The sequence below is a fragment of the Leiobunum rupestre genome, chromosome 2 (genome assembly GCF_980474605.1).
Source record: "Leiobunum rupestre chromosome 2, qqLeiRupe1.1.hap1, whole genome shotgun sequence".
Taxonomy (NCBI): Eukaryota; Metazoa; Arthropoda; class Arachnida; order Opiliones; family Sclerosomatidae; genus Leiobunum; species Leiobunum rupestre.
Genome location: NC_143385.1, coordinates 80742907 through 80877432, shown reverse-complemented (window position 1 = coordinate 80877432; position 134526 = coordinate 80742907). Strand labels below are relative to the sequence as shown.

General features: G+C 39.8%; 1 protein-coding gene, 2 long non-coding RNA genes and 96 other non-coding genes across 99 annotated transcripts; 68 read left to right on the top strand and 31 right to left on the bottom strand.

Annotated features, from left to right (window-relative positions):
• Window positions 1–8230: 8230 nt before the first annotated feature.
• TRNAL-UAG (transfer RNA leucine (anticodon UAG)) lies at window positions 8231–8312 on the top strand. The gene has a single exon. It is a non-coding gene; the product is annotated as a tRNA-Leu (tRNA).
• Window positions 8313–8754: 442 nt separating this feature from the next.
• On the top strand, window positions 8755–8836 carry TRNAL-UAG (transfer RNA leucine (anticodon UAG)). The gene has a single exon. It is a non-coding gene; the product is annotated as a tRNA-Leu (tRNA).
• Window positions 8837–8930: 94 nt separating this feature from the next.
• TRNAL-UAG (transfer RNA leucine (anticodon UAG)) lies at window positions 8931–9012 on the top strand. Its single transcript has one exon. It is a non-coding gene; the product is annotated as a tRNA-Leu (tRNA).
• An 8081-nt stretch (window positions 9013–17093) lies between these two features.
• LOC149959413 (uncharacterized) lies at window positions 17094–17661 on the bottom strand. The gene is made up of 2 exons (XR_016478387.1): window positions 17313–17661; window positions 17094–17248 (listed from the first exon to the last, which is right to left on the bottom strand). It is a non-coding gene; the product is annotated as an uncharacterized LOC149959413 (long non-coding RNA).
• Window positions 17662–22721: 5060 nt separating this feature from the next.
• LOC149959412 (histone-lysine N-methyltransferase SMYD3-like) lies at window positions 22722–24059 on the top strand. Its single transcript, XM_090167367.1, has one exon. The coding sequence runs from the start codon at window positions 22722–22724 to the stop codon at window positions 24057–24059; it is 1338 nt and encodes a 445-aa protein (XP_090023493.1).
• A 29271-nt stretch (window positions 24060–53330) lies between these two features.
• On the bottom strand, window positions 53331–53412 carry TRNAL-UAG (transfer RNA leucine (anticodon UAG)). The gene has a single exon. It is a non-coding gene; the product is annotated as a tRNA-Leu (tRNA).
• Window positions 53413–53506: 94 nt separating this feature from the next.
• Window positions 53507–53588, bottom strand: TRNAL-UAG (transfer RNA leucine (anticodon UAG)). The gene has a single exon. It is a non-coding gene; the product is annotated as a tRNA-Leu (tRNA).
• Window positions 53589–53681: 93 nt separating this feature from the next.
• On the bottom strand, window positions 53682–53763 carry TRNAL-UAG (transfer RNA leucine (anticodon UAG)). Its single transcript has one exon. It is a non-coding gene; the product is annotated as a tRNA-Leu (tRNA).
• Window positions 53764–53856: 93 nt separating this feature from the next.
• Window positions 53857–53938, bottom strand: TRNAL-UAG (transfer RNA leucine (anticodon UAG)). The gene has a single exon. It is a non-coding gene; the product is annotated as a tRNA-Leu (tRNA).
• A 93-nt stretch (window positions 53939–54031) lies between these two features.
• Window positions 54032–54113, bottom strand: TRNAL-UAG (transfer RNA leucine (anticodon UAG)). Its single transcript has one exon. It is a non-coding gene; the product is annotated as a tRNA-Leu (tRNA).
• A 93-nt stretch (window positions 54114–54206) lies between these two features.
• On the bottom strand, window positions 54207–54288 carry TRNAL-UAG (transfer RNA leucine (anticodon UAG)). The gene has a single exon. It is a non-coding gene; the product is annotated as a tRNA-Leu (tRNA).
• A 271-nt stretch (window positions 54289–54559) lies between these two features.
• Window positions 54560–54641, bottom strand: TRNAL-UAG (transfer RNA leucine (anticodon UAG)). Its single transcript has one exon. It is a non-coding gene; the product is annotated as a tRNA-Leu (tRNA).
• Window positions 54642–54911: 270 nt separating this feature from the next.
• TRNAL-UAG (transfer RNA leucine (anticodon UAG)) lies at window positions 54912–54993 on the bottom strand. The gene has a single exon. It is a non-coding gene; the product is annotated as a tRNA-Leu (tRNA).
• A 93-nt stretch (window positions 54994–55086) lies between these two features.
• TRNAL-UAG (transfer RNA leucine (anticodon UAG)) lies at window positions 55087–55168 on the bottom strand. The gene has a single exon. It is a non-coding gene; the product is annotated as a tRNA-Leu (tRNA).
• A 94-nt stretch (window positions 55169–55262) lies between these two features.
• Window positions 55263–55344, bottom strand: TRNAL-UAA (transfer RNA leucine (anticodon UAA)). Its single transcript has one exon. It is a non-coding gene; the product is annotated as a tRNA-Leu (tRNA).
• A 93-nt stretch (window positions 55345–55437) lies between these two features.
• Window positions 55438–55519, bottom strand: TRNAL-UAG (transfer RNA leucine (anticodon UAG)). Its single transcript has one exon. It is a non-coding gene; the product is annotated as a tRNA-Leu (tRNA).
• Window positions 55520–55612: 93 nt separating this feature from the next.
• On the bottom strand, window positions 55613–55694 carry TRNAL-UAG (transfer RNA leucine (anticodon UAG)). Its single transcript has one exon. It is a non-coding gene; the product is annotated as a tRNA-Leu (tRNA).
• A 93-nt stretch (window positions 55695–55787) lies between these two features.
• TRNAL-UAG (transfer RNA leucine (anticodon UAG)) lies at window positions 55788–55869 on the bottom strand. The gene has a single exon. It is a non-coding gene; the product is annotated as a tRNA-Leu (tRNA).
• A 93-nt stretch (window positions 55870–55962) lies between these two features.
• Window positions 55963–56044, bottom strand: TRNAL-UAG (transfer RNA leucine (anticodon UAG)). Its single transcript has one exon. It is a non-coding gene; the product is annotated as a tRNA-Leu (tRNA).
• A 1960-nt stretch (window positions 56045–58004) lies between these two features.
• Window positions 58005–58086, bottom strand: TRNAL-UAG (transfer RNA leucine (anticodon UAG)). The gene has a single exon. It is a non-coding gene; the product is annotated as a tRNA-Leu (tRNA).
• A 93-nt stretch (window positions 58087–58179) lies between these two features.
• Window positions 58180–58261, bottom strand: TRNAL-UAG (transfer RNA leucine (anticodon UAG)). The gene has a single exon. It is a non-coding gene; the product is annotated as a tRNA-Leu (tRNA).
• A 93-nt stretch (window positions 58262–58354) lies between these two features.
• On the bottom strand, window positions 58355–58436 carry TRNAL-UAG (transfer RNA leucine (anticodon UAG)). The gene has a single exon. It is a non-coding gene; the product is annotated as a tRNA-Leu (tRNA).
• Window positions 58437–58529: 93 nt separating this feature from the next.
• Window positions 58530–58610, bottom strand: TRNAL-UAG (transfer RNA leucine (anticodon UAG)). Its single transcript has one exon. It is a non-coding gene; the product is annotated as a tRNA-Leu (tRNA).
• A 93-nt stretch (window positions 58611–58703) lies between these two features.
• TRNAL-UAG (transfer RNA leucine (anticodon UAG)) lies at window positions 58704–58785 on the bottom strand. Its single transcript has one exon. It is a non-coding gene; the product is annotated as a tRNA-Leu (tRNA).
• A 270-nt stretch (window positions 58786–59055) lies between these two features.
• TRNAL-UAG (transfer RNA leucine (anticodon UAG)) lies at window positions 59056–59137 on the bottom strand. Its single transcript has one exon. It is a non-coding gene; the product is annotated as a tRNA-Leu (tRNA).
• Window positions 59138–59230: 93 nt separating this feature from the next.
• Window positions 59231–59312, bottom strand: TRNAL-UAG (transfer RNA leucine (anticodon UAG)). Its single transcript has one exon. It is a non-coding gene; the product is annotated as a tRNA-Leu (tRNA).
• Window positions 59313–59405: 93 nt separating this feature from the next.
• Window positions 59406–59487, bottom strand: TRNAL-UAG (transfer RNA leucine (anticodon UAG)). The gene has a single exon. It is a non-coding gene; the product is annotated as a tRNA-Leu (tRNA).
• A 270-nt stretch (window positions 59488–59757) lies between these two features.
• TRNAL-AAG (transfer RNA leucine (anticodon AAG)) lies at window positions 59758–59839 on the bottom strand. The gene has a single exon. It is a non-coding gene; the product is annotated as a tRNA-Leu (tRNA).
• Window positions 59840–59932: 93 nt separating this feature from the next.
• Window positions 59933–60014, bottom strand: TRNAL-UAG (transfer RNA leucine (anticodon UAG)). The gene has a single exon. It is a non-coding gene; the product is annotated as a tRNA-Leu (tRNA).
• A 270-nt stretch (window positions 60015–60284) lies between these two features.
• Window positions 60285–60366, bottom strand: TRNAL-UAG (transfer RNA leucine (anticodon UAG)). Its single transcript has one exon. It is a non-coding gene; the product is annotated as a tRNA-Leu (tRNA).
• Window positions 60367–60460: 94 nt separating this feature from the next.
• On the bottom strand, window positions 60461–60542 carry TRNAL-UAG (transfer RNA leucine (anticodon UAG)). The gene has a single exon. It is a non-coding gene; the product is annotated as a tRNA-Leu (tRNA).
• A 93-nt stretch (window positions 60543–60635) lies between these two features.
• TRNAL-UAG (transfer RNA leucine (anticodon UAG)) lies at window positions 60636–60717 on the bottom strand. The gene has a single exon. It is a non-coding gene; the product is annotated as a tRNA-Leu (tRNA).
• Window positions 60718–60811: 94 nt separating this feature from the next.
• On the bottom strand, window positions 60812–60893 carry TRNAL-AAG (transfer RNA leucine (anticodon AAG)). Its single transcript has one exon. It is a non-coding gene; the product is annotated as a tRNA-Leu (tRNA).
• A 93-nt stretch (window positions 60894–60986) lies between these two features.
• TRNAL-UAG (transfer RNA leucine (anticodon UAG)) lies at window positions 60987–61068 on the bottom strand. The gene has a single exon. It is a non-coding gene; the product is annotated as a tRNA-Leu (tRNA).
• Window positions 61069–66149: 5081 nt separating this feature from the next.
• Window positions 66150–66231, top strand: TRNAL-UAG (transfer RNA leucine (anticodon UAG)). The gene has a single exon. It is a non-coding gene; the product is annotated as a tRNA-Leu (tRNA).
• Window positions 66232–66324: 93 nt separating this feature from the next.
• TRNAL-UAG (transfer RNA leucine (anticodon UAG)) lies at window positions 66325–66406 on the top strand. Its single transcript has one exon. It is a non-coding gene; the product is annotated as a tRNA-Leu (tRNA).
• A 269-nt stretch (window positions 66407–66675) lies between these two features.
• On the top strand, window positions 66676–66757 carry TRNAL-UAG (transfer RNA leucine (anticodon UAG)). Its single transcript has one exon. It is a non-coding gene; the product is annotated as a tRNA-Leu (tRNA).
• Window positions 66758–67026: 269 nt separating this feature from the next.
• On the top strand, window positions 67027–67108 carry TRNAL-UAG (transfer RNA leucine (anticodon UAG)). The gene has a single exon. It is a non-coding gene; the product is annotated as a tRNA-Leu (tRNA).
• A 93-nt stretch (window positions 67109–67201) lies between these two features.
• TRNAL-UAG (transfer RNA leucine (anticodon UAG)) lies at window positions 67202–67283 on the top strand. The gene has a single exon. It is a non-coding gene; the product is annotated as a tRNA-Leu (tRNA).
• Window positions 67284–67376: 93 nt separating this feature from the next.
• On the top strand, window positions 67377–67458 carry TRNAL-UAG (transfer RNA leucine (anticodon UAG)). The gene has a single exon. It is a non-coding gene; the product is annotated as a tRNA-Leu (tRNA).
• Window positions 67459–67727: 269 nt separating this feature from the next.
• On the top strand, window positions 67728–67809 carry TRNAL-UAG (transfer RNA leucine (anticodon UAG)). Its single transcript has one exon. It is a non-coding gene; the product is annotated as a tRNA-Leu (tRNA).
• Window positions 67810–70291: 2482 nt separating this feature from the next.
• TRNAL-UAG (transfer RNA leucine (anticodon UAG)) lies at window positions 70292–70373 on the top strand. Its single transcript has one exon. It is a non-coding gene; the product is annotated as a tRNA-Leu (tRNA).
• Window positions 70374–70466: 93 nt separating this feature from the next.
• TRNAL-UAG (transfer RNA leucine (anticodon UAG)) lies at window positions 70467–70548 on the top strand. The gene has a single exon. It is a non-coding gene; the product is annotated as a tRNA-Leu (tRNA).
• A 94-nt stretch (window positions 70549–70642) lies between these two features.
• On the top strand, window positions 70643–70724 carry TRNAL-UAG (transfer RNA leucine (anticodon UAG)). The gene has a single exon. It is a non-coding gene; the product is annotated as a tRNA-Leu (tRNA).
• Window positions 70725–70817: 93 nt separating this feature from the next.
• TRNAL-UAG (transfer RNA leucine (anticodon UAG)) lies at window positions 70818–70899 on the top strand. Its single transcript has one exon. It is a non-coding gene; the product is annotated as a tRNA-Leu (tRNA).
• Window positions 70900–70992: 93 nt separating this feature from the next.
• On the top strand, window positions 70993–71074 carry TRNAL-UAG (transfer RNA leucine (anticodon UAG)). The gene has a single exon. It is a non-coding gene; the product is annotated as a tRNA-Leu (tRNA).
• A 269-nt stretch (window positions 71075–71343) lies between these two features.
• TRNAL-UAG (transfer RNA leucine (anticodon UAG)) lies at window positions 71344–71425 on the top strand. The gene has a single exon. It is a non-coding gene; the product is annotated as a tRNA-Leu (tRNA).
• A 93-nt stretch (window positions 71426–71518) lies between these two features.
• TRNAL-UAG (transfer RNA leucine (anticodon UAG)) lies at window positions 71519–71600 on the top strand. The gene has a single exon. It is a non-coding gene; the product is annotated as a tRNA-Leu (tRNA).
• A 93-nt stretch (window positions 71601–71693) lies between these two features.
• Window positions 71694–71775, top strand: TRNAL-UAG (transfer RNA leucine (anticodon UAG)). Its single transcript has one exon. It is a non-coding gene; the product is annotated as a tRNA-Leu (tRNA).
• Window positions 71776–71868: 93 nt separating this feature from the next.
• On the top strand, window positions 71869–71950 carry TRNAL-UAG (transfer RNA leucine (anticodon UAG)). The gene has a single exon. It is a non-coding gene; the product is annotated as a tRNA-Leu (tRNA).
• A 93-nt stretch (window positions 71951–72043) lies between these two features.
• TRNAL-UAG (transfer RNA leucine (anticodon UAG)) lies at window positions 72044–72125 on the top strand. Its single transcript has one exon. It is a non-coding gene; the product is annotated as a tRNA-Leu (tRNA).
• A 93-nt stretch (window positions 72126–72218) lies between these two features.
• TRNAL-UAG (transfer RNA leucine (anticodon UAG)) lies at window positions 72219–72300 on the top strand. Its single transcript has one exon. It is a non-coding gene; the product is annotated as a tRNA-Leu (tRNA).
• Window positions 72301–72393: 93 nt separating this feature from the next.
• TRNAL-UAG (transfer RNA leucine (anticodon UAG)) lies at window positions 72394–72475 on the top strand. Its single transcript has one exon. It is a non-coding gene; the product is annotated as a tRNA-Leu (tRNA).
• Window positions 72476–72569: 94 nt separating this feature from the next.
• TRNAL-UAG (transfer RNA leucine (anticodon UAG)) lies at window positions 72570–72651 on the top strand. The gene has a single exon. It is a non-coding gene; the product is annotated as a tRNA-Leu (tRNA).
• A 93-nt stretch (window positions 72652–72744) lies between these two features.
• TRNAL-UAG (transfer RNA leucine (anticodon UAG)) lies at window positions 72745–72826 on the top strand. The gene has a single exon. It is a non-coding gene; the product is annotated as a tRNA-Leu (tRNA).
• Window positions 72827–72919: 93 nt separating this feature from the next.
• On the top strand, window positions 72920–73001 carry TRNAL-UAG (transfer RNA leucine (anticodon UAG)). The gene has a single exon. It is a non-coding gene; the product is annotated as a tRNA-Leu (tRNA).
• Window positions 73002–73094: 93 nt separating this feature from the next.
• On the top strand, window positions 73095–73176 carry TRNAL-UAG (transfer RNA leucine (anticodon UAG)). Its single transcript has one exon. It is a non-coding gene; the product is annotated as a tRNA-Leu (tRNA).
• A 269-nt stretch (window positions 73177–73445) lies between these two features.
• TRNAL-UAG (transfer RNA leucine (anticodon UAG)) lies at window positions 73446–73527 on the top strand. The gene has a single exon. It is a non-coding gene; the product is annotated as a tRNA-Leu (tRNA).
• Window positions 73528–73620: 93 nt separating this feature from the next.
• TRNAL-UAG (transfer RNA leucine (anticodon UAG)) lies at window positions 73621–73702 on the top strand. Its single transcript has one exon. It is a non-coding gene; the product is annotated as a tRNA-Leu (tRNA).
• A 93-nt stretch (window positions 73703–73795) lies between these two features.
• TRNAL-UAG (transfer RNA leucine (anticodon UAG)) lies at window positions 73796–73877 on the top strand. The gene has a single exon. It is a non-coding gene; the product is annotated as a tRNA-Leu (tRNA).
• A 93-nt stretch (window positions 73878–73970) lies between these two features.
• TRNAL-UAG (transfer RNA leucine (anticodon UAG)) lies at window positions 73971–74052 on the top strand. Its single transcript has one exon. It is a non-coding gene; the product is annotated as a tRNA-Leu (tRNA).
• A 93-nt stretch (window positions 74053–74145) lies between these two features.
• TRNAL-UAG (transfer RNA leucine (anticodon UAG)) lies at window positions 74146–74227 on the top strand. Its single transcript has one exon. It is a non-coding gene; the product is annotated as a tRNA-Leu (tRNA).
• Window positions 74228–74320: 93 nt separating this feature from the next.
• Window positions 74321–74402, top strand: TRNAL-UAG (transfer RNA leucine (anticodon UAG)). Its single transcript has one exon. It is a non-coding gene; the product is annotated as a tRNA-Leu (tRNA).
• A 3285-nt stretch (window positions 74403–77687) lies between these two features.
• Window positions 77688–77769, top strand: TRNAL-UAG (transfer RNA leucine (anticodon UAG)). The gene has a single exon. It is a non-coding gene; the product is annotated as a tRNA-Leu (tRNA).
• Window positions 77770–77862: 93 nt separating this feature from the next.
• Window positions 77863–77944, top strand: TRNAL-UAG (transfer RNA leucine (anticodon UAG)). The gene has a single exon. It is a non-coding gene; the product is annotated as a tRNA-Leu (tRNA).
• A 93-nt stretch (window positions 77945–78037) lies between these two features.
• TRNAL-UAG (transfer RNA leucine (anticodon UAG)) lies at window positions 78038–78119 on the top strand. The gene has a single exon. It is a non-coding gene; the product is annotated as a tRNA-Leu (tRNA).
• A 93-nt stretch (window positions 78120–78212) lies between these two features.
• TRNAL-UAG (transfer RNA leucine (anticodon UAG)) lies at window positions 78213–78294 on the top strand. The gene has a single exon. It is a non-coding gene; the product is annotated as a tRNA-Leu (tRNA).
• A 93-nt stretch (window positions 78295–78387) lies between these two features.
• Window positions 78388–78469, top strand: TRNAL-UAG (transfer RNA leucine (anticodon UAG)). The gene has a single exon. It is a non-coding gene; the product is annotated as a tRNA-Leu (tRNA).
• Window positions 78470–78562: 93 nt separating this feature from the next.
• TRNAL-UAG (transfer RNA leucine (anticodon UAG)) lies at window positions 78563–78644 on the top strand. The gene has a single exon. It is a non-coding gene; the product is annotated as a tRNA-Leu (tRNA).
• Window positions 78645–78737: 93 nt separating this feature from the next.
• On the top strand, window positions 78738–78819 carry TRNAL-UAG (transfer RNA leucine (anticodon UAG)). Its single transcript has one exon. It is a non-coding gene; the product is annotated as a tRNA-Leu (tRNA).
• Window positions 78820–78912: 93 nt separating this feature from the next.
• Window positions 78913–78994, top strand: TRNAL-UAG (transfer RNA leucine (anticodon UAG)). Its single transcript has one exon. It is a non-coding gene; the product is annotated as a tRNA-Leu (tRNA).
• Window positions 78995–79087: 93 nt separating this feature from the next.
• Window positions 79088–79169, top strand: TRNAL-UAG (transfer RNA leucine (anticodon UAG)). The gene has a single exon. It is a non-coding gene; the product is annotated as a tRNA-Leu (tRNA).
• Window positions 79170–79262: 93 nt separating this feature from the next.
• TRNAL-UAG (transfer RNA leucine (anticodon UAG)) lies at window positions 79263–79344 on the top strand. The gene has a single exon. It is a non-coding gene; the product is annotated as a tRNA-Leu (tRNA).
• A 93-nt stretch (window positions 79345–79437) lies between these two features.
• On the top strand, window positions 79438–79519 carry TRNAL-UAG (transfer RNA leucine (anticodon UAG)). Its single transcript has one exon. It is a non-coding gene; the product is annotated as a tRNA-Leu (tRNA).
• Window positions 79520–79612: 93 nt separating this feature from the next.
• TRNAL-UAG (transfer RNA leucine (anticodon UAG)) lies at window positions 79613–79694 on the top strand. Its single transcript has one exon. It is a non-coding gene; the product is annotated as a tRNA-Leu (tRNA).
• A 93-nt stretch (window positions 79695–79787) lies between these two features.
• TRNAL-UAG (transfer RNA leucine (anticodon UAG)) lies at window positions 79788–79869 on the top strand. Its single transcript has one exon. It is a non-coding gene; the product is annotated as a tRNA-Leu (tRNA).
• A 93-nt stretch (window positions 79870–79962) lies between these two features.
• TRNAL-UAG (transfer RNA leucine (anticodon UAG)) lies at window positions 79963–80044 on the top strand. The gene has a single exon. It is a non-coding gene; the product is annotated as a tRNA-Leu (tRNA).
• Window positions 80045–80137: 93 nt separating this feature from the next.
• Window positions 80138–80219, top strand: TRNAL-UAG (transfer RNA leucine (anticodon UAG)). The gene has a single exon. It is a non-coding gene; the product is annotated as a tRNA-Leu (tRNA).
• A 3285-nt stretch (window positions 80220–83504) lies between these two features.
• Window positions 83505–83586, top strand: TRNAL-UAG (transfer RNA leucine (anticodon UAG)). The gene has a single exon. It is a non-coding gene; the product is annotated as a tRNA-Leu (tRNA).
• Window positions 83587–83679: 93 nt separating this feature from the next.
• Window positions 83680–83761, top strand: TRNAL-UAG (transfer RNA leucine (anticodon UAG)). The gene has a single exon. It is a non-coding gene; the product is annotated as a tRNA-Leu (tRNA).
• Window positions 83762–83854: 93 nt separating this feature from the next.
• On the top strand, window positions 83855–83936 carry TRNAL-UAG (transfer RNA leucine (anticodon UAG)). Its single transcript has one exon. It is a non-coding gene; the product is annotated as a tRNA-Leu (tRNA).
• Window positions 83937–84029: 93 nt separating this feature from the next.
• On the top strand, window positions 84030–84111 carry TRNAL-UAG (transfer RNA leucine (anticodon UAG)). Its single transcript has one exon. It is a non-coding gene; the product is annotated as a tRNA-Leu (tRNA).
• Window positions 84112–84204: 93 nt separating this feature from the next.
• On the top strand, window positions 84205–84286 carry TRNAL-UAG (transfer RNA leucine (anticodon UAG)). Its single transcript has one exon. It is a non-coding gene; the product is annotated as a tRNA-Leu (tRNA).
• A 93-nt stretch (window positions 84287–84379) lies between these two features.
• On the top strand, window positions 84380–84461 carry TRNAL-UAG (transfer RNA leucine (anticodon UAG)). The gene has a single exon. It is a non-coding gene; the product is annotated as a tRNA-Leu (tRNA).
• A 93-nt stretch (window positions 84462–84554) lies between these two features.
• TRNAL-UAG (transfer RNA leucine (anticodon UAG)) lies at window positions 84555–84636 on the top strand. The gene has a single exon. It is a non-coding gene; the product is annotated as a tRNA-Leu (tRNA).
• Window positions 84637–87921: 3285 nt separating this feature from the next.
• TRNAL-UAG (transfer RNA leucine (anticodon UAG)) lies at window positions 87922–88003 on the top strand. The gene has a single exon. It is a non-coding gene; the product is annotated as a tRNA-Leu (tRNA).
• Window positions 88004–88096: 93 nt separating this feature from the next.
• Window positions 88097–88178, top strand: TRNAL-UAG (transfer RNA leucine (anticodon UAG)). The gene has a single exon. It is a non-coding gene; the product is annotated as a tRNA-Leu (tRNA).
• Window positions 88179–88271: 93 nt separating this feature from the next.
• TRNAL-UAG (transfer RNA leucine (anticodon UAG)) lies at window positions 88272–88353 on the top strand. Its single transcript has one exon. It is a non-coding gene; the product is annotated as a tRNA-Leu (tRNA).
• Window positions 88354–88446: 93 nt separating this feature from the next.
• TRNAL-UAG (transfer RNA leucine (anticodon UAG)) lies at window positions 88447–88528 on the top strand. The gene has a single exon. It is a non-coding gene; the product is annotated as a tRNA-Leu (tRNA).
• A 93-nt stretch (window positions 88529–88621) lies between these two features.
• On the top strand, window positions 88622–88703 carry TRNAL-UAG (transfer RNA leucine (anticodon UAG)). Its single transcript has one exon. It is a non-coding gene; the product is annotated as a tRNA-Leu (tRNA).
• A 93-nt stretch (window positions 88704–88796) lies between these two features.
• On the top strand, window positions 88797–88878 carry TRNAL-UAG (transfer RNA leucine (anticodon UAG)). The gene has a single exon. It is a non-coding gene; the product is annotated as a tRNA-Leu (tRNA).
• Window positions 88879–88971: 93 nt separating this feature from the next.
• TRNAL-UAG (transfer RNA leucine (anticodon UAG)) lies at window positions 88972–89053 on the top strand. The gene has a single exon. It is a non-coding gene; the product is annotated as a tRNA-Leu (tRNA).
• Window positions 89054–89146: 93 nt separating this feature from the next.
• Window positions 89147–89228, top strand: TRNAL-UAG (transfer RNA leucine (anticodon UAG)). The gene has a single exon. It is a non-coding gene; the product is annotated as a tRNA-Leu (tRNA).
• Window positions 89229–89321: 93 nt separating this feature from the next.
• TRNAL-UAG (transfer RNA leucine (anticodon UAG)) lies at window positions 89322–89403 on the top strand. The gene has a single exon. It is a non-coding gene; the product is annotated as a tRNA-Leu (tRNA).
• Window positions 89404–94930: 5527 nt separating this feature from the next.
• TRNAL-UAG (transfer RNA leucine (anticodon UAG)) lies at window positions 94931–95012 on the top strand. The gene has a single exon. It is a non-coding gene; the product is annotated as a tRNA-Leu (tRNA).
• A 267-nt stretch (window positions 95013–95279) lies between these two features.
• On the top strand, window positions 95280–95361 carry TRNAL-UAG (transfer RNA leucine (anticodon UAG)). The gene has a single exon. It is a non-coding gene; the product is annotated as a tRNA-Leu (tRNA).
• Window positions 95362–95455: 94 nt separating this feature from the next.
• Window positions 95456–95537, top strand: TRNAL-AAG (transfer RNA leucine (anticodon AAG)). The gene has a single exon. It is a non-coding gene; the product is annotated as a tRNA-Leu (tRNA).
• Window positions 95538–95630: 93 nt separating this feature from the next.
• Window positions 95631–95712, top strand: TRNAL-UAG (transfer RNA leucine (anticodon UAG)). The gene has a single exon. It is a non-coding gene; the product is annotated as a tRNA-Leu (tRNA).
• Window positions 95713–117618: 21906 nt separating this feature from the next.
• On the bottom strand, window positions 117619–119877 carry LOC149959318 (uncharacterized). Its single transcript, XR_016478385.1, has 3 exons — window positions 119784–119877; window positions 119085–119222; window positions 117619–118034 (listed from the first exon to the last, which is right to left on the bottom strand). It is a non-coding gene; the product is annotated as an uncharacterized LOC149959318 (long non-coding RNA).
• Window positions 119878–134526: the final 14649 nt, after the last annotated feature.

The window sequence follows — 134526 nt, the reverse complement described above, 5'->3', positions numbered from 1 at the left end:
TACAGAACGGTATGCCATATTTACAGAAGTACGTTTTATATAAACACAAGTTGTTCAGTTTGTCCTACAGAAAGGTATGCGATATTTACAGAACTACAATTTATATAAACACAAGTTGTTCAGTTTGTCCTACAGAACGGTATGCCATATTTACAGAAGTACGTTTAATAAAAACACAAGTTGTTCAGTTTGTCCTACAGAACGGTATGCCATATTTACAGAAGTACGTTTTATAGAAACACAAGTTCAGTTTTTAAAACAAAAAATTCTTTAATATATACAGAACAATGACTTTTTTAAAAAAAAACGTTACATTTTTATTTAACATATTTGTTCTGTGAAATTTACAATACAAATAACTGTAATTTTTACATAATTAATCTGTAAGTAAAAATTTTGTTTTTATCTGTTAAAAAAACAGTTTGTAACTGTAAAACTTTATTTCGGAAATGTCTGTAAAGAAATCAGAACATATCTGGAATGATGGTTTGCCAGATATTTTCTGTAATTCATACAATATAAATTTCTCTCAGTGTAAGGGATAATCTACGGATAAAATGAGCTCTCAAACTCGGGCCTGATTTTATCCTCTTCGGACTTCACTTTTTCCAGTGGTCATTGGCTGGTTGGTTTCACGTGGTTGCGGGGGTTTCAGAGGTCTTTCCATTACTTTTGTTTTTGAAGAAAACATCCGGGGTGGAAATTCGGCCCTTGACAACGGATATAAGCGGGGGTATCGGTTTCTATCTTGGAGTAGGCCAAACTCGCTTCTCTGGTCTCTTTAGGGTTACCTGGAAGCCTGAACGGAGAATAGCCACTCGGAAATATCTCCATGGAGTCGCGGTCCGCTGAGGGTATTGAGAAGTTAAAGTAGACCTTGCCCGGGCGCACCTCGTGATTGTTGAAGGTCTTTTACGCGTCCGCGCCAGCAAGTCTACGTACGTTGGGAAATACTGAGCCAAGAAGAGGAAAGCTTTTAATTAGCACCACCTTGGCGACGGATTAAATATTAGCCTTGTGGAAGGCGGGGATTTAGTTTATAATTTATTTGACCTATACTATTTAAATAATCAACTTAATTTTATGTTTAATGGCGAGGGTAGATCATTTGCTATGATCCTTATAAATTTCACTTAATTCCAACAGATCGTTCCGAAGTTATTTAATTTTAATTGTAATGTTAATTGTAAATTAATTTAGTCAATTTGGGATAATTGTTATCGGTTGGGGGTGACGATTTCCGTTCTTTTGATGTATCGAGCGTATTGATTAATTAATCGTTACTATAAAAAGGGGGCTTTTAACATAAATATTGTAACAAGATGGTCAAAACCAGTAATTTTCTAGAAGGCGAGGATTTTTATATATAAGAGAATCATGTGGCGTAATCATGAGCGTATTTAAATAACACTAGTAACAAAAGTAAATAAAAAAATAAGTATGCCCGAGGAGAAGGTGAACCTGAAGGGTTACAAACACTAAGGCTTAGTAACTGTGAATAAATGCCAAAGTTCATCACAAACAGGAAGGTCAACATTATTCTAGTTAATGCAACATGGAATAAAGGCGCGGAGAAGGTGAACCTGAAGGGTTACAAACACTAAGGCTTAGTAACTGTGAATAAATGCCAAAGTTCATCACAAACAGGAAGGTCAACATTATTCTAGTTAATGCAACATGGAATAAAGGCGAGGAGAAGGTGAACCTGAAGGGTTACAAACACTAAGGCTTAGTAACTGTGAATAAATGCCAAAGTTCATCACAAACAGGAAGGTCAACATTATTCTAGTTAATGCAACATGGAATAAAGGCGAGGAGAAGGTGAACCTGAAGGGTTACAAACACTAAGGCTTAGTAACTGTGAATAAATGCCAAAGTTCATCACAAACAGGAAGGTCAACATTATTCTAGTTAATGCAACATGGAATAAAGGCCTTATCTACACCAAGTACCTGGAAACTTGCTCTTAGAGTTGAACCACTAATAACAATTCTAAAAGGGTTCGCAATTATGTTTTTTTCAGTCGTTTCTACACTACTCTGAATTGTATTGAAATGGAAGATCACGATAATTATGTTCATTGAAAATGTGGTGGCTTCTTACAGGAATAAAAAAAACGTTTACAATGTGATATGCCACTAAGTTTTTATCTAAAAATATCCATCGTCATGAAGGCAGTGTGGCCGAGTGGTATATGGCGCTGGTTTTAGGCACCAACTCTTCAAGGGCGCGGGTTCGAATCCCGCCGCTGTCATTATTTAATTTTGCAGGAGGTATGTTTTTAGGGGCATGGGAAAACCTTTTTACAGCATTAGACGATATTGTAGTTAATCTTCATCCACACGAAGGCAGTGTGGCCGAGTGGTCTAAGGCACTGGTTTTAGGCACCAGTCTCTTTGGGGGCGCGAGTCGAAGGGTCTCGTTTGCTTTTTCGTCGGGAACGGTTGTCTTTTTTGCGTTCTCGTTCTCGGTGTTTTCTTGCGGCGGTACGTACCACTTTTGCGGTTTTCTACCGTGTTTTCTTTTTCCCTTTTTCGATTTTTCATTTTCGTGTTTGGGTTTTATTTTTCTTCTTACGGTTGTCCCAGATTTCGGGAGGCCGCCACTATGGAGGCGCTAAAGCGTAGCGTCTTTGTGGTTGTCGAGTCATTGACTCCGGGTATTGCAAAGGAGAGTAATGCAGTATCGGTTAAAATGGTTTTCGGAACTGATGCTATTTCATCGGTCATCCCTGGTGTATGTGGATTTTTTGTTTGTTTTTGTACTGACGCGGACGCGGAACAATGTATTAAATCGGGGTTGGGGGTAGGTGGTGTTTTACGGGCGGTCGAAAGTGTATCGGCACGATCTGTTATTTTGAAGTTTCTCGAAGTGCCAGAGTTTGTCACGGACGACGCTATTCGCGTTAAACTAGAAGCTTACGGGTGTGAACTTAAAGGCGCTTTTGTGTGGGTAAAGTCCGATGGCTTGTATTACGGGGAGCGTAACGTTCGCGTCACGTTGCCTCAAGGTGTATCTTCGCTGCCTTACAGTTTAAAGGTATTGGATGTGATGGGTTGTGAAAACGTTTATCGCGTTCGCCACGAAGCGCAGACTCGGGTTTGAAACGGTTGTCTCCATTCCGCACACCTGTATCAAGATTGTCCCAACAATATCTGTCGTCGCTGTGGTCATGGTGGTCATTTGGCCAGGTCATGCCCTGGGTGGGGTACTGGCGCCTCAATGATGGAAGATCGTCGACGTGATATTTCCCGTCGACAAAGAACAAAGGACAGAGGATCCCGCAAATGTACGACCTGGTGGGTCTGATATGTCAAAGCAGAAACCAGAAGGTGACATCGACATGGCTGATGCTGATTTAGACGACTCGCTTTTTGCCAATCGCCTTTCCAAGGTTGCGGTGGGCAGTGGGAAACATTCCCTTCCCACTTCGAGTTCAGATTTGGATCTCGCCAAACGTCAACTACCTTTCAATCAACCTGGGTTCCAGTTTCCGTCGCTAGAGGCAGCTCGGAACGCGAGTCTTCCTCCGTCTACTACTGCACCGTCTCCGGGAGCTGCTTTGTCTTCGTCATTCTTCCACCCTCCATACGCTCATGGTTCTCCGGGTAATTTCTCTTAATATCAATGGTCTACGTGATGTCATTAAGATGAAAGAATTAGTGGAATATGTAAAATCATTTGACATAATTTTTTTACAAGAAACTCATTGGGATTCGTCTCATGTTGCGCTTTTTAAAAAAATGTATTTCGTTAAATGTTTTTTTTTGTAACGATGACGCAACGGGGTTTTGCGGGGTGTCAATTTTAATTAATCCGAAACTCGATTTTAAAACTGCAAGTGTTTTTCATATTGTTCGGGGTAGTAGTTTATTAGTTTCGGCTGAATTATCCGGTGATCTATTTCATTTTTTAAATGTGTACGCGCCTAATTCGGCGAATGACCGTGAGTTGTTCTTTACAACCATCAAATCTAACTGTCCTACCGGCCGTTTAATTTTGGGCGGCGATTTTAACGATATTTGCCATAGCCTACGGGACCGCCTTCCTGCTAGTTGTAGACCTAACAAGTCACAATTTACGGCCCTTCATAGACTTGCCGCCAAATTACATGTTACTGACACTCTTCGACTCAAAAACAACGACAAAAGGGACTTTACGCGTTCTGGTTACGTTTTTGGCCGGTTTATCCGCTCTCGCATTGATTACATTTTCGTAAAAAAATTTGATTCTTTGAATATTCAAAATGCTTTTATTCGTGACTGTCCGATTTCCGATCATCGCGCCGCGATCGCCCATTTTGATTTTGGAGGAGTTCCTCGGGGCCCTGGAACCTGGTCCTTTAACGATTCACTACTTGAGGATGAGGTTTTCTGTTCGTGCGTCAGGCGGATTATCACTAGGAGTCGCTCACGCGAATACTATTCTACGGATATTTTTGACTGGTACGAAACCCTCAAACGTACAATTCGTGATTACGCAATATTTTACGGGAAAGCACCGCTTCCGAACGTCGGCACACCAGGACGCTCTTGGCTTGTCAGTTGGAAGAGTTGTCACGTCGTTTATCAATGCAAGACCCGGTTTGTGGCGAATTCGTCAAAGTTCAAAATTTGATCAAGGAACATGACCACTATCTATTGCGGGGCGCTGTAATTCGCTCCATTACCGAGTGGAGTGATTTGGGGGAGCAACCTTCGGGCTATTTCTTGAGTCTCGAAAAACATCGGCAAACCCGGCCGTCAATTAAAAACTTGACTTTAGCAGACGGCTCATCAATTCACGATGGCGCTTCCGTTCGTCAGGAAATATTTTCTTATTATGAACACATGTATCGCGCGTCATTCTTTTACCGAAAGACGGCGACTTAACGTTATTGTCTAATTGGCGTCCCATCACGTTGCTCAACGTCGACCGTAAAGTTATTGGTAAAGTCTTGGCTACTCGCATGGCATTGGTGGCGCCTACAGTCATTTCGCCCTGCCAAACTGGAGCTATTCGTGGCCGTGATGTCGCGGGCGTAACACGATACCTTGGCGACGTTGCCTCGTATCTGGCACTCCACAGACAGCCGGGTCTTTTCTTGAAAATGGACTTACGGAAAGCGTACGATTTCGTGAACTGGTCATTTCTATTCCGGGTACTGCAAGCTTTCGGGTTCGGTCCCCATTTTCTCCGATGGATTCAACTACTCCTGGTGGGTGGTCGTACACCGATCAAGGTCAATGGCTTTTTGACGAACTTTTTTCGTTATCGCAGTCTTCGAGTATCCCGCATCTGCGTATTTGCAACAGCGACTCCCCGGTACTCTTTCAACATGTAGACGACAACACTTTGTCTTTAGCGGCTGAAACTTCGGTACGCGTCGTGGTATCGATTTATCATGACTACGGCAGCGCTTCTGGGGCGGTTATAAATCTGGACAAAAGTAGCGGGCAATGGCTCGGTTCTTGGACAAACCGACGAGACAAACGGATTGAAGGAATTCTGGTATCCAAGGAGCCATTAAAGGTCTTAGGGGTAGTACTTACTTCGAACCACGCTCTCTCTATTTTACGTATTATGGCTGTATTGCGCGCGTGGAAACGGCGCCCGCTATCACTCTTCGGGAAAATAATGATAATCAATTGTATGGCCACTTCCAAGCTTTGGCACCTCACTCGTGTATTGCCTTTGTCGAATAAACTTGCTGCCCAAATAAAAGCTGCTTTTCTGAACTTTATTTGTGGTTCTGGCTATCACGCTCTCGCTTATTCAACGCTGATCAGACCAAAGGTAGTCGGCGGTTTTGGCTTAGTGGACGTCGTCCAGAAACTACACTTTATGCGCATCCAAGAGTGCCAAACACTCATCCTGCGTGAGTTACCCGTTCATGACGAATCCATACACAACAACTTACTGTTGGAATACGGCAGTGGGTTGACAAGACAAGAAGAAACTTTCCGTCCGTTATTTAATCGGGCTCTGCTTGGGCGTATGCCGCCTCGCTACGTCGAACTCCTCACAAGTTGGCACTCGCATCTTACGACTATAGGCTCTACCGTGATGCCTCGGTCAGATCCACTTTCCGAACCACTGTTTCTGAATCCTCGAATTTCTTTACCACAGCGCTATCACAAAAAATCCCGTATTATGGCTCAGGCTGGCTTCAAAACACTGCGCGACATCCATTACGAAGTCATCCCCGGTTTTATACGACCTCATGCCTTGATTGAACAGTGCCTGATCGAACTCCCTTATAGTGATTTACCTATCGATCGACTTCTCGAATTGCACACCTTGATCCGGTCTGCACTGCCAGCTGACTGGGCTGTTCTCTTTCATGTTTCAGCGCCTCCGGTGCTCTCGTCGTCGGATCGGTCAATTCCTTACCTCGAAATCCGCCGTAACGCTAGTGAAATTTTAAATACGCCGCAAAGTTTAAAATCTATTGCCTTCGATCGTTTTGCGGGGACATTCCCTGAATCTTCCGGCGAAGAACGCTGGCGGTCTTTCTTTGGGGGTCCCCTCCCTCGAGTGAAGTTTAAAACTTTGGCCAACACTACCCTTGGAGCCACTTTATCCTCTACCAATTTCAAAATTATTCATCAAGCTCTCGCAGTGAAGAGTCGACTTTTCAAAGCTGCTCTTGTGACAACGGATCGTTGTCCATTATGTGACAATGCCACCGAAACGGTTGCACATTTGTTCCTGTCTTGCTCGGTAACGCGACACACCTGGCACCAAGTATTCACAATGTTGTCAATCTATTTGCAACAACCAGGCTTTCAATTCGGTAGCGAACATTTCGAACTTATTATTTATCACCGCGTTGATCGGAAATTGGGACAGTATAACGACTTTTGGCATTGCCTTTTTCTATTAATTAGCGTAATTAAGCATGAACTTTGGAAGTATCGATGAAAAATAGTCATTGAGCAGGAACTAAACAAACCTAGTGTGTGGTGCTCTCAACTATTTCTTGCCAACATACGGCGCGAAATTAGACTTCTCACCCTGGTATACTTGAAACATCCATCTAAAATTGATCTTGTAAAGGTTTTAAACAATTTTCTTAAATTATTTCTATAACATTTTATCTGTTATGTGTTAAGTATTGACAATTCTAAAAGTATTTCTTTCTCTATTGACTTTTGATGTATGGCATTGTTGTATATGACGAATATGTATAGTTTTCTTGATGGTTGAATGAATAAAAAAAAGGCGCTGGTTTCAGGCACCAGTCTCTTCGGGGGCGCGGGTTCGAATCCCGCCGCTGTCAGTATTCAAATTTGTAGAAGGTATGTTTTTAGAGGCGTGGGAAAACAATTTCACAGCATTTAGACAATATTTTGGGAAATTTAAAACCAAATGAAGGCAGTGTGGCCGAGTGGTCTAAGGCGCTGGTTTTAGGCACCAGTCTCTTCGGGGGCGCCTGTTTGAATCCCGCCGCTGTCATTATTCAATTTTGTACAAGGTGTGTTTTAAAGGCGTGGGAAATTTGTTTTACAGCATTTAGACGATATTTTGGGAAATTTAAAACCAAAAGAAGGCAGTGTGGCTGTGTGGTCTAAGGCGCTGGTTTTAGGCACCAGTCTCTTCGAAGACGCGGGTTCGAATCCCGCCGCTATCATTATTCAATTTTGTAGAAGGTTTTTTTAGAGGCTTTGGTAAACCATTTCAAAGTATTTAGAAGATATTTTGGGAAATATAAACCGAAAAGAAGACAGTGTGGCCGAGTGGTCTAAAGCACTGGTTTTAGGCACCAGTCTCTAACGGGGCGCGGGTTCAAATCCCGCCGCTGTCATTATTCAAATTTGTAGAAGGTATGTTTATAGAGACGTGGGAAAACCATTTCACAGCATTTGGACGATATTTTGGGAAATATAAGCCGAAAAGAAGGCAGTGAGGCCGAGTGGTCTAAGGCGCTGTTTTTAAGCACCAGTCTCTTCGGGGGCGCGGGTTCGAATCCCGCCGCTGTCTATATTCAATTTTGTACAAGGTATGTTTTAAAGGGGTGGGAAATTTGTTTTACAGCATTTAGACGATATTTTTTTAAATTTGAAACAAAAAGAAGGCAGTGTGGCCGAGTGGTCTAGGGGGTTGGTTTAAGGCACCAGTCTCTTAGGGGGCGCGGGTTTGAATCCCACCGCTGTCATTATTCAATTTGGTAGAAGGTATGTATGAAAGGCGTTGGAAATTGGTTTTACAGCATTTAGACGATATTTTGGGATATGTAAACCGAATTGAAGGCAATGTGGCCGAGTGGTCTAAGGCGCTGGTTTTAGACACCAGTATCTTCGGGGACGCGGGTTCGAATCCCGCCGCTGTCATTATTCAATTTGGAGAAGGTATGTTTTTAGAGGCTTGGGAAAACCATTTCACAGCATTAAGACGATATTTTGGGAAATATAAACCAAAAAGAAGACAGTGTGGCCGAGTGGTCTAAGGCGCTGGTTTTAGGCACCAGTATCTTCGGGGACGCGGGTTCGAATCCCGCCGCTATCATTATTCAATTTGGAGAAGGTATGTTTTTAGAGGCGTGGGAAATTTGTTTTATAGCATTTAGACGATATTTTGGGAAATTTAAAACCAAAAGAAGGCAGTGTGGCTGTGTGGTCTAAGGCGCTGGTTTTAGGCACCAGTCTCTTCGAAGACGCGGGTTCGAATCCCGCCGCTATCATTATTCAATTTTGTAGAAGGTTTTTTTAGAGGCTTTGGTAAACCATTTCAAAGTATTTAGAAGATATTTTGGGAAATATAAACCGAAAAGAAGACAGTGTGGCCGAGTGGTCTAAAGCACTGGTTTTAGGCACCAGTGTCTTACGGGGCGCGGGTTCAAATCCCGCCGCTGTCATTATTCAAATTTGTAGAAGGTATGTTTATAGAGACGTGGGAAAACCATTTCACAGCATTTGGACGATATTTTGGGATATGTAAACCGAATTGAAGGCAATGTGGCCGAGTGGTCTAAGGCGCTGGTTTTAGGCACCAGTATCTTCGGGGACGCGGGTTCGAATCCCGCCGCTGTCATTATTCAATTTGGAGAAGGTATGTTTTTAGAGGCTTGGGAAAACCATTTCACAGCATTAAGACGATATTTTGGGAAATATAAACCAAAAAGAAGACAGTATGGCCGAGTGGTCTAAGGCGCTGGTTTTAGGCACCAGTATCTTCGGGGACGCGGGTTCGAATCCCGCCGCTGTCATTTTTCAATTTATTGAGATTAAAATTTTTCTTAAACTTTTTAAGGCAAAAAAGGACATCTAATTTTAAAATTAAAAATAAGAGAGGAACAAGATATATAAAATAATCAATCAAAGCACCTAAAAAAACAATAACACCAAATAAGGGACCATGCTGAAAACCAAAAAGAATATGTGTCTTAGAGGGACTAGGTATAAACCTTCCACACCCAGAATACCGAAAGATAAAAATAACTCCCCTACCAAATTTTAAAAAGGAGGAGTAGCTATATTTCTAGCACTTAAAATAAACCAAAAGTCTACGTGAATGAAGACGTTCATAAACTATATTAATTAATCTTAACAAACCAGAAGATGTAAGACCATGCGAAATCATTATAATAACCCCCCCCCCCCGTTATTACGAAAAAACACTCAAACTAAAAACTCCTCCCATAAATATTATTATATGGCCCACAGAAGAATATGCTACAAGAGACTCTAAATCCCCTTGTGAAAGACAAATTAAATTAGCTAAAACACCACCCAACACAGAAAAACTCACAAGTAAATCTAACCAACCTTCAAGAACACCCACAAAAAATTTTAGAATCGAATAATACCATAACCCCCTAACTTTAATATAACACCAGCTAACACTATAGATGCAAAAACAGGAGCTTCTACATGAGCCTTTGGTAATCATAAATGAACTATGTTAGCGGGTAATTTAACCAAAAAAAACAACGGAAAAAGAACTTAATCAAAATTACAATTAATATAGTACAAATAACTATAACCCAAACTCTTTACCTTCAAGCTAATCAAGAAAACTCCAACTAACAAAGGTAAAGAACCTCGATGGTTACTCCAAATACTTTAAACGCTTTGACAAAATTGATAGCAATATCTGTTACCGTTGCAATTATTTTATCAGCATCCAGCCCAAAGTCGCTGTGAATATCGGCTAAAATCTCACGAATTCTTTCGTAGCTATGAATTCCTCTAAACCGTTTACACGCTAGAGCAGCTGACCTTCGGTCGTATGTATTTGTATCTACCCAATGAGCAGTTAACCAAAAAAAAACTACGTTTGGGTGACGACCAAATGTCCGCAGTGGTACAAACGTACTTCACGTTACTGAATATGCTTACCAACTTTTCGCATTCCACTTTGAATTTTTGGTCCATTTGTCTACCAAGTGATCGACGACTAATAACATTTGAAAAACCTAAGTTTTCAAACATTTGTTTGAAAAACGGATCTTCTACTATGCGCAATGGTACCATCGCGTGTATTACGAAATTTAGAACATTAGAGTCGAATTCGTCGTGGGAGAAAACTTTGGATCGTTTTTATAGGTAAATCTTTACGATTTAGATGCGATGTACTTGCACGTAAGCGCTGCCGTTGTTTTGATTAATGGAGGACGAACTCGTTAAACGACTTGTCGCCATGTTAACGTTTAACATGGTATTTGAAATTCGACGATGATGTGACCTGTCCTTTTATAGATATTTCCTTTGGTTGGCCAAGAATGCATTTGGCAACTACGGTGTTCGGGCTATTAGCGTCATACTTAAAAAATTTGAAATATTTACCATCAATTATTGTCAATGCCGAGATACTCGAAAAACACTCCAGATGCCATGAGGGCTTAGTTGTTGATGATGTCAGAAGCAATAATTCAATCTACACGACAGCCAGTCTACCAATCGCGATAAACAAATTTTATCGCCTGTTAGCAAAAACGTTTCTAAATTTATTTATTTTTCGTTTTTTGAAAACTTTAAAAAGATGATTCATTTCTTATCACCAGTTGAAAAAAGGCAATGTAAGAAAAGTATTTTATAGCTTGTGGATTGGGAAATAAAATAAATTAGATATTATTTCCCGTAGGTAAATGGGTAAAACATTATTTACTGTTAACGTTCGTTGCATGTTGTGGTTCTTCAAAGCTTTATATGCTTTTAAAATGATAATTGGAGCCTTTTGAAGATTTCAGCTGACCAAAACGTTGGAGGGGGCAATAACATTAGTTGCCCCTTCCAGCAAAATTCTAGGGAAGGGCATTCTCCCTCCCCCTCGGCTGGTTCATACGCCCCTAACCCTCAATCGAGCCATTTTTTCTCTAATTAACCTCATTACTTAAAAAAAACTTCTAAGAGTATGTAAAATCTTCCTTGATAAAAATCATGTTTAAAACAGTTTGTTTAGAACGTTTTAAACGTATAATGTTTTGTTTAAAAGATTGGTTTAAGACACTTGTTTCAAACCGAAACATTTAGTTTAAAACTTGCCAACTCTGGTAATAACTACATCAATTCGCGGCTAAAGGATAACCTTTACGATAGTGAGTGACCGGTTTTCCAAACTATAGTTAAATCAATAGCGTATGAACCTGATTATGAAAATTGTAATTCATAATATTAACACGTACTTTGAGCCAAATACAAGGTTAAAACTAGTTGTTAACATGGGCAATTTTAACATGAACCAGCTTAATCTCAGATTTCCAAACGCTCGTAATGTTTTAGGATTTCATCGGATTTCGACGCCAATTGTTTAATGAAACGAGCGTTTGAAAATTTGGGAGCTAATTTTCTCAAATATAGGAGTATATAAAGCTATTAGGCCTCAAATATACAATATTATAGAATAAAAATATACAAAGAATATTCAAAACAAATAATTTAAGGTATGTTTAAGTTAAGTATTTTACTTAGCATTAACATAATTCTCACTAGAATACTAGAAAAGATAATTTTAAAGTTAAGCTGAATATTAATACGACGATTACTTCCAACGTAAACCACCAGCGGGAGTAACTATACCAGGTTTCGGGGACGAATTATTCTGCTTCGTTAAAAAGTATTTATTTATTTTATGCTGAAATATATAGGGCTTTAAAGAACCTTTTCAGAAATTATAGAAGAATTTAGGGTCAGTTACAGCATGGATTGACTATCAAAGGATGTTTCATTCAGAAAAAATAAAATTACCACCCCTCCGGTCACCTACTGCCATCAGGTCACAATCTGGAAACGCTATTTCTATTCGGGGAAATATGAAAGATAACTTTAGGAACTAAAAGTAATTATACGGGATTAACAAGTGCTTTGCCCTAAGTAATTAAACCCTAGTTATAGCATGGGCCAAATAATGATAAATCCAGGACATGACTCTATGCGAAAACCCCTCCAATGCGCTAACACCCGACCACTATTGCCCCCTATTGGGAAAAATGCGCGATCGCGGACCTACGTCATTTTGGGGGCAAATGTTTTAGGGGCAGTTTTCAAAAATAATACACGTGGTCGTCGTAGTAAATATCCTGGAATATTTATTCACGGTTATCATATCTAGTGTGGTTATAATGTAAGTACTTTTTTCTTACGTACTAGGTTCATAATTAGTATAATATATATAATTATATAATATTAAACATATACTTTCCTAGAATCGTTAACATCAATCTAAAAATAAGGGCCCAATATGGCAGGATTTTCGAATTACAAACACCACTTATTTCCGAATTTCGACTTAGTCAACACAAGATGGCGTTCGGGAAACCGGAAATTTCTGCTTGATTTTGCTCCCAATTTTTTTTATTTGCACTTTTTCCCCGCCTACTAAAATGGCCGCCCGTTACTTTTGGTGGACGACCGATTTAGCACGTATGAAGGTACAAGAGGCATGTCCTGGATTTATCATTATTTGGCCCATGGTTATAGGAAACGCCTTGCCATCTATATGTGATTGGAGGTGGGAACACTCAAATTTGACCAACGAAAGAAACCGTTCAAACGAATCTATATTCTTCCAAATCGCTCCAAATGTTCCTTATTTAAACATGTTTAAAAAATAATAATACACTTGATATATTTACCGGTATAATTACGTTATTTTTCCAGCATAATCCTATGGAAATTCCCCGAGCTTGTCTATCGAAAGCGTCGTCTGCCGCTTTCATATTTATCCGCCGAGAGATGACGCGTCGGGCGAAGCGTAGTCACTGAGACCTAGGAGCAACAAACACAGCACCCCACACAAGGAGACGGCAACAAAAAGTCGTGGATATTCATTGGCTAGACGCCTTAGCCCCTGCTGCCGTCGGAAGGGGAAAATTCGGAAATTGTCTTACCCCCGCCCGTAAAACGTTCAGCGTGAAGGCTCGTGACGCTCGTCCAATGAAATTCATATACAACCCTTCGTTAGCGTGTTTAAAGGCTAGCTGCGTTCTCCTTGTGTTTGTTGCTCCTAGCTGAAACCACGGCCAGCTTTGACACTCGCGCCATACCGGCCCGCCCATTGGCCGAAATTTCACGAACAAGGACTTTCCCGCTTTAAACCATGCTATAAACTCTTGGCCGGCAGCGCCACGCTCGTTTTTATATTGCCTTCAATGCAAAAACTAATCTAAAAATAATTTTCCGATATATATTTTTATTCGTAGGTTAACATACAAACTTCAAAGAATGAGCTGGCCGCTATGGCGCCCGTGTAAAAACACCTCTAATTGGCAGTGTTGCCAGATTGTGAAAATTTTTCCATATTGTGGGAATTTTTGGGGTTTATTTTGGCTCGGTGGGAAAATGGTATTTTTTGTTCCAAAACGTTGATTTTATGGGAATTTTCATATCTGCGGGTATTTATCCGTTGATTTTTTAATTTGATTATAAATTGAAAGCCCAAAATTAGGCCGGGAGTAGTGGCGTACTCCTGTAATCCCAAGCGTCCGGGAGGCAGAGTTTGTGTATGGCCGTTTGAGGAAGACCACCAATCCCCCAACGGGTGGTTGGAATACTTCCGCCACGGGTGTCCTCACCCCTGTCCCCACGTATCCCCCCGTTGGCGCGGCCTTTACACATATCTCGCCCTGATTACTCAAATGGACGAGAGGACTGAATTGTCCCACACGTCACAATCGACTAAAAAAAAAGCCCAAAATTATCTAGAGCAGTGAATTATCGTGATTCTTGGGATTTTATAAAAAAAAATAAAGGAGGCACCTCCTAATACGAAATGTTAAGTTGAAAGGAACCACCAATGGATTGTAATGCAAAGGATGATAAAATTAGCGAATAAGTAGATTAGTCCATTAAGAAAAGGGATCAAAAAGCTAAACCCGGAACAAATTTGAAGAAATTTAAATACTTACAAATAGCTAGGCAAATCAGATAGGCTCGTACCGATAGGTCTTCGAGTAAACAAAAATACGCGAAACTCGAACCAAATAGATTTTCGAGTAATAAATTAAATTAAATAAAATAGCAAGAAATTCCAACGGTAGACCAGTTTCGTCCTATTTAGGACTCGTCAGTACCTTGCGGGAAATCTGGCTTGCGACTATTACACCGAAAAGAGAAACTAAGCCTAAACATTAAAAATTTAAAAACGAGTGCCGTAGCACTGCCTTCTATAATACTAGGCCTAGAAATGGTAGCTACGTCGATTTTTTAAGTGGCATTTTCAAACTGACATGATTTTCGCGCTAGATGTCGCTCTTTTGGGTTTTTTTGGTTGGGGTAAAAAAGGTTAAACGGCTGCGGCCAATCAGCAGTCTCCTCCCACTGGTGGCTTCAAAACATTAAATGCCTAAAAAAGTCAGGTATTTATCCTTTTATTATTTTAAACTTAATACATATGATTTTGGTTAGTGATATATTGAAACCCATTTCAAGCTTACGATACATAAATATAATTTTCTCCGATTCAATAATTACCAATAATCATTTAAAGAAAGTTTTATACATAGCCTTGGTCATAACAATCGTTTTTTTCCCCAAAGGATTTTCTAGTCATAAAGAAATTAAAGATTAATAATGGTGAATTCCTGCGTAATAAAAGATGGTTCAACTAACAAATCTAAATTAAATGATGAAAGTTCAAATACATGCCCAACAGCAAGTCTTCATTCTATTCCCAAGAATAAGTCACTGCGGGAAAAATGGCAACAAGCGTGAAAAGCCAGCAGTTCATTAATGGAAATATATCAAGAAAGAGATTATTTCTTGAAAATTTAATTGAGACCGCTGAACTAAATATCAGTCCGACTTCAACAAAAAATCAAAAGTCATGGTAGACTTTTTATCTCCAAAAAATTACAAAAGGAAAGCTGCAAATGTGATGAAAGATATTCGTGATACTCATACAACCACTAATTTTGATAAAGAACATTTTAATGAATTGCTCACCCCTTGATCTCAACCATTGCCTCGTCTTTCCAAATGAAGCATACCAAAGAAATGAAACACACGATGTGGGTATACAAACATGGATCATTAAAGATATTCTTATACATAATTCAGCCTTATTTTACAAAATCCTTAAAGTGCAACTGTGATAATTACATAAAATTATCTGAAATCCTTCTAACTAAATTTGTTAGACCTTTATTAGATAACTATGCCAAAGATCTAACTGATTTAAAACAACGGGTAAAGAAATTGAACACTAAACCAATTTCACGCAAACATATCAAAATGTGATATTACATTGTATTATTTTTAATGGATTAAAAAACGTGTAGAAGATCCAAGCTTATTTTTAAATAGTTTTTTTTACTAAATCTATTTCATTATTTGTTAAGAGAAATTAAAGTCCTATAAATTGAATGTTGACATTATAGTGTATTTTCTCTATTAATATTTAAATTTTTCGCGTAAGTTTGAATTTCCCGCACTTTCCCTACCCAAAAAAGCGACCTCTATCGGATATTTCAAAATCGTTACCGCCACCCCCTTTTTTTTCTTACTTCTAGGCCTAGTATTATAGAAGGCAGTGGCCGTAGCAACGGAAAGCCGAATAGAGTACGAGTGACTGACGCGCAGCGCCTCTACGGGCGAGCTCGCGCGTAACTTGGTTAAAAGTTTTTTCCCGCCCCCATTGAAATTAATGTAAAGTTGGAGATAATTAAACGTTAATTAACCAACCAAATGATATAAGAAATATTCCACTGACAATTTTTCCGGTTTATATGAACTTAAATGTAATATACAATCGTCTTGAAAAATCGTTTATCGCTTTATAACATTTAAAATTAATATTTTTCCCCGCTCCATGTAGATAATCGAACATCTGCTGGTCTAGGTCACGGCCCACTGCGCATGCGCTCGCGTTCTCTCGCCCCATAGCGGCCCGCTCAAAGAATTTCAAATCCATGTATTGGCGCGAATCAAAAGTTTAGCGATTAGTGTCATCGTTGTCCGCCGGGAGCGCTTCGTCCCAACCCTAAAAACGCGTCTTTTTACAACAGATTTAACATCATACTCTATGGTGGGAAACTCAACAACTGATGAGTACGTGCTGCTAAAAAGTACCTAAATATTCTTAAAGCTAATTTTTTTCATTTTTATTTTGTAATTGAAAGTTATGTTTCCATTTATAATTTAAAAAATTAGGTTATAATTCAGTTTTTTTCAAATTGTTTAGCAAGAAAGTTAATCCTATTTAGTTTTATTTACAACTTTTACCTTGTCTTGTAGCCATTTTTCCATACATATAACCAGAAATACATGCATTTCTGATATAACTATATAATTTTCATTATCTTCTAAAGAAAATAAAATGTTTATTTAGGTGGAATTTGTTCATTTTTATTATAAACATGTTCTAAGATTTACATTGTTTGAAACCCTTTTAAGAATAAGTTCCAACATATATTTATATGGTTTCGAATTTCATTTATCAATAAGTCAATGGATTCACTAGATTATACAAACTATTGAAATGTAATAATACAGTTTACAGGTAATTAGAAATTAAGTAATTTTTATTCAACAATTTAGTTACCCTTACTTAACAAGATTAAAAATGCTTTTGCGTTCCTTATTGCAAATCTAAAAAAGTGATGAAATTCTGTGAGAAAGATGGCTGAAAATCATATCGCATCACGTGATAATTACAAAATAAATGACACATCAGCATCAAGTGTAGTATGCAGTTTACACTTTAGTGACACAGATAAAGGTACAGAATTCATCTCTAACAGACAATTGTGGGGCTTGACATTTTCAAAGAACCTGTAAACAATTTGGTTATAAATGCACTGGCGTCTCTAGACCCTTGGGGGTGGGATATACTGACCTGAAATTAAAAATTAGTAGTCCCTCAAAAATGTAAATAATGTTTAGTCATTTTCTTGCCTCTTAAAATCAAGTAACCAAATTCAAACAAATATTAGATTTATTGATTAAACAAATCAAATTTCGAATTGGGATTTACTACTCTCCGCTCCTTGATTTAATTTAACTATCAGACAGAGGTGGTTTAAAATATCCAAAGCAGAAGTTTGTTTGATTATCTCAATTGTTTTGACCTTCATAGAGGGAGCGATTCCATATTTACGAGAAACTCCTGGAATTTGTAACAATTTGCCGAAGCTTTCTAAATGTCCTCTTTTACAGTGTGATTGCAATGACACTCATGCTTCCAACTTCTGCAAAATTTATCTGTGACAAAATAATTCCACCTTTAGTTGATAATATAACACGGTTAAATTTCAGGCTGGTACGAGAAACTTAAAGAACTTAGTTTTAAGCCTCAAAATAAAGTTTCTCCAAATGTGAAACGTCCAATACAACATTTACGGCAGTCATTCCTGGAAACAGATAAATAATAACTTTGTTTAAACTTCTCCACATTATGGATTGTAAATATTTAAATAATAACTTACTTTCCATTTCCCAGTTATTAAAATATTTGCTATTGGCTTAGCTACAAGCGTTAATTGTGATTATCCCAGCAGTCTTTTTCATCGACGTGTTGTCAACTGTAACAGCTGACTCAGTAGCGAGAGCATCTGACATCTGGTGATTTTAAAATATTATTTTCGGCGGGAAAAACAAACGTAAAAATTTTGAAAAAGTGATTAAAACGTATAAAAAGAGTTGATTTACCTTTCATTTCCTTGAAAATGCCTATTAATTCTTAATCTTTTTCATAATAAATCAAAAAACCACATATCTCCGTAGGATTCAATGTTAAAGAGGGGTCAGATTATAGCGCTCCAGCCTACGTAGCGGCCACAAATGGCATTCTCTATTTTGGGCTGATTGAGCGGGCCGCTATGGGGCGAGAGAACGCGAGCGCATGCGCAGTGGGCCGTGTCTAGGTAAAGTTGTCAACCCGCGTATTAGAAAGCAAATGAAAGGCAGTGAATCTTGCCCAGTACTAAGCCTTGGTTTAATCTGCCGCGTATTTTCAAACGGAAAAACCTGAACGCTCCTTGTAATAAGAAACAAATATCGAAATATGTTCTAAGTCCATTTAACGCCAAAAATCCCTCGCATTTCGTTATTTGTTTCGTATTACAATTAACGTTCGCCATCATTTAAAGATAGTACTCGGGTTTTTGAGTTTCAAAATACGCGGTAGATTAAACCGAGGCTTAAGGCTGGGCAAGAGTCACCGCCTTCAAATTTTCGTCTACTTTAAAGATACATTGCGAACGAACCAATTTATGAAAAGTTATGAAACTAGCTTTTAAATAAACCTTGAAACTTAGTTCAAGTCATATTTATAATTCACTGATGACAAAATTCGCGAAAAGTATTAATATCGTTCCGAATTACAACGTACTTTCTAAAATCTCATTTGGCTTTCTAATACGCGGGTTGAAAACGCAAACTTTACCTAAACGAGCAGATGTTCGATTATCTAAATGGTGCGTTAAAAATATTATTTTTGAACGCTATAAAGCAATAAAGGATTTTTAAGACGATTTTATATTACGTTTAAGTTCATATAAACGGAAAAAATTGTCAGTGGAATATTTCGTATACCATTTGGTAGGTTAATTAACGTTTAATTATCACCAACTTTACATTAATTTCAATAGGGCGGGTAAAAACTTTTAACCAAGTCACGCGTGATCTCACCACGAGAGGCGCTGCGTGTCATAAATGTAATATAAAATCGTCTTGAAAAATCGTTTATCGCTTTCTAACATTCAAAAATAATATTTTTAACTCGCCATGTAGATAATCGTCTAGGTAAAGTTTGCGTTGTGAACCCGCGTATTAGAAAGCAAACTTAGAAACTTAGCCTAAACCTTAAAAATTTCAAAACGCGTTGCGTAGCAACGGATAGCCGAATAGGGGGAAAGTGGTGGAGAATAGCATATACGAAATGTTAAGTTAGAAGAAACCACCTATCGGTACGAGCTATTTATAAGTATTTAAATTTCTTCAAGTTTGTACAGGGTTTAGCTTTATGATCAATTTTCTTAATGGAGTAATCTACTTATTCGCTAATTTTATCATCCTAATACTACAATCAATCAATGCATAGCCCTAATAACCAAAATTTTTAAAAATTGTAATTTCAATAAAATTTAATTTTTAAAAAGTTAATTTTCCAAAAATTATGGCATGTTTTCTGTTGAGTTTTCGTTGTGGGTGGGGCTTATTAAAGAAGTGTGAATTTGTTACAAAGTTACTAACCATCAATGGGAATTTCGTCTTTCAAACATTGGCAACACTGCTCATTGGCAGAACGGCCCCTTTTGAGCAGGCGACAGGCCCAGCCATAGACGACAAGATTCTAGTAGGAAAGATTCTGGGCAACTATCAAATACTTCGGATATTGAAAACCAACAGTCAAATCAAATTATTAAAATGACCAATTAATTCGACCAAATACCGCGAGGTTTGAAAATTTGAACAAAATATAAATTCTACCAAATATCAAATTTTGATGTGATGCAGATTCTATCAGAAAGGAAAACGTGTTAATAAATGTGTGAAAAAATTAGGAATAATTTGTAAAACGTACTCTATCCGAAGAAGAATATCAAAAATGAAGCTTTTTATTATAATTATAATTATTAACATCAAATATATCAGACAATAGATAAAACAAGGCCGAAACTATTTTATATATCAATATAAGTAAAATCATAAGTCGATAAGGTTCCCCTAAGTAAACGTCTAGAACTCTTAGGCATCGAGCACACACGCGTTAAAACTAGCAACTCTTAGTGGCCACGTCCTCCACTACCCTTTTCTGAACAGTATTTCGCGAAATGCATTATGATGCGCATAAAGGTATATTCAAAATTTTCATCAAATTATTTTATCGCTTTCCAATATAATTCATCAGAAAGTAAATATAGTAATTAGAAATAAAAGTTGTGTTTCTAAAGGTATTTATTTTTAAAATTTGAGATCTAGACGTGTTTTGTCACTGTGTACATTTATCAGCCCTAGCGTGGCTGCTCTAACAAGCAAGATAATAATATAATTTTAGATGTAGAAATTTTGAAAACGAAGATGGTGCTTTTGTCCTATCATTCGGCGTCAATTTTCTTCTCACACGGACAATAACGTTAACATGGGGCCCTATGCTAGACCTTTACTTAGGGGACCTTATGATAAGCTTATGGTAAATTATCACAGCTCAGTGCTGACTTTTTAGCATGTATCACCATTTTATCACACTTAATTTTAACACTTCAGTTTGACTTATAATAAGAGTTATTCATTATTTACCTCTTACCATGCATATACCACAATAATTTCGGTATTAAGTTAGTTTTTCAATAGATAAAAAATTAACTATACCAATTTATGGCACAATATAGTTTTAGAGCAATTTCACTCTTCTACCAACAATAAAATCTTCCACATCATGTCATTCCTTATATTTAAAGTTAGCTTGTCCTAAAATTTTGCAAAATAAATTGGTCGAATCAAATAGTGGCAAATACCTAGCACAGCTCTACATATAAGTTATTTATGCGATTTCTATGCCCCTTTCCCCTATTACCTCTGGTGTAATTAAAGTCCCCTCGCACCACTTTGTACTAAACCTAGGAGTAAGACTTTAACCGCAAACCCGTTGATGATTTTTAAGATAATATGCCAAGGCTACGGTCTTATACACTTTGAAACCCAGTGTAAGTTGGTTTGAATCCCAGTTTCAATAAAACTTGTGATAAATTCAGCGTCAAAACTGTATTTAAAGGGAGTATAATCCGTCTTGATTGGTTAGGGTGTATAACCTTTTTTGGAATTTGGGGGTAAAACCTGAACAAACTAACTCCTTCCCGCCCCTCGCTAGGAAGGCTTGTGGAAGCTACTCGGTACAGTCTAAGTGCACCCTACCACACAAGAGGGGTTGTACCCCTTTAAACGATATTGTGTGACCGTGACTTTAGTATCACCATAAATTTGTTAATGGCCGCCTGAGGCTTTGTAATTTTTTGTGCCAGTAAAAACTCAATTTTTTCTGTTTACGACAACAGGTTTGGTTCATATTAAATTTATTTAGGTTATTTCCCAAGTTTTATAAAAACGAATGCAATTTAAAAGGAACATCGGTTTATTTACGCGGGAGCATCAGATATGTTAAAATGTATATAAAAAAATCGGGCTCTTATTTCTAGCCCTGCATAATTTTTCATTGTGGCTTCTCCCTCACCTGTAATTAGTTTTAGTTCCATTTTCTGTCGATGACGATAACTCGTTAGTAGTAATTCCCTTTGGTCTGCGGACTGGACAATTTCGAATATTATTTGTAAGTTGAATTTCGAGTATAATTATTAAGAAAAAACCCTCTTTTGATTATTAATTGTGATTGATTTTAACCTATATAGCGATCCTAAAGAGTTTCAATCCCCATATCTTGGCTTACTTTACGTAATAGTGTAATAGCATGATGGAAAGATAAGGTCACAAGGAGAGCTGACAGCTAACTCTGTCTTTTATGTAACAAAGGCGGTTTTGGAATTACGATTTTATCGCCACCTGGCCGTCATACGGTACAATCATTAGCGTTTAGCACAGGAAATTTAAGATGTAATGTTTAATTTTTATATATTTACTGACTTTTGTTGATCTTTAGGGTAGTGGAAAAAATATATCCCTTAATTTAATTTCCCTTGAGCATTACAACAATTTAAAAAGGAACAGCTCGAACGACCGTAGAAACGACGATTTGATTTATTTTGGTCTTCAGCCCTGCGTCAGTCATCACGCGGTATAAGCCTCCACGGGCGCCACCATATTTGTTATCTAACGACGGATAGAGGCGCTGCAGTCAGCAGGGCGCCCATGCACTTATCCAAAAAAGCCCGGAGCCGGCTCTCCTTATCTTTCTTCCATGGTAATAGTGGGCAGTGGCTTGGTAGAGTTGAAAATAAGACGTTTGAACACCAAATTATGTAATGTAATTTTTACACATTGATTTTCGTAATCTATTAATTATAAATTTTTAGGAGACACGATTTTGTACTTTTTTCAACACGGGGGGGGGGTGGAGAATAAACAAATATGTCTAGTTTTCAAATGTCGAATCGTTAAAGACAACTAAAAACACATGTAACTGCTAGTGCACTCCCCCAGCCCACTTGTTAGTTTAAAAGATTGCGTCAGATGGCACTGTAGTCGTTTCGGTGTTTTGAAATTAGCGACATTTTTTAAAAGCTATAACTCTTGGTGGAAATTTTTATTTTGTGCTCGTAAAAAGCTTTCCCAACAAACTCATTAAAGGTGATAAGTGCATAAATACAGACATCTCAACATAAATTACTTTAAAGTTTTTTAGATATAAAGATGGGATTTAGTCGAGGAGACGTTATTTGCAGATCCGAACCACTGGTGTTTGCCGTTATCAAAAGCGAAAAGGGAATATTTTGCGACTATTGTCTAAGAAATAGCAACGAACCCGTGTTCAAAGGAAATGAGTTTTTGCAGCCATTACAAACTAGACCAAAGCCACAACGCTGTAGTCAATGCCAACTGCTTTATTTCTGCGACGTCCATTGCCAAAGAAAGGCCTGGTCAGATTTCCACAAGCTGGAATGCGCCCGTTTGAAGAAGTTTCCGCTGGAAGGCAAAGAACTAGTCATGGCCAGACTCTACACGAAGATAAAGATGGCTGGAAAAAGTGGAAGAAGCTTATTACGAGAAACTGTCAGCTGCTATAGCAGGTCGTGCGATGATTTGATGGGACACCACGAAGAAATCTCCCAAAATTTACTAAAGATGTTGTATTTTGAGATGATGCAGGGAGTAAAGTTGGAGATGTTCTTCCCTGACCTTTATGACCCCAACAGCGAAGCCGACAGGATGCTGCTCTTCGATGTTTTTTGCAAATTGTCCGTTAATGGGAATGAAATCTTTGACGATGGATTTGATAAAGTTGGATGTGGCTTGTATTTGGGTTTCTCAATTTTTGATCACAGTTGCGACCCTGATGCGTACTGGTCCTTCAACGGCAAAACCTTGGTAGTTAAAGCTATCAAAGACATTCCGCATGATGACGTCAGGAGAATAAGCATTTCATACCTGGACATTGCCCTGCCAAAAGCCCAAAGACGAGACATTTTAAGGCGCCAGTTTTACTTCACTTGCCACTGTCACTGTTGTTTGAATGACGAGAAGGAAGCTGCCAGATTCCAAATACTGGACGCCCAGAATGCCACCGACTTAAACGTGGTCGCTCTGTCTGAAGCATTTTACGATCAACGTGTAACAATTCGCAAAAATTCCGAGTCTGACGGTGAGTTAAGAGCGACTCTGAAGGAATGCGTGGCGCTTATCAAAAAGCAAGAGACTGTCTTGGGCGAATACCACATTTGTCGATTCCGCCTTCTTAAAGTAGCTTTTCAGTGCTGTTTTAATCTGAACCTTGCGGAAGATGGCATTTCTATGGGACTCGAACTTCTGAAAGTCCACACATTTTACTACGGGGAAAATCACCATGAACATGGAATTTTGTGGAGTAAAATATCTCAATTGTACTCTAAAATTGGAAAAGTAAAACACGCATTCGAATCACTGTTGAAATCACATAATATATTTAAAGTGTTATTAGATGAAGACCACCCTGCGGTTCTTCTTGGTAAACGCATTCTATATAATTTAGCTCAGTATCAAATAGCCATTTAAATTTATCTGCTCTGAACCATTACACGATGGATATTTCACTTTTCTTGTAAAAGGACTTGATCATTTAATCATTTTCAAAACCTTCTCTTTGTTTTTAATGTTTTATCACTCAACATAATATTAAACACAAATATATTGCAAAAAAAAGCAATTTACTGTATGTTACCAATATTCACATTAAAAATTTCATATTTTTAATTATTGACGTTCTTTATCCGTGGCGTTAATATTTTGTGGTACTTAAATTTCGAGTAGCTCCGATTTTAATTCGTGGAAGTGATGATCATTCAAACCATTGGAGCCCGTGACGACTTTTGGTATTGAAGAAAGTGCAAATTTGATGATATAAAAATTTAGTGATGATGTTACTTGTCGATATTAGTGTCGATCAGTTTGGAATATTTAGTAGTGCCGTATTATTTTGTAGGATAAGATATTCATATATTTTGATTTGAATTGACGATTTTATTCGAGATTGAGACTTTTAGTGGCGCGTTTTAAATTATCCAAATGCCACATGCCCTTGGAAATATTTAAGTTTGGGTGCTGTGGCAAAACCACTTGGAGCTAGTAGTCTAGCTGAAATTCGTCAACCAGTTTCCGACTGAATGATTGGTTTGCGTAATTATGCACCATTTCAAATCTGGACGGCTCACCTAGGGGAACACAACGAGGAATAACAACCTTGGGTGAAATTTTGGGAAAATGGATTCCCAAAACCATAATGGAAGAATCTTTGGACAAAAATCTATTTTTCTAGCTAGAGTCCATAATTTAACTAATACCATACAGAAGATATAATATTTCCAAAAAAATGAGGGTATTAAAATACGTTAACGTTGGTTTTAAAGTAATAACTAAGAAATATTTCGTTAAGCTATTAGTTCAATAACTTAAGTCACAATATTGGGCAAACATCGGAAAAATTGCTACCGGGAAAATTTTTTGCATGTACCTTCATTAGGTCATTATCAACTTATCAAGTGTCGAAAATATTCATCATTTGGTTGCGAGCACAATTTTTTATGGCGGAAAAAAGGAGCACAAAACTGTTTTTTTTTTGGTAATATCTCCGAATGTATTGTATCTACGGCTATTAACCTAATTACGTCCTTTAGGCCCCGGCTATTTACTACAAAAACGGTTTTATGAAAAATTTCGTTGCGCACTTGCAGTTTGAACGTTGTACCCGAAACGGAGTTTACAATTTGGCGCCTTCCTGGATTAAATATTCGGCCGCCAGTCCCCTCCGCGATCGCCTGAATTTGTTATATAATTGTTGGTAATTGTTCCATCCAGAGGCCTAGATGGGCGCGCTCTGAGCTCCAAAGAGTGCGAGAGCTAATTTTGAGCGCGAACTGCACCCTCGGGCAAAAAAAGGAGAAATTCGGCTTTTGCCCATCTCTGTCCAGAGGGAGACCCGTTTGCTTTTCTCTGGTCACTGTGCTGATATTTGGCATCAGTTAAATCCGTTTCAAAGATATGCGGTTTGTAACAGTTTTACCCGTTCGACTCTTCTTTCATGACATTTTCTTTAAAACAATTGTTGAAACACGCCTTATAATTCAACGAAGCTCCTCGCACTTCTTATTATCCATTTCGCCATCCACTTCGTTACTGCAAAAAGAACAGCACTCTCTAAAATTGAAAGAGGTTTGGTTCGATCGCATTCTTCTTTTTGAAAAACTACATGTTGAACAAATTCATTAAAATGTTCAAGCAAGTGGCGGCTCGGAGTGAAGTAGCTCTTTTTTCAATAGATGTCGCTGGCGTTGAAATCAAAAATTCGTTACTTGCCCCTCGCGTTGATTGGATCGTTTGTTAATTGGTAAATAACCTAAATTACAGCAATTATAAACAATATTTTTACCCGGGATAATTCATTTAGGTTAAAAGTCCACTAAATAGAGTATAAGCTGTCTAACTATTATGCTCTACAATCATGGCTCTATAGCGGCGTTATCATTTGGCTATTTTGAATTTAAGCTTCCTTTGCCATTAATAGATGGCACCACGTTCTCCAGTAAAGTCGCGATTTCCCCCCTCGAATTTCCATTTCGAGTTACTAATTAGGTAATTTGTTTTGCTTAAAAAAACGGGTAAGTCCTGTTTATAGAAAACAAAAGTTCCAAAAACACTCGCATAGAGTAACAAATTTTGAACAGCAATAACATGCATTTTCCGTTGAATGACCCGCCGAAACCTCTTCAAGTTTGTTTGACGTCGACACGCGTAACTTTTCATTGTGCATATAGTAGACAATTAGGCTGTGTCCAGCAAACTGTTGGGGATAGAAAACAAATAGAATGTTTAATTCATAGCGGATTAAAATTGCGACAATATCCTTTGGGAGACCGTTATAAACAAGTCGGCCCAGGCCGTAATATTAGTTCCACATCGGCGTATTCGGGTGGGCAAACCCATACATACTTAGTAGACACAGGTAGGTTAACTAATACAAAAGCTGTTGAGGCTATGTGATTTCCTATCGTTTGATATATAAATTGCCATCCTAAGTTAAAGCGTGGATGCCGCCCACCCTCAGGATACGCGGGTGGGCAAACCAATATAGAAGCTGTTGAGGTTATGTGATTACCTATCGTTAGATTTATAAAATACCATCCTATTTCTTATCGTTAGACAGACGGAAAGTATCAAAGGTGAAATAGGTAAGCAAAACACGACGAACATAATTCTTTTAAATTATTGAAATTAGTGGAAATATGATTTAAAGAAATTCTTAAACTGGGATTCAAATGTGTTTATTTTAGGAAATTTATATCAAACATTTGGGAAGTTTAGGCACCAAAAGTCATGTAAATTCGAAAATTCATAAAAAAATACCCATGAATTTATTTGTCGGAACAGAAATTAATAGAATATGTCATTTTCGAATTTTATATTATCTGGGTGATTAAATTGGTATTTTCTTAGGGCAGATATTTAACATGGATTATTAACAACTGCATGAATCATATTATTTCATGAATGCATTTATGTACTAAGAATATGGAAATCAGTAGATAGGAAATCAGTTGAAGACGCGTCAGTGCGATGATTTCATCGCAATTTTTCGGCCGTATTACAATTTTCATGGCGTACGATATCGTACCATTCAGTGACTCTCCCTTTAAGGGGGTTGGTTGTAGGGGGCGGAAATTAACGGCACTGCGTGCGCGTCAAAGAGTGCTATCGAATGAGATCAACTTGTGTTTTTCGGTCACTCTCCCTTTAAGGGGGCTGGTCGGAGGGGGCGGAAATTAACGGCACTGCGTGCGCGTCAAAGAGTGCTATCGAATGAGATCCACTTGTGTTTTTCGGTCACTCTCCCTTTAAGGGGGCTGGTCGGAGGGGGCGGAAATTAAAGGCACTGCGTGCGCGTCAAAGAGTGCTATCGAATGAGATCAACTTGTGTTATTCGGTAACTTTCCCTTTAAGGGAGTTGGTCGGTGGGAGCGGATATTAACGGCACGCGTGAGGGGGCGGAAAATCTCTGGATCAACTAAACAAACTACAAAAGTGTTCAAGGCTTAAAGTTCAAGCATGGCATCCGAAGAGGACGGCGTGGCTCACTTGTTTTAGGCGTTGGTTTTGGAAACTACGCGGCGAGAAATCTGGGTTCGAAGCCCGGTGTCGGCAATAAATTTAATTTATTTTTCGCCGCTCCATCTACCGTGTAGTCGCTTTCCACAACGCCGACGCCAACGCCAAACAAACAACTTCGCTTTTATTTTGAAACAAGTTGGCAAGCCAAAATATACCTCTCCTCGGAAGAATGGTCCCTAGTGGTATTAATTTCTCGAGACGACCCCAGTGGCGTAACGACCAAATTTGGGCTCCCCCGCAGGATATCAAAAGGGCCCTTTATATAAATAAACAATTTTTTTATTTCCCCCATTTTTTCAAGTTCTCTGAAAATATTGGGGATACGTGCCAGATTTCTACATTTTTACCAATAGTTAAAACATAATTTTTTTAATCATTTAAAAATTTAAAGAAATTAAAATCAATACTTAAAACGAAAGGGCCCCCTATTTGGTAAAATGTCATGCCCCCCCCCCCCCCCCCGCGGTCGCGGGGTCTGCAGGGCTTAGTTACGCCACTGGACGACCCTTAAAGATATCTCCGCAACTCAGAGTTATTTACTAAAAACGTAATCCCGGTTCTATTCCGCCCGGTATAAAATTTTAATTTTAATTTAAATAATTGAGACGAAACAACCGAGTTTAATTTATTCAGAATAATATAAATTAAGTAGTTACAACCGCGAGTTAGACGTACTAAAACAAGGCACAATTGAATTTAACCCTATTTACAGAACAAGTTTATCAGTTAAATATAATACGAAGCAAATTTTAATGAAATAAATATCTATTTGTATTTTTCTCGCTTACGAAATACTTGCTGCATCTTTAACGCTCATTACCTCTCCCTAGGAGGGGTTATACAATCACCGTGTCTGTCTGTCAGGCCTGCGAACGCGTTCGCATTTTCGGGGCAAGGGGTAATCATTACGCAGTTTCTCGAAGGGTTGGCAAAACCACCGTGTGACAGTTCTAATTCAGTTTTATTGGATATTTCGTTATTGTAATGTTTATGTGTAGGTTGTAAATGTTGAATTCGTGTTGTGAATGTTGTGGGTGTTGAGTTTGTCAGATGATGGTTGTAGATGTTTGTTGTAGATGTTGAGTCTGTTGTATTAATATGGGCGTTTTCTCTCCAACTTCTTCTTTATGACTTTGGGACGGACCGAGTCCTGAGTGTTATGCAACCTCTCAACGTCCGATGCCAGGTTTTCCACCAATTGTACACGGTATTCGTATTAGTATCAATTTGCGATTCACTAGCGCCGGGCCGGGAATCGAACCCGGGTCTGCCTCGTACAAGAGATTTACTCTAACCACTCAGCCACCAACGCTTGAGTTTGGTTGGTTTTTTTTTTTCGTTAACGCCTACCGTCGCGCCGGTTGTCATGGGTGTGTATTTTCCAACTCCTTATTGACTTTTGGGACGGACTGAGTGCTGAGTGTTATGGCAACCTATCAACATCCAACGGCAGGGTTTCCACCAATTGTTCACGGTATTCGTTTTAGCACCAATTTGCGATCGCATCGGGACGTTCTACCACAGAACCACCGACACTCATTATGCTTCATCGAAAATTAGACCTTCAGCTTATCGGAAGCGTATTTAATAGAGTATGAAATTTTGGTTTAATTGATATAGAACAAGATTTCGTGTAAGATTTAAGTTATTGCATCGAAGAAATTCTAATTTAGCGATTTCTCTATTGATTAAAAACGAATGTGCCACCCAGGTTTTGAACCCGGGCCGTTCAGTCAGGCAGTTGAGCGCTCTACCACAGAACCAATGATAACTCATTGAAAGCATAATAGTTAATAAATGCAGATATAGTGGTGCGTGACGACACCTGGATATATCCTCCGAGGAGAGGTAATATTACGGGCTTGACCGACTTGTATTTTTTTGATATGTATAAAATTTTCAATTGTGGAAATTGATCAATTTGTAGTTAAATACGATCGTCGTCAGGAGTCGATCCCGGGGCACTCTCTTAGAACGCGGACGTTTTACCGATGAGCCATTGACAATTACATCGCTTAAGTTTAAATACTAGTAAAACCGGGATAAAAATAAACGTAATATTTGTTTGGGTGGGTAGATTATAAACACGTTACGTAGATGTTTATTTTGTTTTTAAAGTCTACATTTTTTACGTATGAAAATTTAAAGGTCAAATCTTGTTTTAGCGCAGTCAGTAGATAAGATAAAGGGTAGAACCCGTTAGTTTTTCTAATTTATTTAGTTTTTTCAGAACTTCGTATATTCTTATCTATTGTGTTTAGCGTATTTGTTTTCAAGCTTAATAGTTCATTTATGAAGAAAATATTGAGTTGCTCTGGTTTTCTACTCGGTAGTCATTACTTCGTAATTTATTTTAAACGTTTTCTCGACTGATTAAGATGTTTAATGCAGTTCAAGGTCGGTGAAGTTGGCCCCCCTATCGCCATTTTGATAAATTAACTATTTGATTAAAATACACCCATTACGCACCATTATGCACCACCAATACCGCATTATGCACCCATTGGGCTCGGAAGGAAAAAGCCACTCTAAAGGGGGGGGGGTAACTTTACCATAGCCCCCCCACTTTGACTTTTCACAATAACAAGTTAACCAATCAAAGGCACTCATTATGCACCGTTATGCACCACACGCCAATCATTACGAACCAGTATCATAATAGAGTTATTTAAAATTTTAAATGGGGGGGGGGCAGGTTTACCTCAGCCCCCCCCCTTTCACCAATCGCGCCAAAAACGGTGTTATTCTAACGCACCCATTACGCACCATTATGCACCACATTCGATATATTATGCACCATACTAGTTAATGGAAATTTTTATTTTTTACATTTTGGTCTATCCAAAATTTTTTTAAACAGACGGAGCAGATTTGAATTTACCTCAGCCTCCCCCATTCAATAATTAAGATAAAAATGGTGCCAATATAACGTAAGCTCTAGCGTAGAATTATCTTCCGTACTCAAATTATTAGGCACCATCACATTATATCATTATTTAATTATTAAATCTAATGAAATGCTCTGCAAAAGAATAACAGTATTTACCTGGATAGCTTTTTCCGCAAACTCCCGGATTACAATTAATTATAATTTCGCATCACACTTACAATTTGTTCGCTGTTCAAAATATAATATAAATAATAAAATAGAAATTTATAAATAAAAATTTGTGGGTAGTCAAAATTGTTAATGAAAATTGTCAATATACTTATTGCACATACCCTTTTTGTATGGGGTAAAATAAACCGCTACAAATGTGTGACAAAAACAGACGCGATAAACATGAAATAGCCCACAAGGCCCTAATTAAGATTTAAGGCCGAAATAATCGGTAAATAAATATACACATTTGCGGTAAAAATAGCCACTTTGTACAGGAGCTATTCACCAATCCCCCTAAAAATTGTGTCTTGCATTATGCACCACAGTTGATTTATTATAAACCATACTAGTTAGCGGAAATAATTAATTTTTTAAATTTAGACTTTAAATTTTCAATTTTAGCGGGAAATGATTTTCGTTTAACCGACCTGAAATTGGTTCCATTCAATTGCACTCATTACGCACCATTATGCACCACAGTCGATTTATTATGCACCATACTAGTTAGCGGAAATAATTAATTTTTAAAATTTAGACTTTAAATTTTCAATTTTAGCGGGAAATGATTTTCGTTTAACCGACCTGAAATTGGTTCCATTCAATTGCACTCATTACGCACCATTATGCACCACAGTCGATTTATTATGCACCATACTAGTTAGCGGAAATAATTAATTTTTAAAATTTAGACTTTAAATTTTCAATTTTAGCGGGAAATGATTTTCGTCTAACCGACCTGAAATTGGTTCCATTCAATTGCACTCATTACGCACCATTATGCACCACAGTCGATTTATTATGCACCATACTAGTTAGCGGAAATAATTAATTTTTAAAATGTAGACCGTAAATTTTCAATTTTAGCGGGAAATGATTTTCGTTTAACCGACCTGAAATTGGTTCCATTCAATTGCACTCATTACGCACCATTATGCACCACAGTCGATTTATTATGCACCATACTAGTTAGCGGAAATAATTAATTTTTAAAATTTAGACTTTAAATTTTCAATTTTAGCGGGAAATGATTTTCGTCCAACCGACCTGAAATTGGTTCCATTCAATTGCCCTCATTACGCAGCATTTTGCACGACAGTCGATTTATTATGCACCATACTAGTTAGCGGAAATAATTAATTTTTAAATTTAGGCTTTATATTTTAAATTTTTAGCAGGGGAAAATTACGTCTAACCGCCCCACTTTTACTAATCCTCCTAAAAATGGTTGCATTCAATTGCACTCATTACGCACCATTATGCACCACAGTCGATTTCTTATAAACCATACTAGTTAGCGGAAATAATTAATTTTTAAAATTTAGACTTTAAATTTTCAATTTTAGCGGGAAATGATTTTCGTCCAACCGACCTGAAATTGGTTCCATTCAATTGCACTCATTACGCACCATTATGCACGACAGTCGATTTATTATGCACCATACTAGTTAGCGGAAATAATTAATTTTTAAATTTAGCCTTTATATTTTAAATTTTTAGCAGGGGAAAATTACGTCTGCCCACCCCACTTTTACTAATCCTCCTAAAAATGGTTCCATTCAATTGCACCCATTACGCACCATTATGCACCACAGTCGATTTATTATAAACCATACTAGTTAGCGGAAATAATTAATTTTTAAAATTTAGACTTTAAATTTTCAATTTTAGCGGGAAATGATTTTCGTTTAACCGACCTGAAATTGGTTCCATTCAATTGCACTCATTACGCACCATTATGCACCAGAGTCGATTTATTATGCACCATACTAGTTAGCGGAAATAATTAATTTTTAAAATTTAGACTTTAAATTTTCAATTTTAGCGGGAAATGATTTTCGTTTAACCGACCTGAAATTGGTTCCATTCAATTGCACTCATTACGCACCATTATGCACCACAGTCGATTTATTATAAACCATACTAGTTAGCGGAAATAATTAATTTTTAAAATTTAGACTTTAAATTTTCAATTTTAGCGGGAAATGATTTTCGTTTAACCGACCTGAAATTGGTTCCATTCAATTGCACTCATTACGCACCATTATGCACCACAGTCGATTTATTATGCACCATACTAGTTAGCGGAAATAATTAATTTTTAAAATTTAGACTTTAAATTTTCAATTTTAGCGGGAAATGATTTTCGTTTAACCGACCTGAAATTGGTTCCATTCAATTGCACTCATTACGCACCATTATGCACCACAGTCGATTTATTATGCACCATACTAGTTAGCGGAAATAATTAATTTTTAAAATTTAGACTTTAAATTTTCAATCTTAGCGGGAAATGATTTTCGTCTAACCGACCTGAAATTGGTTCCATTCAATTGCACTCATTACGCACCATTATGCACCACAGTCGATTTATTATGCACCATACTAGTTAGCGGAAATAATTAATTTTTAAAATTTAGACTTTAAATTTTCAATTTTAGCGGGAAATGATTTTTGTTTAACCGACCTGAAATTGGTTCCATTCAATTGCACTCATTACGCACCATTATGCACCACAGTCGATTTATTATGCACCATACTAGTTAGCGGAAATAATTAATTTTTAAAATTTAGACTTTAAATTTTCAATTTTAGCGGGAAATGATTTTCGTCCAAGCGACCTGAAATTGGTTCCATTCAATTGCACTCATTACGCACCATTATGCACCACAGTCGATTTATTATGCACCATACTAGTTAGCGGAAATAATTAATTTTTAAAATTTAGACTTTAAATTTTCAATTTTAGCGGGAAATGATTTTCGTCTAACCGACCTGAAATTGGTTCCATTCAATTGCACTCATTACGCACCATTATGCACCACAGTCGATTTATTATGCACCATACTAGTTAGCGGAAATAATTAATTTTTAAATTTAGGCTTTATATTTTAAATTTTTAGCAGGGGAAAAATTACGTCTGCCCGCCCCACTTTTACTAATCCTCCTAAAAATGGTTCCATTCAATTGCACCCATAACGCACCATTATGCACCACAGTCGATTTATTATAAACCATACTAGTTAGCGGAAATAATTAATTTTTAAAATTTAGACTTTAAATTTTTAATTTTAGCGGGAAATGATTTTCGTCCAACCGACCTGAAATTGGTTCCATTCAATTGCACTCATTACGCACCATTATGCACGACAGTCGATTTATTATGCACCATATTAGTTAGCGGAAATAATTAATTTTTAAATTTAGCCTTTATATTTTAAATTTTTAGCAGGGGAAAATTACGTCTGCCCGCCCCACTTTTACTAATCCTCCTAAAAATGGTTCCATTCAATTGCACCCTTTACGCACCATTATGCACCGCAGTCGATTTATTATAAACCATACTAGTTAGCGGAAATAATTAATTTTTAAAATTTAGACTTTAAATTTTCAATTTTAGCGGGAAATGATTTTCGTCTAACCGACCTGAAATTGGTTCCATTCAATTGCACTCATTACGCACCATTATGCACCACAGTCGATTTATTATGCACCATACTAGTTAGCGGAAATAATTAATTTTTAAAATTTAGACTTTAAATTTTCAATTTTAGCGGGAAATGATTTTCGTTAAACCGACCTGAAATTGGTTCCATTCAATTGCCCTCATTACGCAGCATTTTGCACGACAGTCGATTTATTATGCACCATACTAGTTAGCGGAAATAATTAATTTTTAAATTTAGGCTTTATATTTTAAATTTTTAGCAGGGGAAAATTACGTCTAACCGCCCAACTTTTACTAATCCTCCTAAAAATGGTTCCATTCAATTGCACTCATTACGCACCATTATGCACCACAGTCGATTTATTATAAACCATACTAGTTAGCGGAAATAATTAATTTTTAAAATTTAGACTTTAAATTTTCAATTTTAGCGGGAAATGATTTTCGTCTAACCGACCTGAAATTGGTTCCATTCAATTGCACTCATTACGCACCATTATGCACCACAGTCGATTTATTATGCACCATACTAGTTAGCGGAAATAATTAATTTTTAAAATTTAGACTTTAAATTTTCAATTTTAGCGGGAAATGATTTTCGTCCAACCGACCTGAAATTGGTTCCATTCAATTGCACTCATTACGCACCATTATGCACGACAGTCGATTTATTATGCACCATACTAGTTAGCGGAAATAATTAATTTTTAAATTTAGCCTTTATATTTTAAATTTTTAGCAGGGGAAAATTACGTCTAACCGCCCAACTTTTACTAATCCTCCTAAAAATGGTTCCATTCAATTGCACTCATTACGCACCATTATGCACCACAATCGATTTCTTATAAACCATACTAGTTAGCGGAAATAATTAATTTTTAAAATTTAGACTTTAAATTTTCAATTTTAGCGGGAAATGATTTTCGTCCAACCGACCTGAAATTGGTTCCATTCAATTGCACTCATTACGCACCATTATGCACGACAGTCGATTTATTATGCACCATACTAGTTAGCGGAAATAATTAATTTTTAAATTTAGGCTTTATATTTTAAATTTTTAGCAGGGGAAAAATTACGTCTGCCCGCCCCACTTTTACTAATCCTCCTAAAAATGGTTCCATTCAATTGCACCCATAACGCACCATTATGCACCACAGTCGATTTATTATAAACCATACTAGTTAGCGGAAATAATTAATTTTTAAAATTTAGACTTTAAATTTTTAATTTTAGCGGGAAATGATTTTCGTCCAACCGACCTGAAATTGGTTCCATTCAATTGCACTTATTACGCACCATTATTCACGACAGTCGATTTATTATGCACCATACTAGTTAGCGGAAATAATTAATTTTTAAATTTAGGCTTTATATTTTAAATTTTTAGCAGGGGAAAAATTACGTCTGCCCGCCCCACTTTTACTAATCCTCCTAAAAATGGTTCCATTCAATTGCACCCATTACGCACCATTATGCACCACAGTCGAATCATTACGCACCATACTAGTTAAGGAAATAACTTATTTTTTTATTTTGCACTTTCACATTTTCGAATTAAAAAAGTGGGGGCTAGGTTAACCCCAGCCCCCCCTTTCACCATAAGCATCGAAAATGGTGCCATTCAAATGCACCCATTACGCACCATTATGCACCACAGTCGAATCATTACGCACCATACTAGTTAAGGAAATAACTTAATTTTTTTAATTTTGGACTTTCAAATTTTCTAATTAAAAAAGGGGGGGCTAGGTTAACCTTGGATGTCGTTACTTTAACAATACGGGATATGTTGATTTGATGTTTTTCGGCACGGGGTGCGATTTTAGTCGGGGTCTGTGTAGTGGTGTTGTTATAGGTAATTGTAGAAAACTACAGCTTACTTGAAGATTAAGGAGTAAAATCTTTATAAAATACAACCACAAATATCGTGTAAACAAGATGTGACGGACATTTCCGTACACACAATCCCGCTGATGTGTTAAGAATACCGTCCGAAATAATACATTCACCCTGTCCAAGCATTTTCCTTCGAAAATACTCATCATAGAATATGTCCAGTCCAATTTTTTCTCTTCTTCTGTTTTGCTGTAAATTTGAAAAGTATAAATGACCAACTTCTAGTTCATCGATTTAGGGTTTAACGTTATCGATCGATTGATGTATCGTTTGATATTACAATGCAATCGGTTCGAGAGTTAAAGCTCAAAATTCATTCCAATTTGAAAAAAAACGGCGGTATAAAAAAACTGGGCAAATGACCAACTTCTTGACGTCCTATTTTAAAATAATTAACAATGACGACGAGGGTTTTCTATTCCTAATCGATTGACGTATCGTTGGATTTTGTGTCGCAAACGGTTCGAGATTAATCAAACGAACGGCGGTGGGCACCTACACTGTACTTGAAACTAATACACTACACTTCCTATATACATAGGGATTGTGTGTAAAAATGTTTAAAAGACTACAGTATCTTTTAAATTTACCATGTTCTGCTCTAGTCCTTGGAGAAATTGTAAAATATACAGCCATCACTCAAATGGTTTCGATTCTGAATTTCTGAACTAGGGTTTACCCACGAAATGCTTCTGGGGTTTGTTTTATTGTGTTAGTAATGATTTCTTCCTGAGGCGGTAACTAATGAAATAATCTCGGGGTAGGTCACTTAGTATCGAAGTGTCCTAATAAACATGATAAAAATCTAATCATGATTAAATCATTTTAAATCAAAGATACAGGTGTGATTGTAATCTAACAGAATCATGATTTAATCCGCCCACCGGAAATAATAGATCGATGAATTTGAGATTGAAGCCATAAGTATATTAAATAAAAAATGCTTTAATCAAAGCAGTTGAAAGGTTGAATTAAGGGGGAGTAGCTGAGATCTATGAAGGCGCAGATATTGAAAATGTTTTAGGTTTAAAGAGTTTTGTTTTTGGAATTTTCAAAAGCAAATTATATTTCTAAAATAATTTCCATCGGTTTTCCTCACCTTTTATATATTTTAAAACCCTTCCCTTAAATTTGAGCCTTGAAATTGTAACAGTAAACTGAGAAAATTTCAAATTGTAAAGGATTACGTGTAAAATGACAGCATTTAACAGCCGAAAAACATCAAATCAACATATCCCGTATTGTTAAAGTAACGACATCCAAGGTTAACCTAGCCCCCCCTTTTTTTAATTAGAAAATTTGAAAGTCCAAAATTAAAAAAATTATAAATTTCCTTAACTAGTATGGTGCGTAATGATTCGACTGTGGTGCATAATGGTGCGTAATGGGTGCAATTGAATGGAACCATTTTTAGAAGTATTAGTAAAAGTGGGGCGGGCAGACGTAATTTTTCCCCTGCTAAAAATTGAAAATATAAAGCCTAAATTTAAAAATTAATTATTTCCGCTAACTAGTATGGTGCGTAATAAATCGACTGTGGTGCATAATGGTGCGTAATGGGTGCGTTTAAATGGCACCATTTTCGATGCTTATGGTGAAAGGGGGGGGGGTGGGGTTAACCTAGCCCCCACTTTTTTAATTCGAAAATGTGAAAGTCCAAAATTAAAAAATAAGTTATTTCCTTAACTAGTATGGTGCGTAATGATTCGACTGTGGTGCATAATGGTGCGTAATGGGTGCAATTGAATGGAACCATTTTTAGAAGTATTAGTAAAAGTGGGGCGGGCAGACGTAATTTTTCCCCTGCTAAAAATTGAAAATATAAAGCCTAAATTTAAAAATTAATTATTTCCGCTAACTAGTATGGTGCGTAATAAATCGACTGTGGTGCATAATGGTACGTAATGGGTGCGTTTAAACGGCACCATTTTCTATGCTTATGGTGAAAGGGGGGGGGGTTGGGGTTAACCTAGCCCCCACTTTTTTAATTTGAAAATGTGAAAGTCCAAAATTTAAAAATAAGTTATTTCCTTAACTAGTATGGTGCGTAATGATTCGACTGTAGTGCATAATGGTGCGTAATGGGTGCAATTGAATGGAACCATTTTTAGGAGGATCAGTAAAAGTGGGGCGGGCAGACGTAATTTTTCCCCTGCTAAAAATTTAAAATATAAAGCCTAAATTTAAAAATTAATTATTTCCGCTAACTAGTATGGTTTATAAGAAATCGACTGTGGTGCATAATGGTGCGTAATGAGTGCAATTGAATGGAACCAATTTCAGGTCGGTTAGACGAAAATAATTTACCGCTAAAATTGAAAATTTAAAGTCTAAATTTTTAAAATTAATTATTTCCGCTAACGAGTATGGTTTATAATAAATCGACTGTGGTGCATAATGGTGCGTAATGTGTGCAATTGAATGGAACCATTTTTAGGAGGATTAGTAAAAGTGGGGCGGGCAGACGTAATTTTTCCCCTGCTAAAAATTGAAAATATAAAGCCTAAATTTAAAAATTGATTATTTCCGCTAACTAGTATGGTGCACAATAAATCGACTGTCGTGCATAATGGTGCGTAATGAGTGCAATTAAATGGAACCAATTTCAGGTCGGTTAGACGAAAATCATTTCCCGCTAAAATTGAAAATTTAAAGTCTAAATTTTAAAAATTAATTATTTCCGCTAACTAGTATGGTTTATAATAAATCGACTGTGGTGCATAATGGTGCGTAATGAGTCCAATTGAATGGAACCAATTTCAGGTCGGTTAGACGAAAATCATTTCCCGCTAAAATTGAAAATTTAAAGTCTAAATTTTAAAAATTAATTATTTCCGCTAACTAGTATGGTTTATAATAAATCGACTGTGGTGCATAATGGTGCGTAATGGGTGCAATTGAATGGAACCATTTTTAGGAGGATTAGTAAAAGTGGGGCGGGCAGACGTAATTTTTCCCCTGCTAAAAATTGAAAATATAAAGCCTAAATTTAAAAATTAATTATTTCCGCTAACTAGTATAGTGCATAATAAATTGACTGTGGTGCATAATGGTGCGTAATGAGTGCAATTGAATGGAACCAATTTCAGGTCGGTTAGACGAAAATCATTTCCCGCTAAAATTGAAAATTTAAAGTCTAAATTTAAAAAATTAATTATTTCCGCTAACTAGTATGGTTTATAATAAATCAACTGTGGTGCATAATGCAAGACACAATTTTTAGGGGGATTGGTGAATAGCTCCTGTACAAAGTGGCTATTTTTACCGCAAATGTGTATATTTATTTACCGATTATTTCGGCCTTAAATCTTAATTAGGGCCTTGTGGGCTATTTCATGTTTATCGCGTCTGTTTTTGTCACACATTTGTAGCGGTTTATTTTACCCCATACAAAAAGGGTATGTGCAATAAGTATATTGACAATTTTCATTAACAATTTTGACTACCCACAAATTTTTATTTATAAATTTCTATTTTATTATTTATATTATATTTTGAACAGCGAACAAATTGTAAGTGTGATGCGAAATTATAATTAATTGTAATCCGGGAGTTTGCGGAAAAAGCTATCCAGGTAAATACTGTTATTCTTTTGCAGAGCATTTCATTAGATTTAATAATTAAATAATGATATAATGTGATGGTGCCTAATAATTTGAGTACGGAAGATAATTCTACGCTAGAGCTTACGTTATATTGGCACCATTTTTATCTTAATTATTGAATGGGGGAGGCTGAGGTAAATTCAAATCTGCTCCGTCTGTTTAAAAAAATTTTGGATAGACCAAAATGTAAAAAATAAAAATTTCCATTAACTAGTATGGTGCATAATATATCGAATGTGGTGCATAATGGTGCGTAATGGGTGCGTTAGAATAACACCGTTTTTGGCGCGATTGGTGAAAGGGGGGGGGCTGAGGTAAACCTGCCCCCCCCCATTTAAAATTTTAAATAACTCTATTATGATACTGGTTCGTAATGATTGGCGTGTGGTGCATAACGGTGCATAATGAGTGCCTTTGATTGGTTAACTTGTTATTGTGAAAAGTCAAAGTGGGGGGGCTATGGTAAAGTTACCCCCCCCTTTAGAGTGGCTTTTTCCTTCCGAGCCCAATGGGTGCATAATGCGGTATTGGTAGTGCATAATGGTGCGTAATGGGTGCATTTTAATCAAATAGTTAATTTATCAAAATGGCGATAGGGGGGGCCAACTTCACCGACCTGTTCAACAATTGGGTTCGTTTGTGTTTATTTATAAAGAACCTTAACTATTCCGTCTTCGGTCATATGTTGATATACGTTTAGTCAAGTGACTTTCTGTGCTTTGTGAATGGTAAGTGTTTCGCTTCTTGTTAATAAATTTTTTGTTGGTGTGGATATTTGGATATCTACGATTCCTAATGCAGTCATTGATTTCCTGGGTGTGCGAGTCATTATATGATATTGGAAATTGGATGGTATTGGTCGTTTTCATGCGGTATGTGTCACAACGTCAACAGGACGTCTACGAGTCGTCCACTACCAGATATCGATATTCTACGGTATCTTCATCAAGGGCGAACGTTGAAATAAAATGAGCGTTAACGATGCGGCAAATATTTCGTAAGCGAGAAAAATACAAATACCCTCTGTAGATATTTCTTTCATTAAAATTGGCTTCGTATTATATTTAACTGCTAAACTTGTACCGTAAATAGGGTTAAATTCAATTGTGCATTGTTTTAGTACGTCTAACTTACTGTTGTAACTACTTAATTTATAATATTCTGAATAAATTATTCTCGGTTGTTTCGTCTCAATTATTTTAATTATAATTAAAATTTTATACCGGGCGGGATTGAACCGGGATTACGTTTTTAGTAAATAACTCTGAATTGGGGAGATATATCTTTGAGGGTTATCTCGAAATTAATACCGCTAGGGACAATTCTTCCGAGGAGAGGTATATTTTGGCTTGCCAACTTGTTAATCATCGCGATCCTCTGTGACGAATTGGACAAACGTCAGAGAGTTTTCAAGTTTGTGTTAAATATGCCTTATTGTACTCAACCACAAGAAAACAAGGACCCAGATAGGAAAGCCCATTTTAGTTTTAGGAGGAAAATTGGACTTTACAAAAGAAAGACGCAAAACATTTTCGCGTGCGAAACGCAATTTTATTTCTTTAAAGCAAATGCTCAAAATGTCGTCCTCCAACTCTTAGACGAAGGCCGCAGCGGCAAATAAGAGTTGAACATACGTCCTGGAACACTATAGGTGTGGTACGAATGTGTTCCGCAGCGGCGTGCATTCTTGCCAATAAATCTACCTCTGATTCGAGTGGAGTTACGTAGACAAGATCTTTCATCCATCCCCACAGGAAAAAGTCTAGTGGGTTCAGACCAAATCTTACCTCTGTTGCGCCTGTTTCACGTAATCGACGATGAACATTTACGAAAGCTCGTGGGATCGGTATACACTGTTTGGATACCTTTCACGGTAAATTTGTGAAGCAGCATCTGCATTACTATCCGCTATTCCATACGTAAAATGAATGTCAGCCAGTTCTTCAATCGTGTAACAATAACGCTCAATTACGAGTAGTAATTTCTCAATGAATGAGAAAATCGGGAAACAAACCTTAAAATACCCATTTAAGCCATGACTTAAAACAATTGGTCTACTGAATCATATCACCATGGCTAAAAGGTAACTAAATCTTAAAGTAGACCATAGTGCCTTACCTTTAAAGTTTTTATACAAAATTCGAATAAAGCGCTGGAAATTTCAAATTTTCCGCCCAGAAAAATTGTGTAAGTGATCGCCTTGATTTATTTAACTCTTTCACCGAGTGAACTACTTAAGGGTGGGAAAAGAGTGATAGTAGCAGAAAATGGTTTTCTCGCTCTATTGCGGGAGTTATTCCCGGACTAGAATTGTTTTCGCCACTCTCACTCTTGAGCGGTAGTGGACTAGAATTGTTTTCGCCGCTCTCTCTCTCTTAAGCAGGAGTGGACTAGAATTGTTTTCGCCACTCTCACTCTTGAGCGGTAGTGGACTAGAATTGTTTTCGCCGCTCTCTCTCTCTTAAGCAGGAGTGGACTAGAATTGTTTTCGCCACTCTCACTCTTGAGCGGTAGTGGACTAGAATTGTTTTCGCCACTCTCACTCTTGAGCGGTAGTGGACTAGAATTGTTTTCGCCGCTCTCTCTCTCTTAAGCAGGAGTGGACTAGAATTGTTTTCGCCACTCTCACTTTTCAGCGAGAGTGGACTAAAAATGTTTTTTGCCACACTCACTCTTGAGCGGGAGTGGTCTATAATTTTTTTCCACCACTCTCCCTCAAGAGTGAGAGTGAATACTTAATAATCACTCGTGATTTTGCCCATGTCTGGATCTAAAGTACGATCCGTGTAAAAACGTATTTTTAGAGCGGAAACCTTTAAACATATTTGTAAACCTTGCGGTGAACACTGATCTTAAGCAAAGGTTATCTCCCCAATGACAGACTCCCACTTCCAAACACGCTCTTGCTGTGGGAGTGATTATTGTCGCCACGAATCAGAAATATTTCTCACGCATTGTAACCTAGCCACCTGAATTAAAGGCTTTAAAATGTCGCTTGATGCTTTAAGCCTAAGGTGGTGCCTTCGGTATTAGCCTAGCTGATTATGTTTTTAGCTGAGCTAAAGTACAGATTTCCCAAGAATAATACCAAAAATGTATTCGTGCTAAAAGATAATATAATAATAACAAATATAAATAGATATAAACAGAAAGTCTGGCATTGGAGGCCAAGTTCGCGCCGTGTAATCTGAGAAACTACTTTATCCCCTTTCTGCGATTACAAATTTAGGGTATTGCACGAGGTACATGCGAAAACTGGTCATAAAATTGTCGCTCTCCGCGAAATAGCTAGCATCTATAAGTTCGTTGCCTCCACGGGCACGTGTGTACCAAAACTTAATGTTTTAGTTGTGTTATAGTAATGGAAAATTCTAGGAGTTACAGAAATCATTGTTAAGAAATATGCTGTAGACGATTTTTTCACAATGAAGATATCGTTTCTCAATTTACATTGTTGAAAGAAAAATATGAGGAGGAGAACAACAGATTCAGCCACTAAGCCTAGGTCTAACTTATCTAAATCTTCTAACGCTTTGCTTTTTTTTCAAATGTCTTCCTTGTTTTCCCTTTCAACTAGTTCAGTTTAAACTCCAGTCCTAAACAACTCTTTTACGTAAAAATTAAATTAACTTGTCTGGTTTTTAGACATTAATTCCAATTGAGCTGGGATTTATTTTTCCAGTCATCTAGAACTGAAAAATAAGCGGCCGACCTAAAGAGCTTGTAGGAAATCTCTCCAGGGTGTTTAGCATCGCGAAACATGTAACGCTTTTCTACTACTACTATAGGCCTATAGGTGCCTAGCGTTGACATATACTACCACTATGCTACTAGATTAAAATGGTTCGTAAGGACGCTAATGAATTATTAAATAAGGACAAGTTGTTTTGCCATACCCAGATTCTGATTTAATGATCAACTTCTAAAATTACTATTGACAAACATTTCGAAACGAACTACTAAATAAAAACCAAACAATACCGCTAACAAATAAAATACTACTAGATTAATATACATGACCCCCAAAATAACTACATGCAGCATGCACTCGACCAATGCCAGACTACTAAAAATTCGCGGTCTACTATATACACTAATTGCGCCATATAAAAAGTACTCATCAATATTCTTGATTATCGTCGGTCTCGAGACTTGAAAATAAAATGAAAAAGGTAGATGCGAGGAGAGAGTTCGTAGAGTTGAAGAGACGAGTTGAAGGCTTGAGACGTTGGAGATAAGGTGAGGCTACTACTATCGTCTACGATGTCGTGGTGGTGATCGGCAGAGGAAAACCATGGTCCGGCGATAACTGATCAATTGGCTGGAGACATCCATAGATTGCGACCAGCGCGAAAACTATGTTCCTTCTATTAAGGTCATCCGGAGCGGGGTGTTTAAGATCATCCTTTCCTTTCGGTCCGGAGATACGGGTCCTCTTCTTCCATTCTTCTTCTTGTTTTCCAGTTTTGTTGTATAGGCCACGTGACTTTTTGGGTCCATCCTGGTTTTTTCGTTACCCAATCGAATTACTATGACGGGCTGTCACGTGGAGGGACACTATGGTTTGACCAATCACCAAATTTCAACGTAGGGCTTTATTTCAAGCGCCCATGTGTTTCACATGTGTTTCACTTTCTTGAGATCACAAGACGCGCACACATTCGGTGACAATTACACCAAACAATAATATCGAGGCGCACTACTATAATTGTAAGCATTGGTCGAGAAAATCTGGCAAAGGTTCGAGTTCAATAATAAATACACGTGGCATGCACACTATACGCTATTCACCGTCGATTCTCAAGACGATCGTAAAACTATAAATCAGTGCCTGGGTTGACAGGAGGGCAATTTCGGGCATCTATAGAGGTTCCTTTTAGCAGAGTAGTAACAATGGAAACACGTTGGATCCCTCTTTTGGCCTTTCGCTAACTACTTCCCATTCCTACAAACTATCCAACGCGACCATATGGGGATGCCGAAGGACGTAAATAATTGTTTGTTGAAAGGTACAGAATATCACTAATGCGAGACTTTCTGATTATGTCTATTTATTTTTGATAATAATAACATAAGTAACATAATTAACACAAGTATGGCACAGAACGAATTCGGTTAATGATTTTCTGTCGTAGAGATATTGCGAAATAGGAAGTTTCCGAACAGGAAACTTGTCCCTTCCTACTCTTTCCGTTGGTAAAATAGTTGGTTAGTTTGATGGCGATAAAAACGAGCGTACAGGCGTTTAAGTTTGAAATTCAAAAATAACTAACTTCTGAAATTGAGCCAGTGTTTATAATACTTATTTTTATCAAGAATGTATTTATTTATACTCAGGGAAAATGAATATGTCGAGATTATTTTTAGCGTTTCTCCAATTCCACCCGTTGGGCCCCCCGGTATGCTCTTCCTATTTAATAAAATCAAATAATACTGCAATCTCATTGGTTCTTAAAAATTACGTTTTTCGACGCGATTAACGCTGCAGCGAGGACGCAAAAAATAAGACCGCCTCTCTTTTTCCTCCCCACCCCCTTAACGTGACGGGGTTAGGGGCTCAACGTGTCCGTCGATAGTCTCGACATATTAATTCTCCCTGAGTATAAATAAATACATTCTTGTTTTTATCTTCCGATTCAATAATTTATCATTATTTTCCAAAAGTAAGCGTTATTTACACTTTTGAAAAGGCTGCCGGCGGACCGTCTGCGATTTTCAGGGCATCCTCCAAATACTAGGAACCGTTCGTGGAGAGTTTTCAGTCTGATAAGTCCGTCGGTACGTAGTGGTTTACGTTGTGATTGGCGAAACTGACAATCATAAAAAATGCATTGGGTGAAAAGGTAGTGTCATACTTCTGGTTATTTTGTTACTTATGATAATAATAAGAGGTAATTTGTGAGTGGTACTCTAATTGGCTAGTGATTTCTAGAAGATAAACCACGCCCCATCCGCCTTTCTTCGTGTAATCGTTCCCATTAGCCGCTTCAATAAACCATCTTCAACGAAATTGCCAAGAAGTAATACATCCGAGGACAGGACCTGAATGTGACCGTTATTATAGTGCTTGTTGAAATAAAGGAAACTTTTCACGGGCACGGTACGCAAAAAGTGTTTCCTTTTAACCAGGTAGCTTTTTTTGACATATGAAGGCTTAGCAAAAACACGACGTCCTATTTACAGGTGACATATTTCCATTATTTCAACAAGCACTTGCATGGACGTGTGATAAGTTAAAATGTATATTCTTGGTCTCCACATAACTTGAGAATTAGCTAGATGACTTGACACCAAGACTCCAGCGATGAATAGTTTGCCGGATGCGATACTTCTATAGTGATACATATTCCAGGAAGGACCTGCTTAAAGCTGACGTTTTTTCAAGGAAACCGTTAGAGGTCGTCGAAGCAATCGAACTTCAAGATGAACTCTCAGCGCATGTTCAACTCATCACATCGATGTTGCCAGCAACAGATGCCAAATTTGGCGAATTTTAGAGTCACAACTTCTATACAAAACCATGAACCGAATTCGTAAGTACACTACAAGTGAACGGCCCGAAAAATCGAAAATACCGTTAGTATATTGAATGTTTTCGTAATTGTCAGGACATTACTATATCGAAGGAATTTCTAATGCTTGGATGTCGACTTCTAATACCAAACAGTCAATGACACAAAATTATCACGAAGATCCATCATATAGAATTATAGATCTTGTAATCACAAAATGTAGAGAACACACACAGGATTTTTCTACGGATTTCGAAGATACAGTTAGCTCTTGCACTATGTGATTAAAAGAATCCACAAGTAAATAAAGTTACTGATTTTTGTCATGGTGTAGTAATAATGGAGGTATTTGTATTAATTACGGAAAACTCAGAAAACCATAAATCTTACCCAGATGGCGTGATTTACCAAATCTCTTGTGGCGCATGTACAGATAAATACGTTGGAGAGACGATGAGACCAATACAAACTCGCATTAAAGAACATCAACGCGCAGTGAAAAACCTTGACCCTCACAATAGCTTAGCCTACCATGCATTAAAAGCCGGTCATATTATTATACCTTGGGGACAATTCCTTATTACAACTGTTTGTTTTGTCAAGAATGTATTTATTTTTACCTAGGGAGAATGTCTATGTCGAGACGGTTTTTAGCCTTTCTCTCATACCACCCGTTGGTCCCCCCAGAACGCTCCTCCGCTTAAAATAAAACGAATAGTCCCGGTATTTCATTGGCTGCTTAAAATTTACGTCACCTAACGCGATGGAAATCAATCGCCGGTGACGTTTTGTCTTTCCCCCCGAAAGGGGTTCAACGTGCCCGGCGATTGTCGCAACATAATCATTCTTCCTAAATATAAATAAATACATTCTTGGTTTTGTCTTTTGACTGTCTGAATTTCTAATTCCCACCATCAGGGAAGCAAACTAAAGAAATTTATCAATTACACCGCAACATGAAAAGCGTTGTCTTTTATTTTACAGACTCTCGCATTGGAGTTTAACAGAGGCTTTTATTGGGACATATGTGCGATTTCAACAATCAAAATATATGTATTTTAGTGTTCGTTTAAAATGTTACACGCCTTCCTTTGGTTATATTAATAGTTCCAAGGTGCCTTTCGTTTCATTTCTAAAAATTGTTCTAATGAAACAAGTTGGCAAGCTTGCCAAAATATTCCTCTCCTCGGAAGAATTTGCCTCAAAATAAATAAAACCAACGTAACCACATTAATGAAAATGTATCACACAGGCCCAGATTGGCCCCGATCTGACCGGCGATTGGGAAAAAATTGGGAAAAATTTGGCATTAATGGGAAATGAGGCCAACACGATTGCATAGCCGGTGGGGCCGACTACTAGCCAGTCCGGCCCTGGTATCATACATTTAAAGCCGATAAGAAAACACGTAAAATAAATTACGAAGTCACGAGTTAAGTAAGCAAAACAAAACAAGAAGCAAAAACCTTACCTAAACGACAGCTCGTATATCAATAAACGTTAAACCAACGCCACCACATTAATACAACTTTATCTAAGTCGATAAGACCAGATTAAGTCTTCATAATTTCATTCTAATCGTAAAAAAACCACATTAGGCCTTCATAATTTCAATCGTAAAAAAACCAGATTAGGCCTTCATAATTTTATTCGTATAAAAATTCAAGACTTTATTAACTATTATGCTTACGATGAGTGTCTTATTTGCAGTATAGCAGAGGAGTTATCGTTGGTTCTGTGGTAGAGCGCTCAACTGCCTAACTGAACGGCTCGGGTTCAAAACCTGGGTGGCGCATTTGTTTTTAATCAATAGAGAAATCGCTAAATTATAATTTATTCGGTGCAATAATTTAAATCTTACACGAAATCTTGTTCTATATCAATTAAACCAAAATTTCATACTCTATTATATACGCTTCCGATAAAGCTGAAGGTCTAATTTTCGATGAAGCGTAATGAGTGTCGGTGGTTCAGTGGTAGAACGTCCGCCTGTCAAGCAGGCGGTCTCGGGTTCGAAACCCGCCCGATGTGAACGCAAATTGGTACTAAGACGAATACCGTGAACAAATGGTGGAAACCCGGCCATTGGACGTTGAGAGGTTGCCGTAACAATCAGCACTCGGTCCTTCCCAAAAGTCAATAAGAAGGAGTTAGAAAAGCACACCCATGACAACCAGCGCGACGTTAACGGAATAAAAAACCAACCAACCAATCTCCACCAGATTTCAGTACCAGATTAGGTACAATGCCACTTAGGGCGATGCCATTTGGTACGATTCCGTTTAGTGCGATGTCACTAGGTACTATACCATTTACGGCGATGCCACTAGGTACGATTCTACTTAGGGCAATGTCCCTTGGTACGATGCCACGTCATTAGGTGGAATGCCAGTTAGGGCTTTTTCAATACCTGTCCCTTCTTAGCCGCAGTAAAATGCCCAGGGTTACTTATATATCTCCTTTTTCCTCAGCGTAGATGAGCTTTTTCCTATAATTAAAAAAAATCCTCCACACTGAAAAACATAATTTCAAACGTAAATTTACAGAAAAAATCCTTATGCAAAAATTCGGAAACTTAAATTTAGATAAAGAGGGCGAAATTTCCCCGATATGGGATATCGAAAATTGTCTCATCGTCCCTCCATCTACATTTACCTAAATAAAAAATAATAATATAACCTCTCTTGTAATAAAGTGTAGAAATATGACGTCATTATACCTAATGTAAAAAATCTATAAATAAGCATGTTTTCAACTAAATCTTCACAATTGACAAAGGATCTTGTAGGACCCGAAACGTAGTGTCGGACGTTGATTCAAACATCACGTTTTTAAAATGTTTGTTTTTAATTTTCATTTTGTTAAATCAATTTTAATTAAATCCAAATCGCCTCATGAGTTTTCCGTAATTAATACAAATACCTCCATTAATCCCCAAGTAAGCTAACCGAGAAACACCTTTAAGAAAAGGGCTTCAGTCCCGCAGAACCCTTTATGAATCGACAACTTCGTACTACCGTCCTAGCTACGCCAGAATGGTTAGAATCGAAAATTCAACACAAAAAGCAAGTTTATCAATTGAAAGAGAAGAGTAGGATCGGAGATCCTGCGCTTATAGAGATATGAAACTCCCAATACCCACAGCGACCCTCTATTTTTTTTTGCCGACGGTGGCGCCCCTTGACGTCTGGGAGAAAACTATTGCAATGCCCTAAGCAAAAATGGCTTTACTCCCGGCCATTTGATGCTTGAATTTTTCTTGACGCATTTTCGTGAGAGTTTCATATCTCTATAAGCGCAGTGACTAGCAGGATCTCTGGAAGGATGACGCAAAAAGTTAAATTTGATTGCCGACAAGGAACAAAGGATTTACGCTCCTTAAACCCAGAAAAACGGGTGGCTGGTCAATATGAGAATTCAAGGTACAGACAACCCGCAAGATCCCGTACGTGACATCAAAAGCCCATGGTATCATTCGACGGAACAGATTTCCTCTAGTTCGACTACCTGATAAAACAACTCGTGAGCAGAAACGACAACGAATGAACTATCCCAAACCCCAACTCATAACTAAAGAGTATCCAGAACTCACCGTCCAGACATTCCACGAACCACAGACCACAGCGAGTTACGTTTTCAGCAGCCCACCAGTGTTTCCGACCATCAACCAGTCATTCGCACATCTCGTTCATGTCGAATTTTGAAAGGAAACTCAACTTATTAATAAATAATAAAGGAAGATTTATAATAATGTAATATTAAGTAAATATTAGTCAAAGCCCCCTCTGACCTAGATGATTCGAGAACGTGGTCTTCACTTGTGGATAGTCATCCAGACGCTATGTAAATGTAACACGTGTACTCAATATATATTCATGGTTTAATTTAACTAAAGAGTCGTCATTACGAAGCCACTTACTAATATAGCAATTTTAACTTGAACGGTATGCAATTAGTGTTTCCTTTTAGACAGGTAGCTTTTTTGACCCCTTTAAATATATCTCCTTAAGTATTAATTCCCGAAAAATAATGTTTTGCATTAAAAACAAAAGGATTACAATAATGCAAAACGTTTTAGCCGCAATTTATTATTTAGAAAAATAAATGTAAAATTGTTACTTGCCATCAATTTTTACCACGGAAAATACGACATTTTTTACGTGTAAATTAAAAGTAAAACTGGACTCGTCATCGAAGTATTGGCGCCTCACGGCGCCGCACACTGACTTCGCTCGAGTGCTGGGGGCGCGCGGCGCCACCCCAGCCACATTCTTGCTAATCAAGCTGTGCCATCTATAACGCGACCTAGAGGACAGTACCTAGTATAGTCTCTTGTGGTGCGAATTAAACAAGGAAGAGCGACTGAGATATGAATTGATCCCACGCGAAGGTGTTTTCCCTCCTCTTGAATGCATATATTAACCCCACCTACGGACATCGTTTCCGGTGACATCGTACCTAGTATCTAGCGAATTGAATGCGCCGTAAAAAAACATTTTCGCTTTGGACACTTTTTAAAAATTTATTAATATCTCGCTGTTAAATGTAATTCGTCATCAGTCCTACCTTATCTAACAGGTACAAAAATCTCGAATTTCCCGAGAAAATCTCAAAATATGTCGTATATTAAGAGGTAAAAATTGCTGGCAAGTAACAATTTTATATTTATCATATCTTTCTAAATAATAAATAGCGGTTAAAACTTTTTGGATTTCTGTAATCCTTGACAAATAATACACCTTAAAAATAATCAAAAACCATCCTTGACAAATAATGCACCTTAAAAAATAAACAAAAACCAAAAGCATCTTTCTTAAAAATAGCCTTAGAATCTTCCGAACTTGCGGAAATACGCGAAGACCCGGAATCGGGCATGGTTAGCGGAAATAGAATCCGTTTTGTGAAATGTTTCTTTTTTGTTTCTGGCACCGTCATTTTAATCCTTAGACCCCACTTCTACTACAGCAGCATTTTTCGCTAATATTGTGGTTCAACTGGCGCCATTACCACTCCTAACAAATAAAGAAAGGCCGATTTCCGAAAGGGCAAAAACGGCGATATATAGATATTAGGGATGCAACGGTTCGGACTATCTCGGTTCCGGTTCTTAAATTTGCGCTTTGTCGTTTCCGGTTCTGGTTCCTAGCATTTTTCATTGTTCAAAAAAATGATATAGGGTACGTGATGGTACTTAGATAAAACTACATCGAATATCCAGTGGCGGCGCCAGGGGTAGGCTACGCAGGCTACAGCCTGCTTTATTTCGCTTGTAGGGGCCCCAAATCTAGATGAAGGGGTGCCGAACAGCCCCCTAAAATGATTTGCGAAACTAGAAATATCAAAATCCGAATTAAAAGCCTGCTGTTTTTAGGTTGCGAACACTGAACAGTGATTTCTAATATTTTTTCGAACGCAGCCTTTATTCGTTGTAGTTGCTAAAATAGCTACTTCAAAAAGTGTTGCATTGTTAGACAGATGATAAATTACGCGGTTTTCCGACTCTCCGAGTCACAATTTCCTAAATAAAGATAAAATAAGAGCCGGGAGTAGTGGCTCACTCCTGTAATCCCAGGCGTCCGGGAGGCAGAGTTTGCGGATGGCCGTGTGAGGACGACCACTAATCCCCCAACGGGTGGTTGTCATACTTCCGCCACGGGTGTCCCAACCCTATTCCCAAGTATGCCCCCGTTGGCGTGGCCGTAACACATATCTCGCACCTGATTAATCAAATGGACGAGCGGACTGAAATGTCCCACCCGTTACAATCGCTCATAACGAGCTTCTAAAAAAAAAAAAGAAAGATAAAATAAAGCGTGGCAACTGGCAAGTGTTTTTGCAACAATTGTAAGTGAAAATGGAGAATTCTGTTGGAGGATGTTGCCCATATGTGCATTGTTATGCTCATCGACTAAAAAAATTACTTCCGAGTACATTTAAACAGGCATGTACATTTCTTTTGTAAATTATTAAAAATAAACCGGTTTTGTCACAGTTTTGTTTAGTTAGTGTATGTAAGGGGGGGGGGGCAAATTAAAGAATTAAGTAGCCTACCCATAGTAATATCCTGGCGCCGCCACTGCGAATATCATATTACATGTTACTTTTAAATTTAAACAACCCGTTTCCTTATTAAACTCTCCAACGTAGAAATGTAACGTAGAGTAAAAACGTGTCCATCGTGTATGCTGCTTTATGAGCTAATTCTAATAAGTAAAACTTTAAGTAAAGTAGAGTAAATCTCGTAACGCGACTACATAATCTAAAAAGTCTCCGGCGTGTAGCCTGCGTTATGAACTAATTCTTCGAAGAGTAAGTTAAAATGAAGTAGCGTAAAACTCGTAACGCATTTAAATAAACTACTCGTGTTTAAAGACTGAAATACATCAAATTTAAACCAGTCTTTACCTACTTTTGGCGCCAACTATAAAACTTACTCACTTTATAGTCCTCGAAAAAATGCGCCCCCAAACCTTCTGCGTCCCCACGCAGTTGCGTACCCTGCGTACCCTATATCGCCGCCCCTGGTTCCAAATAGCCTTTAGGGATTTGCAAGGACCTAATATCTAGCAAATCGCGAGAGGACTACTTTGTATAAACGCTTAAAATATGCCTCGACAAATTACTTAATGATAAATTGAAAACCAGTTTTGAAAAAATGACCTCATTTGAAAGCCTGCCATACCGTTCCAAAAAAATTTGCATCAGCATTTTTTTGCAAGATTTTTTTGGTAAGCTAGTGGTGGAGCTAAGAATCGGAGTTGATGAAGCTGTGTTGAAAAGTACAAAGAAGAAAGATAAAGAAGACAAACTTAGGAGTGAACTAGATTTACCTTCAACTGATAAATATGAAAACAACTCACTAAAGGAACTCCTCGACACGTTACACTACGTCAGCGGGTTTGTTTTAAGAAGGCAAAGTACAAAAAAATGCCCCACAACGATAATAAAAGCTTTGTTGAAAGACGAGACTCCCGAACCAGCGCCTTAGATTACTCAGCCACACTGCCTTCTTTTTGTGTTATATTTCCCAAAATATCGTCCAAATGCTGTGAAATGGTTTTCCCACGTCTCTAAAAACATACCTTCTACAAAATTGAATAATGACAGCGGCGGGATTCGAACCCGCGTCTCCGAAGAGACTGGTGCCTAAAACCAGCGCCTTAGACCACTCGGCCACACTGCCTTCTTCCCGTTTAATATTTCCCAAAATATCGTCTAAATGCTGTGAAATGTTTTTCCCACGTCTCTAAAAACATACCTTTTACAAAATTGAATAATGACAGCGGCGGGATTCGAACCCGCGCCCCCTAAGAGACTGGTGCCTAAAACCAGCGCCTTAGACCACTCGGCCACACTGCCTTCGTTTCGGTTTATATTTCCCAAAATATCGTCTAAATGCTGTAAAACAAATTTCCCACGCCTTTAAAACAAACTTTCTACAAAATTGAAATATGACAGCGGCGGGATTCGAACCCGCGCCTCCTAAGAGACTGGTTCCTAAAACCAGCGCCTTAGACCACTCGGCCACACTGCCTTCGTTTCGGTTTATATTTCCCAAAATATCGTCTAAATGCTGTAAAACAAATTTCCCACGCCTTTAAAACAAACTTTCTACAAAATTGAAATATGACAGCGGCGGGATTCGAACCCGCGCCCCCTAAGAGACTGGTGCCTAAAACCAGCGGCTTAGACCACTCGGCCACACTGCCTTCGTTTCGGTTTGTATTTCCCAAAATATCGTCTAAATGCTGTAAAGCAAATTTACCACGCCTTTAAAACAAACTTTCTACAAAATTGAAATATGACAGCGGCGGGATTCGAACCCGCGCCCCCTAAGAGACTGGTGCCTAAAACCAGCGGCTTAGACCACTCGGCCACACTGCCTTCGTTTCGGTTTGTATTTCCCAAAATATCGTCTAAATGCTGTAAAGCAAATTTACCACGCCTTTAAAACAAACTTTCTACAAAATTGAAATATGACAGCGGCGGGATTCGAACCCGCGCCCCCTAAGAGACTGGTGCCTAAAACCAGCGCCTTAGACCACTCGGTCACACTGCCTTCGTTTCGGTTTGTATTTCCCAAAATATCGTCTAAATGCTGTTAAATGGTTTTCTAACGCCTCTTAAAACATACCTTCTGCAAAATTGAATTAGGACAGCGGCGGGATTCAAACCCGCACCCCCTAAGAGACTGGTGCCAAAAAACCAGCGCCTTAGACCACTCGGCCACACTGCCTTCGTTTCGGATTATATTTCCCAAAATATCGTCTAAATGCTGTAAAACAAATTTCCCACGCCTCTTAAAACAAACTTTTTACAAAATTGAAATATGACAGCGGCGGGATTCGAACCCGCGCCCCCTAAGAGACTGGTGCCTAAAACCAGCGCCTTAGACCACTCGGCCACACTGCCTTCATTTTGGTTTATATTTCCCAAAATATCGTCTAAATGCTGTGAAATGGTTTTCTAACGCCTCTTAAAACATACCTTCTGCAAAATTGAATTAGGACAGCGGCGGGATTCAAACCGGCACCCCCTAAGAGACTGGTGCCTAAAACCAGCGCCTTAGACCACTCGGCCACACTGCCTTCGTTTCGGTTTATATTTCCCAAAATATCGTCTAAATGCTGTAAAACAAATTTCCCACGCCTCTTAAAACATACCTTCTACAAAATTGAAATATGACAGCGGCGGGATTCGAACCCGCGCCCCCTAAGAGACTGGTGCCTAAAACCAGCGCCTTAGACCACTCGGCCACACTGCCTTCGTTTCGGTTTATATTTCCCAAAATATCGTCTAAATGCTGTAAAACAAATTTCCCACGCCTTTAAAACAAACTTTCTACAAAATTGAAATATGACAGCGGCGGGATTCGAACCCGCGCCCCCTAAGAGACTGGTGCCTAAAACCAGCACCTTAGACCACTCGGCCACAATGCCTTCATTTTGGTTTATATTTCCCAAAATATCGTCTAAATGCTGTGAAATGGTTTTCTGACGCCTCTTAAAACATACCTTCTGCAAAATTGAATTAGGACAGCGGCGGGATTCAAACCCGCGCCCCCTAAGAGACTGGTGCTTAAAACCAGCGCCTTAGACCACTCGGCCACACTGCCTTCGTTTCGGTTTATATTTCCCAAAATATCGTCTAAATGCTGTAAAACAAATTTCCCACGCCTTTAAAACAAACTTTCTACAAAATTGAAATATGACAGCGGCGGGATTCCAACCCGCGCCCCCTAAGAGACTGGTGCCTAAAACCAGCGCCTTAGACCACTCGGCCACACTGCCTTCGTTTCGGTTTATATTTCCCAAAATATCGTCTAAATGCTGTAAAACAAATTTCCCACGCCTTTAAAACAAACTTTCTACAAAATTGAAATATGACAGCGGCGGGATTCGAACCCGCGCCCCCTAAGAGACTGGTGCCTAAAACCAGCGCCTTAGACCACTCGGCCTCACTGCCTTCGTTTCGGTTTATATTTCCCAAAATATCGTCTAAATGCTGTAAAACAAATTTCCCACGCCTTTAAAACAAACTTTCTACAAAATTGAAATATGACAGCGGCGGGATTCGAACCCGCGCCCCCTAAGAGACTGGTGCCTAAAACCAGCGCCTTAGACCACTCGGTCACACTGCCTTCGTTTCGGTTTATATTTCCCAAAATATCGTCTAAATGCTGTAAAACAAATTTCCCACGCCTTTAAAACAAACTTTCTACAAAATTGAAATATGACAGAGGCGGGATTCGAACCCGCGCCCCCTAAGAGACTGGTGCCTAAAACCAGCGCCTTAGACCACTCGGCCACACTGCCTTCGTTTCGGTTTATATTTCCCAAAATATCGTCTAAATGCTGTAAAACAAATTTCCCACGCCTTTAAAACAAACTTTCTACAAAATTGAAATATGACAGCGGCGGGATTCGAACCCGCGCCCCCTAAGAGACTGGTGCCTAAAACCAGCGCCTTTTTTTTTTTTTTTTTTTAATTATATCATTAAAAAAATACACGACGCGTGTATGGTACAAAAAGCGAAATGCAACAAGATAATAGAACAAGAAAAAAATACGAAGTAACATTTGAAAAATCGGTCGCGAAAATGAACAGCGATAAAGAAAGAAAAACGATTAGATAATATTGATTAAACAATAGTGAGAAATAAAAAAATTAAGCAACGTATCAAACACTATTAGGCAGTACATGTTGTAGAAAGAATTCATGAACAAAAATAGGCTAAATTAGATAATAAACAGCATTAAAGACGATTAAGAAGAAATAAATTAACGAAAAAAAAACTCCTTATTGAAAATGAGAAGCAAAGGCTTAGAACCGACAGAACACAGAAAAGGCCGCAAAACATTAAGAAAATCCATCACCATTAATTTGTAACTTATACGTTGAAACCGTAATCATCCGGGATCACAAAGTCCTTATACAGAGGACTGGTAACAGGCTGACCCTGATACCGACACACCCGAGCAAAATATTCGTTCTCTGAAGATGGCGGCCAAGCAACCTCCTTAGGCCACCACTCAGGCCGGCGATGACCCTTGAAAGGGAGCAGACGCATAGCAACGGGAACCCTTTGAACTTTCGTAGCAGAGCCAGAAGAAGAAGACAGCTTCTTACCGACATCGCCATCGCTTGACGACAGCGAATGCTTAGCACTCCGACGCGGATCAGACTTGACACCAGCATCGACGATGGAAGATTCACCACTACCGGCCCGGACCGGAGAACCTTGAGGAATAGCGACTGAGGCAGGATCGACGACCATCGCTTCACCGTCACCACCACCGCCCGACGCCGCTTCTAAATCGCGGGATGCCATCCGGGGCCATATAGGACACTCCCGAACAACATGTCCCTGCTTCTGGCACTTAAAGCACTTGAAATCAGGACAATGGCGATAAATATGGTCAGGAGAATAACACTTATTACAAATTTTCAACTGAGAATCATGTCGGACAGCGTAAAACTTCTCTCGACCAACAGCATCGGCAACTCGTAAGCGATATGGTAATGATGACAGACTCTCAGGTAAGGTAACACGAACGGTACGAAGTCCGCAATAGAATGATGCCTTTTTATGCCAAACAAGCGGACCCTTGATTTCACAGCCAAGCGACGTTAATTTGGATAAAACGGCTTCATCAGTCACAAACTCAGGTAAGTCCGAAAAGGCGACAGTCACAGTCTTCGCAGAAACGCTTGAAATTTCATATATCTCACCATCAATATCCAAGCCCGAATCTATAACGCCCTCGACATCGGCCAAAGTCTTCAAGGTGAGAATGTAACCACCCTCATCACAGACAACTAAAGCAGAAGCACAATCCAGACCAAAGTTCGCAATCACCGCCGTAGACACAACTTCAAAACTTGGTAGATTTCGTTTAAAATCAATAAAAACCGATCTTTTGAATGCGTCCATCCTGGGTAGAAACACCCAGGAGGGATTACCAAATTAATAAATTAACAACTATTGAATTAAATGCACGAATAATAACCGAAAGAAAAATAAATTGGCAAAATACCCCGCTTAGGCTTAGCGCGACGAAAACACGGAGTGCAAAATCGAACGACCTGCACTCTCCAAAAGCTCGAACGCAACTCAACCCGCGCCCCCTAAGAGACTGGTGCCTAAAAACCAGCGCCTTAGACCACTCGGCCACACTGCCTTCGTTTCGGTTTATATTTCCCAAAAATATCGTCTAAATGCTGTAAAACAAATTTCCCACGCCTTTAAAACAAACTTTCTACAAAATTGAAACATGACAGCGGCGGGATTCGAACCCGCGCCCCCTAAGAGACTGGTGCCTAAAACCAGCGCCTTAGACCACTCGGCCACACTGCCTTCGTTTCGGTTTATATTTCCCAAAATATCGTCTAAATGCTGTAAAACAAATTTCCCACGCCTTTAAAACAAACTTTCTACAAAATTGAAATATGACAGCGGCGGGATTCGAACCCGCGCCCCCTAAGAGACTGGTGCCTAAAACCAGCGCCTTAGACCACTCGGTCACACTGCCTTCGTTTCGGTTTATATTTCCCAAAATATCGTCTAAATGCTGTAAAACAAATTTCCCACGCCTTTAAAACAAACTTTCTACAAAATTGAAATATGACAGCGGCGGGATTCGAACCCGCGCCCCCTAAGAGACTGGTGCCTAAAACCAGCGCCTTAGACCACTCGGTCACACTGCCTTCGTTTCGGTTTATATTTCCCAAAATATCGTCTAAATGCTGTAAAACAAATTTCCCACGCCTTTAAAACAAACTTTCTACAAAATTGAAATATGACAGCGGCGGGATTCGAACCCGCTCCCCTAAGAGACTGGTGCCTAAAACCAGCGCCTTAGACCACTCGGCCACACTGCCTTCGTTTTGGTTTATATTTCCCAAAATATCGTCTAAATGCTGTAAAACAAATTTCCCACGCCTTTAAAACAAACTTTCTACAAAATTGAAATATGACAGCGGCGGGATTCGAACCCGCGCCCCCTAAGAGACTGGTGCCTAAAACCAGCGCCTTAGACCACTCGGCCACACTGCCTTCATTTTGGTTTATATTTCCCAAAATATCGTCTAAATGCTGTGAAATGGTTTTCTAACGCCTCTTAAAACATACCTTCTGCAAAATTGAATTAGGACAGCGGCGGGATTCAAACCCGCACCCCCTAAGAGACTGGTGCCAAAAAACCAGCGCCTTAGACCACTCGGCCACACTGCCTTCGTTTCGGATTATATTTCCCAAAATATCGTCTAAATGCTGTAAAACAAATTTCCCACGCCTTTAAAACAAACTTTCTACAAAATTGAAATATGACAGCGGCGGGATTCGAACCCGCGCCCCCTAAGAGACTGGTGCCTAAAACCAGCGCCTTAGACCACTCGGCCACACTGCCTTCGTTTCGGTTTATATTTCCCAAAATATCGTCTAAATGCTGTAAAACAAATTTCCCACGCCTTTAAAACAAACTTTCTGCAAAATTGAATTAGGACAGCGGCGGGATTCAAACCCGCGCCCCCTAAGAGACTGGTGCCTAAAACCAGCGCCTTAGACCACTCGGCCACACTGCCTTCGTTTCGGTTTATATTTCCCAAAATATCGTCTAAATGCTGTAAAACAAATTTCCCACGCCTTTAAAACAAACTTTCTACAAAATTGAAATATGACAGCGGCGGGATTCGAACCCGCGCCCCCTAAGAGATTGGTGCCTAAAACCAGCGCCTTAGACCACTCGGCCACACTGCCTTCATTTTGGTTTATATTTCCCAAAATATCGTCTAAATGCTGTGAAATTGTTTTCTAACGCCTCTTAAAACATACCTTCTGCAAAATTGAATTAGGACAGCGGCGGGACTCAAAACCGCGCCCCCTAAGAGACTGGTGCCTAAAACCAGCGCCTTAGACCACTCGGCCACACTGCCTTCGTTTCGGTTTATATTTCCCGAAATATCGTCTAAATGCTGTAAAACAAATTTCCCACGCCTCTTGAAACATACCTTCTACAAAATTGAAATATGACAGCGGCGGGATTCGAACCCGCGCCCCCTAAGAGACTGGTGCCTTAAACCAGCGCCTTAGACCACTCGGCCACACTGCCTTCGTTTCGGTTTATATTTCCCAAAATATCGTCTAAATGCTGTAAAACAAATTTCCCACGCCTTTAAAACAAACTTTCTACAAAATTGAAATATGACAGCGGCGGGATTCGAACCCGCGCCCCCTAAGAGACTGGTGCCTAAAACCAGCGCCTTAGACCACTCGGCCACACTGCCTTCATTTTCGTTTATATTTCCCAAAATATCGTCTAAATGCTGTGAAATGGTTTTCTAACGCCTCTTAAAACATACCTTCTGCAAAATTGAATTAGGACAGCGGCGGGATTCAAACCCGCACCCCCTAAGAGACTGGTGCCTAAAACCAGCGCCTTAGACCACTCGGCCACACTGCCTTCGTTTCGGTTTATATTTCCCAAAATATCGTCTAAATGCTGTAAAACAAATTTCCCACGCCTCTTAAAACATACCTTCTACAAAATTGAAATATGACAGCGGCGGGATTCGAACCCGCGCCCCCTAAGAGACTGGTGCCTAAAACCAGCGCCTTAGACCACTCGGCCACACTGCCTTCATTTTGGTTTATATTTCCCAAAATATCGTCTAAATGCTGTGAAATGGTTTTCTAACGCCTCTTAAAACATAACTTCTGCAAAATTGAAATATGACAGCGGCGGGATTCGAACCCGCGCCCCCTAAGAGACTGGTGCCTAAAACCAGCGCCTTAGACCACTCGGCCACAATGCCTTCATTTTGGTTTATATTTCCCAAAATATCGTCTAAATGCTGTGAAATGGTTTTCTAACGCCTCTTAAAACATACCTTCTATAAAATGAAATATGACAGCGGCGGGATTCGAACCCGCGCCCCTTAAGAGACTGGTGCCTAAAACCAGCGCCTTAGACCACTCGGCCACACTGCCTTCGTTTCGGTTTATATTTCCCAAAATATCGTCTAAATGCTGTAAAACAAATTTCCCACGCCTCTTAAAACATACCTTCTGCAAAATTGAATTAGGACAGCGGTGGGATTCAAACCCGCGCCCCCTAAGAGACTGGTGCCTTAAACCAGCGCCTTAGACCACTCGGCCACACTGCCTTCGTTTCGGTTTATATTTCCCAAAATATCGTCTAAATGCTGTAAAACAAATTTCCCACGCCTTTAAAACAAACTTTCTACAAAATTGAAATATGACAGCGGCGGGATTCGAACCCGCGCCCCCTATGAGACTGGTGCCTAAAACCAGCGCCTTAGACCACTCGGCCACACTGCCTTCATTTTGGTTTATATTTCCCAAAATATCGTCTAAATGCTGTGAAATGGTTTTCTAACGCCTCTTAAAACATACCTTCTGCAAAATTGAATTAGGACAGCGGCGGGATTCAAACCCGCACCCCCGAAGTGACTGATGCCTTAAACCACCGCCTTAGACCCACGGCCACACTGCCTTCTTTTTGGTTTATTTTTCCCAAAATATCGTCTAAATGCAGTAAAAACGTTTTGCCACGCCTTTAAAACATACCTTCAACAAAATTGAATTAGGACAGCGGCGGGATTCAAACCCGCACCCCCGAAGAGACTGGTGCCTAAAACCAGCGCCTTAGACAATTCGGCCACACTGTCTACACCAATAAATGAGGTACGTTTATGTTTTTTTTATAGCCGAGTACCCGTGTGGACTCAGCTTTGGACCTGGGAACGTCAGTTGAAGCCGAAACAATGGTTTGTAAAACTTACAATTTGAGTAAGCGTTACTCATCATTAGAAGTTGGTATTATACGTACTCATTCGTGAGAATCGTGACCAATGCAAAGTTACTAGAAATAATAAGAGATGGCGCTAAAGCATGATATTGGCTGATATTCCTATTGACCATCGGAATAAAGCTTGTGGTCCACCTGAGGTTACGTAACCGTATCGTAACCGTATGTAGAACGTAAAGTAACCGAAAGAGGGCGTCAATTACTGTTGTTGACAATCTGCGTCTACGTATTGGCATATACGGTCGCGAGCGAGTTTCGCGCGCGATAGTATACTATTTTCCACCACACTCCCCCATTTCGCCTTTCCGTTGCTATGCAACGCGTTTTGAAATTTTTAATGCTTAGGCTTAGTACCTCTTTTAGATATAACAGTCGCCAGCCAGATTTCGCGCACGGTATTGATGAGTTCCAAATAGAACGAAACTGGTTTACCGTTTTAATGTCTGGCTTTTTTTTAGTTTTTATTTAGTTTATTACTCGAAGATCTAATTGATCCGAGATTAACATCTTTTTGTTTGCTCGAAGACCTATTGGTACGAGTTATTAGAAGTTTTTTAATTTCTTCAAATTTGATTAGGGTTTAGCTTTTTGATCCTTTTTAATTATGGAATACACTCCTCCAATTACAAACACGATATAACACGTCCAAATCATAATCTACAACACCTTGAAACACACTAGTGTTTACCCTCTAACTACCGCGATTGTTATGCTGTATGAAGTAGCAAACATCGTTCTTTTATAAATAAAGTTAAAAAAGTTAAAGTTCAAAATTTATAAAAAATAATCTTGCATCTTCCCGTTTTCTAGAATTTGAAGTGAATAAAAAACGATGCATATTTTTAGGTAGAAACGTCAGAGGACGTAAAACCATATCAGTATAAAAGGAGTAACTAGCTATGAAAGGGTCAGAACAACTATTCTTTTTACCTCTCCCCTAGGAGGGGTTATACATTCACCGTTCTGTCTGTGTGTCTGCCCTGCGAACTCGTTCGCATATTCCGTGCAAAGGTTAATCAATGTACGCAATGTCTCGAAATCTCTGCGTTCGCAGTTTTTCGTAGTGTTGGTAAAACCACCGTGTGACGGTGAACGTTAACGGATTACTTTGAGGATGGGTTTGGTTTAGATGGTGGTTTTTCGTTAACGCCCACCGTCGTGACGGTTTTAACTCAGTTTGATTGGGTATTTAGTTATTGTAATGTTGAGTTCGTGTTATGACGGTTGGGGTGTGGGGTTTGTTGTTTTTGTGTTATGATGGTTGTGGATGTTAAGTTCGTGTTATGACGGTTGTGGGTGTTGAGTTTGTTTTGTTTGTGTTAGATTGGTTGTGGATGTTGAGTCTGTTGTGTTTGTATGGGCGTTTTCTCTCTATCATCTTCTTAATGACTTTGGGACCGACCGATTGCTGAGTGTTATGCAACCTCTCAACGTCCAATGGCAGGGTTCCCACCAATTATACACGGTATTGGTCTTAATATTAATTCGCGAATTATTCGCGCCGGCCGGGAATCGAACCAAGAGCTGCCTCGTGCAAGAGATTTACTCTAACCACTCAGCCACCAACGCTTGTCAATTTACGGTGTTTTTCTAAAAAACAGCTTTGGCGAATGTTAGGTACTATAATTTATTCTAAATCATTTTAAATATTAATAAATTATTTTAATCTTATATTTAATGAAATATTTATAAATTATATTAATCTTATATTTAATTAAATATTTAGAAATTATATTTATCTTGTATTTAATGAAATATTTATAAATTATATTAATCTTATATTTAATTAAATATTTATAAATTATATTAATTTTATATTTAATTAAATATTTATAGATTATATTAATCTTATATTTAATTAAATATTTTAGTATTTTAATGTAAAATTTGATCGTGATCAGGAATTGAACTCGGGTCGCATTGTAACAATGCGGATAGTTCAACTCCGAGCCATTGACTTCCTTAGGGAAAATATTAAAACCATTATAATTAGGCGGGTTTTTTTACTAAACGGATTAATACAATATCTGTATATATTGTTTATTGAACTTTGTTTGTTTTTTCTTTGGTACGGTTTTTTGTTTTGTTAAATTCTTAACAAAATTTCGTTAAAACACAAAAAGTAGTTCATTGTTACCTTTTAATAACGCTTAGAAAAAGGATAATTATTCAAAACTCCCGCGGAAATTAAATCAAAGTAATAATATAGCGCCACCGTGTGGAGAACTATCAATCAAACCGGGTAAAAAATATAATCTCTTCAATAAAAAATATAGGTGCATTTTTGGAAGAATTAATAGGATTTTTAAACCTATCATTATCCTTCTAAATACGGTTAAAATCGATTTTTAACATAAAGCTAAGTTAACCTACATGAAGATATTTTATTTCAAAACACGTTTATAACTTAACTTTATCTCAGTGATTATCTAAATAGGTATTTCACTAGTTACGATGATTAGCAAAAAGGTACTTATCAATTCCTGCAAGTTCCGCGGACATTGAAAGAATGTTTTCGGTAACTGGTAATATTACTAGATACCGTAGGTGTAGTATTACACTCAAACACGTGGCAGCTTTACTCGTAATACGGGAATACAGCTATTTATTGTTAGATTCAAATCCAATTTAAAACCGCAAAATAATATGTAATATATTTTCATTGTAAAAAGTGTGTTGAAAATTTTCAGTAACATTGACCATTAATAAAAATTAATTGCGACGCTTTTTAACACTTTTAAATGAATAAAAATGTTAAAATGTTTAAATAAGTGAATAAGCCTATTATTTAAATAAATACAACTTTTTTTTTCAAATAAATTCTTGGTTGCGTAAAAAACATAATTAAATAAATCAAAATGATATTCTTTTTACCAACTTTTGTTAAATAAATCGGAAAATTTTTTAATAATGAATAAACAATTCCGAGCACTGGGCACGACCTTTAAACTTTAAAGAAGTATTTTAATTTAGTCTTCTTTCTCCACCCGAACGTAAGATACTCACCTAGCTGTAAGCCCGGTCCATATGATATATCTTTACTTCTTCGGTCGTTTCACCCGCGTAATTTCCAGGGCCTGAAACTCCTCGTGTCCAAATTACCTATTCCTTAAAGGCTTTGGATTTTTTCTTCCAGTTTTGTTTTTCCGCAGCGCATATAACCCTGGTGGTGGGCCAACGTGCTCTGCGGTTGGCCTACCACCAGGATATTTGCGTTGCGGAAAAGAAAAACTGGCAAAAGAAATCCTAGACCTTTAAAACGGTATTAAATGCGAGATTTCCGTGTTATATCGTGTTTGTAATTGGAGGAGTGTAGTCCATAATTAAAAAGGATAAAAAAGCTAAACCCTAATCAAATTTGAAGAAATTAAAAAACTTCTAATAACTCGTACCAATAGGTCTTCGAGCAAACAAAAAGATGTTAATCTCGGATCAATTAGATCTTCGAGTAATAAACTAAATAAAAACTAAAAAAAAGCCAGACATTAAAACGGTAAACCAGTTTCGTTCTATTTGGAACTCATCAATACCATGCGGGAAATCTGGCTGGCGACTGTTATATCTAAAAGAGGTACTAAGCCTAAGCATTAAAAATTTCAAAACGCGTTGCATAGCAACGGAAAGGCGAAAAGGGGGAGTGTGGTGGAAAATAGTATACTATCGCGCGCGAAACTCGCTCGCGACCGTATATGCCAATACGTAGACGCAGATTGTCAGCAACAGTAATTGACGCCCTCTTTCGGTTATTTTACGTTCTACATACGGTTACGATACGGTTACGTAACCTCAGGTGGACCACAAGCTTTATTCCGATGGTCAATAGGAATATCAGCCAATATCATGCTTTAGCGCCATCTCTTATTATTTCTAGTAACTTTGCATTGGTCACGATTCTCACGAATGAGTACGTATAATACCAACTTCTAATGATGAGTAACGCTTACTCAAATTGTAAGTTTTACAAACCATTGTTTCGGCTTCAACTGACGTTCCCAGGTCCAAAGCTGAGTCCACACGGGTACTCGGCTATAAAAAAAACATAAACGTACCTCATTTATTGGTGTAGACAGTGTGGCCGAATTGTCTAAGGCGCTGGTTTTAGGCACCAGTCTCTTCGGGGGTGCGGGTTTGAATCCCGCCGCTGTCCTAATTCAATTTTGTTGAAGGTATGTTTTAAAGGCGTGGCAAAACGTTTTTACTGCATTTAGACGATATTTTGGGAAAAATAAACCAAAAAGAAGGCAGTGTGGCCGTGGGTCTAAGGCGCTGGTTTAAGGCACCAGTCTCTTCGAGGGCGTGGATTGGAATCCAGCCGCTGTCATTATTAAATTTTGTAGAAGGTATGTTTTTAGAGGCGTGAGAAAACTTTTTTACAGCATTTACACAATATTTTCGGAAATATAAACTAAAAAGAAGGCAGTGTGGCCGAGTGGTCTAAGATGCTGGTTTTAGGCACCAGTCTCTTCGGGGGTGCGGGTTTGAATCCCGCCACTGTCCTAATTCAATTTTGCAGAAGGTATGTTTTAAGAGGCGTTAGAAAACCATTTCACAGCATTTAGACGATATTTTGGGAAATATAAACCATAATGAAGGCCGTGTGGCCGAGTGGTCTAAGGCGCTGGTTTTAGGCACCAGTCTCTTAGGGGGCGCGGGTTCGAATCCCGCCGCTGTCATATTTCAATTTTGTGGAAAGTTTGTTTTAAAGGCGTGGGAAATTTGTTTTACAGCATTTAGACGATATTTTGGGAAATATAAACCGAAACGAAGGCAGTGTGGCCGAGTGGTCTAAGGCGCTGGTTTTAGGCACCAGTCACTTAGGGGGCGCGGGTTCGAATCCCGCCGCTGTCATATTTCAATTTTGTAGAAAGTTTGTTTTAAAGGCGTGGGAAATTTGTTTTACAGCATTTAGACGATATTTTGGGAAATATAAACCGAAACGAAGGCAGTGTGGCCGAGTGGTCTAAGGAGCTGGTTTTAGGCACCAGTCTCTCCGGGGGTGCGGGTTTGAATCCCGCCGCTGTCCTAATTCAATTTTGCAGAAGGTATGTTTTAAGAGGCGTTAGAAAACCATTTCACAGCATTTAGACGATATTTTGGGAAATATAAACCAAAACGAAGGCAGTGTGGCCGAGTGGTCTAAGGCGCTGGTTTTAGGCACCAGTCTCTTAGGGGGCGCGGGTTCGAATCCCGCCGCTGTCATATTTCAATTTTGTAGAAAGTTTGTTTTAAAGGCGTGGGAAATTTGTTTTACAGCATTTAGACGATATTTTGAGAAATATAAACCGAAACGAAGGCAGTGTGGCCGAGTGGTCTAAGGAGCTGGTTTTAGGCACCAGTCTCTCCGGGGGTGCGGGTTTGAATCCCGCCGCTGTCCTAATTCAATTTTGCAGAAGGTATGTTTTAAGAGGCGTTAGAAAACCATTTCACAGCATTTAGACGATATTTTGGGAAATATAAACCAAAATGAAGGCAGTGTGGCCGAGTGGTCTAAGGCGCTGGTTTTAGGCACCAGTCTCTTAGGGGGCGCGGGTTCGAATCCCGCCGCTGTCATATTTCAATTTTGTAGAAAGTTTGTTTTAAAGGCGTGGGAAATTTGTTTTACAGCATTTAGACGATATTTTGGGAAATATAAACCGGAACGAAGGCAGTGTGGCCGAGTGGTCTAAGGCGCTGGTTTTAGGCACCAGTCACTTGGGGGGCGCGGGTTCGAATCCCGCCGCTGTCATATTTCAATTTTGTAGAAAGTTTGTTTTAAAGGCGTGGGAAATTTGTTTTACAGCATTTAGACGATATTTTGGGAAATATTAACCGAAACGAAGGCAGTGTGGCCGAGTGGTCTAAGGCGCTGGTTTTAGGCACCAGTCTCTTAGGGGGCGCAGGTTCGAATCCCGCCGCTGTCATATTTCAATTTTGTAGAAAGTTTGTTTTAAAGGCGTGGGAAATTTGTTTTACAGCATTTAGACGATATTTTGGGAAATATAAACCGAAACGAAGGCAGTGTGGCCGAGTGGTCTAAGGAGCTGGTTTTAGGCACCAGTCTCTCCGGGGGTGCGGGTTTGAATCCCGCCGCTGTCCTAATTCAATTTTGCAGAAGGTATGTTTTAAGAGGCGTTAGAAAACCATTTCACAGCATTTAGACGATATTTTGGGAAATATAAACCAAAATGAAGGCAGTGTGGCCGAGTGGTCTAAGGCGCTGGTTTTAGGCACCAGTCTCTTAGGGGGCGCGGGTTCGAATCCCGCCGTTGTCATATTTCAATTTTGTAGAAAGTTTGTTTTAAAGGCGTGGGAAATTTGTTTTACAGCATTTAGACGATATTTTGGGAAATATAAACCGAAACGAAGGCAGTGTGGCCGAGTGGTCTAAGGCGCTGGTTTTAGGCACCAGTCTCTAAGGGGGCGCGTGTTCGAATCCCGCCTCTGTCATATTTCAATTTTGTAGAAAGTTTGTTTTAAAGGCGTGGGAAATTTGTTTTACAGCATTTAGACGATATTTTGGGAAATATAAACCGAAGCGAAGGCAGTGTGGCCGAGTGGGCTAAGGCGCTGGTTTTAGGCACCAGTCTCTTAGGGGGCGCGGGTTCGAATCCCGTCGCTTGAATATTTCAATTTTGTAGAAAGTTTGTTTTAAAGGCGTGGGAAATTTGTTTTACAGCATTTAGACGTAATTTTGGGAAATATAAATCGAAACGAAGGCAGTGTGGCCGAGTGGTCTAAGGCGCTGGTTTTAGGGAGTTGGTTAGAGCACCGTGCTAATGGTTGCGTTCGAGCTTTTGGAGAGTGCAGGTCGTTCGATTTTGCGCTCCGTGTTTTCGTCGCGCTAAGCCTAAGCGGGGTATTTTCCCAATTTATTTTTCTTTCGGTTATTATTCGTGCATTTAAATCTATAGTTGTTAATTTATTAATTTGGTAATCCCTCCTGGGTGTTTCTACCCAGGATGGACGCATTCAAGAGATCGGTTTTTATTGATTTTAAACGAAATCTACCAAGTTTTGAAGTTGTTTCTACGGCGGTGATTGCGAACTTTGGTCTCGATTGTGCATCTGCTTTAGTTGTCTGTGATGAGGGTGGTTACATTCTCACCTTGAGGACTTTGGCCGATGTCGAGGGCGTTATTGATTCGGGCTTGGATATTGACGGTGAGATATATGAAATTTCAAGCGTTTCTGCGAAGACGGTGACTGTCGCCTTTTCGGACTTACCTGAGTTTGTGACTGATGAAGCCGTTTTATCCAAATTAACGTCGCTTGGCTGTGAAATCAAGGGTCCGCTTGTTTGGCATCGAAAGGCATCATTCTATTGCGGACTTCGTACCGTTCGTGTTACCTTACCTGAGAGTCTGTCATCATTACCATATCGCTTACGAGTTGCCGATGCTGTTGGTCGGGAGAAGTTTTACGCTGTCCGACATGATTCTCAGTTGAAAATATGTAATAAATGTTATTCTCCTGACCATATTTATCGCAATTGTCCGGATTTCAAGTGCTTCAAGTGCGAGAAGCAGGGTCATGTTGTTCGGGAGTGTCCACTTTGGCCCCGTATGGCGTCCCGCGACTCTGATACGGCGGCTGTCGGTGGTGCGGACGGTGACGCGATGGTCGTTGATCCTGTCTCAGTCGCTATTCCTCAGGGTTCTTCGGTCCGGGCTGGTGGCGGTGAGTCTTCAGTCGTCGGCGCCGGTCTCAAGTCTGATCCGCGTCGGGGTGCTAAGCATTCGTTGTCGTCTAGTGATGGTGATTTCGGAAAGAAAATGTCTTCTTCTGGCTCTGCTCCGAAAGTAAAGAAAGTTCCCTCTAAAATGCCTCTGGTCCCTTTCGAGGGTCATCGCCGGCCTGATTGGTGGCCTAAGGAGGTTGTCTGGCCTCCATCTTCAGAGAACGAATATTACGCCCGGGTGTGTCGGTATCAGGGTCAGCCTGTTACCAGTCCTCTGTATAAGGACTTTGTGATCCCGGATGATTACGGTTTTAAGCAATAAGTTCCGGAATTACGATGGTCACTTTTCTGAATGTATTACAGAATTTTCTTTGTTATGTCGGGTATCATTCTTTGTTAGTTATTTTCAATACGGTTTTTTTCAATTATTTCTCTCATTTACATGCTGTTCGATGTTTATTTTTGCCTATTTTCGTTTATTATTACTAAAACCAGAATGCAATGAATGATCGTACAAGATTTGTACCTATTATTTCTTTGATGTGTCGTAGGATGACATTTTTTATTCGCTGTTATCTCTTCAATATCTTTATTTGTATTCTCGTTGCTTTTTTCTGACCGATTTGTCATTTATTACTCGTGAATTTTTCTCTTTATATATTCTGTCAATTGTTGCATAATGCTTCTTTGTAACCTACACGCGTTGTGTATTTTTTAATGATATAATTAAAAAAAAAAAAAAAAAAAAAAGCGCTGGTTTTAGGCACCAGTCTCCTAGGGGGCGCGGGTTCGAATCCCGCCGCTGTCATATTTCAATTTTGTAAAAAGTTTGTTTTAAAGGCGTGGGAAATTTGTTTTACAGCATTTAGACGATATTTTGGGAAATATAAACCGAAACGAAGGCAGTGTGGCCGAGTGTTCTAAGGCGCTGGTTTTAGGCACCAGTCTCTTAGGGGGCGCGGGTTCGAATCCCGCCGCTATCATATTTCAATTTTGTAGAAAGTTTGTTTTAAAGGCGTGGGAAATTTGTTTTACAGCATTTAGACGATATTTTGGGAAATATAAATCGAAACGAAGGCAGTGTGGCCGAGTGGTCTAAGGCGCTGGTTTTAGGCACCAGTCTCCTAGGGGGCGCGGGTTCGAATCCCGCCGCTGTCATATTTCAATTTTGTAGAAAGTTTGTTTTAAAGGCGTGGGAAATTTGTTTTACAGCATTGAGACGATATTTTGGGAAATATAAACCAAAATGAAGGCAGTGTGGCCGAGTGGTCTAAGGCGCTGGTTTTAGGCACCAGTCTCTTAGGGGGCGCGGGTTCGAATCCCGCCGCTGTCATATTTCAATTTTGTAGAAAGTTTGTTTTAAAGGCGTGGTCAATTTGTTTTTACAGCATTTAGACGATATTTTGGGAAATATAAACCGAAACGAAGGCAGTGTGGCCGAGTGGTCTAAGGCGCTGGTTTTAGGCACCAGTCTCTTAGGGGGCGCGGGTTCGAATCCCGCCGCTGTCATATTTCAATTTTGTAGAAAGTTTGTTTTTAGAGGCATGGAAAAACATTTCACAGCATTTAGACGATATTTTGGGAAATATAAACCAAAATGAAGGCAGTGTGGCCGAGTGGTCTAAGGCGCTGGTTTTAGGCACCAGTCACTTGGGGGGCGCGGGTTCGAATCCCGCCGCTGTCATATTTCAATTTTGTAGAAAGTTTGTTTTAAAGGCGTGGGAAATTTGTTTTACAGCATTTAGACGATATTTTGGGAAATATTAACCGAAACGAAGGCAGTGTGGCCGAGTGGTCTAAGGCGCTGGTTTTAGGCACCAGTCTCTTAGGGGGCGCGGGTTCGAATCCCGCCGCTGTCATATTTCAATTTTGTAGAAAGTTTGTTTTAAAGGCGTGGGAAATTTGTTTTACAGCATTTAGACGATATTTTGGGAAATATAAACCGAAACGAAGGCAGTGTGGCCGAGTGGTCTAAGGAGCTGGTTTTAGGCACCAGTCTCTCCGGGGGTGCGGGTTTGAATCCCGCCGCTGTCCTAATTCAATTTTGCAGAAGGTATGTTTTAAGAGGCGTTAGAAAACCATTTCACAGCATTTAGACGATATTTTGGGAAATATAAACCAAAATGAAGGCAGTGTGGCCGAGTGGTCTAAGGCGCTGGTTTTAGGCACCAGTCTCTTAGGGGGCGCGGGTTCGAATCCCGCCGTTGTCATATTTCAATTTTGTAGAAAGTTTGTTTTAAAGGCGTGGGAAATTTGTTTTACAGCATTTAGACGATATTTTGGGAAATATAAACCGAAACGAAGGCAGTGTGGCCGAGTGGTCTAAGGCGCTGGTTTTAGGCACCAGTCTCTTAGGGGGCGCGTGTTCGAATCCCGCCGCTGTCATATTTCAATTTTGTAGAAAGTTTGTTTTAAAGGCGTGGGAAATTTGTTTTACAGCATTTAGACGATATTTTGGGAAATATAAACCGAAGCGAAGGCAGTGTGGCCGAGTGGGCTAAGGCGCTGGTTTTAGGCACCAGTCTCTTAGGGGGCGCGGGTTCGAATCCCGTCGCTGTCATATTTCAATTTTGTAGAAAGTTTGTTTTAAAGGCGTGGGAAATTTGTTTTACAGCATTTAGACGTAATTTTGGGAAATATAAATCGAAACGAAGGCAGTGTGGCCGAGTGGTCTAAGGCGCTGGTTTTAGGCACCAGTCTCCTAGGGGGCGCGGGTTCGAATCCCGCCGCTGTCATATTTCAATTTTGTAAAAAGTTTGTTTTAAAGGCGTGGGAAATTTGTTTTACAGCATTTAGACGATATTTTGGGAAATATAAACCGAAACGAAGGCAGTGTGGCCGAGTGGTCTAAGGCGCTGGTTTTAGGCACCAGTCTCTTAGGGGGCGCGGGTTCGAATCCCGCCGCTGTCATATTTCAATTTTGTAGAAAGTTTGTTTTAAAGGCGTGGGAAATTTGTTTTACAGCATTTAGACGATATTTTGGGAAATATAAATCGAAACGAAGGCAGTGTGGCCGAGTGGTCTAAGGCGCTGGTTTTAGGCACCAGTCTCCTAGGGGGCGCGGGTTCGAATCCCGCCGCTGTCATATTTCAATTTTGTAGAAAGTTTGTTTTAAAGGCGTGGGAAATTTGTTTTACAGCATTGAGACGATATTTTGGGAAATATAAACCAAAATGAAGGCAGTGTGGCCGAGTGGTCTAAGGCGCTGGTTTTAGGCACCAGTCTCTTAGGGGGCGCGGGTTCGAATCCCGCCGTTGTCATATTTCAATTTTGTAGAAAGTTTGTTTTAAAGGCGTGGTCAATTTGTTTTTACAGCATTTAGACGATATTTTGGGAAATATAAACCGAAACGAAGGCAGTGTGGCCGAGTGGTCTAAGGCGCTGGTTTTAGGCACCAGTCTCTTAGGGGGCGCGGGTTCGAATCCCGCCGCTGTCATATTTCAATTTTGTAGAAAGTTTGTTTTTAGAGGCATGGAAAAACATTTCACAGCATTTAGACGATATTTTGGGAAATATATACCGGGAAGCAGGCAGTGTGGCCGAGTGGTCTAAGGCGCTGGTTTTAGGCACCAGTCTCTTAGGGGGCGCGGGTTCGAATCCCGCCGCTGTCATATTTCAATTTTGTAGAAAGTTTGTTTTAAAAGCGTGGGAAATTTGTTTTACAGCATTTAGACGATATTTTGGGAAATATAAACCGAAACGAAGGCAGTGTGGCCGAGTGGTCTAAGGCGCTGGTTTTAGGCACCAGTCTCTTAGGGGGCGCGGGTTCGAATCCCGCCGCTGTCATATTTCAATTTTGTAGATAGTTTGTTTTAAAGGCGTGGGAAATTTGTTTTACAGCATTTAGACGATATTTTGGGAAATATGAACCGCAACGAAGGCAGTGTGGCAGAGTGGTCTAAGGCGCTGGTTTTAGGCACCAGTCTCTAAGGGGGCGCGGGTTCGAATCCCGCCGCTGTCATATTTCAATTTTGTAGAAAGTTTGTTTTAAAGGCGTGGGAAATTTGTTTTACAGCATTTAGACGATATTTTGGGAAATATAAACCGAAACGAAGGCAGTGTGGCCGAGTGGTCTAAGGAGCTGGTTTTAGGCACCAGTCTCTCCGGGGGTGCGGGTTTGAATCCCGCCGCTGTCCTAATTCAATTTTGCAGAAGGTATGTTTTAAGAGGCGTTAGAAAACCATTTCACAGCATTTAGACGATATTTTGGGAAATATAAACCAAAATGAAGGCAGTGTGGCCGAGTGGTCTAAGGCGCTGGTTTTAGGCACCAGTCTCTTAGGGGGCGCGGGTTCGAATCCCGCCGTTGTCATATTTCAATTTTGTAGAAAGTTTGTTTTAAAGGCGTGGGAAATTTGTTTTACAGCATTTAGACGATATTTTGGGAAATATAAACCGAAACGAAGGCAGTGTGGCCGAGTGGTCTAAGGCGCTGGTTTTAGGCACCAGTCTCTTAGGGGACGCGGGTTCGAATCCCGCCGCTGTCATATTTCAATTTTGTAGAAAGTTTGTTTTAAAGGCGTGGGAAATTTGTTTTACAACATTTAGACGATATTTTGGGAAATATAAACCGAAACGAAGGCAGTGTGGCCGAGTGGTCTAAGGCGCTGGTTTTAGGCACCAGTCTCTTAGGGGGCGCGGGTTCGAATCCCGCCGCTGTCATATTTCAATTTTGTAGAAAGTTTATTTTAAAGGCGTGGGAAATTTGTTTTACAGCCTTTAGACGATATTTTGGGAAATATAAACCGAAACGAAGGCAGTGTGGCCGAGTGGTCTAATGCGCTGGTTTTAGGCACCAGTCTCTTAGGGGGCGCGGGTTCGAATCCCGCCGCTGTCATATTTCAATTTTGTAGAAAGTTTGTTTTAAAGGCGTGGGAAATTTGTTTTACAGCATTTAGACGATATTTTGGGAAATATAAACCAAAATGAAGGCAGTGTGGCCGAGTGGTCTAAGGCGCTGGTTTTAGGCACCAGTCTCTTAGGGGACGCGGGTTCGAATCCCGCCGCTGTCATATTTCAATTTTGTAGAAAGTTTGTTTTAAAGGCGTGGGAAATTTGTTTTACAGCCTTTAGACGATATTTTGGGAAATATATACCGAAACGAAGGCAGTGTGGCCGAGTGGTATAAGGCGCTGGTTTTAGGCACCAGTCTCTTAGGGGGCGCGGGTTCCAATCCCGCCGCTGTCATATTTCAATTTTGTAGAAAGTTTGTTTTAAAGGCGTGGGAAATTTGTTTTACAGCATTTAGACGATATTTTGGGAAATATAAACAGAAACGAAGGCAGTGTGGCCGAGTGGTCTAAGGCGCTGGGTTTAGGCATCAGTCTCTTAGGGGGCGCGGGTTCGAACCCCGCCGCTGTCATATTTCAATTTTGTAGAAAGTTTGTTTTAAAGGCGTGGGAAATTTGTTTTACAGCATTTAGACGATATTTTGGGAAATATAAACCGAAACGAAGGCAGTGTGGCCGAGTGGTCTAAGGCGCTGGTTGGATTCGCGTTTGGTTTTTTGGAGAGTGCGGTTCGTTTTTCTTTGCTCTCCTCGCGCGCTCGCTAAGCTTTAGTTCATAACATTTTGTTTGCTAAATTTATAATTTACTAATCCGCGCAGTTTCTTTTTTCGGCTTCCTTGCCCTCCTGGGTTTTCGTCTGAAATCCAGGATGGATATTTTTAAACGCTCTAACTTTTTAACCTGCGCTAACCAAGATATAACAGAAGATGATGTTATTACGGCGATCAACCTGGCTTTTGGGTTGGAGGCCATCTCGTCGGTGGTTCCAACTACAGGAGGTTTTTTTGTCACGTTTGTCTCTATCAAGGACGCCGAGGTTTGCGTTTTGCAGGGAATTTATATTAATGAAGAAGTCTATTGCCGTGTCGAATGTTGTTGTTAAGGTAGTGGTAGCCTAGTTCTTTTTTTGGTTTACCGGGATTTATTGCTGACGAGGCTTTGATGGAGAAATTGCGAAGTATGAGCTGTGAGCTAAAGGGAGAGATCGTATGGGCGAAGAATAAGAAGAATATTTACACGGGAGTTAGACGTGTGAAGGTGGCGTTACCGGAAGGGGTTTCGTCACTTCCCTATCGCATTAAACTTAAGGACATGATGGGGGTGGAGTTCTTTTACGAAGTCTAGCATGATCGCCAAGGCCGGGTCTGTAACGGTTGTTTGGCTTCCGATCACATATACAAGGACTGTCCTAAGTTTGTTTGTTTCGGTTGCGAGCAACAGGGCCACACCGTTCGTAATTGTCATCAGCGGGCTGGTAATGATAATTCCGCTGATAATTCAGAGGGCGTTGCGCCACAGGATACGGCCGACGTGGGTGTTAGTAAACCGGATGCTGCGATAATAAATCGTTCTTCTAAATTTAAACAGAGCGGTAGGCCTAACAGCAAGCGTCATCATTCAACGGACGATGGTGACGTAATTTCGTTTCCGTATCGCCGAAAGAGTTCCTCTACTTTTAAGTCCTCCCGCCTGACCGGTAAGCTTGCCTCTACGCCCAATTTGCCTCCTGGTGACGACTCTGACCCCATGGGGTCTGGAGGGCAGCAGTCTGATGGAGTTTTGGAAGATCACAACATGGTATAATTAATATGGCTTAACGTTTTTTATCGCTAAATGTTAATGGATTGCGTGATAAGACGAAAATGGAACATGTAATAGCTTTTATAAAGGACTATGATCTCGTTTTTTTACAAGAAACAGACTGGCTCCCGGAACATGTAGCTATTTTTAAAACGTATTTTAGAGGTAAAGTTTTTATTGACCTGGATTTAAATAATGGAGGTTTTTGCGGTGTTGCAACTTTAATACGGCCAGGAATAGACGTCTTACCCCGCCGGGTGGTAGGTACATCAAAATACGGGGTGTTTTTTATTGACCTCATTTGAAATAGATGATACCATATTAATGTTTACGCTCCAAATGACGCAGCCTCCCGATCGACCTTTTTTAAAGAAATCGCCGATATTTGTAGTACGCTTCATCGGAATTTTATTTTTGGCGATCTAAATGATGTCATGAACCCTTCAATGGACCGGCGCCCGGCAAATTTTCGCCGGGACCCGCTTTATTCGTTACCAACCATGTCTGGCGAACTTTCATTGGTCGATGTTTGGCGTCACTACCATCCTTCGCAATTTGAATATTCGCGGGCTGGATTTGTTTTTGGGCGATATTTATTCTCCCGAATAGACTACTTTTTCGATCGGCAGCCCGAACTAGCTCTTTTATCTCGTTGCACTTACATGGTTTCTCCTTTTTCTGATCATAAAGCCCTCATAGTGCAAATTGATCTGTCTGGTTCTCCGAGAGGGCCGGGAACTTGGGCTTTTAATTCATCTTTGTTGGAGAATGATAACTTTCTCACTGGTTGTACTCGTATAGTGGAACGAAGCCAAACCTCACTTGACTACCGGGAAGATATTTTTCGGTGGTATGAAGATTTGAAAATATCTTTGCGTGATTACGCTATTTTTTACTCCAAACATTTGGCCTCGCATCGTCGCGCGCATAAAACCAAATTGTAAATAGAGATTAATGCTTACCTTGCTCGTCGGAATTTGTCAGTTGATGAAGAAACCAAACTTATTGCTTTGACGGAATCCCTTTCTCAAGTTACCGCCCATGAGTTCGTTGGTGCCGCAGTTCGTGCGAAAGCCCAGCACCTTTTAGCCGACGAAAAACCTACTGCTTTTTTTCTGCGCCTCGAAAATTTTCGGCAGAGGAAAAAAACGATTCAGTCGCTTACATTGTCCAGTGGCGAGATCACCCGCGACGGTACCACTATTCGTCAGAATATTTTTGAATACTATGCGAGGCTCTATGCTAAGGCAACGGTAGATCCCGTAGCTGGCGGGATTTTTTCTTCCTTGGTACAGGGAAGAGTATCAGAAGACAAACGGCGGAGCCTGGACAATACCATTGTCTGGTTGGAGATTGTTACGGCCTTAAAATCAATGAAGCGGGGGAAAAGCCCTGGCCGCGATGGCTTCACAGTCGAGTTTTGGTCATTTCTCTTGCCTTTAGTCGAGGAAGGTTTTCTTCGGGTTTTGGCCACGATGGCTCGGGATGGTGTACTGCCCGTACAATGACTGAGGGTCTGATTTTGCTTGTCCCTAAGTCTGGCGATCTCACTTTTTGTCGTCTTGGCGTCCTATATCGCTGCTCAATGTAGACTTTAAAATACTCGCGAAGGTCTTTGCTAATAGGCTGGCACCTCTTTTGCCAGATATAATTTCTCCATGCCAGACGGGAGCGGTGAGAGCCCGGGACATATCGCAGACGCCTCGCTTCTTGCTGGATGCGTCTGACCTTTTATCGGCAACAAACGCACCAGGAGTTTTGTTAAACCTGGATTTGGAGAAGGCATTTGATCAAGTGGACTGGTCCTTTTTGTTTGAAGTGCTTCGCAGTATGGGCTTTGGTGCTTTTTTCCTCAAATGGATTCAAGCCTTTCTAAAATGAAGGCAGTGTGGCCGAGTGGTCTAAGGCGCTGGTTTTAGGCACCAGTCTCTTAGGGGACGCGGGTTCGAATCCCGCCGCTGTCATATTTCAATTTTGTAGAAAGTTTGTTTTAAAGGCGTGGGAAATTTGTTTTACAGCCTTTAGACGATATTTTGGGAAATATATACCGAAACGAAGGCAGTGTGGCCGAGTGGTATAAGGCGCTGGTTTTAGGCACCAGTCTCTTAGGGGGCGCGGGTTCCAATCCCGCCGCTGTCATATTTCAATTTTGTAGAAAGTTTGTTTTAAAGGCGTGGGAAATTTGTTTTACAGCATTTAGACGATATTTTGGGAAATATGAACCGCAACGAAGGCAGTGTGGCAGAGTGGTCTAAGGCGCTGGTTTTAGGCACCAGTCTCTAAGGGGGCGCGGGTTCGAATCCCGCCGCTGTCATATTTCAATTTTGTAGAAAGTTTGTTTTAAAGGCGTGGGAAATTTGTTTTACAACATTTAGACGATATTTTGGGAAATATAAACCGAAACGAAGGCAGTGTGGCCGAGTGGTCTAAGGCGCTGGTTTTAGGCACCAGTCTCTTAGGGGGCGCGGGTTCGAATCCCGCCGCTGTCATATTTCAATTTTGTAGAAAGTTTATTTTAAAGGCGTGGGAAATTTGTTTTACAGCCTTTAGACGATATTTTGGGAAATATAAACCGAAACGAAGGCAGTGTGGCCGAGTGGTCTAATGCGCTGGTTTTAGGCACCAGTCTCTTAGGGGGCGCGGGTTCGAATCCCGCCGCTGTCATATTTCAATTTTGTAGAAAGTTTGTTTTTAGAGGCATGGAAAAACATTTCACAGCATTTAGACGATATTTTGGGAAATATATACCGGGAAGCAGGCAGTGTGGCCGAGTGGTCTAAGGCGCTGGTTTTAGGCACCAGTCTCTTAGGGGGCGCGGGTTCGAATCCCGCCGCTGTCATATTTCAATTTTGTAGAAAGTTTGTTTTAAAAGCGTGGGAAATTTGTTTTACAGCATTTAGACGATATTTTGGGAAATATAAACCGAAACGAAGGCAGTGTGGCCGAGTGGTCTAAGGCGCTGGTTTTAGGCACCAGTCTCTTAGGGGGCGCGGGTTCGAATCCCGCCGCTGTCATATTTCAATTTTGTAGATAGTTTGTTTTAAAGGCGTGGGAAATTTGTTTTACAGCATTTAGACGATATTTTGGGAAATATGAACCGCAACGAAGGCAGTGTGGCAGAGTGGTCTAAGGCGCTGGTTTTAGGCACCAGTCTCTAAGGGGGCGCGGGTTCGAATCCCGCCGCTGTCATATTTCAATTTTGTAGAAAGTTTGTTTTAAAGGCGTGGGAAATTTGTTTTACAACATTTAGACGATATTTTGGGAAATATAAACCGAAACGAAGGCAGTGTGGCCGAGTGGTCTAAGGCGCTGGTTTTAGGCACCAGTCTCTTAGGGGGCGCGGGTTCGAATCCCGCCGCTGTCATATTTCAATTTTGTAGAAAGTTTATTTTAAAGGCGTGGGAAATTTGTTTTACAGCCTTTAGACGATATTTTGGGAAATATAAACCGAAACGAAGGCAGTGTGGCCGAGTGGTCTAATGCGCTGGTTTTAGGCACCAGTCTCTTAGGGGGCGCGGGTTCGAATCCCGCCGCTGTCATATTTCAATTTTGTAGAAAGTTTGTTTTAAAGGCGTGGGAAATTTGTTTTACAGCATTTAGACGATATTTTGGGAAATATAAACCAAAATGAAGGCAGTGTGGCCGAGTGGTCTAAGGCGCTGGTTTTAGGCACCAGTCTCTTAGGGGACGCGGGTTCGAATCCCGCCGCTGTCATAATTCAATTTTGTAGAAAGTTTGTTTTAAAGGCGTGGGAAATTTGTTTTACAGCCTTTAGACGATATTTTGGGAAATATATACCGAAACGAAGGCAGTGTGGCCGAGTGGTATAAGGCGCTGGTTTTAGGCACCAGTCTCTTAGGGGGCGCGGGTTCCAATCCCGCCGCTGTCATATTTCAATTTTGTAGAAAGTTTGTTTTAAAGGCGTGGGAAATTTGTTTTACAACATTTAGACGATATTTTGGGAAATATAAACCGAAACGAAGGCAGTGTGGCCGAGTGGTCTAAGGCGCTGGTTTTAGGCACCAGTCTCTTAGGGGGCGCGGGTTCGAATCCCGCCGCTGTCATATTTCAATTTTGTAGAAAGTTTGTTTTAAAGGCGTGGGAAATTTGTTTTACAGCATTTAGACGATATTTTGGGAAATATAAACCAAAATGAAGGCAGTGTGCCCGAGTGGTCTAAGGCGCTGGTTTTAGGCACCAGTCTCTTAGGGGACGCGGGTTCGAATCCCGCCGCTGTCATATTTCAATTTTGTAGAAAGTTTGTTTTAAAGGCGTGGGAAATTTGTTTTACAGCCTTTAGACGATATTTTGGGAAATATATACCGAAACGAAGGCAGTGTGGCCGAGTGGTATAAGGCGCTGGTTTTAGGCACCAGTCTCTTAGGGGGCGCGGGTTCCAATCCCGCCGCTGTCATATTTCAATTTTGTAGAAAGTTTGTTTTAAAGGCGTGGGAAATTTGTTTTACAGCATTTAGACGATATTTTGGGAAATATAAACAGAAACGAAGGCAGTGTGGCCGAGTGGTCTAAGGCGCTGGGTTTAGGCATCAGTCTCTTAGGGGGCGCGGGTTCGAACCCCGCCGCTGTCATATTTCAATTTTGTAGAAAGTTTGTTTTAAAGGCGTGGGAAATTTGTTTTACAGCCTTTAGACGATATTTTGGGAAATATATACCGAAACGAAGGCAGTGTGGCCGAGTGGTATAAGGCGCTGGTTGGATTCGCGTTTGGTTTTTTGGAGAGTGCGGTTCGTTTTTCTTTGCTCTCCTCGCGCGCTCGCTAAGCTTTAGTTCATAACATTTTGTTTGCTAAATTTATAATTTACTAATCCGCGCAGTTTCTTTTTTCGGCTTCCTTGCCCTCCTGGGTTTTCGTCTGAAATCCAGGATGGATATTTTTAAACGCTCTAACTTTTTAACCTGCGCTAACCAAGATATAACAGAAGATGATGTTATTACGGCGATCAACCTGGCTTTTGGGTTGGAGGCCATCTCGTCGGTGGTTCCAACTACAGGAGGTTTTTTTGTCACGTTTGTCTCTATCAAGGACGCCGAGGTTTGCGTTTTGCAGGGAATTTATATTAATGAAGAAGTCTATTGCCGTGTCGAATGTTGTTGTTAAGGTAGTGGTAGCCTAGTTCTTTTTTTGGTTTACCGGGATTTATTGCTGACGAGGCTTTGATGGAGAAATTGCGAAGTATGAGCTGTGAGCTAAAGGGAGAGATCGTATGGGCGAAGAATAAGAAGAATATTTACACGGGAGTTAGACGTGTGAAGGTGGCGTTACCGGAAGGGGTTTCGTCACTTCCCTATCGCATTAAACTTAAGGACATGATGGGGGTGGAGTTCTTTTACGAAGTCTAGCATGATCGCCAAGGCCGGGTCTGTAACGGTTGTTTGGCTTCCGATCACATATACAAGGACTGTCCTAAGTTTGTTTGTTTCGGTTGCGAGCAACAGGGCCACACCGTTCGTAATTGTCATCAGCGGGCTGGTAATGATAATTCCGCTGATAATTCAGAGGGCGTTGCGCCACAGGATACGGCCGACGTGGGTGTTAGTAAACCGGATGCTGCGATAATAAATCGTTCTTCTAAATTTAAACAGAGCGGTAGGCCTAACAGCAAGCGTCATCATTCAACGGACGATGGTGACGTAATTTCGTTTCCGTATCGCCGAAAGAGTTCCTCTACTTTTAAGTCCTCCCGCCTGACCGGTAAGCTTGCCTCTACGCCCAATTTGCCTCCTGGTGACGACTCTGACCCCATGGGGTCTGGAGGGCAGCAGTCTGATGGAGTTTTGGAAGATCACAACATGGTATAATTAATATGGCTTAACGTTTTTTATCGCTAAATGTTAATGGATTGCGTGATAAGACGAAAATGGAACATGTAATAGCTTTTATAAAGGACTATGATCTCGTTTTTTTACAAGAAACAGACTGGCTCCCGGAACATGTAGCTATTTTTAAAACGTATTTTAGAGGTAAAGTTTTTATTGACCTGGATTTAAATAATGGAGGTTTTTGCGGTGTTGCAACTTTAATACGGCCAGGAATAGACGTCTTACCCCGCCGGGTGGTAGGTACATCAAAATACGGGGTGTTTTTTATTGACCTCATTTGAAATAGATGATACCATATTAATGTTTACGCTCCAAATGACGCAGCCTCCCGATCGACCTTTTTTAAAGAAATCGCCGATATTTGTAGTACGCTTCATCGGAATTTTATTTTTGGCGATCTAAATGATGTCATGAACCCTTCAATGGACCGGCGCCCGGCAAATTTTCGCCGGGACCCGCTTTATTCGTTACCAACCATGTCTGGCGAACTTTCATTGGTCGATGTTTGGCGTCACTACCATCCTTCGCAATTTGAATATTCGCGGGCTGGATTTGTTTTTGGGCGATATTTATTCTCCCGAATAGACTACTTTTTCGATCGGCAGCCCGAACTAGCTCTTTTATCTCGTTGCACTTACATGGTTTCTCCTTTTTCTGATCATAAAGCCCTCATAGTGCAAATTGATCTGTCTGGTTCTCCGAGAGGGCCGGGAACTTGGGCTTTTAATTCATCTTTGTTGGAGAATGATAACTTTCTCACTGGTTGTACTCGTATAGTGGAACGAAGCCAAACCTCACTTGACTACCGGGAAGATATTTTTCGGTGGTATGAAGATTTGAAAATATCTTTGCGTGATTACGCTATTTTTTACTCCAAACATTTGGCCTCGCATCGTCGCGCGCATAAAACCAAATTGTAAATAGAGATTAATGCTTACCTTGCTCGTCGGAATTTGTCAGTTGATGAAGAAACCAAACTTATTGCTTTGACGGAATCCCTTTCTCAAGTTACCGCCCATGAGTTCGTTGGTGCCGCAGTTCGTGCGAAAGCCCAGCACCTTTTAGCCGACGAAAAACCTACTGCTTTTTTTCTGCGCCTCGAAAATTTTCGGCAGAGGAAAAAAACGATTCAGTCGCTTACATTGTCCAGTGGCGAGATCACCCGCGACGGTACCACTATTCGTCAGAATATTTTTGAATACTATGCGAGGCTCTATGCTAAGGCAACGGTAGATCCCGTAGCTGGCTGGATTTTTTCTTCCTTGGTACAGGGAAGAGTATCAGAAGACAAACGGCGGAGCCTGGACAATACCATTGTCTGGTTGGAGATTGTTACGGCCTTAAAATCAATGAAGCGGGGGAAAAGCCCTGGCCGCGATGGCTTCACAGTCGAGTTTTGGTCATTTCTCTTGCCTTAAGTCGAGGAAGGTTTTCTTCGGGTTTTGGCCACGATGGCTCGGGATGGTGTACTGCCCGTACAATGACTGAGGGTCTGATTTTGCTTGTCCCTAAGTCTGGCGATCTCACTTTTTGTCGTCTTGGCGTCCTATATCGCTGCTCAATGTAGACTTTAAAATACTCGCGAAGGTCTTTGCTAATAGGCTGGCACCTCTTTTGCCAGATATAATTTCTCCATGCCAGACGGGAGCGGTGAGAGCCCGGGACATATCGCAGACGCCTCGCTTCTTGCTGGATGCGTCTGACCTTTTATCGGCAACAAACGCACCAGGAGTTTTGTTAAACCTGGATTTGGAGAAGGCATTTGATCAAGTGGACTGGTCCTTTTTGTTTGAAGTGCTTCGCAGTATGGGCTTTGGTGCTTTTTTCCTCAAATGGATTCAAGCCTTTCTAAAATGAAGGCAGTGTGGCCGAGTGGTCTAAGGCGCTGGTTTTAGGCACCAGTCTCTTAGGGGACGCGGGTTCGAATCCCGCCGCTGTCATATTTCAATTTTGTAGAAAGTTTGTTTTAAAGGCGTGGGAAATTTGTTTTACAGCCTTTAGACGATATTTTGGGAAATATATACCGAAACGAAGGCAGTGTGGCCGAGTGGTATAAGGCGCTGGTTTTAGGCACCAGTCTCTTAGGGGGCGCGGGTTCCAATCCCGCCGCTGTCATATTTCAATTTTGTAGAAAGTTTGTTTTAAAGGCGTGGGAAATTTGTTTTACAGCATTTAGACGATATTTTGGGAAATATGAACCGCAACGAAGGCAGTGTGGCAGAGTGGTCTAAGGCGCTGGTTTTAGGCACCAGTCTCTAAGGGGGCGCGGGTTCGAATCCCGCCGCTGTCATATTTCAATTTTGTAGAAAGTTTGTTTTAAAGGCGTGGGAAATTTGTTTTACAACATTTAGACGATATTTTGGGAAATATAAACCGAAACGAAGGCAGTGTGGCCGAGTGGTCTAAGGCGCTGGTTTTAGGCACCAGTCTCTTAGGGGGCGCGGGTTCGAATCCCGCCGCTGTCATATTTCAATTTTGTAGAAAGTTTATTTTAAAGGCGTGGGAAATTTGTTTTACAGCCTTTAGACGATATTTTGGGAAATATAAACCGAAACGAAGGCAGTGTGGCCGAGTGGTCTAATGCGCTGGTTTTAGGCACCAGTCTCTTAGGGGGCGCGGGTTCGAATCCCGCCGCTGTCATATTTCAATTTTGTAGAAAGTTTGTTTTAAAGGCGTGGGAAATTTGTTTTACAGCATTTAGACGATATTTTGGGAAATATAAACCAAAATGAAGGCAGTGTGGCCGAGTGGTCTAAGGCGCTGGTTTTAGGCACCAGTCTCTTAGGGGACGCGGGTTCGAATCCCGCCGCTGTCATATTTCAATTTTGTAGAAAGTTTGTTTTAAAGGCGTGGGAAATTTGTTTTACAGCCTTTAGACGATATTTTGGGAAATATATACCGAAACGAAGGCAGTGTGGCCGAGTGGTATAAGGCGCTGGTTTTAGGCACCAGTCTCTTAGGGGGCGCGGGTTCCAATCCCGCCGCTGTCATATTTCAATTTTGTAGAAAGTTTGTTTTAAAGGCGTGGGAAATTTGTTTTACAGCATTTAGACGATATTTTGGGAAATATAAACAGAAACGAAGGCAGTGTGGCCGAGTGGTCTAAGGCGCTGGGTTTAGGCATCAGTCTCTTAGGGGGCGCGGGTTCGAACCCCGCCGCTGTCATATTTCAATTTTGTAGAAAGTTTGTTTTAAAGGCGTGGGAAATTTGTTTTACAGCATTTAGACGATATTTTGGGAAATATAAACCGAAACGAAGGCAGTGTGGCCGAGTGGTCTAAGGCGCTGGTTGGATTCGCGTTTGGTTTTTTGGAGAGTGCGGTTCGTTTTTCTTTGCTCTCCTCGCGCGCTCGCTAAGCTTTAGTTCATAACATTTTGTTTGCTAAATTTATAATTTACTAATCCGCGCAGTTTCTTTTTTCGGCTTCCTTGCCCTCCTGGGTTTTCGTCTGAAATCCAGGATGGATATTTTTAAACGCTCTAACTTTTTAACCTGCGCTAACCAAGATATAACAGAAGATGATGTTATTACGGCGATCAACCTGGCTTTTGGGTTGGAGGCCATCTCGTCGGTGGTTCCAACTACAGGAGGTTTTTTTGTCACGTTTGTCTCTATCAAGGACGCCGAGGTTTGCGTTTTGCAGGGAATTTATATTAATGAAGAAGTCTATTGCCGTGTCGAATGTTGTTGTTAAGGTAGTGGTAGCCTAGTTCTTTTTTTGGTTTACCGGGATTTATTGCTGACGAGGCTTTGATGGAGAAATTGCGAAGTATGAGCTGTGAGCTAAAGGGAGAGATCGTATGGGCGAAGAATAAGAAGAATATTTACACGGGAGTTAGACGTGTGAAGGTGGCGTTACCGGAAGGGGTTTCGTCACTTCCCTATCGCATTAAACTTAAGGACATGATGGGGGTGGAGTTCTTTTACGAAGTCTAGCATGATCGCCAAGGCCGGGTCTGTAACGGTTGTTTGGCTTCCGATCACATATACAAGGACTGTCCTAAGTTTGTTTGTTTCGGTTGCGAGCAACAGGGCCACACCGTTCGTAATTGTCATCAGCGGGCTGGTAATGATAATTCCGCTGATAATTCAGAGGGCGTTGCGCCACAGGATACGGCCGACGTGGGTGTTAGTAAACCGGATGCTGCGATAATAAATCGTTCTTCTAAATTTAAACAGAGCGGTAGGCCTAACAGCAAGCGTCATCATTCAACGGACGATGGTGACGTAATTTCGTTTCCGTATCGCCGAAAGAGTTCCTCTACTTTTAAGTCCTCCCGCCTGACCGGTAAGCTTGCCTCTACGCCCAATTTGCCTCCTGGTGACGACTCTGACCCCATGGGGTCTGGAGGGCAGCAGTCTGATGGAGTTTTGGAAGATCACAACATGGTATAATTAATATGGCTTAACGTTTTTTATCGCTAAATGTTAATGGATTGCGTGATAAGACGAAAATGGAACATGTAATAGCTTTTATAAAGGACTATGATCTCGTTTTTTTACAAGAAACAGACTGGCTCCCGGAACATGTAGCTATTTTTAAAACGTATTTTAGAGGTAAAGTTTTTATTGACCTGGATTTAAATAATGGAGGTTTTTGCGGTGTTGCAACTTTAATACGGCCAGGAATAGACGTCTTACCCCGCCGGGTGGTAGGTACATCAAAATACGGGGTGTTTTTTATTGACCTCATTTGAAATAGATGATACCATATTAATGTTTACGCTCCAAATGACGCAGCCTCCCGATCGACCTTTTTTAAAGAAATCGCCGATATTTGTAGTACGCTTCATCGGAATTTTATTTTTGGCGATCTAAATGATGTCATGAACCCTTCAATGGACCGGCGCCCGGCAAATTTTCGCCGGGACCCGCTTTATTCGTTACCAACCATGTCTGGCGAACTTTCATTGGTCGATGTTTGGCGTCACTACCATCCTTCGCAATTTGAATATTCGCGGGCTGGATTTGTTTTTGGGCGATATTTATTCTCCCGAATAGACTACTTTTTCGATCGGCAGCCCGAACTAGCTCTTTTATCTCGTTGCACTTACATGGTTTCTCCTTTTTCTGATCATAAAGCCCTCATAGTGCAAATTGATCTGTCTGGTTCTCCGAGAGGGCCGGGAACTTGGGCTTTTAATTCATCTTTGTTGGAGAATGATAACTTTCTCACTGGTTGTACTCGTATAGTGGAACGAAGCCAAACCTCACTTGACTACCGGGAAGATATTTTTCGGTGGTATGAAGATTTGAAAATATCTTTGCGTGATTACGCTATTTTTTACTCCAAACATTTGGCCTCGCATCGTCGCGCGCATAAAACCAAATTGTAAATAGAGATTAATGCTTACCTTGCTCGTCGGAATTTGTCAGTTGATGAAGAAACCAAACTTATTGCTTTGACGGAATCCCTTTCTCAAGTTACCGCCCATGAGTTCGTTGGTGCCGCAGTTCGTGCGAAAGCCCAGCACCTTTTAGCCGACGAAAAACCTACTGCTTTTTTTCTGCGCCTCGAAAATTTTCGGCAGAGGAAAAAAACGATTCAGTCGCTTACATTGTCCAGTGGCGAGATCACCCGCGACGGTACCACTATTCGTCAGAATATTTTTGAATACTATGCGAGGCTCTATGCTAAGGCAACGGTAGATCCCGTAGCTGGCTGGATTTTTTCTTCCTTGGTACAGGGAAGAGTATCAGAAGACAAACGGCGGAGCCTGGACAATACCATTGTCTGGTTGGAGATTGTTACGGCCTTAAAATCAATGAAGCGGGGGAAAAGCCCTGGCCGCGATGGCTTCACAGTCGAGTTTTGGTCATTTCTCTTGCCTTAAGTCGAGGAAGGTTTTCTTCGGGTTTTGGCCACGATGGCTCGGGATGGTGTACTGCCCGTACAATGACTGAGGGTCTGATTTTGCTTGTCCCTAAGTCTGGCGATCTCACTTTTTGTCGTCTTGGCGTCCTATATCGCTGCTCAATGTAGACTTTAAAATACTCGCGAAGGTCTTTGCTAATAGGCTGGCACCTCTTTTGCCAGATATAATTTCTCCATGCCAGACGGGAGCGGTGAGAGCCCGGGACATATCGCAGACGCCTCGCTTCTTGCTGGATGCGTCTGACCTTTTATCGGCAACAAACGCACCAGGAGTTTTGTTAAACCTGGATTTGGAGAAGGCATTTGATCAAGTGGACTGGTCCTTTTTGTTTGAAGTGCTTCGCAGTATGGGCTTTGGTGCTTTTTTCCTCAAATGGATTCAAGCCTTTCTAAAATGAAGGCAGTGTGGCCGAGTGGTCTAAGGCGCTGGTTTTAGGCACCAGTCTCTTAGGGGACGCGGGTTCGAATCCCGCCGCTGTCATATTTCAATTTTGTAGAAAGTTTGTTTTAAAGGCGTGGGAAATTTGTTTTACAGCCTTTAGACGATATTTTGGGAAATATATACCGAAACGAAGGCAGTGTGGCCGAGTGGTATAAGGCGCTGGTTTTAGGCACCAGTCTCTTAGGGGGCGCGGGTTCCAATCCCGCCGCTGTCATATTTCAATTTTGTAGAAAGTTTGTTTTAAAGGCGTGGGAAATTTGTTTTACAGCATTTAGACGATATTTTGGGAAATATGAACCGCAACGAAGGCAGTGTGGCAGAGTGGTCTAAGGCGCTGGTTTTAGGCACCAGTCTCTAAGGGGGCGCGGGTTCGAATCCCGCCGCTGTCATATTTCAATTTTGTAGAAAGTTTGTTTTAAAGGCGTGGGAAATTTGTTTTACAACATTTAGACGATATTTTGGGAAATATAAACCGAAACGAAGGCAGTGTGGCCGAGTGGTCTAAGGCGCTGGTTTTAGGCACCAGTCTCTTAGGGGGCGCGGGTTCGAATCCCGCCGCTGTCATATTTCAATTTTGTAGAAAGTTTATTTTAAAGGCGTGGGAAATTTGTTTTACAGCCTTTAGACGATATTTTGGGAAATATAAACCGAAACGAAGGCAGTGTGGCCGAGTGGTCTAATGCGCTGGTTTTAGGCACCAGTCTCTTAGGGGGCGCGGGTTCGAATCCCGCCGCTGTCATATTTCAATTTTGTAGAAAGTTTGTTTTAAAGGCGTGGGAAATTTGTTTTACAACATTTAGACGATATTTTGGGAAATATAAACCGAAACGAAGGCAGTGTGGCCGAGTGGTCTAAGGCGCTGGTTTTAGGCACCAGTCTCTTAGGGGGCGCGGGTTCGAATCCCGCCGCTGTCATATTTCAATTTTGTAGAAAGTTTATTTTAAAGGCGTGGGAAATTTGTTTTACAGCCTTTAGACGATATTTTGGGAAATATAAACCGAAACGAAGGCAGTGTGGCCGAGTGGTCTAATGCGCTGGTTTTAGGCACCAGTCTCTTAGGGGGCGCGGGTTCGAATCCCGCCGCTGTCATATTTCAATTTTGTAGAAAGTTTGTTTTAAAGGCGTGGGAAATTTGTTTTACAGCATTTAGACGATATTTTGGGAAATATAAACCAAAATGAAGGCAGTGTGGCCGAGTGGTCTAAGGCGCTGGTTTTAGGCACCAGTCTCTTAGGGGACGCGGGTTCGAATCCCGCCGCTGTCATATTTCAATTTTGTAGAAAGTTTGTTTTAAAGGCGTGGGAAATTTGTTTTACAGCCTTTAGACGATATTTTGGGAAATATATACCGAAACGAAGGCAGTGTGGCCGAGTGGTATAAGGCGCTGGTTTTAGGCACCAGTCTCTTAGGGGGCGCGGGTTCCAATCCCGCCGCTGTCATATTTCAATTTTGTAGAAAGTTTGTTTTAAAGGCGTGGGAAATTTGTTTTACAGCATTTAGACGATATTTTGGGAAATATAAACAGAAACGAAGGCAGTGTGGCCGAGTGGTCTAAGGCGCTGGGTTTAGGCATCAGTCTCTTAGGGGGCGCGGGTTCGAACCCCGCCGCTGTCATATTTCAATTTTGTAGAAAGTTTGTTTTAAAGGCGTGGGAAATTTGTTTTACAGCATTTAGACGATATTTTGGGAAATATAAACCGAAACGAAGGCAGTGTGGCCGAGTGGTCTAAGGCGCTGGTTGGATTCGCGTTTGGTTTTTTGGAGAGTGCGGTTCGTTTTTCTTTGCTCTCCTCGCGCGCTCGCTAAGCTTTAGTTCATAACATTTTGTTTGCTAAATTTATAATTTACTAATCCGCGCAGTTTCTTTTTTCGGCTTCCTTGCCCTCCTGGGTTTTCGTCTGAAATCCAGGATGGATATTTTTAAACGCTCTAACTTTTTAACCTGCGCTAACCAAGATATAACAGAAGATGATGTTATTACGGCGATCAACCTGGCTTTTGGGTTGGAGGCCATCTCGTCGGTGGTTCCAACTACAGGAGGTTTTTTTGTCACGTTTGTCTCTATCAAGGACGCCGAGGTTTGCGTTTTGCAGGGAATTTATATTAATGAAGAAGTCTATTGCCGTGTCGAATGTTGTTGTTAAGGTAGTGGTAGCCTAGTTCTTTTTTTGGTTTACCGGGATTTATTGCTGACGAGGCTTTGATGGAGAAATTGCGAAGTATGAGCTGTGAGCTAAAGGGAGAGATCGTATGGGCGAAGAATAAGAAGAATATTTACACGGGAGTTAGACGTGTGAAGGTGGCGTTACCGGAAGGGGTTTCGTCACTTCCCTATCGCATTAAACTTAAGGACATGATGGGGGTGGAGTTCTTTTACGAAGTCTAGCATGATCGCCAAGGCCGGGTCTGTAACGGTTGTTTGGCTTCCGATCACATATACAAGGACTGTCCTAAGTTTGTTTGTTTCGGTTGCGAGCAACAGGGCCACACCGTTCGTAATTGTCATCAGCGGGCTGGTAATGATAATTCCGCTGATAATTCAGAGGGCGTTGCGCCACAGGATACGGCCGACGTGGGTGTTAGTAAACCGGATGCTGCGATAATAAATCGTTCTTCTAAATTTAAACAGAGCGGTAGGCCTAACAGCAAGCGTCATCATTCAACGGACGATGGTGACGTAATTTCGTTTCCGTATCGCCGAAAGAGTTCCTCTACTTTTAAGTCCTCCCGCCTGACCGGTAAGCTTGCCTCTACGCCCAATTTGCCTCCTGGTGACGACTCTGACCCCATGGGGTCTGGAGGGCAGCAGTCTGATGGAGTTTTGGAAGATCACAACATGGTATAATTAATATGGCTTAACGTTTTTTATCGCTAAATGTTAATGGATTGCGTGATAAGACGAAAATGGAACATGTAATAGCTTTTATAAAGGACTATGATCTCGTTTTTTTACAAGAAACAGACTGGCTCCCGGAACATGTAGCTATTTTTAAAACGTATTTTAGAGGTAAAGTTTTTATTGACCTGGATTTAAATAATGGAGGTTTTTGCGGTGTTGCAACTTTAATACGGCCAGGAATAGACGTCTTACCCCGCCGGGTGGTAGGTACATCAAAATACGGGGTGTTTTTTATTGACCTCATTTGAAATAGATGATACCATATTAATGTTTACGCTCCAAATGACGCAGCCTCCCGATCGACCTTTTTTAAAGAAATCGCCGATATTTGTAGTACGCTTCATCGGAATTTTATTTTTGGCGATCTAAATGATGTCATGAACCCTTCAATGGACCGGCGCCCGGCAAATTTTCGCCGGGACCCGCTTTATTCGTTACCAACCATGTCTGGCGAACTTTCATTGGTCGATGTTTGGCGTCACTACCATCCTTCGCAATTTGAATATTCGCGGGCTGGATTTGTTTTTGGGCGATATTTATTCTCCCGAATAGACTACTTTTTCGATCGGCAGCCCGAACTAGCTCTTTTATCTCGTTGCACTTACATGGTTTCTCCTTTTTCTGATCATAAAGCCCTCATAGTGCAAATTGATCTGTCTGGTTCTCCGAGAGGGCCGGGAACTTGGGCTTTTAATTCATCTTTGTTGGAGAATGATAACTTTCTCACTGGTTGTACTCGTATAGTGGAACGAAGCCAAACCTCACTTGACTACCGGGAAGATATTTTTCGGTGGTATGAAGATTTGAAAATATCTTTGCGTGATTACGCTATTTTTTACTCCAAACATTTGGCCTCGCATCGTCGCGCGCATAAAACCAAATTGTAAATAGAGATTAATGCTTACCTTGCTCGTCGGAATTTGTCAGTTGATGAAGAAACCAAACTTATTGCTTTGACGGAATCCCTTTCTCAAGTTACCGCCCATGAGTTCGTTGGTGCCGCAGTTCGTGCGAAAGCCCAGCACCTTTTAGCCGACGAAAAACCTACTGCTTTTTTTCTGCGCCTCGAAAATTTTCGGCAGAGGAAAAAAACGATTCAGTCGCTTACATTGTCCAGTGGCGAGATCACCCGCGACGGTACCACTATTCGTCAGAATATTTTTGAATACTATGCGAGGCTCTATGCTAAGGCAACGGTAGATCCCGTAGCTGGCGGGATTTTTTCTTCCTTGGTACAGGGAAGAGTATCAGAAGACAAACGGCGGAGCCTGGACAATACCATTGTCTGGTTGGAGATTGTTACGGCCTTAAAATCAATGAAGCGGGGGAAAAGCCCTGGCCGCGATGGCTTCACAGTCGAGTTTTGGTCATTTCTCTTGCCTTTAGTCGAGGAAGGTTTTCTTCGGGTTTTGGCCACGATGGCTCGGGATGGTGTACTGCCCGTACAATGACTGAGGGTCTGATTTTGCTTGTCCCTAAGTCTGGCGATCTCACTTTTTGTCGTCTTGGCGTCCTATATCGCTGCTCAATGTAGACTTTAAAATACTCGCGAAGGTCTTTGCTAATAGGCTGGCACCTCTTTTGCCAGATATAATTTCTCCATGCCAGACGGGAGCGGTGAGAGCCCGGGACATATCGCAGACGCCTCGCTTCTTGCTGGATGCGTCTGACCTTTTATCGGCAACAAACGCACCAGGAGTTTTGTTAAACCTGGATTTGGAGAAGGCATTTGATCAAGTGGACTGGTCCTTTTTGTTTGAAGTGCTTCGCAGTATGGGCTTTGGTGCTTTTTTCCTCAAATGGATTCAAGCCTTTCTAGTCCACGCCAAATCATGTGTCCGGGTCAATGGCTTTTTGACGGATTTTTTCCCCCTGCGCCGTTCAGTTCGCAAAGGTTGCCCGCTTAGTTCCCTCCTCTATATTCTTTCGACAGAACCACTTTTCGCTGCGCTGTTGCGCAATCCGGCTATTCCACGGCTCCCGATGTTTGGTACCGGCCACTTACCTTTGTATGGACGATAATACGATTCTAACCAGTTCGACTGATGGTATGGTCGAGGCTATTCATGAATACGAGCGGTATGGTCGAGCGTCCGGAGCCAAATTAAACGTAAAGAAATGTCAGGCGCAGTGGCTTGGGTCGTATCGCAATCGCCTTCCGATGGTGATCTCTGGGGTGTCCATAAGTGGCGCCCCACTGAAGATTTTGGGGATATATTTAACGAACGATGGTCAAGAATTGCTCCGTCTTAACTGGAAACCCCGAATGGACAAGTTCTCCGGCACTTTACGTTCGTGGAAACAACGTCGTCTTACGTTAACGGGCAAAATTGTCGTCATTAACGTGCTAGCGGCTTCCACGCTTTGGCATACTCTGAGCTCGGTAGATTTGCCATTAGCCTGGGCACAAAGATTTAAAACGGCGATGATGGATTTTATTTGGGGTCCTGGCATGCGTCACGTGGATTACCAAACAGTCATTCGTCCGAAATCTGAAGGGGGGGTACGGCCTCGTAGATTTCCAGCTGAAAAACCTCGCGTTCCGTTTAAAAGAAATTAAGGGCTTTATCGGCGACTCCTCTGATTCCGCGATGAAGGACGTCCCACGGTTTTTGCTCTCCTTTTATGGCGGTTATGAGGGCATTGGCTTTCAAGTCTTTCGGCTTCAGTTCGACCAGAAACTATTACCAAGGATGGTTCCCCGGTATCGCAGTATTGTTACCGCGTGGAACAGATTACTTGTCGCCAATGAATGGACTGTTTTACCGCACGCGAATCCTGTCTTTGAGCCGATTTTTCTGAACCCGCGAGTTACCGGTTTTTCCGCGTCGGCGCAAGAGAGAGTTACTTTCGCGCGCGCGGGGCTCGTTCTCGTGAGAGATATAACGTATGAGGTCATCCCAGGTTTCCTCCCTCATACCGTCATCTTGGACATGGTTTCATCGGTTCGACCGCGTTTACTGGATCGGTCAATACTTTCGCTCTATCATAAGATGTTGCGGCTCATTCCACCGGCCTGGGCTCATTTTGTGGACTCTTTGGATATTCTGGTTCATGAGCCACCGGTTTCCGAATTGGTTCGGGTCATCAACTCTAAAGAAGAGGCTGTCGTTTTCAGCGAGCTCAAATCATCCGACTTTTACCGTTCTTTGGTAAAGCAAGCGTGTTCCATGGAGTCTCGAGGCGAAGAACGTTGGAGAGGCTTTTTCTCCGCGCCACTTGCGCAAGTGCATTGGGGAAAAGTGTCCTGCCCTCTAATGGCCACGCGGTACGCGGACATTAACTTTCGTCTCATCCACCAAGCATTTCCGGTTAAAGAACGGTTACTCCACGCTGGTCTTGTCGCGGACAATATGTGTTTATTTGGTAATTCTCGGTGCGAAACAGTCAGTCATCTTTTTGTAACGTGTCCCGTAGTTCAGGAGTGGTGGACCTGGCTTTTTATCACAATTTTAAAGCTCCCAGTATCAATTTTCGGTTTTATATCTGAACCTCGTGCCCAGTTTATCGTTTTTTCGATTGTTCCGTCCACCATTAAGAGACCTCCAATTTTCTGGTCGATGGCGAAATTGCTTTCCGCGGTCCTTAAAGACGAAATATGGCGGAGTCGTAATTTGAAAAGTGTCGTAAAAATAACACGGGTTCCGGTGCTAACAAGTCGTATTAAAGCATGTGTTCGCAAAGAAACTATTAACCAGTTGAAACTTTTAAAGCCGGATACCGCTCAGAATTGTAATGTGTTAAAAAATATTTTATTGGGACTTTTTAAGTGAATTTATTCAATGGTAATGTTATGACTGCTTGATTATTTTGTGTCAAAAGTTTTATTGTGTTTCGATTTTTCATAACTGCTTGAGTTTTGTTTTATTTCAAAGTTTTTTAATGTAAATAATACTTTTGGTCTTAATAAAAAAAGACGCTGGTTTTAGGCACCAGTCTCTTCGGGGGCGCGGGTTCGAATCCCGCCGCTGTCATTATTCAATTTTGTACAAGGTATGTTTTTAGAAGCGTGGAAAAACATTTCACAGCATTTAGACGGTATTTTGGGAAATATATACCGGGTAGCAGGCAGTGTGGCCGAGTGGTCTAAGGCGCTGGTTTTAGGCACCAGTCTCTTCGGGGGCGCGGGTTCGAATCCCACCGCTGTCATTATTCAATTTTGTAGAAGGTATGTTTTTAGAGACGTGGGAAAACCATTTCACAGCATTAAGATGATATTAAGGGATATAAACCGGAAAGAAATCAGTGTGGCCGAGTGGTCTAAGGCACTGGTTTAAGGCACCAGTCTCTTCGGGGGTGCGGGTTCGAATCTCGCCGCTGGCGTTGTTCGATTTTGTAGAAGGTATGTTTTTAGAGGCATGGAAAAACATTTCACAGCATTTAGACGATATTTTGGGAAATATAAACCGGGAAGCAGGCAGTGTGGCCGAGTGGTCTAAGGCGCTGGTTTTAGGCACCAGTCTCTTTGGGGGCGCGGGTTCGAATCCCGCCGCTGTCATTATTCAATTTTGTAAAAGGTATGTTTTTAGAGACGTGGGAAAAACATTTCACAGCATTTAGACGATATTTTGGGAAATATTCAACGGGAAGAAGGCAGTGTGGCCGAGTGGTCTAAGGCGCTGGTTTAAGGCACCAGTCTCTTCGGGGGTGCGGGTTCGAATCTCGCCGCTGTCATTGTTTGATTTTGTAGAAGGTATGTTTTTAGAGGCATGGAAAAACATTTCACAGCATTTAGACGATATTTTGGGAAATATATACCGGGAAGCAGGCAGTGTGGCCGAGTGGTCTAAGGCGCTGGTTTTAGGCACCAGTCTCTTCGGAGACGCGGGTTCGAATCCCGCCGCTGTCATTATTCAATTTTGTAGAAGGTATGTTTTTAGAGACGTGGGAAAACCATTTCACAGCATTTGGACGATATTTTGGGAAATATAACACAAAAAGAAGGCAGTGTGGCCGAGTAATCTAAGGCGCTGGTTCGGGAGTCTCGTCTTTCAACAAAGCTTTTATTATCGTTGTGGGGCATTTTTTTGTACTTTGCCTTCTTAAAACAAACCCGCTGACGTAGTGTAACGTGTCGAGGAGTTCCTTTAGTGAGTTGTTTTCATATTTATCAGTTGAAGGTAAATCTAGTTCACTCCTAAGTTTGTCTTCTTTATCTTTCTTCTTTGTACTTTTCAACACAGCTTCATCAACTCCGATTCTTAGCTCCACCACTAGCTTACCAAAAAAATCTTGCAAAAAAATGCTGATGCAAATTTTTTTGGAACGGCATGGCAGGCTTTCAAATGAGGTCATTTTTTCAAAACTGGTTTTCAATTTATCATTAAGTAATTTTTCGAGGCATATTTTAAGCGTTTGTACAAAGTAGTCCTCTCGCGATTTGCTAGATATTAGGTCCTTGCAAATCCCTAAAGGCTATTTGGAACCAGGGGCGGCGATATAGGGTACGCAGGGTACGCAACTGCGTGGGGACGCAGAAGGTTTGGGGGCGCATTTTTTCGAGGACTATAAAGTGAGTAAGTTTTATAGTTGGCGCCAAAAGTAGGTAAAGACTGGTTTAAATTTGATGTATTTCAGTCTTTAAACACGAGTAGTTTATTTAAATGCGTTACGAGTTTTACGCTACTTCATTTTAACTTACTCTTCGAAGAATTAGTTCATAACGCAGGCTACACGCCGGAGACTTTTTAGATTATCTAGTCGCGTTACGAGATTTACTCTACTTTACTTAAAGTTTTACTTATTAGAATTAGCTCATAAAGCAGCATACACGATGGACACGTTTTTACTCTACGTTACATTTCTACGTTGGAGAGCTTAATAAGGAGACGGGTTGTTTCAATTTAAAAGTAACATGTAATATGATATTCGCAGTGGCGGCGCCAGGATATTACTATGGGTAGGCTACTTAATTCTTTAATTTGCCCCCCCCCCTTACATACACTAACTAAACAAAACTGTGACAAAACCGGTTTATTTTTAAAAATTTACAAAAGAAATGTACATGCCTGTTTAAATATACTCGGAAGTAATTTTTTTAGTCGATGAGCATAACAATGCACATATGGGCAACATCCTCCAACAGAATTCTCCATTTTCACTTACAATTGTTGCAAAAACACTTGCCAGTTGCCACGCTTTATTTAATCTTTCTTTTTTTTTTAGAAGCTCGTTATGAGCGATTGTAACGGGTGGGACATTTCAGTCCGCTCGTCCATTTGATTAATCAGGTGCGAGATATGTGTTACGGCCACGCCAACGGGGGGATACTTGGGGAAAGGGTTGGGACACCCGTGGCGGAAGTATGACAACCACCCGTTGGGGGATTAGTGGTCGTCCTCACACGGCCATCCGCAAACTCTGCCTCCCGGACGCCTGGGATTACAGGAGTGAGCCACTACTCCCGGCTCTTATTTTATCTTTATTTAGGAAATTGTGACTCGGAGAGTCGGAAAACCGCGTAATTTATCATCTGTCTAACAATGCAACACTTTTTGAAGTAGCTAGTTTAGCAACTACAACGAATAAAAGCTGCGTTCGAAAAAATATTAGAAATCACTGTTCAGTGTTCGCAACCTAAAAACAGCAGGCTTTTAATTCGGATTTTGATATTTCTAGTTTCGCAAATCATTTTAGGGGGCTGTTCGGCGCCCCTACAAGCGAAATAAAGCAGGCTGTAGCCTGCGTAGCCTACCCCTGGCGCCGCCACTGGATATTCGATGTAGTTTTATCTAAGTACCATCACGTACCCTATATCATTTTTTTGAACAATGAAAAATGCTAGGAACCAGAACCGGAAACGACAAAGCGCAAATTTAAGAACCGGAACCGAGATAGTCCGAACCGTTGCATCCCTAATATCTATATATCGCCGTTTATGCCCTTTCGGAAATCGGCCTTTCTTTATTTGTTAGGAGTGGTAATGGCGCCAGTTGAACCACAATATTAGCGAAATATGCTGCTGTAGTAGAAGTGGGGTCTAAGGATTAAAATGACGGTGCCAGAAACAAAAAAGAAACATTTCACAAAACGGATTCTATTTCCGCTAACCATGCCCGATTCCGGGTTTTCGCGTATTTCCGCAAGTTCGGAAGATTCTAAGGCTATTTTTAAGAAAGGTACTTTTGGTTTTTGTTTATTTTTTAAGGTGCATTATTTGTCAAGGATGGTTTTTGATTATTTTTAAGGTGTATTATTTGTCAAGGATTACAGAAATCCAAAAAGTTTTAACCGCTATTTATTATTTAGAAAGATATGATAAATATAAAATTGTTACTTGCCAACAATTTTTACCTCTTAAAATACGACATATTTTGAGATTTTCTCGGGAAATTCGAGATTTTTGTACGTGTTGGATAAGGTAGGACTGATGACGAATTACATTTAACAGCGAGATATTAATAAATTTTTAAAAAGTGTCCAAAGCGAAAATGTTTTTTTTTACGGCGTATTCAATTCGCTAGATACTAGGTACGATGTCACCGGAAACGATGTCCGTAGGTGGGGTTAATATATGCATTCAAGAGGAGGGAAAACACCTTCGCGTGGGATCAATTCATCTCTCAGTCGCTCTTCCTTGTTTAATTCGCACCACAAGAGACTATACTAGGTACTGTCCTCTAGGTCGCGTTATAGATGGCACAGCTTGATTAGCAAGAATGGGGCTGGGGTGGCGCCGCGCGCCCCCAGCACTCGAGCGAAGTCAGTGTGCGGCGCCAATACTTCGATGACGAGTCCAGTTTTACTTTTAATTTACACGTAAAAAATGTCGTATTTTCCGTGGTAAAAATTGATGGCAAGTAACAATTTTACATTTATTTTTCTAAATAATAAATTGCGGCTAAAACGTTTTGCATTATTGTAATCCTTTTGTTTTTAATGCGAAACATTATTTTTCGGGAATTAATACTTAAGGAGATATATTTAAAGGGGTTTATATATGCATCCATGATGATTATAAGAACGGGGCTGGGGGGTACCGGTCCGGCCCAACAGCGCTCGAGCGAATCGCGTGCTTGTCGCCGTCAGGCGCCAATGTATAGTCTTTGGGAAAATTTAATTAATAATGCTTTGAGGGGAATAATTTTTGCACCATTGGAATCTCCTTAAAAAGTACTTTAAGGGGGGTCGAGAAAGGGGGACAAAGGGAGTGGCGGGGCTATTGTTCCAATTTACCTAACTAAATCTAGAAATTTCTTTACTTCTAAATAAATTAACTGATATTTCACTTCTTTTAAGTTACTGAACTGTTTCAGAAAAACACTCAGATCTAAATGATCATAGCCATGCGGCCTGGAAATGGTATCTATGGTTTCATTTAAGGCTATTTCACAAGCTCTTGAACCTATTTAAATAACATATCACGTAAATATTAGTTTTTCGATTAATCTAAATAAGAGAAATGGTTAGTGTACCTTTGGTTTTGTCGTTTTCCATGGCGAGAGAGCCTTAGCAAGTTAGCCCATAGCCCGAAACAGATCCAGCAGACGACGTGATGGCTACTTTTCTCTTGCCGGAAGTGCCGTTCACACCGAGACTCCGAGAGATTAGCGGCCAAAAATATCTATATTTCCGTTCCTGGGCTTTATATTCTTTGGTGAAGCTTTCGCTTGTTTCGCCTAATTACTGGTTATGTCTTCAATTCCTGTTAAACACTGGCATCGCCATTGTTTGATTTTTAGTGTTAGATGGCAACACTTTCGCTACTAATAAAGCTCGCGCAACTGGGGTTTTCATATTGGCGAGAGAAACGTATTTCCTCAAATATAGTCTGCTTAATATTTTGGGTCCATTATCGGGTGAAGAGTTACTTCCACTACGTCATAACACAGTGTGTTCCGTCGTCTTCTGGTTGAGCACAAAAAAGGCAAATCTATGACGTGGAGGAAGTAATGTTACCCCTCGGATACGGGCTTCCCTCAAAAGAAAACATTATTTACAGGGTGTTACGGATAAGAGTACCGAAACTTTCTATATGCATTCTATGGGTCTCTATGAGTAAAAAATGTCTAATAAACATGGGTCCTAAAGTGCTTCGTTTCAGAGATATGGGCTCCCAAAAAACTACCCCAAAAACCGGACACAGGCTTAAATCTGGTAAACAATACTCTTACTTGAACCAAATTGTTTTCATTAAACTATCAATTGTTTTTATCCGTGAGGCGAGAAACTTTAATAACAAGTGGCAAAAGTTCATTAATGTCCTTTTAGAAGTAAAATGAGTTTGAAGACAAAATAAAAACATTTTGTCGTTACGAATGATTTTAATTATCAAAACTAAGATAAAATGTCATAAGATTTCTAAAAGAATGCTTTTAAGTTTGTCTAATTCGTTCTGTGGTTAATATGGCCCGTCCGAGAACGCTTATTGGGTTAGAAGTTCAAAGATTCAATCGTTCGTCTATTTGGTAAAACCAGTCGAAATATTATTTGTACCTCTCTCCAGTTTACATGAAAATCACAAAAAAAAACAATGTTTAAACTTTGTGTCGATCTTATACCAGTCTTTTAGGAATCTACTGCTGGTTGAATCTTTGAGCTTCTAACCAATTTTTCTTGAGCCCGTCCGTGCAATAAGCGTTCCTAGACCAATGTGCCATATTAGCTACAAAACGAATTAGACAATTATAAAACCATTCCTTTAGAATTTTTATAACATTTATATCTTTAAATTTAATAAATTAAAATGGCTCATTTTACTTCTAAAAGAACTTTTGCCACTTGTTATTAAAGTTTTTTCGCCTCACGGATAAAAAACAATCGATAGTTTAATGAAAACAATTTGGTTCAAGGAAGAATATTGTTTGCCAGATTTAAGGCTGTGTCCGGTTTTTTTTTGGGTAGTTTTTTGGGAGCCCATATCTCTGAAACGAAGCACTTTAGGACCCATGTTTATTCGAGATTTTTTACTCATAGAGACCCATAGAATGCATATAGAAAGTTTCGGTACTCTTATCCGTAACACCCTGTATATATATAATTAAACACTTTATCATTATTATAAACATCATGTCTTGTGTCTTATGTTGTGTTTTAGGTAATTGAATAATATTATACAAGTTGGCTCTCCGAAGATTTTAGAACTCCCAAGTTAATCTTAAAAACAACCCAAATTAAATTAAACAAGTAAATTATGTATATTTTTCCATAAAGTTAAATTACAATTGTAGAGTTAAGTATTCCCAGAAAGCCCAAGCTATTAAAATATATAAACTCCCATAACATCAAAATTAAACTTGATGCCTTAAAATTAAATTCCCAGTTTGACTATACTTAAAGAAAACACCCATTGTATTCTATCTCATACAACGTCGAGAGATCCACCGTCCGGCGCCAGTGAAGGAAAAGAAACGAGAGAAAATCACCTGAAGGTCAAATTACACCACATATGATTCAAATCCGAGCCTTCCAAAAGAGCACCTGAACCCCAGTAACAGTTAAAAACTTTACCTTTTCCAGCGTCCCACCTAAAATTTAGGGTTTTTCCCACGAAAACTAAGCTATCCTCAGGTCGACCCAAAGAATATCGAGAGGAGAGACTAGCTAATTTAAAGAGAAGCCCATTATAGAGTCGTTGGTGCGGACAATATTCCCATCCAATGAACCTGTACCTTAGACTCGACCGCTTGTCGTAATTACAACCCCTAGTAATGACGCACCTAAGTACACAGGATTGACTTTAACCCCCCCCCCCCATAAAGAAAGAAGAACAAAACCAGAACGCACGGCGAAAAGGGAGGATAATTGAATTTCAGACATTAAAAACAGGATAGAGAGTAGAGTACGCAGACGGCTCCACAGTCGGAATGAAACGTAAGCTCGGCTAGAATGCCCCAAAGTAAACCCAAGTTCGGACCTCGAAATAAAACTCGCAATGAAGATAATTAGAAAAACATAGTAACCCCAAAAGATGCAATTAGCACGCCGCACCGCTTAATAGCCAGGTATCTGTAATTAACGCGATACGAACTCGTATGTCATCCGGTAAAGATAAATCGTCCACAAAGAGCCATCCAGCCAGACAACGCGTAGATTAACCGGAATCCCGTAGAACCGAAAAGTCTAAAAATAATCCGGAAAGGCGTAAACCGGAACCCCGTAGACCCGGATAGCCATAACTCTAGGGACGTTTAAAGCCAGCCTCGCCTTCGGGATATCGTAAAGAAGAATCCCCGATAAAATCCACCGACTACGAACTTTAAGTTGAACATTTCCATATTCCCTGCTCAACCGAGTTAGAAATCGAGCACAGCCTAAAAATTGAGTCTCTCCCCCTTTTAAAAAACCGTTGTTAAAGAAAGTCAAATCTTTTAAACCCCATTTTTGTTGACATATTTTCCGTTTCTCCTCCCCCGTTTTGAATGTTTGAGCATGCGCCCTTAAATCTCACCTCTTGTAATAAAACAAGTAAGAAAACCGAGGGGTCCGTCACTTCGAGGAATCGTGTACGAGATTCCGAATCAAGGAATCTGGAATCAAGATTCTTGATTCTGCTAAGATTCTAGATTCTAGCCAGATTCCGTGATTCCGCCATGATTCCTTAATATTTCGTGATTCCACTCTTGTTTCTTTGATTCTTATTTGATTCCGTGATTCTTGTTCGGCTACACACTATTACAAGGTTCCTTGATTCATCTATTCGCAACCAAAACCAATCTAGCTGTTCGAATATTATAGAAAAGGCGGTGTGACTAGGCAAATGACCAGTTAAAGTTTTCTAGGTCAGTTTAAAAATTAAATCGAAGGTGGTCAGTTGAGGGTCAGTGGTTCACTGAACCACTTAAAAAAAGGGTCTCACTGGTGTTTGAAAATTCCAGCCCGAAAATCGAGTAGCAGGTGACTTTTCATTCCCTACGTCACAATTTCGCACGGGGAATTGTAATAATTCGAAGGCCGGTGAGATGTTTAATTCAACTTGGTCTACGGATACCTAATATGATTCACCTGAGGTATTTCAGAGCACGGGGTCGAAGGCTAAGTCGATGGTAACTGCCACTCACTGGTTCACTTTAAAAAGTTCTTTATTTTCCACCCTGTAATGGGGCTCACTGTATTTTCCGCCTGCATGGGATTCAAACCTCGCCTTCAAAGTTCCAAATTCAAGCCAACCAAATTGTAATCGATTGTAATAAGCCCGAGAATACGACGAGCTAATACGCTCGGTAATACGAATACGGTTCAACTATAGCCACGTTCACATACTGTATACGCGTTTCGTCTAAAAAGGTTTGAAGCTCTTCAAATCGTTTTCGACCATAAGTGTGAACCTAATTAAATCAGAGATAATTTATAATATAACATTCTAAATTATCTCTGGTTAAATCGCTTAAAACCGTTTCAAATCACTAAAAAACCGTTTTCGGGCCTTAAAGCAAGTGTCGGCTCCTATTTTAAGTTTAGTATCATTGCCGAGCGAGAGATGTCACTAACGTCGAGTTTAGTCGAAATTGAAACAAGTTGAGCAAGCAAATTATTCCCTCAAAAGTAAGTGCCTCGAGGTACCCCTTCCTTTGATTGGCTTTGCGTAATCACGTGCGCAGTCAACTCAGCTTGGATTGGCTTTTCTGCAACACGTGTTTCTATCACGAAATCGTCTACTTTCAAATAATTGACAATACGTTTTTGAAAGTCGATAATAGATGGAAGCAAATTCCCGACGATCTAAGCAATCATAGCCATCTTCGTTACATAGACCCAATCCAAAATACAGAGGGCAACGATAGAGCCGACACTTGCTTTAAAGAAAGTGTCGGCTCTACGTCAATTAGATCTTTTTTCAACAGATGTCGCTATCGTTGACACCAAAACAAGATAATTAAGTTACATTTTGACCCAAAAGGCGATAATTATAGGTACACCTCGCGTTGATTGGATCGTTTGTAAATTGGTGAATAACATAAATTACAGCAATTATAAACAATATTTTTACATGGGATATATAATTTAGGTTAAAGTCCACTAAATAGAGTATAAGTTGTTTAAATATAATACTCAACAACGGCTCTCTCACGACGTTATCATGGGGGGGGGGGGGCAGAATAAAGTGTAAAAGGTTGGTTTATAATATGGCTGGAAGCCTTCACACCATGCACACAGGAGCCGCGTTTAAGTTATCCGCATAATGGCTGAGAGCCAGGAAAAGGCTTCGCATCCAGAAGACGCCATTGTGTCCTAGTTACTGACCACTCTTGAGTCCATGTCGATGAAATTTCCCTGCGGCAGGCTCCCTTTTCCTCCGCGAGGAGGAAGTCCTCCTTTACTGGGTGTAGAAGCTTAGAAACTCCCACCAGACGGTCCGCCATTTCATTTCCCGGAACTCCAACATGAGCCGGACACCACAGGGGAGTTATGGGCCACTGGTATCCATCACAAAGGTCGTGAATGGTGGTGACCCCCGGAACCGTAGAATGAGAGTGAAGCTGCGTCAGACAAAGCTATTTGAATAGCGAAGAGTTCGATCCTATTTATGGGTTGACCGGAATCCACAAGACGCGTCGCGCCGACATTGATAGCCGAGATCGCGATAGCCGCAAACGCCACACCCGAGCCCTCAGCCAACGAGCCGTCGGTATAGATGACTGTAGCGTTCTTTCCGTGAGGTTCTAGAGCCGAGAGGAAACGTTGTCGCAGCATATCTGAACTGTTATCCTCCTTAGCGGTAGTGAGTGAAGTCGAGAGAATCGTCGCGGTGGGTGGTTGCCAGGACGGCGAACCCTTGAAAGACAAATGGCGATGGGAGGTATTGATGAGCCAGCTCAGGTTGTGGGCCTGTGCCAAACGCCAAGCCCTGAGGAGGAATAGTAAACGTCCCAACGGGAAGTGATGTTCCAAAGTTTCGAGAGAAGACAATCTTTCCCTAAAAAAGGAGGTGTAGTAAGGAGTGTCCGCCGCGGCGCACGGAGCTGCTTCCACCTCCATGAGACTAATGGCCAAGTATGACTCTGAGAGCTGCATTGTGAACCTTGCCGAGCTTAGCAAAAGCAGTGGAGGTAGCCGACTCATAGGGAGAGCTGGAATAATCCATCCTGGAGTGAATGAGATCGGTGTAAAGCATTCTAAGGACTGCTCTGTTGGCCCCCCAGTCAGTCACCAAAACCGCCCTCAAAAGATTGAGACGCTACAGAGAAGTCGAGATCAGCCCATCGATGTGGGCTGCCCATGAGAGATTGTCGTTTAAAGTAACCCCTAGATATCTGTATGACGTCTCCCTCGACAGGTCATTGCGTCCTAGCTGAATTTGAAGAGCGTCCGGAATCTGTTTGACCTTGGATAGAACCATGTATTTGCATTTCAGCGGCTGGAAGTTTAGACCCCATCTTCCGCCATAAGACGAAACATTGTCCAGGACGACCTGCATGGTCGTATATAGATGCTAAAGGTTCCGACCGCATATCGAGGCAACTATATCATCTGCGTGTTCACCTTGGTCGACCGCCTTGCGACATAGCAAGGCGAGATGCTGAAGAGGAGGCGACTTACCAAGCTGCCGCAACGTTGGAACTTATAGAGGAGCGCGTGGTAAGGAACACTCCCTAAGGCATCTTATAGACAATGATGGATGGTTGCTAGGGCGCACTGTGCCGCCGTAGTCAACCGGAAAGCATTGTACGTCACCCACCGACCCTTCCGGAAACTCGATCGGTCTTGGGGCTGTTGTAGAAACTCAGAAGTGCTGTGCGGAACGTTGGAGTAGTATTTTTGATAACAAGTTTAGAAATGTTGTCCACGCCCAGAGCCGTATTGCGTAACCCGGAGATGACGCCATATAGTTCCTCTGCCGAGATTGGGGCATTGTACAGGGTGGTAGGTCGCGCGAGTAATAGTAAAGCGGGAGATGTATGACAGCGCCAGCTGAGGATGCCAAACACTCCACAACCTTTTTCTGGTCAGTGAGTATTTCAGCACCATTATGGAGCGTGATGAGCTTCCTGGGACGGATCCCTGTTTTGCACCACCTAACCTGGTTCCAAACTTGAGGCAGGGGCGTGTGTGCATGTAGCCTGTCGCAATAGGCCCTCCAACTAGCACACTTCTTGTCGCTAATCAGTCGTTTTTAGACAACCTTCTCCCTTATGTAAGCTACCTAGTCCAACAGGAGTCCCGACCGCTGTCCCTGCGACGGGTCTGGCGGACTTCTTAGGCCTTGTTAGAACAGCGTTCATCCCACCATGGAGGCTGACGAGGAGACGAGCGCCCCCCGCCCTTTTTGATAGGAATCGTAGCCAGGGCAATCTGGCGGAGAATATTTTCCGCAGAGTATACCGATAACGGAGCGTCCCCCAGTGTGTCATCCATAAGGATTCTAAAACGTTTCCTGTCCGCCGCTGGATAGTGCCAATGCATACCACTTGCCGTAGAACGTGTAGTGTGTGCTGGGCATACGAGGGCAGACCTCCGGAGCGAACTTCGGAGGGATGGAGGGCTTAACGTTAATTTCAATGAGGCCCTCAAAGCCCTCCGGAGGTTTGCCCATGTATGATGCTGGGTCACCTATAAAAATAGGGAGATGATCATTTGTTCCTCGGTTTAAGACTGTCCAGGGGAGGGAGATAGCCAATTTGGAGCTTACGAAAGTCAGATCGAGGGCAGCCTCTGGGCCCCGAGTTGGGTCTCCAGTGTTGAGGACGACCAAACGGTCCTGGGCTTCTAGCCAACTCTGGATGAGGCGGCCTTGCTGATCCGTATGACTACTACCCCAGAGTGTGTTGAAATCGCATAGGATAATGGCTGGTGTGTCAACTCCAAGGAGAAGATCGTCGAAAAATTGTCTGGAGGCTACACCACCCGGGTCATAGATGTTAAAAGGCGTAATCCAGAAAGTGGTAAAGCGGATCTTAAGAGCCAGCACTTCCATCCCGACACATTCTGGGGAAGGAAGCTGTACCGTCGGAAGAGAACTAGCAACCAGAATCGCAACGCCACCACTGGCGCCTTTCATCGGGAGTGGGAGAGAAACGCAGTCCGCGCGGAACACATTATAAAATCCAAAGTGGACGTTAAAATTTATCTTCATTTTTGATTAATAGATGGCACCGCGGTCTCCACTCAAGTCACTTTTTTTCGAAGAATCGGATTGATTCATGTCCCTCTCTAATAACAGGGTCCTTTTCAAGTTTTCATAATACAGGTGGCAATGATAGAGCCGACAGTTGCTGTGTGACCGACAGACCAAGGCTTATTACTGTGATTCCTTATATCAATATTAGATTCCGTGATTAATCTTTGATTCCGTGATACGAACGAGATTCCGTGATTCGAATGTGATTCATCGATTCGAGTAGGATTCCAAGATTCCGAAGATTCGAATATTCCCAAGATTCCTGATTAGATTCTTGAGATTCGGAATCACGGAATCAAGGTCCGTACGAGATTCCTCGAAGTGACGGACCCCTCGAAGAAAACTCCTTCCCGAGTTCCCGTCATTTTTGTCGTATTCACCCCAGCTCTTAACCACGCTAGTCCGTAAATTATCGCCCCCGAAATTAAAAATTCTTAACTATAAAAATTTTAATATGTATCCGACTACAAAGGGAGCCGACCCAGATTTGTGTGAGTATTAAATATAAAAAAGTGTAAATTATATTGTCAATAAAATTTGTTCCGTTCATCAATTAAACCACTGTTAAAGTTACTGTCGCAGTGCACGAAACCCATCTCCTTTCTCCCTTTCTTATTGCCTAGCAATTCCGCTTCCTCGGAATGGCGAACGTAATAGTAACTCTTCACTAGATATGGGGAAACCAAATTTCCAAGCACTACTTTTATTTTAGTTGAATATGGCATGGACTAATTAACTAATTAACTAATTAATTAGTCCATGCATATGGTATGAATATATTCTTAAGTTTCTGACTCTAATGACTGAACTATTTGGTGCAGTAGATACCGTGAATGAGAAATATAATTGTTTACAGACTTATTTATTTTCAGCGATGAGCTCGCTACGACGTAATTCTTATCTCTTTTTTTATTAATATTAATGAGAGTCAATATTAATTTCAATATTAATTAAACCACAAATTTTTTGAAAATAGCGTGCTTCTAAAAATAACTATGAATATTTCTTTCAATAAATTAAGCCTCAGTTAGTTACATGCATTTGGTTTTTGATGATCAGATATTTGTAGTTTCGAGTATAATGCTATTATTAAATTTGCTGGAATTCGACTTTCAATTGTACTAATCATCTTAACTCGTCGATTTCTTGATGGAAGTAAAATTTTTACATCTCCGAGGGGACAAAGTCCCCTAGGAGGGGTTATACAACGACCGTGTCTGTCTGTGGGTCTGTTGGTGGGTCTGTCTGGCCTGCGAACGCGTTCGCATTTTCGGTGCAAAGTGTAATCACTGCGTACGCAGTTTCTCGAGATCTCTGCGTTCGCAGTTGCTAGTAATTAGGGAACAAAGTCGAAAAACCGTGTTTGCAAAACCACCGTGGGACGGTGAGCGTTAACGGATTAATTTGCAGTCGGGGTTGGTTTGGTGGTTTTTTTTCGTCAACGCTCGCCGTCACGACAGGTTTAATTCAGTGGTTTGGATATTTCGCTATTGTAATGTTTATGTGTAGGGTGGTTATGTTGTGTTATTGTTATGACGTTTGTGGTGTGTATGTACGGGTGGTATCTCTCCAACTCTTTTCTTATTGACTTTTGGGACGGACCGAGTGGCATCGCCGTAAATGGCATTGTACCTAATCTGGTACTGAAATCTGGTGGATAATGGTTGGTTGGTTTTTTATTCCGTTAACGTCGCGCTGGTTGTCATGGGTGTGCTTTTCTAACTCCTTCTTATTGACTTTTGGGAAGGACCGAGTGCTGATTGTTACGGCAACCTCTCAACATCCAATGGCAGGGTGTCCACCAATTGTTCACGGTATTCGTCTTAGTATCAATTTGCGATCGCATCGGGCGGGTTTCGAACCCGAGACCGCCTGTTTGACAGGCGGACGTTCTACCACAGAACCACCGACACTTATTACGTTTCATTGAAAATTAGACCTTCAGCTTTATCGAAAGCGTATTTAATAGAGTATGAAATTTTGGTTTAATTGAAATAGAGCAAGATTTCGTGGAAGATTTAAATTATTGCATCGAAGAAATTCTAATTTAGCGATTTCTCATTTGATTAAAAACAAATGCGTCACCCAGGTTTCGAACCCGGGCCGTTCAGTTAGGCAGTCGAGCGCTCTACCACAGAACCAACGATAACTTCAAGCTATACTGCAAATAAGACACTCATTGTAAGCATAATAGTTAACAAAGTCTTGAATTTTTTTACGAATGAAATTGTGAAGGCCTAATGTGGTTTTTTTACGAAAAAATTATAAAGACTTAATCTTGTTTAATATAATAAGTTGCTTTATTTCAATTTGGTACTTTTGTTTAGGGTTTTTTTAATGAATGGAGTTAAAGATTTTTTTCTTCTATTATTTGACGTTTTATTTTTGCGGTTGTATATTTGTTTTATCTTTTATTCTTTTAAAATTATTTACTTCTTCCGCAAAATGGTTCATTTTTTGGAGGAACCTTTTTACTTATTTTTTGTGTATTAATGTTTTGAGAACCTTTACGTTTGGGAAAGGATAATTTTTGACGGAACCTTCAAAGTGTATACGTCGCATTTTCAAAATATTTAATGGTCAAATCTTGTTTTAGCGCAGTCAGCAGATAAGCGGCCGTATTCTGCATGACCCCGCAAGTAAGAAGGGAAACGCCTACTTACTTCGGCGCTACCATTCGACGAGAGCTCACTGATTTCCCTCTTCTTCCCCTCTTGCTTGGCCAATTGAAGGGCTGCAGCGACGTCACTAGTGTGACGTGACTCTTGACGACCAATGTTCCGGAAATAACGTTAAAACGCCCCCTACACCAAAATTAAGCGTACAGTGTCATCTAGTGTTATTTTAGGGGAGATAATTTACGATGCCGTTTATTTTTCATTTTTTATTCAAATTTTTTGTAATGCCATCTTCTTACAAACAAAAAAGTAATAGCCCTAAAACAATGCCATCTATTTTAAATTTCATTAACTTTAGAACAACATCTTTTATGATAATAACAATAATTAAAAATAACCTTCCATAGTAATCTGAATCTTGTTTGAAATTAAAACAGAATAAAAATAATTATTTTTTACAATATTTTTATTACATATTCAGCTTTAGTGTACAATTTATTGAATAAAATTTACATAAAAGTACAGCCAACTTTGACCACTCAGTTGCGCGGGAAAAACGGAAGAGCTTCGTGAAGTTTCCAACAAGTGACGAATATTCTTTAGTTTGTTTACTTTATGGAATTAAATTCTAACAAGAAATATGAACCTGTAGTCTATATAAAATTATGCACCTATAAGCCATATCGAAATAGGAACCCGTAGGAGTAGCGAATTAGTGATTGTATTATCAGTAGCTACTAAGCGGCTGGAGCTCTGTTCCAACAGCCAAATGTAGGCGGTGGTGATAATTACACCTTTTATGTTGCTATAATTGGCTGTATTCAAATAGGGATGGCTCTTAAATCCACCTATGAAAATAACTGCTCAACCATTCGCCATCCCTACAGGTTTTTTTCTCCCAATCACAAAAATAAATAAAGGTTTTTAGTATATTGTTTGGAAAATGTGTAGAAATTTGTGAAATAAATATTTGACTCAATTCGATTTTGTGAAATATTTTGTTAAGCACTAAGCAATTGTTTAAAAATGAGTGATGAAGACCCTTCATATACTGTGGAGGAAGTGAAAGCCTCTATTCCCCATCTTAATGAACCCAAATGTGAAGAGCTTCAGCGGCATAAAAGCAGTGCTCATAACTATAAGCAGAATAATCGATGGGACACAGTTGCACTCGTGGTTAATCTGCTTGGCTAGCTCCCAAAATTTCCTCATCTGATATGAAAACAATGGAACAACCTAAAAACTGATGCAAGAAATAACAATACTGGTAACGGATAATATCCAGACATACTTAAAAATGAACCACTTAAAATAAAACACTTGTACATATTATTGAATAAGTGTCGTACGGAGGAGTACCTTGTAGTATTTACATCTGAATAGGGGCTTTCTGTGAAAAATCTGGAATATATAAAGAGTGGTAATATGCGAGGAGATAATTGTTACATTCAGCATTTTTAATTAAGTTCATTCGGTAGTATGCATCTGCAAATAAAACTATTTGTATTTCCAAATTTATAATGTAATCGTAATTTACAAAGAGTATTGTACCATTGGCTCTTCAATTTTATCATTTTGTACCTGAAAGCCGCTTGTGTTGATGAGCGTTACTGAACGTAGTCCAGTTTCGTGGTTACTAGACAAAACACGTTGAAAAGAGCCTTATCTGTAAAAAATAACGCCAATTAATTATAACCTTATGTTCAACGATTGTAAAGTACATATTAAATACCTGCTTCTTCAATGATGCGCTTAGCTAAACATTCTCAATTCCATGCTACCTTCGTTAAAAAATTTTACTTCTTCCGCTAAGCCTATCGTTTCAATTCCCACGACAGCAGCAATAACCCCCATTGCAGTTTCAGCAAAATTCACTTGACAAATTATATTAAAAATGTCGGAAAATTTTAACCGGAAGTTGGGAATTAAAAACAAGTAATACGTCACACTAAAGCAACCCTTCAATTGGCCAAGCAAGAGGGGAAAGAAGAGGGAAATCGGTGAGCTCTCGTCGAATGCTAGGGCCGAAGTAAGTAGGCGGTTCCCTTCTTACTTGCGGGGTCATGCAGAATACGGCCGAAGATAAAGGGTAGAACCCGTTAGTTTTTTGTAATTTATTTAGTTTTTTCAGTCGTATATTCTTATCTATTAGGTTTAGCGTATTGGTTTTCAAGCTTAATAATTCATTTATTAACAACATATGTTGTTGGTCTGGTTTTCATCTCGGTCCTAATTTATTTTAAACGTTTTCTCGGCTGATTAAGATGTTTAATGCAGTTCATCAATTGGGTTCGTTTGTGTTTATTTATAAAGAACCCTAACTATTCCCTCTACGGTCATTTATTGATATACGTTTAGTCAAGTGGCTTTCTGTGCTTTGTGAATGGTAAGTTTTTCGCTTCTTGTTAATAAGTTTTTTGGTGGTGTGGATATTTGGATATCTACGATTCCTAATGCAGTCATTGATATCCTGGGTGTGCGAGTCATTATATGATATTGGAAATTGGACGGTTTTGGTCTTTTTCATGCGGTATGTGTCACAACGTCAACAGGATGGTTCCGACAGTCTACGAGTCGTCCACTACCAGATATCTACGGTATCTTGATCGGGCGAACGTTGAAATAAAATGAGCGTTAACTATGCGGCAAGTATTTCGTAAGCGACAAAAATACAAATACCCTCTGTAGATATTTCTTTCATTAAAATTGGCTTCGTATTATATTTAACTGCTAAACTTGTACCGTAAATAGGGTTAAAGTCAATTGTGCATTGTTTTAGTACGTCTAACTCACTGTTGTAACTACTTAATTTATAATATTCTGAATAAATTAATCTCGGTTATTTCGTCTCAATTATTTAAATTCAAATTAAAATTTTATACCGGGCGGGATTGAACCGGGATTACGTTATTAGTAAATAACTCTGAATTGGGGAGATATAACTTTGAGGGTCATCTCGAGAAATTAATACCGCTAGTTGTATTTTAATTTTGATTGTGTTGAGCTTTTGGGCGGTATTGTTGGCTTTAATTATCATTTTTTCGTGTGAAGTGGTTTAAAGAAGGTTTTCTGTGTTGTTATATCGTAAGCGATAAAAATACAAATACCCTCTGTAGATATTTCTTTTATTAAAGTTTGCTTCGTATTACATTTAACTGATAAAAATTTTCTGTAAATAGGGTTAAATTCAATTGTGCGTTGTTCTAGTTCGTCTAACTCACTGTTGTAACTACTTAATTTATAATATTCTGAACAAATTAATCTCGGTTGTTTCGTTTCAATTATTATAATTAAAATTAAAATTTTATACCGGGCGGGATTGAACCAGGATTACGTTATTAGTAAATAACTCTGAATTGGGGAGATACAACTTAGAGGGTCATCTCGAAAAATTAATACCACTAGGGACAATGCTTCCGAGGAGAGGTATATTATGGCTTGCCAACTTGTTTTAAATGCTTTCTTTAGTATTAACATATATTAAATTGTACTTTTTCCGTTTTAATAGGTTTCTTAATTATTAAAACGATAATACTAGACTTGCACATAAAAAACGTGATTTTGTAAATATTTAAATTTTTGGAATCAAGTTTGTAATTTAGTAGCAAGTAAGATATTATTGCACTTTGATTGATTGTCACTAAAACACATTTAATAACTAAAATAAAACAAATAAGTAACGAAATTACTAGATTTATGGTAAAGTATTAGCGATCCAATTTCTATTATCAAATATTTTCGCCAAGAAGACGAACATTTAAATTAATTTAGAAAATTTAAAGTGGAGGCCAAAATGAAATGTCCAAATAATTAATGAACCAAAAGTGATAGAACAAGATTTAAGATTTAAAGTCAACTTGATTATTTCGGAAATATATTTGTATATTTCTAAGCCATATTTTATTAAAGTTACAATCAATTGTTAAATTTAGAAAAGCTTAAAAAGAAAAGCGGCAATTTCATAAACTGGAAATTTTTACAATGCAAACCTGGAAATTTCTATAATTTGATGTATCATTAACCAATTTTAGCTAACTTCACCTTGTAATTGAGACCAACTAAAACCAGAATTTAATCAGAATTATTTTTGTATCACCTTAAATGCGTGTTAATTTTCGGAACCTAAAAATAATAAACTTTAAACGTTTAAGTCTGCCAAAAATTTGGTTTTCTCTCCTCCAGACCCGAGTGTTTCAGAGGCCCTGCCCCCTCCCCAATCTCAAGTGTCTCTTCCGATGGCGTCACTATGGTCGGTCTCACCCTCTCGGCCATTGTTACTAGACTTTAAATGTATTTCGATGAGATTGTCGCCCCTAGCTTCTGAGACTGACACCCAGTACTGTTTCATCTTGGGACGCTACTGGCCCCTGTGCGTCACTGGATATTTCATCATAGCTCTCTGTCTGCTTTACTTCCGCAGTTGGATCCTTTGCGCGATGCTGCGGAATAGTTTCGGTATCACAGATTGAAGAAAGAATGACTAGATTAAACCTTTTACGTCGATAATAATTTTCAAATTCAGTAGCTCCACCCAGCGCCTGAGGGCGAAGTAACGAACGGATATTTCGCGGCAGTGGTGTAACCAGGGGTACATAGGTGCTCTTAATACCTCAATGTTTTAAAGAAGATTTTTCAATGAAGTGTTGCGGAAAATAGTGGGATTTGCAACGGCAAAAATCATTTTCTAACAAGTTGGCGAGCCAAAATATACCTCTCCTCGGAAGAATGGTCCCTAGTGGTATTAATTTCTCGACACGACCCCCAAAGATATTTCCGCAATTCAGAGTTATTTACGAAAAACGTATTCACGGTTCAAACCCTGCCCGGTATAAAATTTTAATTTTAATTTAAATAATTGAGACGAAACAATCGAGTTTAATTTATTCAGAATATTATAAATTAAGTAGTTACAATAGCGAGTTAGACTTACTAAAACAATGCACAATTGAATTTAACCCTTTTTACAGTACATGTTTATCAGTTGAATATAATACTAAGCAAATTTTAATGAAAGAAATATCTACAGATGGCATTTGTATTTTTCTCGCTTTCGAAATACTTGCCGCATCTTTAACGCTCATTTTATTTCAACGCTCGTATACTTCCAGTTGACGTTGTGACAAATACCGCATGAAAAAGACCAATGCCGTCCAATTTCCAATATCATATAATGACTCGCACACCCAGGAAATCATTGACTGCGTTAGAAATCGTAGATATCCAAATATCCACACCAAATATATTTACAAGAAGCAAAAACCTTACCATCAACAAAGCACAGAGAGCCACTTGACCAACCGCCAGCTCTTAAAGCAATTAACGTTAAATTATCTCCTTTGAATTAACACAACTATATATAGGTCGTTAAAAATACCAGTAAATAAATAACAAAAAACTAACAGAGTGGACCACCCACAGGGTCTACCCTTTAACCCTCTTATCTCGGCTGACACTGCGCTAAAACAAGATTTAACCTTTAAAAAAACCAGATTAGGCCTTCATAAATTCATTAATAAAAAAAGACTTTATTACCTATTATGCTTACGATGCGTGTCTTAATTTCAGTGAACCTAAGGAGCTATCGGTGGTTCTGTGGTAGAGCGCTCGACTGCCAAGCCGAATGGTCTGGGTTCGAAACCTGGTTGGCGCATTTGTTTTTAATCAATAGAGAAACGCTAAATTAGAATTTCTTCGATGCAATAATTTCAATTTCAATTCTATTTCAATTAAACCAAAATTTCGTACTAATTTTCGGTCTAATTTTCAATAAGGCGTAACAAGTGTCGGTGGTTCTGTGGTAGAACGTCCGCCTGTCAAGCAGGAGGTCTCGGGTTCAAATCCCGCCCGATGCGATCGCAAATTGATACTAAAACGAATACCGTGTACAACTGGTGGAAACCCTGCCATTGGACGTTGAGAGGTAGCATTACACTCAGCACTCGGTCCGTCCCAAAGTCATTAAGAAGAAGTTGGAGAGAAAACGCCCATATAAACACAACAGACTCAACATGCACAACCATCAGAACACAAAAACAACTAACTCAACACTCACAACCGACGTATAAACACTACAAAAACGTAAAACACCAAACCGTCACGACGGTGAGCGAAAAAACACCATCCAGACCAAAACGCAAATGAATCCGCTAACGCTCACCGTCACACGGTGGTTTTGCCAACCCTTCGAGAAACTGCGAACGCAGAGATCTCGAGAAACTGCGTACGCAGTGATTACACTTTGCACCGAAAATGCGTTCGCAGGCCTGACAGACCCACAGACCCACAGACAGACACGGTGGTTGTATAACCCCTCCTAGGCGACTTTGTCCCCTCGAAGAGGTAAAAGTAGTGTTAAGTTGAATCCCAACGATTTCACAAAGTGGACTGAAGACTTGAATAAGGGAGGATTATTGATTCTGAAACCAAAAGCCTTCACTTCTCGTGGAGATTAATTACGAAGCTAAAAAACTATTCAAGATAGCAAACTGTGAAGATAAAGCAGAATTTTTTTACGTAATGCATCAAATAACGAAACCCAAATAAAAATTTCTTTGGATTGTGGGTTTCCAGTGGTGAACCAGTGACCATTTCATGACGCAAAATTTGTAAAGTGACAATGATCCGATTAAGAAAATAATTCACCGAAAAACTTAAAACCGAAATTCAGAAACTGTAGAAGAATTTACTGAAGGAAGCTTCCTCGCTTTTAAAGATTAAAGCAATAAAAGCTACCAGAAATGCCACCAAGATCCGAAGGATGAAACAAAGTTCCAAAAGTTTAGAAACCCTTGTTTACTAAAAATGTGAAAGTTCCTAAAATTACTTATCCTCGTTTTTATTTGTATTTATTGTAGCGTCAAAATTTAATTCAATTTTTTTTAATAAATAAAACCTTATTAAATATAAAATTACCATTTTATTCTGAAAATTGCAGGGTTTATGGATTTAAATCTAGTGGAGATCAATGACAAAAGAAAAGAAGCAATAATTATAGATTGCCTATCCTGTGCAATATTCAAGTTTTTAGTTTTAAAACACAGTTTATAATCACAACTGGATGAAACATATTTGGATAAAGTTAAAAAAATATTTCGAAGAAAATAAGTATCAAATGCCATTCAACTTATCTCCTACGCAAAATTACAATAAAGTTATCTCTGAAATAGTAAACTTTAATTATGATGTTTAAAACTAAATACATTTTTATATATTATATTAGTTGGAAAATCATTTTATACAGAAAAAGATTAAAATTATGGGGAATAGAGTTTTCGCACAAGTTCGAGTAAATTACTTGACATAATAATGAACGTCAACTTCGTACACGCCGTCGTTAAAAGCGGTGAATTCAGTCAACAGTTCAGTGCCGGCCTCTAATTGCAAGGGGCTGGAACTCACATCCGCGTGCTTCAACTGGCAGAGAATGGCTTGCCTAGGAACGGCGGAGAATTCCTGGAGCAGAATTTGACAATCTTCACGAGGAATCTCGCGGAAGCAGCCGGTGTCAACGTTGAAAACCGTGACGTGGTTTCCGGTAATGTGTACAACGCGAGCGCGGAACCAAATTTCATCTTCCGGGCTCCAAGCGGCGCAAAAGGTGTTTGGACACAGCTGCTCCATTTCCAAGTCCATCGACTCCAACTCGCGATCGTAATAGTTTTCGAAAGAGAGTAAAGCGCTCTTGAAGGCGTTTGTCGGAATCTGGCAGTAAAAGTGAATTTGAGAAACCACCGTCGTAACGACCACTTTCAGTTTGGCGCCAACATCCACCGCGCTCTTCTCGACGAACGGCTTGGACACATTCGCGATGGTTTTCCACCAGACTGACGAATCGGTCAATCCGAAGATGTCCGACAAACGAACGGTGTAGAGGGCATCGCGACCCGAAGGACCGTCGACGATTTCGGAGAGGAACCGTTTGTAGAAGACCTCTTCCCGGAATTTATCGTCCAAACTCTCGACTCGCAATCCGCTCCGCCAATTGGATAGCGCCATTTTGATTCCTTGACGAGGAAGGAGCTGAAATTTGGGCGGCAAAGGTGCCACGTTCTCTCTGCGAACTAGCTGGGTCTTTCCGTAATCTACCAACTTGACTTTGACTTTTCGATCGCAGATGGTCAACACTTCCGCTCTGTACCAAAAGCCGTTGGTAGTCAGGTATACTGCGCACGGGCTGCCACAAGCAATCTCGAGTTGTGGATTTTGGTTCTTTGGTCGCTGGTAGTACTTATTCAATTCGTTCGACAATTTAAACAATTGGGCTTGGTTGTAGAGCGGTTGAGCGTAAAACTCGAAGGGATTGACTACACAAGTGACCAGTATCTTGAACGACGAATTCTCCAACAGGCGCATTGTTCGATATTTCCGGAACGTAGTGTCACTCTCGTTTGCTTCCGGTAAATGGTATCTGTGGGTTGCGTTGGTTGAGGACTTCTCAACCGCCCCAGATTTCAAGAGGGAGTTGAAAAAATCCGCGTTCCTGATCTGATCAGTTTCCTGCGAATGGAACCAGTTATTATCCTCAAGCGTGCTTATTCGACCTTATACAACAAGATTGTTTTAATATAAATATTTATATCTCTATTCTGGAAATAAGAGCCTATTTTAATCCGCGTCGACTCTGCTTCATTTTCAGTCTAGACGGATACTTCTAACGTAAGCATATATTATAAACTTGTAATATCACGACAGAAAATTCGGAGGTCGAAGTTGAATGAGAGAAATAATTTTGGAAACGACTCACCATAAAATGTGAACAGACAAACTAGGGAAATTTTGGTGACGTTTTGGGGGTTGTAACAATTTATTGATCGGCTATTTGGAGAATGCCAAACTTAGGAGTCGAATTATAAAACGACTTTAAATTTTTGTGGCACGAATCCTTTGAATTGCGTAATGAATATCATAAACTGATTTCATCCGCCAGATTGTTTAAAAAATCTTGTATTCAAAATTGCGCTTCTCTATTTCAAAACTATGATTATTAAGGTGCTTAATCATAAGAAAATAAGTTATTTTAAAAAAAAAGTGTCTTTAGGCGCTTTCACTTCGCGTGGTTTAAGAAAAGAAATATCTATCGGGAATTTCCAGTGAAACGTCGGCACAAATACTCACAAGGAGAGTGAGTTCGTGTTAAGACGATCTGAAGCGTTGCTCCTAATCCCCCTCTTGCTCAAAAATGAGCTCCTTCCCATAAAGAATCTGGTATCTCATTTGCTCTCTTAAACTAACCTCTTCTAAGGATTTTAAAGCGAACGCGGCTAGAAATGATTCTCGTCTCTTTCGTGGGCCGTTGGAAAATTCAACCCTGACGTCCGCGGATTGCCCCAATTGAGCCACCATCACTAAAAATATGTAGATACCGTCTTGGTTTCCCTAATTTTAAGGATCATTGCTTTGTAGATCGACATTTCATTTTTAAGGTCCAAATTGCCCTTTCGGCACCCTTGCTTAAGATTGGTTAATCTCTTTAAAATGGCATACGTGACTTTTTGAGGAATTATCACTCTTAAAATTTTGTATTTTAATAGCAAATTTCAATCTCACCATGCTTCTGGATTACTGGATTCTGATTCTCCGTTGTCCGTGTGGTCTTTGGTTTGTGGCGTCGGGGAGAAGTAGAACTCCGTGGCTCGAAGACACTTTGGCTGATATTTCCACAATCCTCGGGAAAAGGTGCCGTTTCTAATTCGGATTAATAAATTCATAATTTTTGCGATGAGTTCGAGGAGGGTAACAGAGTGTGAATAAAAATGTTCTCAGGAGTCCAATTATAAGCACCAAGAAGACCAACATTTGAAATTATTGAGAAATTGGAACGTCCCAAATGAAATGTCCAAATAATTAACAAACTATTCGCGGCGAACAAACCAAATCATTTTAATTTGGTCATTTAGGATATAGAGTTTTAGCCTTCTTCCTCATAATTTAAAAAGGCTTAAGCAATTTTCCTGTTTCAATAACATTACCACCATTTGTCGGTTTCAAACAAATTGCACTGAATAAGGCAGTGCGTTCTTAAAAATAATCTCGCAACCAAGTACCATCCTGGCCAATTGCGATAAAATAAAAGTGCGTGTCAATAATATTGGAGTTGGCTCTACTTGTGGTATTTGAAAATAGCTTAACATTATTGAAACTACTTATAAATTTTGAATTAAAAACCACAAGGATCTTAAAAAATTAACCTTTTAATTTTGAAAGCATTGTACGACTATTAAAATTTAGTTTTGACTAGTAACTTACATGAAATCTGTTCTCTTCAATAACTTCTTTTGAGTTTGGTTCCTGAAATACTATTTTAAAATATTTCTTTCGAGAACTGTCCCAACTTAGCAAGGGTTCTGCAGCTTGGTTCTGCCTGGTTCAGTCTCGCCTAGTATGGTTTTCAAAATTCTAATTCTTGGACTTTACCTCAGTCGCTCTGCTAACTATGACTCATTTTTCGACTAAAACCTGATACAATTAGAAACCATATGAAATTGAGTTGTGATAAAGTCCAAAGATAAGACATATTTTAGTAATCTGGTATCACGGAGTATCACCGGGTCCCCACAAGAGGGTGGGGGAGGGGGGCTGAAAATTATCGCCAAACTGATAACGTGTTTTAGAAACGTGATTTCCAGCGTTACTTGCCTGAATTTTTAGATTTTCATGATTTCGTGGAAATTTGGGAATTTCCAGAATCATTTCATTGATTATTTTTAAAAAATTTCTTATTTACATAGAATTTTTAGGATAACTCGACTTTTCAAGTGTTTACTTTGTTATGCATTCCAAGGATAATATTAATGATGTATTTAATTATTTAAATTATTTTTAATAAAATCGAGTTTTTTAAATTATTTCTAAACGAATCAGGATTTCAATATGATTTATTGGGATAACCGTGTAATAACTTTGAATATTGATTTTGAACACTTAATTTGATGATTTGAGGACCCAGCTTTCATCAATTCTTTGTAATGTTTTACAGCCACGGTCACTGGGTTTTATGATGCGCTAAATCAGGATGTAATTTCTCAACGGAAGAATTAAGCTAGCAAAATAGTTCTGGGGATGACGTCACTTCTTTCTTCTTGAGTAGTTCCACCACCCAACTGTAGAGGGCGCGGCTGTGTTTAAACACGTCTTTATGGTAATTTCGCGCGAATAATTTCAATTTATTTCAATTTATTTCAATTTATTTGTGCATATGGTGTATACAAAAAAGAAGTTGAACACCGGATCCTAACACATTTTCTGAATCAGAAATTGGAGCGCTATGCTGTAGCGATCACACTCAACAAATTGATGATTAGTGAAACTTGGCAATAAAGAGATACAATCACGAAAATTTAATTTATTTTATTTAATTATCTGTTATTATAAATATTAACGTTATTATTTTCTAAAGAATGAGATCTGAAAATAATGTATTTGAATTCCCGTTGCTAAGTTTTAATCACATGCCTTAACTATAAAAAAGGATTGGCCACCTGAGAGGCGAGATGTTTTATTTATGTTTTGCTTATTGGAATAAAAGAGTGATTTTGCAGCATAATGAAATGTCATTTCTATTCAAATCCGAAGGCGTGAGGATCTGATTATCAACAGTTTTTTGTGGAAGGGCACGAGCTGACAGTCTTTTCCGTGTATCGGCTATTCCGGTGCAAGCAGTTTTGTCATGGCTAGTTGCGAAAAATTTCAATCACCTTCAAGGAAGCAAAGATTCATAAGACTCCTGTAGTTCTTATACTTATGTTTTAAAAAATACTTGTGTTCTTCTAAACTGAATTTTAAGGTGATGTTTTTCTGTACACCAAATTCTTTTTGTGTAAAGGTTCGTACAATAGAGCGTTCTATAAAATCGGTGTGGTGTGCTTTCCCCCTTTTGAGTTCAAAGCAGGTGAAATGTTTATTTCCACCCCGGTAATGAAGTCCTATAATAAAGTCTTATGCATCAGTGAAGAATAGAAAGAATTTAAAAATCACGTTAATATAGAAATAATATTTTCTCCAAAACCAAATTTAAGGTAAATTGCTCGATCTATAAGGCGGTGGTAGGATTAAAGTTTCATTAAACTTCGAGTTGACCATTTTCCATATTCACCGTTAAGTGTTACCCCCGTAAAGAGCTCGTGTAATAGAATCTAATACAAAAGTGAAAAATCGCAAATTACAAAAATTTACTTTAAAAAAAAATTATGTTTCTTCAGAACCAAATTTAAGATAAACAATATTATCTATGAGGCTGTGCTTGTATTAAAGTTCTATTAAATTTCAAGTTTGACCTCTTTGTAAATTTAATGTTGACTGTCCACACCACAAACGTGAACAGATACAGCAAAATAAACTTCAAATAATGAACCGGCAGCCAATTCTACAAAGTTCTCCTTTTTTCGTATGTAAATAATTATTTTCGATTACGAAATTAAAAAAACAAACAAAATACGAGCCAAAAATTAAACCAAAAAGCGTCAAATTTAAAAAATTGGGGGTTATCCTATCATAGCAGACGAGAGTGCAGGTTTGGCGGCGTGCGCAGTGGGGATTTGAAATAAATTTACTCTTCTTTTAAAACATCCCCCTATGTTTTAAAGACTTTAATTTATCTTCCGAACACCGTTGCATTAGTTGGTTTAAGTTGTGCAATAACATTAACAATACAAACAAAAGCTACTCCATACCCAAAGAATTGTTGATTTGTGCAAATTACCCCCCCCCCCCTCCAGAAAGTTGCCAAATACCTTTACCGAGAAGTCCTTATTGACCTTCAATTTATATTGTGATGCAAATATGAACTTTTTAGAAGATTCAATTTCATCCATGAAAACCCTCCGCGTACCATAAAAAATTCGTGATGCTAGCTGTCTAGTGTTTCAATGGAAGCCCAAAGAGGGGGCAGCGATAGATTTCGATGGTGAATAGTTCAAACTCTAAATTAACAATAACATTTTCCCGGTAGTGAGTTAGTTTCCAGCCTTCCACGTTAAGCGTTCTTACAGAGATTCAATTACAAATTGATCGCGTAATTTTGGTGTACTTCTGAACAAATCATTAAGCCTAGTACCTGCTCTTTTACTCATCGTCCAAATGGGCTTTTCAGGAATTCTGTCGAGGCAAAGGTCAACGATAACTAGTTTTTCAGTTGAGCAATTTTCTCGCTAGATGCTCCTACCCACATTTTACATCAGAAATGATTGCCACTAGCTTAGAAGCTCTTGTTACAAAATAATAGACTTTGTTTTAACTTTGATATAATGTAAAACAAAGTTGTGATACTTTATCTATATTTAAAAAAAATGTTCCTTATTTTGATAGGGAAAAGTTCTATTATTCCTCAAATAATTTTTAATATTTTGGTGGCAGCCCTGTCATTATTCCCCTTTGAAAATACTTCCAACTTCGGACGAAATCTCTTCCAAATTTCAAAAACAAAGCAACCCAACAAACACCAACGTCCAGGAAAGTTGATAAATTGATTTTTATTGATGCAAAGTATATTAACTTTTAAAACAAAAAATAAGATATTTAAAGCGTAACAATCGCAACATCAAACTGTGAGACGTAGCTTTCCGAAAGTGAGACCGTGGCGACATCTTCGTGCATTTAGTAGAAGCGCTTTCCTTTCCTCCACCATCGAACGAGCGGGAGCCACAGATTGTGGAATCTCTCTTGGGCATAACAGGATCGGACGCAGCCCAGACTCGGGTACATTGAGGGCAGAGAGCCGCTGAGGTAATGGCAGAAGCACAATTCTCCAGAGACCATTTCCGAAACGAACGCAGCGCCGCTATGGTCATTACAACAATTACTCGAAGCTCCATTTCTAGAAGATAAAATGAAAGCACTATTATTACGATACGTAATTGTTCAATGTGGTTCTTGTATTCCAAATAAAGTTGTCGGATAGAGAAAGACCTATACAAAGAAGAACACACTTTCACAGGGGTAACGCTAATTAGCAAACAATTTCTAAATGCCCATAGTATTACCAGATGGCGCAAACTACACCTTCTGAGAAAGCAAATACTTCAACCAACTTTAAGTAGAATATTTCATTTATTATTACTATTTTCAAAATTCAATTAGTGACTTACTTGAAATATTTTTTTTCGATGACGTCTCTTGGCGTTGGCTCCGCAAATAATATTTTTAAGTAATCCGTTCAATTTATGATTGTCCGAGCTAATCAATGTGGCGTAGAACGTTGTTCTGCCTCTGTCAGAGTCGCCTAGTTTCATCTCGACCTTTGGACTTGGCCTTAATCTTTTTGTTAGCTATGACTCACTTGGTACAACTAGGAACTATTTGAAGATAAGATATATCTTATATGTGATCACTTCCTTAGGGGCTGGTGGTTACAATTATATACCAAACTGGTCACCTGTTTTAAAAACGTGAAATCCAGTGATTATTGATTGAATTCTTGGATATCATGGATTTCAAAGAATTGTGGAGATTAGTCATCATTTTAACAGATTACTGTGAAATTCACTGATATATCTACTTTAAATTTTTTTTTTATGATTTCTGTTAATACCCATGATTTTTCTAAGAAAATCGAGATATTCAAATTATTTCTAAAGGAAACAGGTTTTTAAGCTGATGTTAATTAATGTATAAAAACTTTGATTTGTATTACCAAATAAGATTTTCCGTTAAGCTTTACAGCCACGTTCACCGAACTAACTCTTGTGACGACGTCACTTCTTTCTTCTTGACTGTTTGTTTACAGGAGTTTTATGGAAGTTTTCACGCGAGTAATCAGATTACGGATTACCATGATTACTGTGTTTCTCAAGTATTGGAGTTACTTAGGTCGGTGTTACCCCTGGGCCATAGTTACTGGACTGTTAGTGTATTTCACCCCTTCTGAGGCTGACCCCCAGTGCTGTCCCCCCTTGCGACAGCACTGGCCCCTGCGCGTCACTGTTTGGATTTTTAGCGGCAGTTGCGTAGCCAGGGGGGGTCAAAGGATCATTAATCTCTCAATGTTCGTTAGAAGATTTTCTAATGTATGAAATAACTACGCTTTTCAAAAATTGGTTTGAATTGTGGGTTTCCAGTAATGAACCAGTGACAAAATTAATTCATGACGCAAAACGTGCAATTTGGAAATGAAGCTAAAGTCGGGTTCGTAAGCTCTCTCACAATTTTGGTGCCGAAACACGGGAATAGGGTTTTATATAACTATTTTTGGTTCAATAAAAATAACTGTTAGTGAGATTTCAACCTGTCGATGGTAGACGTTGACAAGCTCAATAAAAATCACGTGACCATGCGCACCAGAAAAAAGAATGCATTGGAAAGAAAAAGAAAGTAAATTACTGCCGATGAACGACCCCATCCAAGCTGCGATTGACGATTCCAAACGAGAAACTGAGTTCATCGGAACTGAAGAGTGCCACGAAAATCTTATCTCCTGTAAGTTCAAGGCCACGAAACTTACCAGCCAAGCCGTCGGACAAAGACGACACGGAAGATGTCCACTCATCGACCTGTAGTTCCTCCTGCCGCTCTGACAATCCTCTAGTGAAACAACCTCAATTAGAAATTAAGAAGTTCAACGGAGACTCCATTAAATGGCAGGAATTTTGGGACCAATTCGAGACGGCCGTGAGGCGTGGACAAGATGGAGCTGGATTTCTCAGTGAAGTATTTACGTTCGTATCTTGAAGGTCAGGCCGCTAGGACGATTGCCGGCTTGTAAACCCCTAGTTTAAACTACTCGACCGCGATTGACTTTCTTAAAAAACAGTTCGGCAACAAGGAATCTATAATTAGCAGTCACATGAAGAATTTATTAAAAATGGCCGCGGTTGAGCAGTCCCACGATGTAGTAGCGTTAAGAAACCTTTATGATCTCTGCTAGATTCAAATGAGAAGCCTTGAAAATTAGGGACCACCCACAGAATTGTACAGCGCGCTACGTTCCCCGGTATTAATTCAACTAATTCCAGAAGACATAGTCAAAGCATTTAAGCGTAAGCATGAATTGGGCTCATGGTGGAAAGTAAATGATCTCTGTAAATTCCTTTTGATAGAAGTGACGAGCCGAGAAAAAGCAGCAGAGCTTTCTAAAGCTAGAAATACAGACAAGATCCAAAAGCAACCGTCCGACGGTAAGAACAGTAGTCCCAGCTCAGATGAGAAAAACAGTAATTCCCGCTGATATATGAAAAATAGTAATACATGCCCAGTTAAGAAAACAGTTATCCCCATTCAGATGAGAAGAACAGTAATTGCCGCTCAGATGAGAAGAACAGGGGCGCAATCCCGTCGTCCTCTTCGGTCTTGAGCGTCACAATGAGCCATAAATTCTGTCTATTTTGCGACCAGACTAATCATTTCACCACCGAATGTACGAAACACACCGCGTTGGAAAGGCGAGCCATAATCCAGCTCAAGCGTCGATGCTTTAATTGTCTCAGAGTACCGCAGAGTTGGCCAGAGTGACCCAGTGCAAATGGTGTAAAAGAAAACAAAATTTCACAGTTTGCAATTCCAAAGAGAAAAACGGAAGGGCGGATTCCGAATCTACGGCTCAGTCGGCCAATGAGCAGATTTCCGCTAACTTCCAGTCATCAATATCAAGTGGAGAACGCGTCGTATTACTCCAGACCACTTAACAGATCGTTGAAGGTCAAGATAGTGATCATTCCCGATAGCTTCGCTGTTACTCGACAGCGGAGACCAACTCTACTTTATTAAAGAAGAAGAATATCATTATTGCTTCTTATTATTAGAAATAAAATTTAATTTAATTTAAGGAATAGAGTGCAATTTGACTTAAATGTTTGAAATAAAACACATGAGAGAAACTCGATTTGTAGGGACTACAGCGCTTACCCAGTATTTGTTTAATCAGCATTTTCCAAAACAGCGTTTTTCAAATCAGCGTTTTGTCAAAATAGCGCTTTGTCATAACAGCATTTCCCAAAACAACAAATTGTTCAAACGGCGCTTTTTCATAGCGGCGGTTCTCAAAACCGTATTTTGTCGAAACAGCGTTTCCCAAAACGGCGCTGCTTTCTATAGCACTAATAATATAGGCCTATTGTAATACATATTTTTCTGGAATTTCGGCTAATTTCATTACCTAATGGTTTTTGCCGATAGTTAGTATTGCAAACTTACCTAACCTAACCTTACCTAACCTAACCTAACATAACCCCTGAAGTTCATATGTATGTTATACATTTTCCATCGTCAATTCATATAAATTTTAAGAAACCGCTGTCTTGACCAAAACCGCTGTTTCAAAATCGCTAATTTGAGAAACGCTATATTCAGAAACGCTGTTTATGGAAAAAGCTGTTTTGACAAACCGCTCTACTGAGAAACGCTTGACCAAAAAACGCTGACTAAACAAAACGCTCTTTCGACAAACCGCGGTATTGAGAAACGCTATTTCAACAACCGCTGTTTTAACAAAGCGCCGTTGCAACAAAATACTGTTTTGAAAACGCTATTTTAACAAATGCTATTTTAGTCAAGCGGTCTATTCCCTACATACCGAGATACTCTACCTATTTGCTCAGCTTTTGAAAATATTTATCACTAAGCCTAATGATTAATAGAATGGGGGAGGGGGTTGATGCTAAGATTTACCAAAAATTCAAGAAACGTCAGCTAGCTCAGTACGGCTGAGCACCAAACGCTGGGGTTTGTGACCTACGATGGATGTCGGCATTTAATTCAATCGAAATTGTTTCTGGAACATCGACATTGACGCATTGCAGATGAGCAATTTGGCCATTTCAATTAAAACAGTGTCCGGCCTTCGCACAAAATAAAGTTGAAAGAAATATATCAGTTTTAAAATGGTTTCTTTTTCGTATATATGTAATTATTATTTCAATAAAAAATTTCACATAACACTAAACGTTGCCTGGCAAATGTATAAAGCCCTCTACTTAATCTCTGTTATCAAGTCCAACTAATCACGAAAAACGTCACATCTGAAATCAGTGAGTGGCAATTCCCTTGATCGATGCTTGTGAAGGTTTACTTCCATTGCGTCATAACTTTGTCTGCTCCGTCGTTTGCTCCAGTGCATTTTTCAAAGGCAGGGCCCTACCCCACCGTGGTTTTTCCGTTTTTCCAGGGCGCGCCCTGCCTCTTTATTTCATCTTGACAGGGCACGCCCTCCCTCTTTTTTCCAACTTGCTAGGGCGCGACTTGCTTTTATTTCAAAAATCACTGCGACTTGCGTACTAGTTCGAATAATTTTTTTGTTTATTAACAATATTGATTTTTAGTACCTTGTATCCATTTACTAATAATTCTTCACGTTTCCTACTCTACTGCCAGCCTTCATATAAACCCCGTCACTCTAGTGACCTTAAGCACGGCCAACTTTGATCTCGCGCTATAGCGACCGACCCATTCGTTGAAGTTTATATGTTAGCCTACGAGGCTACGAGTAAAAGATAGCTGTATGAGTTGAGCACTCCTAGCGAAATATTATTTTGAGAATAGTTTTTGCATTAAAGACAATATAAAAAAAACTGTATGAGTTCAGCGCCACGCTCGTTTTTGTGGGAAAATCCTTCCCCACGGAATTTCGGTGATGGGCTGGCCGCTATAGTGCGAGATCAAAGTTGGCCGTTTTAAGCGTCCGGTTACCCTAACAGTAACAGCAGACTGTTTTTATACTGATTCTAGTCAACTCGGTGCGGCCCCTGAGGGGTCGGAGTGTGCAATAACTGGTGGCTTTACCGGGGAGTCGGGGTCCGGCTCTTGTAACCCAGCACGGGAGGTGGCGCACTGGGAGATGTTAGCTCCGTCTAAATGGTCCTATCTCAACCTCCGACTTCGGTCCGGTGTGGGCGGGTAACTGGGCTTCGGCCCAGACTAACGGAGAGGGGCCGGGCAAACTGGCCGTCTCGGCAGATTGAGTTGCCTGCTGTGGGGCTGCGGGCCTCCGTTTGAGGGCACGGTGGACCCATGTCCCAGCCTTTTGGGGTTCCACCGGGATTTCCGGTGCCAGCTGTGCCGGTTTATGCGGTCTGCCGTGTGCCCGCCGTTCCCCTTTAGGCGCTCTTTTTAAAGGGCTTGGCTCTCTACCTTTCTAGGAAGGGTGTCGGCTGGCGTTGCCAGAGCATCCGCTCTTATTCCCACTGCTGTGTGCGAAGTGGGGGCTGGTCGCCCCATTGCTGCACCTTCTGCTGGGTTGGGTGGCTTGCGTCGAGGGCGCGACCATCGGTAGTGGGGTTCTGCTACCCATGCTGGTTTTGCTGCCTGTCCGGGTCTGTGGACGCTGGCGTAGGGCATAATGATGACAGACCTCCGGTGGTGTGGTTTCAATCTTACCGGTACACCGAGCTATAAATCTGACACATGTCCAGTCAACTCGGTGCGTTTTTTTTTCTAATTAATTTTTTTTTATAATATTAGCGAATGATTTCATATTTAGAAAACACGATTATTGTTTTTGGTTATCTTAGTCTAGTCGACAATTTACGTTTCATGATTGTAATTAAATATTAAATTTTATTAAAAAAATTATACGAAGAATTCGGTGACATAGGAAGGCTGAGTTTTACTATTAGCCTAGCCTCGCAGCCTCGGATAAATGGTGATTGAATTTATGAATTTTTCATGTAGGAAAGTACCATGACAATTGTAATACATTATCTAGGTACGGCCAACCTACGAAATCGAAGTTGGCTGTACCAGGTAGCGCCTCGGTTCTTTTTTTAGGACTACACTACGGGTCGGATGTTCTCGAGTACAAGTACAGAGGAGTGGCAGCAGTTCATTGAGTTTGATCGCTACAGTTTTCTCATTTCATACGATTTATAGAGCTTCTTTTTGTGATTAAATAAATGTATTGGTATCCCATGTTCAATATATTTTCCCACGTGAAAACTTCCATAAAACTCCTGTTTTTCTAGATTTTCTTAGAAAAATTAAAGGTATTAACAGAAACCATTAAAAAACATTTTAAACAGATATATCAGTGAATTTCACACAATAATCACAGTAATCTTTTAATATTATGAGTATTCTCCAAAATTCTTTGGAATCAACGAAATCAATGATATCGAAGAGTGCAGTTAATAATCACTGGATTTCACGTTTTTAAAACACGTGATCAGCTTTCCTCTAATTCCAACCCCTTCCCTCCCCTTCGCCATCTGTCGGGTCCCGGTGATACTTCGCGATACCAGATAAGAGAGTGATAACTTATTAAATACATCTTATCTTCAAATAGTCCTTAATTGTACCAAGGGTTAGGCAAAAAGTGAGTCATAGCTAACAAATAGCCTAAGGCCAAGTCCAAAGGCGACTCTAACATTGTTTAGCTCGGACAATTATTAACTGAACGAATTACTTAAAAAAGTATTTGAGGAGCCAAAGCCAAGAGAAATCATCGAAGACAAAATATTTCAGTTAGTCACTAATTGAATTTAGAATTTAGTCATAGAATATTCTACTTTTAAGTTGTCACTCGGTGTAGTTTGCGCCATCTGGTAAGAATTCAGGCATTTAAAAATTGTTTGACAATTAGCGTTACCAGTGTGAAAGTATCTTCTTCTTTGTATACGATAACTTTATTTAGAATTCAAGAACCACATTGAACAATTACGTATCGTATTAATAATGCTTTCATTTTATCTTCTAGAAATGGAGCTTCGAGTAATTGTTGTAATGACCATAGTCGGCGCTGCGTTCGTTTCGGATATGGTCTCTGGAGAATTTTGCTTCTGCCATTACCTCAGCGGCTCTCTGCCCTCAATGTACCCGAGTCTGGGCTGCGTCCGATCCTGTTACGCCCAAGAGAGATTGCACAATCTGTGGCTCCCGCTCGTTCGATGGTGGAGGAAAGGAATGCGCTTCTACTAAATGCACGAAGATGTCGCCCCAGTCTCACTTTGAGAAAGCTACGTCTCACAGTTTGAAGTGACGATTGTCACGTTTTAAATACATTGTTTTATGTTTTAAAAGTTAATATACTTTGAATCAATAAAAATCAATTTATCAACTTTCCTAGACGTTGGTGTTTGTTGGGTTGATTTGGTTTGGGAAATTTTGAAGAGATTTCGTCTGAGGCGGGAAATATTTCCAAAGGGGAATAATGACAGGACTGCCACAAAATATAAAAAATTATTTGAGGAATAAGAGAACTTTTCCCGATCAAAATAAGGAACATTTTTAAAATAGAGAGAAATGTAAAAACAAGTTTATCTTGGTTTCATCTAAAGTATCACAACTTTGTGTCTTAGCTTCTAGGAATCAATTCTGATCAAGAATGGCCATCATACCAAGGCCCTGATCGCTTACGAGCTTGCCTGTACACCGATTAGGTGGACATTTTACTCTTTGCGGGAAGAGTTTCCACCGATTTCGTGGGCTGGTCAGCCCTTTCGCCACCAAAAGTAGGCGCATCTAGCGGGAAAAAATTGCGCAACAGAAAAACCAATTATCGTTGACCGGACCTTTTAGAGCTCGGTGGAACAGGTAAATTAACCTTAAAAATTTCGATTATACATAAAAATTTATTGCTGGATATTATAAGCGGTTATAAAACGATTTAATATGCCAAAATTTGGTTTTTATTCGGATAATTTTTGGTTATGGATAAAAATAAATAAAACGGATATTTCTTATTGAAACCCCCAGCTCTACGCAGGTAGCAAAATTTCTTTGATAAACCTTTGATGAATAATTGATAATAAAACTTTATTGACTCGTTGATCATGTCCGGCTAAGGAACGTGTTAAAAAAAAGTTTTTAGAAACGTTTTATCATAAGCCTATGGTTTTATCAACAATTTTGAACGTTTATTAGAGTAACGTGCAATAGAAGTAATTTTCGCAACTTTTTTAAACGTTCATTCACCTATTTTAAAACCATTATATTAACGCTTAAATTGTTTTAATATCAGGTATATAGATACAAAATACAAATGAGCTTCAAATTCAGGTACTCTTGCAAATTATATAGGATTTGGAGCTCGCATCTCCAAATTGAAGTAAAAAATCTCTTGCTGAAACTGCAAGCTTTCTTTTTTTGACGATTTGAGATATAAAAATTCTTCATTTTGCAATCTATGATACCATTAAAGCCTAAAATAATATAAAACCAATTAAATTTAAATAAAGAATCTAGTTTATTTTGAGTTTCAATTAACTCTAACATATTTAAGCTCGTTCACCAAGCTGCAGGTCTACTTTGTGATGTATTAAGATATCAATTTGCAATGTACATTAAGGTTTAAAAATTGACCAATTAAATTTAAATGCATTTTTTTTGTTAATAGCGGATAACAGACTAAAGCCAAGTGGTTTTATGGTTCTAGTTTAAAAAAACTCATTTTTTTTTCAATCTCTTAGCTAGGTATATATTTCAAATAAATAAAAATCGATAAAAATATAAAAATTACAGTTAAAACCCCGATAAAAGGTCATATGTAATTTTCTTGAATTATTACTACTACGGCTATTTTTGATCAACTAAGCCAATACACTTAGCAACATCTTCAAAAAACATTTCTAGAACAGGTAATTCTACCTTCCCTTGCGATAACATTAAAATATTGTAAAATCTCCCCAAAAATTAAGAATATTATCCTGTATCTGACCAAATTTAAATGAAATGCCCTAAATGTTCCTCAAGAGCTGATGACTAAAACCAAATGTTATTATGGTTCTAGTTTAAAAAGGAATATTTTTATCAGAGCATAATAAAGGCGGTATAATTCAAATACCTGAATAATTAATATTTCACAGTTTAATTAAAATTAAATCCCTAATTTGAAATATTCCATTACCTTTATATTTTCTAAAAAGCTTATAACAATAAACAGAATAAGAAAGCATCTAGAAATACCAAGAACTAATTAACGTAATAAGAAAATTGAGGGAAACGAATTATATAACTATCCTCGCGGAGTCGCGTACTCTAAATTGAAACGGCGTCTGCTTATCGGTCGTAGTCATGTGACTATCTATAAAGTTTCGCCATCTAACGGCTTTAAATTACTTTTATTTTTGTGAGGTTAAAGACGGGGGGGGGCCGTCATAAAGGGAAATTTTCGGTCGGATAAGAAAAATAATATTGTTAAAGAAAATATTAAAAGAATTGTGATTCACCTTAAAGATTCCTCTTACAAGTTACATTGGTGTGAAACATATAACCTCTTCTTCTCGTTTTCGTTATTGTTTAACCAATTAACGATCTCAACGATACTTTCTCCAAGGCTAAGGGAAGATGATGGTAATTGCAAGTCGTGGCCTTTGGTGGGGTGAAAGATATCGGATCGAGAGAATGATTATAAAATAAGGGAATGGGGAAAAAAAGGGGGAGGTTCGGAGGGATTTTTTTTTCATTTTCGCCAAAATAAAATGAAAATTAAAGTAATCCCCATCTTGCCCTCTATCCAAAAAAAATATATAAAAAATCGGGCGGGGGGCAGCTATTCTACACTTAACCCAAAATTGCTGGCAAATAACAATTTTATATTTATCATATCTTTCTAAATAATAAATTGCGGTTAAAACTTTTCGCATTACTGTAATCCTTGACAAAAATAAACAAAAAACAATAACAAAACCAAAAAAGCCGTAAACACATTTTCGGTTTGCACACGTTTTAAAAATCTAGTAATATCTTGTCGTTAAATCTAATTCGTCATCAGTCCTACCTCATCCAACAAGTACAAAAATCTCGAAATATGTCGTATTTTCCTAGGTAAAAATTGCTGGCAAGTCAATATTTTAAATTTATCATAACTTTCTAAATAATAAATTGCGGTTAAAACTTTTTGCATTATTGTAATCCTTGACAAATAATACATCTAAAAAAATAAACAAAACCCAAAAAAAAACAAAAGTACCTATTGTTAAAAATAGCCGGTTCGGATTTCAGTCTGGTAACACTTTGCCTGCGATTAAATTCCAAAAATCTTTATTTACGTATTAAAATATATATACATACAATGAACAAATATCGGACGGTAAGGATATTATGGCGCGGGAATTAAAATGCAATACAGTAAATTAGGGCGTGGGTTAATATTATACACTCTACGGAACACAAAATAATAAAGGAAAGGGAAATGGAAATCTAATTCTGATTTCCAGTCATTAGCGCGGGACATTCAAATGCTCTGACCACAATTTTTAACATTAAATATTTAGATTACTCACAATTATTTATGGGATCAGTCCCAATTTCTCGGGCGAAAGCCATCGGTTTGTTTAGGCGAGGGAAATGAAATACTAAATACACTATTCTTAAATAAAACTACAATTAAAAATGCTACAATTACCTTCACTACAATTAAGACTTATATAACAAAAAGAAATACACCACACTACGAAAAAAGATTTATACATATATATGGGACAGAAAACTATTCGGAACGACCGTGAAAATAGTGGGACCTCCTACACTGAGAGAAATTTCTGTACTTTCTACAGAGTTTTTGTACAGTATTAATGTGTGCGAAAGTTTTGCCGTACGTTTCTGTAAGCAAGTAAAACAGTTCAGTCATTTTATTTTTGTACAATATCCTTATGTATATTTTAGTTACAGAACTGTTATTTGTACTAAGAACTGTAGAGATTACAGAACTATTTCTGTAATCCACGATCAACGATTTTGGCTGTTAAAATGACCAAATATTTTTATTTGTGGCACTGTAATTTTCACCAAAAACTGCAAAAATTACAGATCTCGTCTTGTAATTTGCGCTACAATTATCTAATGTAAGTGTTACATGTATATCCGTAGTTGTAATAGAAATATTTTATAGAAACGAAATTTTCTAAATTTCTGGCGTTATTACCATAAGCTTATGATAGCCACTCTCGCACCTAACGGAACGCGCCTCTTGCGACTGCGATAAAACTCGGCTCCTATCTGTCGTTTCAAAGGAATCGAGCGCCTCTGAACGCGCTTCCTTCTCCGTCTCTGGGTACTCATCTCGACGATGATTCTTTTAGAATCGCCATCGGTCTTCGCTTTTCGTGCCCATATCTGCGTTCCACGAATC

Coding starts and splice junctions, on each gene's coding strand:
- LOC149959412 (XM_090167367.1), top strand. CDS start 22,722: ATGGGATTTAGTCGAGGAGACGTTATTTGCAGATCCGAACCACTGGTG.